The sequence below is a fragment of the Gopherus flavomarginatus genome, chromosome 15 (genome assembly GCF_025201925.1).
Source record: "Gopherus flavomarginatus isolate rGopFla2 chromosome 15, rGopFla2.mat.asm, whole genome shotgun sequence".
Lineage (NCBI taxonomy): Eukaryota > Metazoa > Chordata > Testudines > Testudinidae > Gopherus > Gopherus flavomarginatus.
In genome coordinates, this window is record NC_066631.1 from 7065406 (window position 1) to 7209584 (window position 144179).

Genomic DNA, 144179 nt, shown 5'->3' on the forward strand with positions numbered 1-144179 from the left:
CCCCACTGAGAACAATCTAGATCCATCCTCCTTGGAACCCCATTTAGGTAGTTGGAGGCTGCTATCAAATCCTCCCTCACTTTTCTCTTCTGCAGACTGAACAATCCCAGTTCCCTCAGCCTCTCCTCATAAGTCATGTGCCCCAGCCCCCTGACCATTTTTGCTGCCCTCCACTGGATGCTCTCCAATTTATCCATATCCCTTCCATAGTGGGGGGACCAAAACTGGATGCCATGCCCCAGATGTGGCCTCACCAGTGCCGAATAGAGGGGAATAATCACTTCCCTCTATCTGCTGACAATGCTCCCACTAATGCTCCCAATATGCTGTTAGTCTTCTTGGCAACAAGGGCACACTGCTGACTCAGATCCAGCTTCTTGTCCGCTGTAATCCCCAGGTCCTTTTCTGCAGAACTGCTGCTTAGCCAGTCGGTCCCCAGCCTGTAGCAGAGCATGGGATTCTTCCTTTCTAAGTGCAGGACTCTGCATGTGTCCTTGTTGAACCTCATCAGATTTCTTTTGGCCCAATCCTCTAATTTGTCTAGGTCACTCCAGACTCTATCTCTACCCTCCAGTGTATCTACCTCTCCCTCCAGCTTAGTATCATCTGCAAAACTACTGAAGGGGCAATTCATCCCATCATCCAGATCATTAATAAAGATGTTGAACAAAACCAGCCCCAGGACCGACCCTCTTGGACTCTATTGAAAAATCTCCACCTAGATTAATATCCACTAAGTCTTCACCACCTCTAGATTTCCTGCTGCGACCTCACTCCTGGGTGTGCATCTTTTAGACCGTCAGCTCTTTGGAGCTGGCACTGGGACTTGTTTTGTGAAGTGGGCAGTGCCACATGCACGGTCAATGCTAACCACACCACTATGCCCATCTCTAGTTTAAGCTTTTCATGCCAAGAGTAAACTACCTCCACACAAGTACGACTGATCCGCCAATCCCAAGGAGTTACCTCTGAGATGACATGGCTCTTTCTAAGATGACACAGTACCTCTGAGTAGAGACTTGGGACAGGATTTTCAAAAAGCACTTGCTCAGCGTTGGCCCAACTCGTACCACTGATTTCAATGGAAGCAAACCACCATTTAAAATTCCCCTTTTGAAACCTGAGCCACCAGCTGTAAGAGTCACCAACTCCTCCCCGGAGCATTCCCATCTAAGAGGGCAGGAAACCACACATCCTGCACTTGAGAAAGGGGCAATGGTGGGGCTACCACCTCCTGAACTGGAGTCTGCCCTACCTGGCCCAGGTTTGTCCCTGTTCAGGGCTGGGCCATGCCTGGCGTCCTGCAGCTGCTTCCCACTTGATGCTCAGAGCGGGATTTTCAAAAGCATCGTGCATCCGCCTAACGCTGCTTCCCAGTGATCTCAATGACAAAACGCTCATTGCCTTCAATGGGAGCAGAGGTAGGCCAATGCTTAGTGCATCCTTCTCTACAGATGGGAACGAATTAAGACTACATCCCAATCTCTGGGATCATTTTAGGCAGCCACACGATGTAACCTTCCAGGGAAACCTTAAGGCACCTTCCCAGGGAGCAAGCTGACACTGGGACCGGAGATAGTACTGGGCTCACATCCACTTCCTTGGGAAACCAGGCAAATCTGACCAATAGCAGAGAGGTTTTTTTTTTCAAAGCTATGCAGTGATAAAACATATATATAAATAAATTGAAAATTTGCAGCCAACACATATGATCTGTTGCATCCTCTGTTAGCCAGAGCAGTTTTGCCGTAACACAGCAATTCCTAGGGGGAAGGAGGTGACGTGAAAGACTTTTATCAGCGGTGTACATATGTAAACCACTACTCCTGGTTGAAAAGCAAAAGCCTCTTTTCCTTTGAAACCAGGGAAGGGAAGGGCCACTGCTGGCTGCGAGCGTGGACAGAAATGACAGGCACAGAGATGAACACTAATATTTTCACCTTCCTCGTGGGCTCGGATAAACACCCAGTTGTGGTTAATAGAAATAAAAAGAGATTCACCTGCTTTTAGTAACAGTCTTGAATTTTTTTTTAAATGTACACGGATGTTTTTTAAACGATTCAAGCAGTAGGAACAATCGGTTACAAAAGCGAATGACTGACGTTCCTTTGGGGGGTAGCGTTCTCTGTCTGAAGGGCCAGCTCCCCAGATTGCAATGCTGGTGGGGGTGCATCTTGCTGAGGTGAAGGAGTTAATGTTCTAGCCTGAAATCATTCTCTGGTTTAACAGGGCCTTCCACAGGCGCACACTCCCTGGCATGTGTTGCTCGCAGATGAAAAAGGCTCGCCTTCCATCTGGGGATTGAGGTTTAAAGAGCCTGGCTACCTTTTGGGTTTAAAGAGCCTGGCTACCAGATCTGTGTCTGAAGCAAGAATTGGTCCTCTGGTTTAAAGGTCTGGCATAGCAGGTTCAGATGGCAACAAATGTGCTTCATCTTCTCGGTTGCAGAATACAGAGGTGGATGGATGCCACTTGCTCTCTCTGTGTCCATCAGCAGATGACCTGAAGGAACAGAAAAAACAAAACAAAACAAAAAAACCATGTGGCATTGTTACCTTTCATCACTGTTTAGAAAGCAGGACAGAATGTCCTGCCACCAAAAACACACAATGTGCAAATAGCATGCAGCAGTGTGGAGGTGGGGGGAGTCTGAAATTGACCAGACCAATGCACCTGAAAGCAGCCTGCTCTTGTGCTGGGGGCAAAGAAACAGATCCCTAAGTGAAGTTCCCAAAGCCACAGCCCACTAAGTGAAATGCCCATTAAACATGAACACTGCTGCTCCCCAATTCTAGGGAAAAGTTTTAATCCACACAAGATAAAGGTAAGCAAAAGGGATGGAGGAGGAGAGAGAGACAGAGAATGAGAAAGAAGGAGGAGGGAGTGAAAGCGCACACGCGCGTACCCATCTGGGCAATGCATCACATTGAAATTGCCCCGCATTAAAAATTCACCAGCCAGTGAATTTTCAAGGGATTTGTAGTAATTAGATGACAAAATGCTGGCAAATCTCAGGCTTGCCGAAGATGTTACTCAGGGGTCAAAGACTCGACACTTTTGGCTGGGTAATTTGTAAGTGTCAATCACACTCAGCCATCAGAGAGAAAGGAAAGATCTAAGGGCTGAATTCTAACTAAGTCCAACGCTCTTGCCTTCAGCCACCCTGTCTGCTATCATCCCCCCTCACTCCCGCCTTTATCTAATGCAACCGCAGCCGCTGCCTCTCGCGAGGGACTCGAGACACAGCAGTTTAAACACAGATTTCTTTTTTTAAACTTCCTGGTTTGATTTTTAAAACCCGGATGCATAGAGTGACTGAAACCTGCGCGGTTATTTTCCACGTGGCTAGAAAGACGACTGCATGGCAGTAGAACGACACTCCCTGGGCTCCCCGAATCCCAGTGCCGTTTCACCTACTGGCGGAAGAATGCATAGCTCCACATCAAAGCTTTCTCTTGCTGACCCTCAATGAGCCCTCGGCCCCGTCTCAATGGCTGGCAAATCAGGATTTTCTCATTTAGTCCCTTGCTACGTTCTTAAAATCACTTTTAAAAAACAGCCTCTTATCCCACTCCTCGTTGTCCCCCTGGCTCCCAGGAGAAAAGAACAAACCAAAACAAAGCATTTGCAATTTAATTTGCCTCACATATTACAAAACCAAGGTCTACTCGGGCTGTCACAGAAAACCCAGGCCTCCATCCTGCGATGCACTCCACCTAGGAGTCCCCTTATGCTCATATGCAGCCCCACTACATCTGAAGGGGATGAGTCTGGATGCAGGGGGTTGGCTGCATTGAGCCCAAGAGGTCTCAGTGAGCAAACCCAGTAATAAGTCCTGGGTGCAGTAATCCAGGGAAAACTGCTGCATGAATGACACTGACCTGACTGAGCGAGCAGGAAAGAGAGGAGAGGATTTACTCCTTTTCTTTACTCACTACCCAGGATGCCCTCCGCTGACACACTCCCTTGCAGGAGGCTTAGACAGAGGTCAGAAGTTTGGGAGTGCAACAGACACGGCAGTGCAGTGGAGAGCAAGATGAGGCTTGTAATGCAGAGTCTTATGAAAAGGTCACCAGCTTTCAGTTATCCAGTTATAGACCCAAAGCCAGAGGACGGGTAAAGCACACATATGGGGGACGGGGTTTACTGGTCTCAGTCCGTGCCTCTGTTATAGACTTCCTGAGCCAAACTCCGCTCTCGCTCACACCTGGCTCAATCCAAAGTAATTCCACTTCAACCCACTTTGCAGTGGCTTCCATTTTAGGGTCTTGACTCAAACTTTGACTAACTGGTGCTCTATCCTGCAAGATGCAGTGAAGCACTTAAGCACGTGCTTATCCTCTCTGAAGTCGGCTTGGCTGGATCTAGGCCAGACCTCAGCACCTTGCAGCCTTTGAGCCACACAACATCCCTGAGAGAGAGAAGCTCCATTTTACAGATGTGGAAATGGAGACGCAGAAAGGTTTGAACATTTGGCTTGAATGTGGATGCCTGAAGTTAAGCACCTAAATCCTTATTTTGGCACCAAAATTAAGCGTGAGCTTAGTACATCACTGAAGCTTCCAGCCAAGGTCCCCCGTGGAGTCACATTCTAGTCTCATCTATTACTAGCATAACCCCAGAAGCTGCCACTCTCGCCTTGTGAATCATTCCAGGCTCACACACGTTTAAGAGCAGAATTTGACCCAAGAAGCCTGTAGCACAGTTGGGCATAGGACTCTTTAACTGAAACATCGTCCTCTCTTTCAGGGTACATTGGGATCAATGCATTTCAGATCGGGGCTCTGCTGTACCAAACTTCACTCAAGTTGATGGCAATCACTCAATACTTTCTTTGATGGAACAAACACCCTATAATTCATAGCTGCTTATTCACGCCACGTTCGAGATACAACAAAAAACGGATTGATTCACAAGAGCATGTGCAAGTTATTTTAGGACTCCAAAAATCACAGGGGCGTGTGTCTAGTTGCATTCACTTCACCCATGTTTTGTGTGTTTAAAGGATGTCATTGCCCACTCTCCAAACCCTGTGGTTCACTTCTGTTTCCAGACTGCCAGCAAGGAAGAAGGAAAAGTGAGAGGAGAGGTAAAGACTGAGGAGGTGAAGGTGTAGGACTGTCATGAAAACCCAATGGCAAGTGGCTAAATCTATCCCTTTCACAAGGCAGAGTCTGGGTGCTGTGGCAAAGAAGACATAATCTAGGGGAATTGGGCTTATACAGAAGGGACAATTTGGGCACCAAATCACCAAGAATTTTAGCATGGGTGTGGCTGACCCATCAGACAGATCCCAGGGCAGAGCAGTCCTGCGACAAAGAATTCCCCAAATACTTAAAAAAATCTAAATCTCAGAAAAACAGCCCTCTTCCTCGATCCCTCCTGTGGGCTAAATTTTGTAAGATTCTGCTTGTTACAGAAACACAAAACCAGAAGAAAATGACATTTGAAAAGAAGAGAGATACTTTTACGTAGCAATCTTGCCAAATCTCAGCATAGGGTGGCATGACCGTTATATCAGTGGTAACTCAGCCAAACAGCATTCTGTTGATCTCGGCCCATAGAAATGCCTTATGTAAATGACTAAGGGGACTGTGAACATTGCTCTAGGTTTTGCCTCAATTTAAAAAGTAATTTAACAGCTGTGAAATGTTGCCCAATAACAGAGCAGATGAGAGTTGGGGCTATTTTTGCTAGCCAATAGCAGGATTTTAGTTCTATTATAAACATTTAAATAGCATTAATTTTGTGTTAGGGCACCTAGGATGTCTTTTTGATTGTTATTTACCCTTAAAACTGTGCTTAACTTTAACTACATGCTAGAGTCACACTGACTTCAAAAAGATTTGAGTGTGTGCTTAAGAAAGTGCTGCACTGAACTGGGACCTTGACCTCTTTGAGAAATATTCATACAGGGAGACAATGGCAGCGTGACTTGCAGCCACGGAATAAGGGCTCAGGATGCATGTTTAGGTGTGACTAAGTAGGAGTGACCCTTCAGCCTCTTCCTGCAGTCCCAGGAACATACCGATTGCCCTGGGATCAGCCCTGTGCAGTCTCCTGCCTGACAGTGGCCAGGACCAGCTCCTTCAGAGCACAGACAACTGCAGAACATCCTGCCTATGGAGGAAGTTCTGCCCTAGTCCCTGCCAGTCAGAGGTTGTTGTATGTCCTGGAACAGGCTGATATCATAAAATCCATTGGTTTTTCAAGGACTCTGTTTAGTCATATTGTACATCATCCACTCTCCCCGTCTTACAACCCTCCTCAAACTCTTCACTTCCTGCACCCTTTGGTTCTTGCCATCTCGGCTTGACAAAAGATAATGCAGCAGTGCTTCAATCTCACATTGTGGTCCATCCAATCCAGGAGCCTGTCTCCAGCAGCAGCCAATGCAAAATGTATCAGAGAAATTTCCCGCCGCCGCCTATAAACACAGTCCCATGTGCCACAATGTACCAAGGGACAAAATTTCTTCCTAAACTCAGTCTGATGATGGTTTTGTAACCTGGGATGAGGATGAAAGCTCATCTAATTGCATCCCCGTGGAAAGCCATATGCTAGTCTTATTCACAGGGCTAACCTTTTATTAAAAATGTCACCAAGATGTTTGACTCAGCAGAATCCTGCCTCAGTGAGCTCCACAAGTTAAAAAGGGAACTAGTTTTATAGGCAGTTATTAGTTTTACATTTATTGCCATTGAATGCCCTCCTTGATTATAATATACGGGCAACAAACCAGCCTTTCTGGGCACAACTCCCTATTGTATGTATACGTCATTTCAGCTTCTCCTGCTCAGCTTTCCAGTCATGCATTTATGTTTATAAGCAGTGCTGTGGGCAATCATTGACACAGTACCCAGCCTTAGAGCATTATAGTGAATGGATGGAGACCTGCAGAACAACAGGAGGGTACTGAGAGGCAGCCATACGCTCTCGCATTCTGCTGCTGCACACCATCAGCTCAAGCTGCACTGCCATGGGTTGACGCGCTCACAGCCGCTCATGTGAATTACAGCCTCGTGCTCCCAACTCCTTTATTCGTTCTCTGGCTGGTGAAGGTAATGGCAAGAAGAAAAGAGAATTCACGGCTGAGGGGGACAGTGGAGGTCAAAGGTGCTGGAGTTCCAATATATCTTTATCTTCTGGTGTGATGTGGGGAAGAGAACGAGCCCTTTCCAACCTTTACTCCACAGTTAACAGTTCAGATAATTCTGGCCTAGCCTAGAAGGACTATACAGTGGGGTTTGAGGAGGGATGGAGGTTCCTAGATTACTGGATATCTTCTGTACCTACTCAGAGCTCCGCAGGCCCAACAGACCAGCATTTCTCTGGGTGCTAGACAACTCAAGGTGAATTGTAACAACTGTACCACACAGGGATAAGAGTCTGGTTGCCATTCCTTTCCTCTGGATCGACAGGTGTGTACATGGCCTCAACTCTAGCTGGAGAGCCAGCATCACTACCAAGGGCAACCTGGTACACAGTACAGGATGTGTCCGCTACTCCCTGAACTGATTGCTGAGGCACTCACCCCCAAAGTGGGGCTTTTTAAAGAGCCTAGCAGATTCTACTGGTCAGGCTAGAACACCTTCCTCCCTGCCCCCAAAACACATGCACCTTGAAATCAGCAAAACTATTACTTCATAGGTGTTAAGTTCAGAAGGGACTCGACCAGATAAGGCCGAATCATTTAAAGAGCTAGAGAACTCTCGTTCAGTTTGGTTTAGGGTATTCGTTCATTCCCAAGGAACAACACAGGCTGGCTCAAATATACTTGGAGAGAGCCACAGGACATTTCCCACCTCTCCCTGCCCCTCCAGCAAGGCTCCTAACCTCACCACAGAGAATGGCAGCTCCGTTCGAGATCTCACTCTAGAACGCAAAGGGTCATTACATGGAGCTACTGCACCTGCTCCAGCGCAGATGCTGAAGTCAAATATCGAAGGCACTTGCTGCCAGTGCCCTCAGGAGGGATGTTAAGATGTCTGCCTTCCACACTCGCCCCTTCCATTTCCATGCCTTGCTGACAGATTTTTATGCTATTTCGTCCGCGTACGGCACTGGTTTGCATATTTCACCAATTCAGGTCACATCGTGTACACGTATGCCTCAGCCAACATTTGTTGATATTCTCGCTACCTCTCTCCTAGTTCCAGTTTGGGGTGAAAGCCTTCCTTATTAGCCAATTTGGATACCCATTTACTGTGAATTACTGAGCCTGATTATTATTCATGAATGGATAAATCTGAAATCTCAGTCTCTGCCGTGCAATTTTTCTCCCTCTTGAATGCATATATTTAGGGAAAATAGGAGGCAGTCTCTCTCTCTCTCTCACACACACCACAGAAGGAAAATCTCGACAGTGGCTTTTCACAGCTCTAATTTACTTTTTAACCAGTGTACGTGGACCTGGCCCTATCAGCACTGATGTTCACTTAGATGGGACACAGTATGCAGGTGGACGCTAGCATTGTGTTACCTGCAGGCCCAGAGGGAGTGAGGTGAGGGATGCTTTAAACCGGAGCAGGAATGGAAACTGGAGGTTACGGGACAGACAGCCAACACCACCCAGGAGCTCAGAAAATTGGAGCATTTTGACTGCTGGGTGCAGAAGGCCTAAGAACACATTCCAGCCCAATGCACACAGCACCGGCTTATGACGCGGAGAGTGAAAGTCCGACGAGGCAGGAATAGTTACGGGCTGCCATGCAATCTTCTATAATTGATGCCATGTTCTCCAGCAGGGTAGGCAGAGGGTTTTTAAAATTTAAAGGGCATAAATAATGATGAAAGAACGTAATTACTAGCTAAGGAAAGAGTCCAAAACGCTACATTTGAAAAAAAAAAAAAACAAAAAACCCCAAAGAAATCACAGAGCACCTGCACAAACAGTAGGAACTTGTACTGTGGACTCCACAATAATAATCCCAGGCACTTACTGCATGCAGCCACTTCCAGCCGGAGAGATACAAGGTATTTTATAGATGGGGAAACTGAGACAACGAGGTTAAGCAACTTGACTACCGCCACATTTCCTAGCTGCCCCTGCAGTCAAAGGGAGTGAGGGAGGCAGTGTGGCGTAGTGGGCAGAGCATTGGACTAGACTCAGGAGACTTGTGCGCTATTCCTAGCTCTTCCACCAGCCTGCCGAGTGACCTCGGGCAAGTCACTTCACCTCCCCATGCCTGTTTCCTCATCTGTAAAAATGGAGATGAGAATCCAGACCTCGTCTGTAAGGTGCTTTGAGATGTACGGGTGAAGTAAGGCATTATTAATATTATTCTAAACTAGAGCTCGCTCATGGGTGGGGAATACCGCAGGCTCTTCCATAGCTGATCTTTGAGAGACTTTGGTAATTTCAGCTGAAATGGCAAGTTGCCTGCTTTAACCTGCAATTATTGTGCAGCTACAGGGAACCTGACCGGCTGGGGACCTGGGCTGCACCCCTACATCTGCACACACTGATTGGGGTATTTTCACACTTCAGCGGGAGGCATCCTCTTTGGAAAATCTGGCACGTGGTTTGCGATTGCTTTATAATCTAGCGGGACCCAAAATGGAAGAGTGTGTGCATGGGATGTGCGCGCCGCTCAGAGAAGTGCAAAAAGGGCTAAGTCACAGGGAGTGACATGGCCACCTTTTCCTTTGTGGGTTGTAGAGCCGAGCAGACAGGGTTACAGAGGAGACTGACCATTGGCACTGAAGCACAGGACTAAAGAGCTTACACACACCCTTGCAAGGATCCAGCAGCTGGCTGGAGCTTGGGCAGGGGAAGGCAGGGAGTATGTTGCAACAACGCGGCAAGATGCAAGTTCTTCCTTCATCCCCAGCAAAGGACTGGGAAACAACATTCACCGTGTCCACTGCACTGGTTTCTTCTTTCAATTCTGCCTAGAGACGTAGGTAGGGTCTTGTGACAGAATACACCCCTGCATTCACTGCCTACACAATACTGTAATCATCTTTGTACAAGATATTTCTTGTAAGGTTTCATTTGAAAACTCATAATTTGCTGCTCAATATTGTCCTGATCAAATGTGTGTGGCAACACTGTATGTGATGTTATAAGATTCCCCAGCATGATGCTAAGAGTGCATGTTCAAGATCCACATAGCACCAAACTGGTCTAAAAGGCCTGTCTGGAACAAAAGAGTGCATGTTTGCCTTAATTTGCAGGTAAGCAGTAAACAGAGTTATCAAGCAGGAAGGCAAAACAAAGGAGGATCAGACGGGGGGGAAAAACCAGCAGGGAACATCCTTCCACATTGACTCTGTCCCCCAGTTTCCAGATGGAAACTATAAAAAGAGGCAAACACCTCAAGCCATCTCTCTTTCTCTCCCTGCTCACCTCACTCTCTGCATCTAGGAAGACAAAAGGAAACCGCCTCTGAACTCTGGGGGAGGGGTCCTCATCTGAAAGTTTGGTCAGTAATCTGCTGGAGCATGAGGTGAGACAGTTTGCTTTGGAAATGAGATAGTTTTTTAAGTAGACACTAAAAAGCCTTTTATCTTTATTTTTCTTTTAACCATTTCTGACTTTTAAGCCTCATGACTTGTACTCACTTAAAATCTTTGTGTGTAGTTAATAAACTTCTTTTACTGTTTTATCTAATCCAGTGGGGTTAAGCATAAGTGTTTGGGGAACTCTCATTAAGATAATAAGCTGGTATATGATTACCTTAAAGGAATAACAGACTTAAAATATTTGCACTGTCCAGGAGAGAGCTGGGCAGTCCAGGACATACATTTCTGGGAGAAGATCTGGGACTAGGGGTGTGCTGGGGTCACCCTGCAGTATAACCAAGGCTGGTGAGAGGCAGAGTGTAACTGGCAGATACCGACACTCAGGGTGTGGCTTGTATGCTGGAAGGTTGTTTGCAGGCGGCCCAGGTGGCAGCTACTACAGCAAGGCATTGTAAGCCATCCAAGGTTGCAGGGCAGAGATGACACAGCCCTCCACCCATCTGGATTGTGCCCCAGTATGTCACAGGCCTTTATTCAGTTAGCTAAACAGGTGCTGGATTATCAGGTTCTCCCTTCTGTAAAGGTACAGCTGGAATAGAGAGTCCAGAGCAGCCAAAACCAACAGTGTATGCTCCGGCCAGGGCAAATGCAGTAGAGATAGGAAGAAATCATTGGACCTAGGTACCAGAGTGATGCAAGGACACACACACAAACACACGCAGAGATCATCAAGCTTTCCTGAGTAGGCAGCAATACAAGGTGTGATGGAGTCACTGCGCAATGCTCTGGAACTACTCCATACAAAGCCAGTCAGGACTCTGGGGGAGCCTTCTCTCTCTGAGCAGACTGTCGCCAGGGCAAGACGCTTACACAGCTTTGACCTTGCAGGGTCTGACCTCAGAGCATCGAGCATCCTCCTCCTCACAGGTGCTTCCTGCAGCGAGTCTGTCTGGGCAGAGCTCCTGGGGAAGCCAGAGGGCCCTGCACCTCAACTCCACAGTGATTCTCAGCCAGCCGGTAAAACAAAAGGCTTATTAGTCAACAGGAACACAGTGTAGAACAGAACTTGTTAGCATAGAAATCAATGACTTTCAGCCAAGTCCATTTTGGGGAGTCCTGTGCCGGACGCCCTGGAATTCCCCTCTTCCAGTCCCCCCAGGCAGACTGCCCAGCTTCCAGCCACCCGAGTTCCAACACACCCATTGCTCCTCCTCCTTGTCTTTGTCCTGCTTCTCACCTAGCTGCATCCCCCTCCTGGGTCTCTCAGGCTATGAAGGGCACCGGCCATTGCCTATGTGCAGACAGCTGGGCAGCCTCACCTGCCCTGAGGGCCTCAGCAAAAATCACACACCCAATTCCCACCACCAAAATATTGGTGCAGTACACAGGGAAACTGAGGTACACACAGGATTAGTATAGGACAGTAAGACTTGCATGCAACATAAGATGACTAAAAGCCCACTTCGTCACACCAGGGTACAGGGTGGGAAACAACAGCACAGCAGGCCTGGATGCTGGTTTAACATCTACATGTGGATTGCAGGTTTCCCTTCTGTCTGGGATATAGGATTGATCAGAGAAACCCCACAGACCCTGGCCAAGATTTTCCAAAAGTGATTTGTATGCCCAATTTAAGTTGCTTTTCAGGAAGTGCTGAGCACTTAAAATTCATAACCCTTTAAGATGTCCCCAAAATACGGGCACTCAGAATCACTGTTGAAAATCTCGGCTGATAGGTTTATTCCAGTCTGTATTAAGCCGGTATTATTGTTGTCCCATAGTAGGTACTGATGCCACCGAGGCCTTTGGCAATAAGCAGCTATGCTTTAAAGCTCAGTTACATTAAACCATATTACTTTATGTAACTCAGTAAAAAAGCTACATTCTAATAAAACCCTGTCCCTGTTCTCTCCACCCCCTCTGTGGTCTTTGGTCTCCAGTTCTCCTCTTCCCAACACACAACTGAGCTGGATTCTTAGCTAGTGGAACTCAGCCAAATTCAATGAATTTATGCCGATTTACAGCACCAGAGGATCTGACTGACAACACTTCATTTAAATATATATTTATTTGTTCTGTGATCCATGACGGGCTGCTAGGTACTACCATAAAACAAATCATAAATAATACTGATAATTCCCAGCCAAAATAACCACATTAAGATGGAGGTCATGTTGAGAATGCACATAAGGCTAAAAATCAGTATAGGGATATTTGGGGAATTAATGATAAGGGAAGTGAGAAGAGTTTGTATTATTCCATCATAAGGTTCATTTGAAAACAAAAATGGTCTTACGATGGGTGCTAAATTTCTTAAAGGACCCATTTACAATTTCATTTCAATTCAAACTTATTAATGGATATACTTGTACGTTGTCAGAAAATCCCTTTTGAGTAAGTGCTGTAATTTCAGAGGCAGGCTTCACGATGTTCTTCGTATATAACAAAGAAGTCGAATCCTTGCTCGAAGAGTAAAAAGTCAACTCAAATTGTACCATGGAGCTGTGATCAGCATCTCCATAATATTCTCTCTCACACACACACACACACACACACCACCGTGTAGCTGTAATCAGCGCCTCCATAACAATACACACATACATACACACACACGCACATATATTATATTGTACATACATGTAAAAGCTTCCCCCACCAACATTAAAGAGATTTGTTTGAAACTAAATTGTCTGAAAAATTGGCCAATGCCAACTGCTGAATAAGATAAGTATCATTAAGGGAAAAGAAAGTCTTCATTACTTTCAAAGAGGAAAAGCCTGTACACCAACGGCGAATAACATGTTTTAAAACATATCAAAGGGTTAAATTAATTTTCCTTAAAATTTAAATGCGAGAAGGCTCTTTTCCCCCCCTCCCTTGTGCCTTTGAACGTTTGACTGGCAACCATTTCATATTTCAATCTCGGCAGAACAAATTGAATTAGATGTTGAAACCAAACTCTGCTCTGTTCTCTAAAGCCTACATGCTCTGCTTGCGCTAATCCTTTTCGTTGCTGCTACAGAGCACAGAGACTCTCAGCAAGAAATCTGCCCTGCCATAAAAGACAATAAGAAAGGAAGGGGGCGGGGGAGGGAAACTCAACAAACCCACAACCCCGTCAAGCTTGCTTAAGTTGTCTTCCACGTGTGCTTTAAAAAGGCCGGAGTCAGAACCCCCATTCTGACCCCCACCAGTTGTCATCAGGGTAGAATAGATATCAACTACATCTTACCACTCCTCTACTCGCTCCCTAGCCATTTTATACAAACTTTTTCAAAAATCATTTAAAAGGAACCAGAATCTTGACTTATCTCTTACATGATTTCCACCCACTCCGACCCAGCCATCTAGTTTTCATTTCCAAATATGTAAATTCCACCTGCACAAGCCAACTGGAAACTTCCCCATCAAAAGATGCATCTCTACCCAGTCTGTCTTCTCAATTTCATGCCGTGAAATCATCATCATCTCGATGACCTCACAGCTATGGGAGATCAATAATAGGTCTTTCTGTTTGTTTTTCCCTCCCCTAAGGCATAGTAGATGAAGGTAATGCAGACTGAGCAAGAGACAAGAATGCCACAATGGTTATTAATCACTGATATCTCTGTAGCTCTTAGGAGTCTGGTCATGGTCCAGATCCCATTGTGTCAGGAGTTGTACAAACCCAGAGCAAGACGATGATCCCCCTGCCTCAAAGAGCTTCCAATCAGTCTTAACCTCTCACTTTTACTGACAAGTTGACACACCACTTTAACCTTCTGTGCCTCAGTTTACCAATCTGCAACATGCAGGCAATGTCCATCCTTCCTCTTAAGAGGGTTGGGAGAATCCATGTTTGCACAGTGCGAAGCCCTGCGTAAGGGCTGCAGTGACATTTAATGCACTAGTCTTTGTCCACTGCAGAGAGGAGCCTAAATCTCGGGCTTAGGTGTAAAGCAAAAGTGAGTTTGCCTATTACCAAGTGGACGTTTGGTCAAGTAACAAAACCACCAATGCAGTTAACAGATTCATCGATTCCAAGACCAGAAGGGACCACTGTGATCATCTCGTCTGACCTCCTGTGTCACGCCGGCCAGAGACCTGCCCCACGAGAATTCCCAGAGCAGAGCTTTCAGAAAAACATCCCATCCTGATTGTAAAAATTGTCAGTGGTGGAGAATCCACCACAACCCTGGGTAAAATGATTCCAGTGGTTAATGATCCTCACTGCTAAAAGTTGACCCCTTATGTCCAGTCTGAATTTGTCCAGCTTTCACTTCCAACCCCTGGATCACATTCGACCTTTGGCTCCTATTTGAAGAGCCCATTATTAAATACTGGTTCCCCATGTAGATACTTAACGGCCCAGTTCAGCGTGACTGGAACAGCAGGGAGCTGCAGACAACATGAAACGGATGATGGCAGAACCTTTGTTCCCGGTGCCTACAATGGACCGGAAGGGCAGAATGCTATGGATCCGGCCTGAGGTACATGGGGAGAGCTGTGTGTCTACTGCCAACAGACCCTACCCTGCCTGTGCAATTCCCGGCCCTAACCAAGGCTCACCGTCCCTTCCCCTCACGTGGCTCCCTTCCCACCCCCCCGTCTCTCCTCCGGCTCCCTGCTCAAGAGGAAGGTGTTAACAGCAGATGAATCTGGAGGCATTCTTATATTAGAGCCATTCCAAAAGGACAAATGGTCTCTCAAGGCCCTGTATTTATTCCAGATGCACGGCATGGAGCAGACAGTTATTGAACCCAGCTTGGATTATTCCTGTGGTCATGCAGCCACCTTTCCTTTTATTAGCAGAGCCCTGATGCTGCGCGTGCTTCCGTCACAAACGGGAGCCTGGGAAGGCAGACATAGTAGAAAGGTTATTGGTCAGCTGCAGGCCCAGATGTGTTTTGAGTCACTATTCAGGAGGCCACCGGTGTTGTGGGTTTAACAAAAGTCCAATAATAAGTAAGGTTACAAGCATCCCACTGCTAGGTGTATTGGTAAGAGTCTTGCAACAACAGACAGCTATCACAGAGAAAACCAGCCTCTCTCACACTAATACATGTCACACAAAAACAACAGATGCCACTGAGAGCTGGCAGACTAGCTGCACACACAAGGGGCTAGTTTTGAGGACACAGCTAAGACAGAAAGAGGGTAGGGAGGGGGACCCTTTCCTTAGAAATATTAAAACTAGACAGGGCAAAGCAACTGAAAACTAGGGAGCACCCCAGGATTGGCAGCGACACCTAGGTAACCTCAAGAGGTTTATGTGCAGGTGCCTTTCCTGACCTGTTCTACTCACACAGTCCACAGAGCAGGTAACATTTTCAAAAGCACGCAGATGACCTGGGAGCCTAATTTTCAACTTAAGTTACTGGAACTTTGGCCCCCAAGCCATATTGAAAATTGCACCCAGTCTTAGCTCACTCCTTCATTGGGTTTTGCTTTACCATCACTGAAAACAACTCAGGGTCATGGTTCTGCCTCTTGATTCTGGAAGTCATTCTGGGAATCAGGGGAATTGGTAGAGACACACTCTTGGTTCCACTACACGAGGAAGAAATTCGGAATGACTCAGGCCTCTTTCGGAGCCAAAGTTCGGACAATGTGTGTTGCTCTTGGTGGCTGACTCAGAGGTCTCCACTGTTGGAAGTCGCTTTTGTGATGGATCTGTGCAATGACCATACATGTTGGTCACTAACTGCCTGCTCACAGGTCTGATTTCTGGGAGGTGACGGGCCACTGGGTGTTACCCTGTTCTGATGGCACCCTTTGATGGCTTTGAGGCAGAGGGGTGAGGAGTGGGCACCCCCTTGCTTGTTTATCTAGCACATGGTCATCATGTTCTCTGCGAAGATCACCACGACTGAGTTTTTTGGAGAAGAGGCAGGAACAGCATACAGGCCATTCTGACGGCTGAGTTCTGGGATGTACACATGCAGCTCCCCGTTATTTGGGAACCAGGTGACTCGGATCTATAGGTAGTGGAAGTGCGCTCTCCATCCTGTCCCTGACACATCTGTGATGAAGGCCTTTGCTGGGGAGGGGACTGAGAAGGGGAACCCTTTTCAAGTGTTTGAGGGAGTCAGCCAGCAACTAGTGACACGATACAGTACTACCACCTTCTTATCTATCAGGGGTTTCACTGGAGAATAGACTGCCCTGAACCAGAGCTGGCAAGTGGCATCACGTATGTGTCAAGGTGGTTGCTGGACTCAGTTGCATCGATGGCCCCAGTGCTGGGTGACTGGCGTCAATGTCATCAGTGCGGACTTCGATGGGGTTTTCTTTCTGCATCCTTATATTAGAGCCATTCCAAAAGGACAAATGGTCTCTCAAGGCCCTGTATTTATTCCAGATGCACGGCATGGAGCAGACAGTTATTTAACCCAGCTTGGATTAAGACCTAGACCCCAGGATGCGGTATCTGCTCAGAGAAGAACTTGCTGAGGGTCACTCCATGGGTTCCTCAGAGGCAGATGTCTCCTCCGGGTTGAGGTGACATGCATCAACTGCTTGAGCAGGTAAAGTCTGAGCCATGTGTCCTTGGGCCCGAATCCTTGACAAGAATGATTTGCACAACAAGTACCTATCAAGGATAAGACCCTCCCGCAGACAGATAGGGCATTAGCTGTGCCCATCGACCAGAGGGATGAGTCCGTTGTAGGTCTGGTAGAGTACAAACCCTGAAGGCTTGGAGTCCACCATGGCAGTTAGAATGAAGCACCCTGCCCTGCTGTGCCCAGGTGGGTGTCTCCTGATTTTTTTCTCTCAGTTTTGGAACATCTTGTTTCAAAGAATTAACAATGGAGGAAAGCGATGAAAGACTCTTCACAAAACTAATGAGTTTGAAGCTCACAAAAGAGCAGCGGGTCAGACAGTCGCCAGGATCCGTGTCGCTGCCGAGGGCAGCTAGCTCTTCACGCCCTCCCACGGGAGCATGAGGTAGCATAGGGCACGTGTACGCCCCTGATGGACGCTGCTCCTCAAAAACATCTGATCGAGTGCCTGAGGGCCAGTGCCCCTACAGCGGGAGCCGCACTGACACATCATTAAGGAAGAAATGAAAGTCATTGCACTTAAATACACTCACAAATTTCTGATTGGTGCAACAATCTTAAACACTGCCTCATGCATGTCTGCACATGCAGAAGGTGAAAATGCAGCCACGTCTAGCCACCTGCCCTGAAGAGGAGTTTACGATATATCTACCCAATTAAAAAAAACATCCAAAAATAAATTTATTCCTAGAAACTCAGCAACCAAAAAACCAACTATATGAATAGAATATCAAGTTAAACCTGAAAATGTACAGAGGAAGGCTGGGATTCACACTAAGGGTGAAGCGTACCATCTGTATCTGTCCCCTACACCATAAGCAAACGCGTGTAAAAAAATCTGTAGCAGCCACTATCCTGCAGCCACGGTCCTGGCACGAGTGCCACTGGTTGCGGGCACTAGTGCTGGGTGTGCAGAATTTGCTGCGGCTGCGCAGGAATGAGGTGGAAGGGGAGCTATAACCTGCAGTCGCAGGCACAGAAGGGTGCAGCAGGCCTGGCTTATTTATTAGCCAGCAACGGTTTCCACAGAAGCTGTTCCATCCTCCCTAGAGCCTTCGGGACTGTGTCCCCTCCCAGCGCCCCACGCCAGGGAGCAATGCCAATTACCACTCAAGGCAGCATGAACAAGACACTCTAAGTAGCTTACCAGTCAAAGGAAGAAGGCAGTGCAACATCCTGAATCCTATTACATACCACTTTGGGGCTAGGTGGCTTTTGTTTTGTGTCACAGCATTTCATTTCCATCCTATTTTGCCAGCAAATTTAGCCCTGATGAGAAACATCAGCCTGACAAGGCCTCTCTGCACAGAGCCGGCATACCTGGGCATGATACCCACACACTGGCTCACCAAGAGACACAGACAGAGTGTTCAGCCCCCTGGGTCGGAGGAGCTCACTATGTCCCACTCCATCTCTGGCCACTCCGCTGAGACGGTGAGAGGTCCCGATTGGATTTCATGGCCATGGTGAGGCAGCTACCTGCCCCACTAGAAACGGGACTAAGATCTCAGTCTTGGTTCATACCTGCCAGCCAGTGGCGATGCCTTTGCTCGCTGCGAACCCGACTTTAGAGGGGACTGGCTGCATCCTGCGAGCCCTGAGCTAGCCAAACCCCTCCAGTATGACAGCCGTCTAGAGCAGTTTGTAGCAGGTGACTGCAGAACGTCACAGTGGTGTCTGAACAGCACAGCTGTCACCCAGTCCCGTGGTAGCATCTCAGTGATCTTGAGGCGCCTGGTCCCTGCAGATGGAGTGAGGTGGCGCAAGTCAGCAGTGGCGGCAGGAAAAGGAGATTGCCAAGCTACCCATTTTGTGGCAACAGCTGCTGGCTGGTCTCTAGGCAGGCTCTTTTGGCAGCCCATCTGTTTCCTCGAACGGAGCAGGGGCAGGTGAGGGAGAATCTGGTATTCTCCAGCTTCACTGCCTTTCCTCTCAAAGCTACGTGAAAGCACATAAAGCGAGCAGTCTGGCAACTGATTTCACCCCAAAGCCCAAACGTGGCACCAGAACTGGACCCGGTTCTGATCCACCACCCCAGTATCACGACAAAAAAACTGGTGAGGGGGTGACAGGTTGCACATGGGGGCATCGCAAATCGGTCAAGAACTGCTTTCAGCTAATGGAACAACCAGCCTTTGAGACAGTGCCATCTGGTAAGTGGGAGTCGAGACTGCAAGGGTCTTCTCTGAGCTCTGCAACTGACCTGCTGTGAGACCTCAGTCATGACACTTAATACCTGCTATGGGACTTAATATTTCTAAAGTGCTTTGGGAAGTTTCGATGAGAGGAGATAGATAACCAGGGAAGAGCAGGGACTGATTCTACACTGAAAGGAACCTGCCCTTTGCTTCTATAAGAGCCGCCAACTGTTGCAGCCAAAAGACCCACGCACTTGGAAAGGACCAGGCAAGTGATGGGCTGGGACCTCCGAGTCTCTGCTAAGCTGCTTATTTTACCCTTACCCTGCAACCTTCCCCATCCCCATTTGTCTTTTTGGACCAGCTGTTGCATCCAGTCCGACACGAAGACTGTAACTCTGAGGCAGGGTCTGCTTTCTTTGTACAGCACCAAGCGTAATGGGACCATGATCCTTGACTAGAGCGCCTAGGTGCTACCACAATAGAAATAATAAAACAACTGAATTTTGAGAGGACCTGCCCCTGCCCCTGCCCCGCATGGAACACGTACCCTCAGACTCTGAACAGCAGCCGATGAGTCAGCTAGTCGCCTGCATCGTTATCACCATCCTTCTCCAGCTGCTCCAGGATTTCGTCCAAAGCCACAGCACGCTTCTTCTTCTTTGGGGAATCTGTGCAGGCCCAGATGGCAGAGGAGAGAGTGAGGTGAGAGAAGACAGACACAATTAAAGGACATGCATCTGCAGCCAGCTTCTGAGGAGCATTCCCAACCCCTGGCCCGTGCTAAGCAGTGCACAGGCTGGCAACAACTGCGTTTGAATGCTTCAGAGCCCGGTACTGCCACATCTGGGATTAGAATGAGGGTGTTCCTGGCTCTCGGGTCTAAGCTCTGATCACATTTCTCCACCCCAGGCAAGCTGAAAGGGTCTCCTCTCCTTTAGAGGAGCAGAAGGCCGAGCGAGCCTGCACCCTGGTCTCTGCTCCATGGGGCCTGGGGCAGGAAGTGGGGAGGAAGAGGACGGGTTGTGGAAGCTTCCACACTCCTCTAACTCTTGTGGGTTTGTCTCTGTAGCAGTCGGGAGGGCAGGGCAGGAGAGGGCTCTGGGGAGTCTGTCTCCTTCCACTTGCTGCTCTGCAGGATGAGTGTGTGTTATGGGGGGGATGGGAGGGGACTGCAGATCATCCCCCTTTCTCCTCTCTGACAAGAGAGGACACTTGTGCCCTATAGGGGGCAGCCAGACGCCATGTGTGCATGCAGAGCCTATCAGTGGGGCTCATCACAGGAAGCAAAGGGGTGAAGAGCAGGATAGGGGACAGCACACCTGGTCTCAGCGAGACGAGAGCACATGGAGGGGGATACTGGCAGGGCGGAGGGGGCAAGGCAACCAGCAGTTTCCCCACCAGGATAATGTCCCCTGAACGGTGTGCAGAGGAGGGAAGCGGCTGCCCCGATCCCCCCCGCAGCCACCCCCGGGCTGCGTACACCATCGTTAGCGCTCTCTCCCCCACTCTAGCTCTCCTGAGCAGCTCGTCTTTAAAGCCCTCAACTATCATTTGCTTCTTTGTAATAATTGGGCTCTGGCAGTGCACAATGGCCTCTGGAAATTGAATTTGCAGGGAGGTAATGGGAGCCGTGGCAGTGGCGGCAGCCGGAAACAGAAGGGCAGGTGCCGCAAAGCACGAACTAAGTGCCTGTCACTCTCTTGGCTGATGTTAACGACGCTGGGGCTGTGCCATGCAGACGCAGCCTGACTTAGACCTGCTCCCCAATAAGGGGCGTTCCTTGGGGCCGGGTGTTCCCGAGGGTGGCGAGCGACAGCTACGACTCACTGCCTCCAAAGCTGGTGGGAGATTTAACTCCTTTCCTGCTGCGGCCTCTGCAAACCCCACATTGCTTTAAAGAAGTATGCAGTGGGATGCCTTGCAGTGCCCAATCCTTTGACGCACCCCGATCTACTGATTCCATTTATACAGGAACACGTCTCACGGGCATTTAAGCCCCCATGAGGCATTCAAGTCAGGACTGAGGGTCCCCCTGCTATTTGTCATGGAGGAGGGGGATGATCCACTCAGGACAGGGCTACATGCTACATTTGGGGTACGATCCCGTGTGTCCATGGGCCAGCAATGTCCACTGTGGATTGATCATGACCGTTACAGGAGAGTTAAGCTGTGCTGGTTAGTTAGGATTTGTCATGTAAATCACATGGAGCTTTTTCGTCTCCATGTTGGATCATGGCACCAGCATGTGGGGTGAGCCCTCTTGTGTACACCTTTAATGGTGGCTTTCTTTTGAGGGTGCAACGTTAGGGATAACCTGCCTGAGCGATATGCTTGCCAAGAGTGAACCCAGAGGAGAGTGAGCGTGGCCAGAGTGAATTCATTTCAAGTTCCAGGCGAGCGTCCGTGGAAAAATTATCACTCAGCTTAGTGACATCAGTCAAGGGAGACCTTTAGCCCTGCTTGCTGAGGAAAGACAGACAAGCTATCCCCTCCTCCCCATCCTCCTCCCATGAGGAAGCACACCTCCACTCAGAGAACAGCTGTTTAAATCCTGCTCTCAGACATCAAAAGCCTCTCTGGGTTTCTCAAACAAACAAACATACCGCAGGACTGCAGAAAGGTGTAAAATAAATAAATGGAACAAGCTGTGCATTTTCTTTTAGTATTACAGCTGCTGCCGAAGATAAACAACAAGGAAATGTCACAAAGCATCAATACAGAAGAAATTAACCTGACAAAAGCTCACACCTCCTCTTTCCCCCTTAAACAATTTTGCATTTCTGGAGTTCCCATCTAATGATTTTATTTTTCAATTAATTCCCTGACAGAATGCCAGAATTGGTCTCCCTCAACTTCTATACTTTAGGAATGCTGTGGGAGACAGGAGAAGGGGAGTAAAGATTGGCATAGGGGGCGGGGCGGGAATTCTCCTCCTATGGTTCCAGCTCAGCATCAGACCCCTGGAGACAGGAGGAAGGCTAGAATGATCTATTAAGAGAGCAACCCTCCCATTGTTAAAGTGAGAGACAAGGCTGCAGCTGTGTCTTGCTGAAACATGACAAGGAAATGTGTGAAACAAACATCTGAAAGTCTGGAACCTCACAGGCACCAGTAACCTTAACTCTGCCCTAGAATCCTTACCCGATCGCCATCTACTGCCCCCCTAATGCTACCCATCCCACAGTCATCTTTGACTCATCCCAGATCACCTTTCTACTAACTTTCAGGGACGTCAGAATTAGCCCAGTCTCCTACGTGGGTGTTTCCACAATCTCCCTTTCCTGCACACACAAAACCCTCCCACCCAAGTGTGGTGGTGGTTTCAACTTAGGCTAGCTGGGGCGGCAGGGTTTTCACTGGGGCTGTAACCCACCTATTTTTCAGTGAGGACACAGGCTAAGCCACTCAAGTGCTGAAAGTCTTCTAATGCCTTCCCTCAATTCATCCTGTGTGCCCAGGACAGAAAAGTTCTACAATTCACTGGGTGCAAAAAACCAAAACCGTACAGTGGCTCAGCTCACCAAAGTGCAAAGAACCCTGGGATGTGAACTCAGAAGTCCTAGTGACACACATGCAACACCGGTGAGGACACTGTAACTTGAGGTCACACTTAACTCTGTTATTGAGAAACAGGGGATAACGCGCTCTCCATGCATGTGCACCAAGTCCAACTGGTACTTTGCGCTACACGCTGCACAAAGTGGGAACAGATACGGTTACCCTCCGACCACCATAGATTCATAGATTCTAGGGTCAGAAGGGACCAATGTGATCATCTAGTCCAACCCCCTGCACAAAGCAGGCCACAGAACCCTATCCATCCACTTCTATAACAAACCCCTAACCTATACCTGAGTTACTGAAGTCTTCAAATTGTGGTTTGAAGACCTCAAGCTGCAGAGAATCCACCAGCAAGTGACCCATGCCCCACGCTGCAGGGGAAGGTGAAAAACCTCCAGGGCCTCTGCCAATCTGCCCTGGAGGAAAATTCCCTCCCGACCCCAAATATGGCGATCAGCTAAACTCTGACCATGTGGGCAAGACTCACCAGCCAGCACTCAGAAAAGAATTCTCTGCAGTAACTCAGATCCCATCCCATCCAACATCCCATCACCAAACACTGGGCATACTTATCTGGCGATAATCAAAGAAAAAATTGCCAAAATTAGGCTCTCCCATCATACCATCCCTTCCATAAACTTATCAAGCTTAATCTTAAAGCCAGATATGTCTTTTGCCCCCGCTACTCCCCTTGGAAGGCTGTTCCAGAACTTCACTCCTCTAATGGTTAGAAACCTTCATCTAATTTCAAGTCTAAACTTCCTAGTGTCCAGTTTATACTCATTCGTTCTTGTATCTACATTGGTACTAAGCTTAAATAATTCCTCTCCCTCCCTAATATTAATCCCTCTGATATATTTATAAAGAGCAAGCATATCCCCCCTCAGCCTTCTTTTGGCTAGACTAAACAAGCCAAGCTCTTTGAGTCTCCTTTCATATGACAGGTTTTCCATTCCTCGGATCATCCTAGTAGCCCGTCTCTCAACCTGTTCCAGTTTGAATTCATCCTTCTTAAACATGGGAGACCAGAACTGCACACAGTATTCCAGGTGGGGTCTCATCAGCGCCTTATATAATGGTACTAACACCTCCTTATCTTTGCTGGAAATACCTCGCCTGATGCATCCTAAAACCGCATTAGCTTTTTTCACGGCCATATCACATTGGCGGCTCGTAGTCATCCTGTGATCTACCAATACCCCAAGGTCCTTCTCCTCCTCTGTTGCTTCCAACTGATGCATCCCCAATCTGTATCTAAAGTTCTTATTATTAATCTCTAAGTGCATGACCTTGCACTTTTCACTATTAAATTTCATACTATTACTATTACTATTACCATCAGCAGCGTTAACTCGTATGTGATAGTCAGCACACAGGGCTGGGTTCAGATTTCAGGGGTGACTCAGGAGTAGCCTGGCTGATGGTAGTGGAGTTATACCAGTGTAAAGGAGATCAGAAGCAAGCTGCATATGTCTGGGGGAACCAAGAACTGGAGAGAGATGCCGTCAATCAGAAGGCTGCTGATGGAACCTTAACTATAAATATTAACTCCAATTTTCCAAAATTTAAAGAAGCCCTAATCATCCTTGTGTTGCTTTTTGATGCCTAAACGGGTTATACCTTCTATTATGGTTATATTCATAGTGGTAAAGGGTGAGCAACTGATAGGCAGCTGTTTTAAAGTGTCAAAAATTAAACATGTCATTAGGTTGCCTATGACCACGGCTCATCAGTTACACCTTCTACGGATACATTTACCTAACACTTACCACTCGTATCTGCAGATCATATTATCACTTATTGACCCTTTATAAGGTACTTGTTACAGACAAAAAATGAGTTACAAGAACGTTGAAAAGTCAAACGCTCAAAAAATAGGAACTGCAGGAATCAAGGTTCCGCAGGGTAACCCAAACATGGCCCCTTTGTGTGTATTATAACAGCGCAGGGAGCCTGAGGGGTCTCAACTTGCTCTCCTTCAAAAGATCAACACCACTGCTTATCCCTCGAAAATGACAGCCCAGATCTTGGGTTATCGCTTAGCTTGAATAGTTCCTCAGGAGCACAGGATGTTGACAAAGGTCACTGCATCAGGCAGTGTTCAAGTGTTTGCCTAGGCACTTCACATTCACCTCCGGGTCACTCCTCAGCCTGCAACGTGCAGTGAGCCTGGAAGCTTACCAAACCCGGGCCCCAATGCCCCACGCTGGAGAAGGCAGTTCCACCACTCGTGGCTCTTCGTGGTAATGCCACGCTAGGTGTTTGTCCGAGAGGTGCGTTTAGGGGGGCAGGGGAAAAAAGGAGGAGCACGGGCAGCAGCTCCACTGTAATGGTGGCGATATAAAAGAAGGAGACAGGTGGTACTCAGCCTTCCATTTGTCTGAGGAATTTACATGACCATCATCCTTACGGCATCTGAGCACCTCACAGTCTTCACACACACTCCTGTACAGTAGAACAGGGCTAATGTCCCCATTGTACAGAGAGGAAACTGAGGCACAGACACACTGTAAGCTGCTCAAGGGTACACAAGAAGTGTGTGGGGGAGCAGGGAATTGAATCTGGGTCTCCCAAGTCCCACTGGACCTTCCACCCTTCTACATTGTCACTCTAACCTGCTAAAGTGCCTATAAACAGCAGCTGAAACACCATGGGTCTCACTGGCAGGCCTGTGGGCTTTGTAAAATCTGTCCTTAAATACCCAAAGTTACCTCCAGTGCTTTGCATCCCTTCTGCTGCCTAGAAGGGAACTTGCATGGCTTCCAACAGTTTGAATTTTAATTCTGAATAATTAACATCACAGCTGAAAGCTGAAACTCATTGAAACGCCACTCTGCACAAACGCCCAGCATAGAAACAGTCCGATCCTTTGCTGTTTTGCAGACAGAACTGGGATTTGGCCAACGTCGCACAGGAAGCTGGTGGCAGAGTCAGGAAGAGAACCCAAGAGTCCTGACTCCCCTGTGGTAGCTACTACAGCTACAGCTCCCCAGAAATGAGTAAGTCCCAAGGTGTACGTAGCTGTAGCAGAGAGATTTCAGCAGCTGGGCATAGACAACTGAAGTGTCTTGAGAGGGGCTGCACAGAGCATTGTGAATTGGACTCTGTCTGGGAGAGAGCTTCTCCACCTCCTGGCAGGGGGACTGGCCAGCTAAGGGGATGAGTGATGGGAATGCAGAGCCTTCCACCTCTAGGTCACCAGCTGCAATCTAGTTCAGATCACTGTGAATGAACGTTACCACCGCCCGACGGTGATTCGGTGGCCTTTGAAAAATAAGTCAGTAGCCACAGTCCAAGCTCTAATAGGCAAGTGTGCTCACCATGTCCCTTGCAACTGGTAACAACAGGCAGCATCTGCAGATGTGCTCGGGAACAAGAGGGCCACAGGGAGTCAGCTGCCGTTAAACCATCGGCGAGCTCTACTGTACTGTGCAGGGTGGAGGCAAAGCACATTGATGGGTGGGGAGGTGGGTGTGGGCCGCTTTCCCATGCCATACTGCTCCATGGGTAGAGGAGTTCAATCTGCAGCGCTGCCAAGACAGCACCTTGGATCAGCATCAAATGAAAACAATGTAATAAAATACAAACTGCCAGCGAGGATCTGCCCACCCCTGCACACACTTGCCCTGATGCAATGTAGAAGAGATCTGGGTTCGAGTCTTGGCTCTGCCACAGACATCCTGAGTGACTCTGGGCGAGTTTCAACCTCTCTGCCTATTTAGAATGTGAGCTCTTTAGGGCAGGGGCTGCTTCTTCCTATGTGTCTGTACAGCACCCAGCACAATGAGGCCCTAATCTCAGTACGGGGGTCCAGCTGCATACGCTGGAGGCAGGCGCTAACTCCCCACATAAGCAGGCCCTTGCTCTCCAGACTAGGAACTCCCAGAGAGGACGCAGGCAGGCAGCTGCTGGGAACGCACATAACCATTTGCACACCTTCTAAAAAAGGGAGGCAAATTGGTTTGACTTTGGTGCATGCGCCGCCGTTCTGCTGCTCCAAGCTGGTTAAGGTTTGCCTGCTAACTATGCCATTCGCTTCCTTTAGACAATAGCAAAAGCCGACGGGGGTGGGGCTAACAGGGAATTACCATGGGATTATCACAGGGTAGGGTTGAGGCTGTCACACTAATCCGGCAGGGTTTTACTCTCTGGCTACGGCACATGTTTGCATTGGTTACAGATGCTCTGAAAAACAAAACGAAAACAGAGGCACAAAACAGAGGGGAAGGGAGATAGATACTGGTGAAATGAAAACAAACACAGGCTCTGAGGAGCTCTTCAAACACTATAAGAGGCGGGGTCTCTACAATGCACCCAGCAAAAGTGGCCACCGAAAAGCCTCTAAAAACCCTTCCAACGGACTCAAGGATGGCAACACCGGGTTTGATGGTTATAGGAAGTACTACTGGGCCAGATCCCTAGCTGGTGTAAATCGGTGCAGCTCCATTGATGCCGATTGTAAATAATGGGCCAGATCCTCAGTTAGCATCAATGGAGCTACGCTGATTTACACCATTTCGGGATCTGACCCATTATTTACATTAGCCCCACAGCTTTCTGCAGAGGATCTGGCAGGTCATGTCTGTTCACACCACAGCCTCCTGCAGAACGAGAGGAACTGGTTATAAAATGTCACTGCTTCACTGCCTAGTTTTCTCCTATGCCTCTTTAGCACTGAAACATGAAATAAATCTCCTGCCATGCCACTCTCCCCACCCCCCATGCTTTCCATTTGGATGTACCCATCACCCCTATACACACCCATGCTCATCTTTCCAATGAAAAGTCACTCTTTTTCCTGCTCCTAAGCTTAGCGCAAAATTCCCCCTCCCCGTCAGTTGAATTCTTTGATCGATGGGGAAGAGCAGGAAAAACGGCCCTGCACAGCTGGCCTTCCAAGTTACCCCTGGCAGGAGATTGCCGGCCCTGCTGGTGACGGCTGAGTGAAATGTTTGTGGAGCACAGAGAACACAAGTCAATAGTAATTTAGCTGGATTGGGAGCAAATACCTTCCCTGCACGGATTGCAGCTCCCGGGAGAGAGGGAGTGTGTGCAGGATATTACCGGCTCGCTCAGAAATAGTCCCAAAACACCACATGCCAGAGTGAGAGAGGCAGAGGGAGGCTTGCAGGCCGACACTGGCAGTACTGCAGTCTGGAATCATAAGGGCTACAGAAGGCAAGAGGGGGTTGCGTCTGGTCATAGATGTGTCCCCCTCTCTAGATGTGATCCTCCTCTGGGAACTGACTGGACAGACCAGACTTCATGAAAGCCTCCACAACCCCCATTTTCCAAAGGCCACGGGAGGACTGGAGTGGTGACAGCGAGGTGCACCCCAAAACAAGTCGTGCTCAACTCCCAGTTCAATCGTGCACTGGTTTGTGTTCAAAGCAGCTCTCAGGTGTAGAAGGAACTTCCCGAATGGAAAAATATTCTAGGAAAATTCTTCTCATCACCCAGCTCCTTCCCTGCAGGAATCCAGAGCCCTGCGTAAGTCCTCGGAGCAGGGTCCAATGAGCCTCGAGTGGCTGAATGCAGACCAGCTGCCATACAGGCTCACAGGAAATGCCATAAGAGATAACCCCAGTGGGCCATCCAGCCCAGCACGTGTCTGAGAGTGGCAGCACCAGATGCCTTAGAGGAAAATGGAAGAAACCCCATAAAAACCTACTCACAGGGGGAAGTTTCTTCCCGACATCCCCCAGTTACGGCATGTCTATACAGTGACTCTCAGGAGAGTTATCCACTTGAAAAAATCATTCGGATTTAATTAAGCCACATTAAACCCCTGTGTGGATGCATTTGTCAGAAGTCAAGTGGCTTTAATGCAGTCTAGTTTAATTCACTTCAGAAATGAATTAAGCGTTCACGCAGGGGTTTAATACGGTTTAACTAATCCATTTTAAACACATTTTTAGATCATTTGAATGAACTCTCCTCTCTCTCCGTAGACAAGCCCTTAGTGTTTGTTTTATAGACCTGCAACCTGACCCAAACTCAATGGGGACTCAAGTACAAATACCCCCTGGGCCATGGCTGGGTCAGCGCAACTCCGAGCCATGGGATCAGCACAGTGGCAGCCGCATGTCCCGCTCCTGCAGGCACTTCTGCATTGCGGCGCGAGCGTGCCAAGGAATTGCAGCATCTCTCACTGCATGGCACACATAGCACAGCAGGGGGCAGTGGATGGCAGGAGCAGGGCACACAGCCGCCGGCGCCAACCCCTGGGGCAGGAGGCATCAGTGTCACCGAATTGGGTTCTGGGGGAAGGGTTTGGACAGGTGAGCTTGGGTTTGGTTCCGGCTTAAAAATCAGACCCGAGCAGACCTTTAGCTTGTTTTATGCCCTTAAGCAGAAGAGTTTCTATCCTTTAAAATTGTTTTTTCTTCCCAATGTTCTTTTTGAACATAAAAGTATCTAATACTTTTCTGGAATCCTGCTAAGCTCCTGCCTCAATGCTATCTCATAGCACTGAGTTCCACAGACTAACAGCACGGCATATAAGAAAAAGGATTTAAAACTTTGGCTTGTGTATTAAGAGAAACCGTACACAACCCAAGAGCACCGAAAAGAGGCTATACTGATATATTATACGAGGGCAAACACAATCCTTGCATGCATGAGCAGGAGACTACCAATTAGGAGGAGGGAGGTGTTACTGTAGCTGTATATGGCCATAGTGAGACCATTCCGGAATACTGTGTCCAGTTCTGGTATCCACCTTTCAAAAAGGAAGTTGCAAAAAACACGGAAAGGTTTCAAAAAAAGCTACAAGACAATCTGAGGTCTGAAAAACAAGCGAGAGTCTGAAGACACTATTTATTTAGTTTGCTGAAGAGATGGCTGAGAGATGACTTGATGACAACTGCAAAAACCTACACAGAGAAGACATTTCTGATAGCTGATGGCTCTTTAGTCTGGCAAAAACCAAGTTCCAATGATTGGAGGATGAACTTAAACAAATGCAGATTAGAAATAAGGCACATACTTTTAACAGTGAGGGAAATTACCCACTGCACCAAATTCTCTAGCAATGGTGGATCCTCTTACCACTTGCCGTCTAGAAGTCAAAACTGGATATCTTTCTAAGAGATCTACAAAAGTCATAGGCTGGATGCAGGAATCAGTTGGTGAGATTCTCTGGCCTGTGCTATCTGGTAGGTCAGACTAGATGAGGATCATGATCCCTTCTGACCTTAAAATCTATTGGTCTAAACTTATTTTGATGTATAGAAATGCTAAAAAGGGCACTCATCCTATGGTCTAAGACAGCAGTTCTCAACCCTTTTGACACCAGGGACAGTCTTGCTGCCTTCCTAAACTGTGTCAGGGAGATAGCAGGTCTATGGACTGGTTGTTGAGAACCACCACTCTAAGAGAATCACTATGAAGAGGATGCAACTCAAACATTTAGTGAAAGTGAGGGCCGCAGCAGTCTTGGAGAGTGCACCAACATGTCATCCACTGCTAAAAAAATGGAGACATTGTTACAAACCCATCTCTCTCCTTGTTGGCACCTTGTCCTATACATGGACACATGAGGGATTAATGCTGGAAACACCTGTACAACCTTGTTGTGGCCACAAAGAAAAAGAAACTGAAAAAGGGCTTTTTTAATAATCCCCCCCAGTGTTTCAAAATACTTTTTAAGTTTTACTATCAATTAGCATGAAACATAGAACAACAGGATTACAAAAGGGGTATATTCTGAAACCTACGAGGAATATGGAATATCCATCACGTTTGTCCTGCCCAGACATTTGCCTTATTCTAGTATCTGCAGAAACTTCCATGACACATTAATTGTTTGCTCACATTTCTGTGCAAGTCTTATTAATAACCAGGAAGAGAGCCAGGTGTACCGTAGTCCTGGCATATGTTCTGCAATTCTGCCTTCATAGCACCACCAAGGCAGCGTGATACAGATGGGCACCACCTCATTATACCAGTCCTGAGCCTGACATGACCAGAGTCTACAGTCTTATTCAGTGAATACAAATCATTTGCATTTCTGAGGCACTTTTGATCCTAAAGGATCCCAAAGCGCTTTGTAAACTATACAGGCATCACTTCACTGCCCATGGAAAGGCAGCCCATCTGGTGTGGCAGGAGGCAGCTGCTGAACAATGCACAGTAACACTGCATAAGAGTTTAGGGCAGGAAGCAAAGAATGCTCCATCAGTTCAAGGAAGGGACTGATGTGCTGTCAGTATGCTGAGGACATCGAGCTCTGATTGTCCTTCTCAGCTGTGGACAGTAGAGCAGAAGTAGGGACTGGCATGAAAAGCAGTTCACTCCCGGCAATGCAGAAGTGGGAGCTACTGGTGGAAGGGAGCACTTGGAAGAACTGGTAACAATAGTGACCTCACCCTTAATGTAGGATGTCTGATCCCCATGTCTCAGGGTCTTGCTGGACTCCTCTCTGCTCCTGGGCACTCAGCGCTTGGGTGGGTAGAAATGCCTTTTCTGCCTACTTCTCTCTTTCCTCTCAGATGCTACCCTGGTCATGGTGGTACATGCCTTGGTGCCCCCAAGGCTAGGTTACTGCTGTAGGACTCTGAAAACCACCTGGAAACCATAGCCGATTAGGCAGATATGAAGGGGGGCTGCTAAGCAGTGCTCATGTTGGTCCACCAAGCGCTGCATGTGCTAGACCAGTGGTTTTCAAATTGCGGGTCACAACTCAGTAGTGGATCGTGGAATGCCAGGCACTGGGTTGTGGCGGCTCTGGTCAGCACCGCCTTCCGGGCCATTAAAAGTCCCGATGGTGGTGCTGCCCAGCTAAGGCAGGATAGTTCCTACCTGTTCTGACACCGCGCTGTGCCCTGGAAGCAGCCAGCAGCAGGTCCAGCTCCTAGGCAGGGGGGACCACGAGGCTCCATGTGCTACCCCTGCCCGAGAACCGGCTTCGCACTCCCATTGGCTGGTTCCTGGCCAATCAGAGCTGGAGGGGTGGTACCTTTGGGTGAGAGCTGTGCAGAGCTGCTTGTGTGCTTCCGCCTAGGAGCTGGATCTGCTGCTGCTCGCTTCTGGGGCACAGCGCAATCTGCGGTGCCAGGACAGGTAGGAAGCCTGCCTAAGCACCCCTGCTGTGCGGCTGACTGGGAGCTGCCCAAGAAAAGCGCGTGCCCCAATCCCCTGCCCTGAGCCCTCCCAAACCCGGAGCCCCTTCCAGCACTCCATACCCCTCATCCCCAGCCTAGAACCCTGACTTCCTCCTGCACCCCAACCCCCTGCCCCAGCCCAGAGCCCATACCCCAAACCCCTCATCCCTAGCTCCGCTGGGTCATGGGCATCAACAATTTTCTTCAACTGGGTTGCCAGAAATAAGTTTAAAAACCACTGTGCTAGACTGTCTGTCAGTTGAACTCTCGGTCCATTTCAAGAACACAGCCTCCATTCTTTAAATCCCCAAATGGGCTTGAGCCCGGCTCTCCTGAAGATCATCTCTCACCTGCACCCTGCCCATGCCCACCCTATACCACTGCGGCTGACAGAGCTCGCTTTCAAACTCAGAGCTAGGAAGCAGAATGCTACCTAGGAGAAGGCACCATGTGAGCTCTCTCCCGCTACCATCCTGCCAGCTTTCCCCTACCAGGTAAATGAGACGCAATCATGGCTGTGCACACTGGAGACCACATCTGGATTCCTCCTTGTCAGTGAGCAGCTTTGTTACAGGGACCTGTTCCTCTCTGTCGAGGCAGGTAATCAGTTCAGATCACGGTTCCTAGGTACTACGGGGAAGGGACCTCAGAAATGCATGCAATGGAATAACGTTGGGAAGACCACAATAACTGCCACAATAACTGCTACTGGAGACTGGCCAGGGCAACACAGCTGTCACCCCTCTTCTTGTGCCACGGGATCGCCAATGACCACACAAGGTCAGGACCTTGCTTTGACGTGTCACCCAAACATAAAACCACCACTACAACACCCCCAGTACCATTAGGCACTATGTCAGTGTTTATCCAGAGCACCAATTACTGTCTCACCAGCACCACATCCTGCAGCAACTTTGGCTCTTTGGCAGGGTCTCTCAATCCAAGCAACTACCAGCTCTGATCCCATTTCGCTTGTTAAGACAGGACAAGCTCACAGCCTGAGTGAGTCTCGGGAGAGGTGGTGGTGGGGTGCTGGCTTGGCTGCTGGCTGCTAGTGATGCAAGCCGTGTTTGAACCCAGTTCTTCAGGGAAGAGCATCAACCCACAGCACTGCTCTACCTGCTATTAACAAAAGAACAGGAAGGGGGGCATTTTTTTTGAAAAAAAAACCTGAGTGTGTAGCCAAACAAAGCCATTTCCCTCTTGCCTGAGAGACCAGCAAACAAAGATTTCTACATCAGATTCTTCTGGCACTATTATATGCGCTCTGCAGAATTCGCAGGCACTGCGGCCTGCAAAAGGACTGAAAGCTTCTCTCAGCCATGAGCCTGCTGTTTGAACTGCACTCTGGATGAATGAGACACAGCCAGCAGCTTACTTACTCTCTTCCGCTGTGCTTTCACGCTCACTTCTCTTCCTCTCCTGAGCTCCCTCCCATGCACATGTCCGCCAGAGCATTCCCCTCTTTGCCTGCTATGTGGGTTCGCTTTCGAAATCCAATTCGGGGGGGGGGGGAGGAGGAGGGACAGAAGATGCTGTACCCAGACAAGCAGAGCTACCAACCATCCCTACTGATGCTTTCTGCTCTCTAGTTAACTTGCCTCTAAGGCTGCTGATCTTTGAGGAGACTTATGCTCCTCTTTGAAACGTGCACTGCATTGCAAGGTGCGTGTTCTCCGTCTCTTGGGACACACGAGGGAAAGAAAACAAGACTATGATCTACACGGCCAAGGGCCCAACCTCTGTGGGTAAAAGCACGACTTAAGCTGCCCTCAAATTCAAAGTAAAGCAGCCAAACTGGGTTGCACATAAAAAACCTGGCTGTCCCACACATTATTTGGAAGAACCAGGGGTGCACTAAATGCAGGGGAGACCATGTGCTTCAGTGGAAATGTCTTGCTGGGAAGCAGAAAGAAAGGAGGAAAATGGAGCGTGCTCTCTGCAAAGGAGGCGGTGCGGGGCCTCAGCAGAGCGGAGCGGGTTCAGGTGGTGTTTGTATGTTCACAGTACGTGTGCCCCCAGCAGGAATGCTCATGGCTGGCAACAAATGAAAAACGTTCCGCTCCATGACTCGCTCTCACTCTGCTAATCTAAACCGTGGCCTTGCTCAATGGGTGCTTGTGGTCAGAACAGCCCCCTTATCGGCCGGCGCGGAGCAGGAAGCACGGCTGGAGAGATGAGCACGTGGGTGGTTATAACAATCCGTGCCACAGTAACAACTAGCTGAGTGGCGAGACGGGATAGAGGAGGTCAGGGGAATAGATGGTGAAGCGGTTTTGGATTACAATCTCATCGTATCTGGCTTCAATCACCAATGACAAGAGTTTGGGGCTCTCAGACACAGACATGTCGACTTTATATTACAACGATCACTAAGAGGACGGTATTAGAGTCCCAGCACTGGGCTAAATGGGGAGGGTCAGAGAGGTTTCAGAGCAGAACAGCAGTGCATTGGCACAAAGCTGGGTATCGCACAGCACAGACCCACAATGTGCCTGGCTCCACCAATGGAAAAAATGATCCTCTCCCCACCCCCAGCTAACGTGCTATACTGACCAAAACAACGGTGAAGGTGTATCAGAGAGGTTGCTGACGGAAGGGAGAGATCCAGTTGCAGTTCACCTATGCTTATTTCTAGCCCTTCCATTTTCTGCATCATTACAGCAATGGTCTATGTCTCCCACACGTTCCAACACCAAAGCCCCACAGAGCTGGTGGAACACATTGCCTATTCAGCTCCCAGTAACACTGTCAGGGTTCCCTTTCGGGGTGGCTCTGCAGGACCATATGCTGGAGTAGAAAATTCCAGGCCACTAGGAGATGAGCTAAGTCCCAGATACGGTCACACATCGGGCAACCACTGAACCCAGGGTGCAGAAGGTGCACTGCTATTAAATGCATATATTTCAGAAGCGCCTAAAAGGCCAAATTTGGATCTGGGCGTTGTACAAACACAAGAGGCTTATGATCCAAGTAAAGAAACAAAAGCAGCATCACCGGAGGGACTGAATCAGTTAACAGCTGAATGGACTTGCTCACTGTCCCACAGAGAGACTTGGTCACGAACATTCCTTTTAAGTAGATGCCCTTACAGTGGACTCCAGTTCAAGCCCTGAGTCCAGTCCAGTAGGTCCAGCCTCTTACATATCTTCCTGAAAACAGGGCTAAGCACAAAGTAACTGAATGACAACTAAAAGTAACAATTAGCCAGGGGCAGCTGCCAATGAGCATGGAGGGAAGGCAGGGGTGGAAGTCCACTGGATCTGTTTCTTATCTCCCAGCACTCGCACACCAAGAAGGATTCCAAGCCAGACACTGCTCTTATTTTCACTTCCAAACAGATGTGGTTTACTGAACTCTCTCTTGCTCCACAGCCAAGATCCTGGGGACATGGTGACTGTCTGGCTTCCAACTTCTATCCATAGCAGATAATACAAATGCTAGGACATTAGGATCTCCAGGATTCAGGGAAGACAAAAACAGAGAGAGAACAAGTGCACAGAAATCAGGGCACCTGTTGGAGGCCAGTGTGACCCGTTGGCAGAGCTGGCTAAGGGGCAGGTTGACACAGCAGGGGGAGCAGTCTGCATTTTTGTAAGATCTGCAGTCACCAAGGAAAGTCGAGATCAGTTTTTAAAATGACTCCCCGAGGTGGCACAGGGGCTCCGGAGACTGCGAAAACAGAGGGGGAGGCAATTCTAAATATAATAGGGACAAATCTTCTTGCAGCTCCCTTCTCCTCTAGGGTCACCACCTTACAACCCCAACTCCACGTGCCATGTCTGGAGCCACTTATGTGCACAATTCCTCCCTCATGGTGCACTGACACCCCCGGCAGGCATTTCCACACACCCGGTCTCCCTTGTGCTATCCAGGTCACACGAGTGGCTCAGCTATTATTTCACTTGCTTTCCTGCCTCTCACCAACAGCTGACTATCACCTTTCACATTCACCTCTTCACATCCAGCCACACCCATTTCACTGGAGACTGTCTTCCCAACCTGAATGTCTGTCAAGAACCACTGCCCATGCAGTCCCCTATTCCAGGGAGGGGGAGAAGTGAGCTTTGCGTCTCATCGCCATGTACGTAAACTGTTGCTTTCAGCGCTTTCCTGGAATGAATTGCTCATCTCAACCTTTTTTTCTGGAGGCAGCTGGCGTGTTTGTTGGGGCAGGCTGCGTTGCAAAGCTGAAAGAGGAGCATTGATCTCCACCATAGTCCTTGAACCCAGAGGAGAGCTTCTTACACAAATATTTGCCAACGCATTGGCACTTGTCAATGGGTGTCAATACAAGTCTGCAGCAGGGTTATCTATGGAAATGTCGGCTTCTGGAATCTGATCCAAATAAGTCTGTTCAACTCTTAACTTCTTATCTGTTCCAGTTTTACCTGGACTTCATCCTCCTCCTTCTGGAGGTCTGTATCTCTTGTAAATTAGCCATTCCAGGCACTGAACATGCTACCTTAACACACAGCATGTGAGGATGTGGCATTTCAGCGTGTCAAAGCACATAATATCATGCTCTAATGTAGAACTTTTCATCAGTAGATCACAAAGGTGATCAGTAGGACTAGCCCCATTTTACAGAGGGGGGAACTGAGGCTTGGCAGACCACTGGCTGGGCCAGGAACAGAACCCAGTGTCCCCTAAGTTCCAGTTCAATGCTCTATCCACTAGGCCATACTGTACAGTACCACTGCCTTATTACTCAGAGCCATGGGTATCACCTCACCTCCTATTTGGGATGCCTAAATATTTGGAACTACCCACAGCAATGTCAGACTAGCGAACCAATATGGACCGCAGAAAATCATTTCATGGATTGACTGCTCCAGCAAGTACATAAATGGTTAACATATAGATGCATACAGGCAGGCATGAGCAAAAGAATAGTCAGGATGTTCCCTGCTACCTTTCCTTGGCACAACCTGTATTACCAGGGCATGGCTTCCCTCCATTGCTCCTCGGTGCGCTTTACTCTCAAAGCACAGGAGACACCCTTGGTTTCCACATCCACCACGCAATACACCTTGCAGTTATGTTCCCAGGTTCCACCATCCATTTACCAACCCATGAGAACAGACAGCTCCTGGGAAAGAACTAGTCTGACCCATGCCAGATAGGGACACACTAGTCTCAGATGTGTTTACCATTTGTCTGGATGCAACTACATTACCGTGAAAATGCTCAGCTGTTTTCCGCCTCAGGGTCTCCACTGTTTCCTCCGTATCAGCCCACTCCAAGACCAGCCTCCTGCCGTACAAGTGCGTGCTGTGGCACAGAGCGTTGAAGGCTTTCTGAAGGTTTAAAGAGGGGTGGGGAAAAAGAAATTGCATGTAAGGAAACACACTTAATATCTGTACGAGTTAAGTAATAGACACTGCCCTCCCTTCACCTCAAAAAAAAAAAAAATCTACAGGGACTCCTGGAACCCCAAAGCATCCAATTGTGGGGGAAGCGAGGTTACATAAGAACGGCCATACTGGGTCAGACCAAAGGTCCATCTAGCCCAGTATCCTGTCTTCCGACAGTGGCCACTGCCACGTGCTTCAGAGGGAGTGAACAGAGCAGGTAATCATCAAGTGATCCATCCCCCAGTGCCCACTCCCACCTCATGATCCAGACAGGGTGCTGATGTTCCTAAACACCTTCATTATGGTGTCTTTCCCTTGAAATCCAGCTACTCAAGGGGTTCGGTTACACTGGAATAAAAGTCCTGTGGCACAGCCACAACTGGCCTGGGTCAGCTGACTCAGCTTCAATGGACTCGGGCTGCGGGGCTAAAAATTGCAGTGTGGACATTTGGGCTCAGGCTTGAGCCTGGCCTCTGGGACCCTCCTGCTTTGCGGGATCCCCGAGCTCAGGCTCCAGGACGAATGTGAACATCTAGACAGCAGTTTTACAGCCCTACAACCCGAGCCACAAGAGCCCGAGCCAGCTGACCGGGCCAGCCATGGGTGTTTAATTGCTGTGTAGATGTACCCTTGAGGACCGCTCTCTCTCCTGGGAAGAGCAGTCTTCTTCAGCATGGTCTCTTACGAATGCATTTGGTGGGGGCGGGGGGGAGAAGACATAAAACGGGGTGCGGCTGAGAAACATTGGCACAGGTTGGACGTGCCATTCCGCACTGCCTCCAGGCGTACGCTTAGCACAACACAACAGCAGTACAACCTGGAGTGGTCGTCTACTTAGAACAGGAGCAGTCATCTAAGCCTCTCAGGCCAGGAAAGGTCAGATTAGATGACCACAGTCGTCCCTTCTGGCCATGGAATCTATGACACCACCACAGACCATGTCACTCTCCTGGTATGTCGAAGTGAGAGTGTGAACCACAAGCATGATTCAAGAGCACAGCTTTATGATTAAGTAGGTCCACTGAGGCAATGCATTTTGAGAACTCCAGCTACTGCGGGTAAGAAGTCTTCCCTTCTATTAAATTCTAGTGATTGCATAAGTCACGGGAGCAAATCCGGATGCACCAGAACCCCAAAATGGAATTGCTTCCTATTTCATTGTTGTGATTTTGTTTCTCACACAATCAAAAGGTCTGAATGTTTTCCTATTGTTTGCTATTGCTAAAGAGCGTTAGGAGGGCCATAACCTCACATTGACATTGAAGGCACATGTGCCGGCAGTACCATTAACACAACAGACTTTCTGTATTCTCAGCTGATCAACGGGAATGCTCAGGAAACACTGGCTTGATCCTCGGAGCTGTGCTCGGGACATTGCAGGAGTGGGCCCCATTATGCAAACACGCAGAGCCAGCACTTCTATAGCACCATTCATTCCAAGGGACTGCAAAGTGCTTCAGAACAAGCCCAGACACTGTCAGGGCTAGACAGGAAGACTAAAATGTTCTCTTAAATGTGTCAGATGGAAGGACCCCCGCCTAGGGTGCCAAAAACCCTGGCGCCGCTCCTGGGAACACCTACAGTGACTTACATATATGTAGAGTGAAAAACAAATCAATTCACCAGGAAGTGAAATGCAGCCAAGTCTGGAGTGCAACACAAGAGCTGTTTAACAGCATACAGTAACACTACACAACTATTCAGGACAGGAGTTGAACAGCATATGCAATTAAAACAGGGACAATTTAGACAGACAGTCTTGTATGTAGTTACTCAGACTGGCACTGGGTCAGGATACCAGAATTAACCTAGTCTGACTCCTGTCTCCAACAGTGACCAGTCTTACATGCTTTAGAGAAAGTTGCAAGAAGGGCAAGGACAGGTTATGTCTATTTGAACCCAACTCCCCTTTCCATCCACTCACAAATCAACCTGACTCGGCTCAGTAAACACTCAGGAACCAGATCTTAAGACCCTGCTGAGAGACGGGTCACAGTCTGAGTCCCTCTAAGTTCTGTCATTTTGCAGTATGGATGCAGCTCAAGCTACTGACCCGAGGTGGCAGGTCTGCAAAGTGCAGTGTGGATGTGTGAGCATGGCTGAGAGACCTGGATCCAGCAATCATTAATCCAAGTTTATCATGCAGAATGGAAATACCGAGGCTTGGAAATACCGAGTCTGCAAGCCCAGGTCCCGCAGATGCGGGTTTACAATGCAGTGTAGACAAACCCTTAGGGACTAACCTGCCAAAGGGGGAGAGGGGCAGTATTATTTTTCTTACTGGCCCTACTCTGTTGATGGCTAGTTTATACTTTGAAGCAAGGCAACTTTATAACTTTATATATGTTTATCCAGACATAACCATGGATGTTCTTATCCATATAAATGTCTAATCCTATTGTGCGACTCCTACAAAGCTACTGAAGCAATGAATTCCACGAGTTCAGTATCTGTTGCATTAAAAAAATTGCTATTTCAATATATTGCCTGTTTCAGTGACTGTCTCCCCCATTTTAACATTAAAAAAAAAAAAAGTGTGAACAGGAGTTCCTGATTTGCCTGCCCTCTCCCATTCATTATTTTATTGACCTCTCATCTCTCTTTCTCCTCCTCCTCTCTAAACTATATGATCCTAAACTGGAAAAGGAAGGATGCATTAATTTTCAGCTGGGTGTACTTTCTCCTCCTAGTACTTTTGCAGCTACAGCTGTTTTTATTTGTCGCTGCTGTTGTTTTAAAGGCCTATTTTCACATGGAATGTTACCCAATTAGCAGAGCAATGTGTTGGCTTAAACAAATAGTCGAGGGGTAGGGGGAGCACTCGGGAGCAGGAAATTGTGATGGCTGTTTACATTAGCACAAAGAGCAATTCCACCCCCGGCAAACAACTGCAGCTCTAATCACTAGGTCTCATTTGTTAATTTATACTTTTTAATTTCTCACTTCCCACAACCTGAAGACAAGAAAGGCTGTATTGAGAACAGTCAGGAATGAGCATATATTGCCAGGGCAGCCACATTTTGCCTTACTGGTGGCTCCAGCTGGTCGCTTGCCTGGCAACTGGGCACTGCATCTATATCAAATGAACCTATTTGCAGCCACCTATATTGTTAATGGACGATGCTGCCCATAAAGACCACAGGTCCCAGCATGTTGGGATGTTCCATCCAGTCCGTCTGAACACATTAACCCAACACTGCATGTTGGGAACTGTAGTGTCTGTGGGACCACCTTCAAGATGACCTCCAAAAGAAGGTGCAGGGGAAGGGAAGATATGTTTGTGCCATTTTTAAATTTCTTTAGGAGATATGAAGAAGGTCTACTAGGATTTTTTTTCTTCTTTGTTTTTAATCCTCCCCGTTCCTTTTTTAAAAAACATTAGAAATTCAGGTCATGTCTATACAGGAAGAATCTATGGACAACCAGTGAACAAGATATTGCAAAGTCACCAGAGAAATCATAATTATATAGACGGAGAGTGATTTTTTTCTATTCAGACTGTTTACATCTCAAGAGCCGAGAAGGCTCCTCCCAAGCCCTCACCTCTGGAATTTCTCCAAAAGAACACAGGCAAGAGGAGACTTGATATTCCCAATATCATTAATATAAACCGAGAAAAAAAATCTGATGTTCTTTATACATCATAAAGGAAATGAGCAGAAACTCAACTCTCTCTCTCCTTTTCAGGTCACCTTCTGAGAGGAGGCTGGGTGAATTTGATCCTCAGGATCACAATTTATCCCCATCCAACCTACTGGCTGATAACCAGAGCTATGGCCAGCTGCTCATCCAAGACTGAAACTCATCGGAAGAGACTTCTAACCGTCCATTTACTAGTGTCTCTTTACAGCGATACACCTTTAAAAGCTCTTGGTGCCCTTGATTGTTGAAAAATGCAAATCAAAAAGGAACTCCACCACAACCTAGCAGCAGCAACCATGGGAGGCAAGTTTGTAGAAACTTTGGTGGTGCCCAGAACCCGCCCCCCCAACTCTGCCCCCTCAACCTCCGCCTCCACCTGCCTAAGGCTCTGGGTGGAGTTTCAGGGGGGAAGGTCTGGGGTGCAGGTCCTGGGCTGGGGATTAGGGTGCAGGAGGGGTGCAGGCTTTGAGAAGGATTTGGGTGCTGGGTGCAGGCTCTGGGCTGGGGCAGGGGATGAGTGTGCAGGAGGGGGGTGAGGACTGCAGGCTTTGGGATGGAGTTTGGGTGCAGGCTCTGGGCTGGTGGTGGGGGTGTAGGAAAGGGTGAGGGGTGCAGGCTCTGGGCTAGTGGTGGGGGTGTAGGAAGGGGGAGGTGGTGCACGCTGGGGCAGAGGATCAGGCTGCAGGGGAATGAGGGTTGGGGATGAGGATGAGGGGTTCGTGCTGCGGGGGGGCTCAGGGCTGGGGCAGAGGATTAGGGTGCAGGGGGATGAGGGCTCTGGCTGGGGCAGAGGATCAGGGTGCAGGGGGATGAGGGCTCTGGCTGGGGCAGAGGATCAGGGTGCAGGGGGATGAGGGCTCTGGCTGGGGCAGAGGATCAGGCTGCAGGGGGATGAGGGCTCTGGCTGGGGCAGAGGATCAGGGCGCGGGGGGATGAGGGCTCTGGCTGGGGCAGAGGATCAGGGCGCGGGGGGATGAGGGCTCTGGCTGGGGATGAGGATCAGGGTGCGGGGGGATGAGGGCTCTGGCTGGGGATGAGGATCAGGGTGCGGGAGAATGAGGGCTGTGGCTGGGGATGAGGATTAGGGTGCAGGGGGATGAGGGCTCTGGCTGGGGATGAGGATCAGGGTGCAGGGGGATGAGGGCTCTGGCTGGAGATGAGGATCAGGGTGCAGGGGGATGAGGGCTCTGGCTGGAGATGAGGATTTGGGTGCAGGGAGAGGAGGGCTCTGGCTGGGGATGAGGATTAGGGTGCAGGAGCATGAGGGCTCTGGCTGGGGATGAGGATGAGGGTGCAGGAGGATGAGGGCTCTGGCTGGGGATGAGGATTAGGGTGCAGGGGGATGAGGGCTCTGGCTGGGGATGAGGATCAGGGTGCAGGGGGATGAGGGCTCTGGCTGGGGATGAGGGCTCTGGCTGGAGATGAGGATCAGGGTGCAGAGGGATGAAGGCTCTGGCTGGGGATGAAGATTAGGGTGCGGGGGGATGAGGGCTCTGGCTAGGGCAGAGGATTAGGGTGCAGGAGGATGAGGGCTGTGGCTGGGGATGAGGATCAGGGTGCAGGGGGATGAGGGCTCTGGCTGGGCATGAGGATTACGGTGCGGGGGGATGAGGGCTCTGGCTGGGGCAGAGGATCAGGGTGCAGGGGGATGAGGGCTCTGGCTGGGGATGAGGATCAGGGTGCGGGGGGATGAGGGCTCTGGCTGGGGATGAGGATTCGGGTGCAGAGGGATGAGGGCTCTGGCTGGAGATAAGGATCAGGGTGCAGGGGGATGAGGGCTCTGGCTGTGGATGAGGATCAGGGTGCAAGGGGATGAGGGCTCTCGCTGGGGCAGAGGATTCGGGTGCAGGTGGATGAGGGCTCTGGCTGAGGATGAGGATTAGGGTGCAGAGGGATGAGGACTCTGGCTGGGGATGAGTATTAGGGTGCAGGGGGATGAGGGCTCTGGCTGGGGATGAGGATCAGGGTGCAGGGGGATGAGGGCTCTGGCTGGGGAAGATGATTCGGGTGCAGGGGGATGAGGGCTCTGACTGGGGATGAGGATTCAGGTGCAGGGGGATGAGGGCTCTGGCTGGGGATGAGGATCAGGGTGCAGGGGGATGAGGGCTCTTGTTGGAGATGAGGATCAGGGTGCAGAGGGATGAAGGCTCTGGCTGGGGATGAAGATTAGGGTGCGGGGGGATGACGGCTCTGGCTGGGGCAGAGGATTAGGGTGCAGGGGGATGAGGGCTCTGGCTGGGGATGAGGATCAGGGTGCGGGGGGATGAGGGCTCTGGCTGGGGATGAGGATCAGGGTGCAGGGGGATGAGGGCTCTGGCTGGGGATGAGGATTAGGGTGCGGGGGGATGAGGGCTCTGGCTGGGGATGAGGATCAGGGTGCAGAGGGATGAGGGCTCTGGCTGGGGATGAGGATCAGGGTGCAGGGGGATGAGGGCTCTGGCTGGGGCAGAGGATTCGGGTGCAGGTGGATGAGGGCTCTGGCTGAGGATGAGGATTAGGGTGGAGAGGGATGAGGGCTCTGTCTGAGGATGAGGATTAGGGTGCAGGGGGATGAGGCTCTGGCTGGGGATGAGGATCAGGGTGCAGAGGGATGAGGGCTCTGGCTGAGGATAAGGATCAGGGTGCAGGGGGTTGAGGATGAGGATCAGGGTGCAGGGGGACGAGTGCTCTGGCTGGGGATGAGGATCAGGGTGCAGGGGGATGAGGGCTCTGGCTGGGGATGAGGATCAGGGTGCAGGGGGATGAGGGCTCTGGCTGGGAATGAGGGGTTTGGGGTGTTGGAGAGGCTCAGGGCTAGGGCAGAAGAGCAGGGTAAGGGCAGCCTGCCTTGCCATTAGCAGACGGCAGGCGCTAGGACCCTGGGGCAGCAGACAGCAGTTCTGCCGGGAGCCGATCTCTGGCAGCATGAGCAGGCAAGGATGCGGCAGAGGGGGGCACGCAGGGGGAGGGGTGGCAGGCGGAGCCCGGGACCCGCTGCAGGCAGGGACGCGGTGGGGCGGTGTGGTGGGGGGAGACCCGCCAGGGCCGGGACCCAATCCAGGCAGGGCCGGGGGAGAGACCCAGCTCCAAATATTGCTGGAGCAGGGCCCCCAGCCCTGAATATTCCTGGAGCCCGGGCACCTCGAGCCCATATAACCTGCCGCCTATGGCAGCAACCTCTGCTAGTACAACCCGAGCCAGGTAAATGAAAATCCCAAGCGGCATCCTTCCCTCTCCAGTTCTCCACCGCCCTTACAATTCTCCCGATTTCAAAATGTCTCAGGGCTTGCATGAAAACTACAGGCCTAGTTTCCAAGGAAAAAAGGACATGCTCATGCTTAAAACCTTGCTTCTGAACCCATGTGGATCTGATTTTACATTGTTTGGTTTAGCTTAATGTAACAGCTCACTATGGCAGGAATTCTTTGCTAGCTAACTGCCACTTACAGAGTCCTAAAATAACAATATGGCTTTGGGAGAGTCAGCCAGCTGAGTTAGCGATGGCTGCTCCATGTGCTGTGAATAGACTAAATCAGCCTAATGCAGTTTTCATTTGCAAATTTAAGCAAACTGCACCCCAAAATGCTTTGCAAAGTTCAGTAATAAATTCAATGTTGCTTATTTGTAATCCACTTCCAGGGCGCTCATTAAAAGGCATCTAGAGCCCATGCAGATGTGAACCAACAGCATACAAAACATTTCCAAAAAAGCCTCAAGAAAACCAGCCAGCTAAATCCAGAACACAGCCAGGAAGCATCACACACATGTTCAAAATGTGCTTTCTGATGAGCCATTGAACTGTGGTGCTGCCGGGAGCACTGGTAGCCAGGTCCTGGGAAGGGCTAGAGAGGAGGCAGATGCTGGGTAAGCCAAAATGAACAGGGAAAGGTAGAAAGAGGAAGAGGTGGCCTAGAGGTGGAGTGGGACAAGTTGATGGAAGGTGTTTTGAAAGTCAGAAGGGCAATTCTGCGACGGATTCCAAAACCAAGGGGCAGCTAGTCAAGCTGTTTGAGGATTGGGCTGTGCAGATGGAAGAGACAATCTGCTTGTAATGGTGTCTGATGGCCTGGGGATTTGGAAAGTCATAGATCAAGAGACTGGACCGCTCAGTTAATCTCCCTTGAGTGCTATGGCTCACCATCTCTAAATGCTGTTTTAATTTTGGGGACACTGCTGCTTTTCCTCTTCATTCCCCATTGCCATATTAAACACTCAAGCATAAGAGCCTTAGGGCCAGCGTCATTAGAGGGACAAAGGGTTGATAACATTAGACTGCTGACAAATTTCTTTTCTGTCCTAAAAAGAAACAGTTCCAGTTGAGGACATTCCCTACCATGCCAGCTGAGCTCAAGTTTGTTTTAAAGGGTTGAATGTCTTTCCTGAATGGGCAATTTCTATTTGGAGACCAGATGTATTTTTATATCAGCAGGGGGGAAAGAAAGCACAAACTCTGCTTGCAGTATGAGTGGAAAAACAACCCAGTTCTCTGCAGTGAGTACTCTAGGAAACATACAAATAAGTTAGTGCTGCTTTAATCAGAATCAATGTGCTTAGCAACACTGATCTGTGCAAAACAAATTCCTCCATGCAGTCACAAAACCAGTTCCCTTTAAACTTGACATCCACCTTTCGTAAGAGATGTAAACCAAGGACCTGGCCTGCAGTTTTAAAATCCAAGGGTGCTTGTTTATAAGAGTTAGGATGTTAAAAACGGTTGCCCTGGCTACATTCCAATGCTGATCATTATATCATTCCTCACTTTCAGTTACTAGAGGTGATACCTTCAGTTCCTGTTCTAATGTGTCTAGAGCTGCTGTGTTCTGCAGTTGTGTCATACACCAGAGGTGGTTGCATTTCAGTAGTGAATTATTAATCTTACTACAGGAGCATCTTGAGGCAATCATGGCCCCACTGGACCAGCAGCCGTATTAACAAGAGTTGGCTATCACAGGCTACTCGTGGAATAATGTCCTACTCAACGTGAGCAAGGGGATCAGAATCTGGTTCTAAAAGACTCATTTGAAACACAATGGATTCTGAGAGACACTTAGGTGCCCAGTTCCTTTAGGCTGTTATGAAAATTCCAGTTCACTCACTCGGAGTCATTGTAATCGCCTTGCGAAACGGGTGGACAAGGCAGTTCACAGGAACTAAAAGTGTTTTTATCACACAACAAACATTTTACGTTTACAAAATGTTTCCATGTTACCCCTTACAATAGGTTCTTCTTTCACAATCCACAACAATTCAGCTCAGAGGTCTCTCAGCCTGCCTCTCCCCCTCTCGTTCACATAGCACTGAACCGGGAGCCAGTTATGCAAGTGTGTACAATAGTCAGAATCCTACCCATCAATATGTGGTTCATTCTTTTCTAGATGGCCAACAGAACGAACTTGGTGTGCACTTTATTAAGACAATTAAATCCCTCAAAGAAACAGAAAACAAAGCTACTTTCCTTAAAAGGCAGGAAAGCACAAAGCAATCTCTTGATGGGTGGCACACTTACCGTACGCTCGGATTCTTAGCAAGACCAGGCAGGACAATGTCCCAGCACAACAGAATCTGTGCCCTCAAGAGTTACTGCTACGTCAGTGTCCAGTGACAAACAAAGTCACACACAGGACTACAGATCTGAGGAATGATGCCCAGGTGAAACGTGTAACAGAAAACTCTGCTCCTTTAGGGGCAGGGGGTCTGGGGACAGCCAGCCCTGTTTTGAGGCAGGTCCTCTTTAAGAGCAAGTGTTTGGGCCTGGGAGAGGAAGCAGAGTGGTTCTGGTGGCAGGTCCTAGAAAAGAGGGACTTCCAGGTCTCTGGGGGAAGACTGGAGAAGAACTGCCAGGGGCAGGGAGCTGGATTTACATTGAACTGTTTTCATGTTGGGGCTTGCTAAAGATTGTCAGTGCAGCCAGTAAGTGGTGCCATGGAGAAAGGGCCTGAACAGACTCTGGGGGTACGCCTATACTACCCACCGGATTGGCAGGCAGCGATCGATCCAGTGGGGGTCGATTTATTGCGTCTTGACCCCCGGGGCGCTTTCCTGTACTCCACCGCCGCGAGAGGCGCAGGCAGAGTTGACGGGGGGAGCGGCAGCAGTCGACTTACCGCAGTGAAGACACCGCGGTGAGTAGATCTAAGTATGCCGACTTGCGTAATTTAGATCGATTCCCCCCCACCCCACCCACTGTAGACCAGGCCTGGGAGAAGGCATTTACTCTTTCCTGGGCCATGGAGACAAACTGACAGCCTAGGATGCCTCTCTGAAGCATCTGTCCCGCTTACAGGCATAGGTGGCGGGAAGGGGAGCAGCAGAGCATGAAAAACCAAAACCTTTATTTTGAGTCTTGCTGCTTTTCCCTGCCACAAGTCCTAACCTCTGCGCCTCAGGGTATGGGATGCAGCAACTCATTCGAGACAGAGACAAGTTATAAACACATACAACAGCCAGTAGAGGGTGCTGAGGTGGACGGGCTCTGTACATGTTATCTCCAGCCCCAATCAGGACCCCTTTGACTGGAGCGAGGCTCTCATCTGCCATACAGTTGGGATCCAGGAACTCCTTGGATTATTCTTATATGTGTAAGAATAGTATTTGCTGAGATCGGGGCTCCGCTGTGCTAGCCACTGTACACACACATAGTGGGAGACAATCCCTGCCCTAAAGAATTTAAATTAAACAGACAAGACAGACAAAGGGTGGGACTAGGGAAGCATCTTTATCCCCATTTTATGAATGGGAAATGGTGGCTCAAAGTTGGGAATAACTTGCCCAGTTAGAGTCAACCAGTGACAAAACCAAAACTGGAAAGAGGAATCTTTCTAACTTCCAAACCTGTGTCCATTCCACCTGTGATGCTATTCAAGCCACACAATACCATTTGGTGGGTTTTTACATGACAGCTTCTCTGGCCAGTCAGAAACGCTAGTCCTAGATTTATAGATTCCAAGCCCTAAAGGGACCATTGTGATCATCCAATCAGATTCCTCTGTATGTGAAGACCTTAGACGGAAACTCTATAGTTTAGGCCTCGCCTACATTGGGAAATAGCAAACAGCCCAACTATTGCAGGCCAAGCACTCAGGAAGATGCACCACTGCAAAATCCAAGTGCAGCCAAGGAAAGCCACAATAAAGTAAGCTACTGATTGCTGAAATCTGGGCTGAATCCTACCTTAGACAAGGCCACTGTTCTTTAAGTGAAAGGCCAGAAAACAGACAATATTTGAGGGCTGGAAGAGGGAGGGATAGGGAGAGAGACTATACTGCTGAGCTCACCTTGGCATCCTGTTTGGTGAGGAAATCCACAAATCCAAAGCCACGGTGAGATCCTGTCCCAGCCACTTTCTTTGGCAGGCGGACGGTCTTCAGCTCTCCAAAGGTGCTGTGAATAAGAGACAGGGAAACAATACTTTGATAAAAACCCACCTCATTTATGAGCCAAGGCAGTGTCATTACAGGCAGGGCCAGCTCCAGGTCTCCAGCTTATCAAGCAGGTGCTTCGGGCAGCAACTCGGGAGCAGGGCAGCACATTCAGGTATTCGGCGGCAATTCAGGGGAGGGTCTCTCACTCCTGCTCGGAGTGAAGGACCTCCTGCTGAATCGCCGCAGATCGCAAAGGTGATTGTGCCTTTTTTTTAAATTTTTTTGGGCTGCTTGGGGCGGCACAACCCCTGGAGCTGGCCCTGATTACAGGGATGTCTCCTTTCATGTACGCCTTGCAGGCATGACAGCTACAGAATGACCACTGCAGGCAAATGCTGTACCATTTCTTTAGGCCACATTTAGTGACGGATCTTGGCTACTAAGAGTCTTCCAACTGGACACTCCCGAACACAGCAGAAGACGTCTTTGCAGTATTTGGCATGTTTCTTCTCTGCTGGGAAGAAAGTAAGGATTTGCGCTGTACCACTGTACACAGTGCTGAACGCACAAGTACATCTCTTTGGTAACAGTTTAATATTAGGCAGCAGCACACGGCCTCAATCTATGGTGAAATCTCCATTCCTTTCAGGCGGTATTTAAAATCAGCCGCTGCACACAGGGCACTGATGTGAACCAGGAAAGGACAGGAGCCTATGGGGATAGAAGCCAAGCCAGGAAGGCCCACAGTGCTAGCATGGTCTTTCCGGGAACAGCTCCCCCATCTCCCACAGGTTCCACTCCTCACTCCCCGTGGACGCGAGTATCCTCTTAGCAGCATCCTAACTTGTAAAGCATTAAAGAATCAGGCAGCTGACTAGTTATTTCCCAATCCTGTCCGATGGGCTTCTCTTTTCAAGCTATTCTCTTACTTCAGAGCCCTTGATGGGCTGGGGCAGAGGGAAACGGAGCTTGTGAGAGCCAAAGGATGATTTTGAATACTTTACCTTCCCCACACCCCCCAGAGAGAAAGAGAGAGATGCTGCCATTTTAGAAATTCCACAAGAGGCCACTTTTCTCTGCAGCTGAGCTCCAGCTCCCTTTCTTTTCTTTTCTTTTCTTTTCTTAGATGTCCAGTTATCATACACACATGCACCAATTGCAGACAATAAATATTTAATGTGGACTGGGTTTGAATAGATATGTTATTTTATTTGAAAATCTACACACACACAAAGGAGTTGGAGATGCTACAATGCCAAAGAGCGACCGAGACTAAACACAGTAAAGGCCGTAAATGCTCTCGTGAAATAATATAAGCTAAATCCAGGAAGTTAACCCGCTGCACTGGCAGCATGACCAGGCATTCATCTATCCAATTTCCTCAGGCGGTGCGGTGTGTAAATGTAGCATTATGAATCCTCACAATGAATCTGCACGTCTGCTCCTCGTAGCTATTCCCGCCTCCCAACCCCCCCCCCCCCCTTTGAGATGGTGCTAAGGAAACAAACAAACAAAATAAAACAGAAGAGGCGCAACAGCCTTGGAGAGCAGGAGTGCTCAAGTCTAAACGCAGTGGAAACACGACATTGTTTTCGGTGGGGAACCAGTCTCCCACAAGGCGGCTAGGGGGAACTGAGACTGCAAGAACTCTATGTACTTCTCTATTATTATCTGTATTAGAGTGGTGCCTGGGTGAGCTAACCAAGACTGGGGCCCTGCTGGTCTATGCACACCTAGTAAGACATAGACCCTGCCCCAAAGAGATTACAGTCTGAAGGGGCAAGACAAAGAGCGGGAGGGGAAAAGAAGCAGACAGAGAGGAAGTGACGTGACTAAGCCACCCCAGCAGGTCAATGGTCAGATTAGAAAGGGTCTCCTGGCTCTCAGACCAGCGCTCAAACTACTAGACAACATCAGGTCATGCTTCCAACAGGGGAATGTTGCAGGGTGGATAAAAATCAATGATTTAAAAAAAAAATTAAAAGAATTGGATTTTTCTGATAAAATACTTTTTGAGGGAAAATCTTTTCTAAAGAGTTTTAATTAAGATATATTATAGCTCAAAGATATCTCATCATGGAATAGAGATCATAAATTCTAATTCTATAATATGAGACAACATATTCATGTAATGTTTAAGAAAAAGATTTGTAAATGAGTTCCAATAGTTCATAGATTAGGAACCCAATGTTATAAGGTTCCACAGGCTTCTGTATAGATTATTTAGGTTAATCTTTCTATCCACCCAATGGGACTCAGTGCTCAGTGTAGAAGATACCATCAGAGATGCTTAGTTTTGTAGTTTTCAAACTGTGGATTTGTCTCCCCAGAGGTAACATGCTTGTTAACAAACATGTTTTAAAATAAATAAATAATATATAGAGGTGAGAAATAACAGATCTCAACTCTATTGTCCCTTTGCAAATTTGTGTACACAGAGTCAATCCCTTACCTCTCTTGAAAAGTGAAAAGTTTCAAAAAGTTCAATGAATAGAAGATTGTTGGGGACTGAATAGATCTGGACAAGGAGAAGAAGTCTGAAGATTAATGTGAGAAGCGAGAGACATATGCTTTTTTGTTACAATATTATCTTTGTTGTTGAAAAAAAAACATCCAGAACACTTAATGTTGTTGTTTTAGTTAAATAAAACAATTTAAATGTGTGTCTGGTGATGTTCTCCTCCTAATACAGCCTGGCAAGAAAATCCTCCAAATATTAATAATTAATCTGTTGAATTGGAGATAGTTCACTTCCCAATTTACCTTTGGTAAATGAAATAGCCAAACAATCATTCATTTTCTGATACAGCTGGAAAACTCATCTGAAAAGTTTTCACAATAAATCAGTTTGAAAATGTATAGTGTGTACCTTCTAAAAATGAAACCTATATCTATCTCTGAGTTGTGAAGAATATGTATTTAGGTTATAACAACCAACAAGAATGCACTTTTATGTAGAAAACCAGCTTAAATCAAGTCTTCCTGACTAGTGATTTAAATCAAATCCACTCTGGAATGTTGCTTCTTTGGTGGCACTGCCTGGTGTGGAGAGCATGAAGAAGTGCCTTTGACATGGGACATGCACACAAAGGAATATGAATTATACTTTGACCTTATATGATATACCTCTCAATGGAAGAAATCTCTCACTGCCACGTACAACCCTGACGTGAAGTCCCACAACCCTAATGTGAGATAGGTGGGCATCACCCCCGTTATAACAAAGTGCAAACTGAGGCACGAAAGGCCAGATTTTTAAATGTATTTTGGTACACTGCCATTGATTTTCAATGAGAGAGACTTCTAAGTCAGGTGTTAGAACAATGAGAAGAACAACACTTACATACCTGTGAAAATCTGGGTCAAAAAGCTTGAGTGACTTGACCCAGGTTACACACACAGGCTGTGACAGAGATGGGAAAAGAACACTATTCTTCTGCCTCTCAATCCTGTGCCTTGCCCACAAGAAGCCCAGGAAAGAGGTCAGTGAGGGAAATATGCTGAACTCCACCTGTAGCTCTCCTGCTGTTATTATCACCACGTTATTATAATCACTCATACTGACCCCTGGGGATTGTTTGTTTGGAGAGATGACCTGAAAATCCACTGATGTTCAGACTCACCCGAAGTGCACAAAATCAGCTAAGAGCATGAGGTGGGCATACCCACAACCCGGGCGGCAGGCCAGATTTAACACACCTGGAGGGGCTCTGGGAAAGCAAGTGACACCATCAAGGGAGCTGAGCACGTTTGAGTCCCTTGGGCCTAGGGGACGGAGAGGACTGGAGGGCATAGACACCAGCTCCACCAGACTTGAGCTACTTGACAGTGGAATCCATGGAGCAGTTGACGAGGGGCTCAGAAGGGAACTCCACGCAAGCTTCTTCAGCGAGAGACCTGGCCTGAGTAGAAGATATGGTGACCAAATGTAGGGACAGTCCCGATATTTGGGGCTTTTTCTTATATAGACTCCTATTACCTCCTACCTCGTGTCCTGATTTTTCCCATATGCTATATGGTCACCCTAGTAGAAAGGGATACACTGGGACTCCCAATAGAAGCACAGATGACCCCGCTGGGGCTAGGGAGAAGAGCCACCCCACAGTGTTGATAATTAGAAACCATAACACAGCAATTACCATACGAGCAGCTGTGAATGAAGTGGAGAGACTGGGCCTTTAATGTTCCCCTTGCCACCTCGGTGGAGAAACTCACACCTCATGCATCCAATTATTCTTTCATCCAGCTATTGGGGGGGAGAAGGGGGAAGCAATTACTCTCTCCTGAATGGGATATCCCTTATCCAGGGAAGATAGTTTATGCTCTGAACAAAGGGAGGTGGTCTCACATTTCTAATTTGTTTGAAGGGGTGTGCTATGCATTCACACGTACAAAGAGGGAGGTGTGCTTTATGGCAGCTCAGATCAATGACATTCCCCCCTCCCTTCCCTATAACCAACTCTGATGTACACAAATCCCACTTGCCCACAGGTGTAAGTATGAAAATGCAGCTCTCTCTCTGCGGGATAGTTCCCTGATGAGTGTGTGGCAAACTGGACTCATCAACCAGAAGGTTGGCGAGGAACCTTGCTGCTGGAGCTAACACAAAGCGACGCACTGTGCGACCCACACCCTCTCTTCCTCTGTACAGATGAAGGAAAAAAACAGTGAGACTCAGAAATGGCAACTGACCCTTTCTTCATGGGACACCCGTGGGCAGGACCAGAGCTCTGACTCTCTGAAGTAACTAATGACTGAATTGAGATGTTGGGAAGGGAATTGGAATTCCCTCATTTGTACTGTGCTACATACCTGCCAACGGAGCAGAGTAAAAAAGAACAATTCAGTGAGAGCCAAAAGGATCCTCACACACAGAATACCAGCATTCCTTCCCTAGTGCATCAGTGCTAGGGTTCATACACAGCCTGAGAGCGTGACAGGACTCACACGGCCATCGGTGCATCACCGCTCACTCCGTAAAAGACGCAGTGGTGACTTTGCTTCATACCGAACAATATTCACACAAAGACAACAGCACGTTGGCCCTACCGGGGTGAATCATCTCTATGGATTCAGGAAGAGAGGGTCACATACGTCTCCCCGATTGCGCACAAGCCCCAATCTGCGCCTCTACAACCCACAAATTGCAGGAGGATTCATCGAGGCAAACCAAAAGTCACAGGTGGCAAATGAGCAAGATGAGCAGATTTCCTGTGCAAGACCCCAGCTAGTGGGACACATCAGTGCTCCCCCTGAAACACACACAGCAGCACAAGGTTTGCAGATTGTCTGCATGGCTATCCTGATGTCAATAATATTCCCACCACACCATCAAATCTTCCAGCAGTTGGGTGGATTTCCTCTTAACCAACTGGGTGAACAGAGAGAGAAGCAGACGGAAGCCGCTAGACTCCCCATCAGTTGGGACCAGGTGATTTGGAAGAAGGAGCCCATGGCCTGCTGACTGTGAGGATGGTATGTTACTATTAAATGGACTGAGATCCTTGGTTTAGTTTGGTGGATAACAAAAAAGCCTATTTGGCACCTCTCAGCACAGGAAGGCCCCAGATACTTGGTGTTAGCACTTGAGCTCCTTTAATGGTGAACATGAAGGAGAATACAAATAAATATGGCAGCACGTGCGCCTCCTCAACACACACATTTCCCTGTGGTGCCTGCTGCTGTTGCCAATAAGCACCATCCTCCCTGTCACTGAAGTCTGTAACCTAGGGACCATCACTGACCTCTCCCCCCTCTTTTGCCTTACACAACCCAGGCCATGTCTAAATCCTGCCTCCATTAACACCTCGAGGTCTATCACCATCTTGCCGTCCATGCCCCCAGAAGTCCTTTCCAGGCCCTCATCTCAATTACTGTACCCTCTTCCTCGTTGACACCCCTTGCACCTCCCTCTTCCCCCCACCAGCGTCCATACTCTTCACTCCGGCTCCATCACCCCATACCTGGATACCTCCACTGGTGTCCTCGCTCTCCAACCTGTTTAGTTCAAGCTTTTTGTCCTCATCATCAAACGCCTTTGTATTCCGCCTGCACTTATTGACCTGTTCTTTTCTATAATTGTGTTGCCCCTGTGACCTGCAGTCACTGCTGAACCAAATTCAGCCTCGATGACCTGTCTGTCCACATCTCCCACAACTATCTCTATGCTTTCTTCCACAGCAGCCCCTGCACACTGTCCCTAGGCCCCTCCTTTTCCTCTTTCCAATTCCCTTCAAGACCTACTTCTGCTGTGATGCCCACAAGAAAATCAGCCAGGCAATGCTGGCTCCGCAAGACATGTTCTAACCCTGACTGCTCTGCATCTTTGCTGTGTCCTTTCATCCCATTCTCCGTCTGAATAATATCTATTTCGATTGTAAGTTCTTCAGGGCAGGGAGCTTCTCTTCCTCTTTGTAAAGTGTCCAGCATGCCTCTGGCACTACATAAATAACAATGATTGTACTAGATGCTTCCATAATTTAGCCCATTCACATTATATATTTCTGAAACGGCGTCATTATTCTTAGACCCGAGACACTGAGTAAAGATCAATCAGAATTAGTGTGATAAGCTGTTAGTCACTAGCTAATCAAAGGAAACTCCGCTGAAAGACTCCAAAAAGGAAAGGGAGAGCATAATTTCACCACTGATCTATACAAATGGTCACACAAGAGACTATATACAGTGCATCCCAAGAACAAGATGGTTCATCTAACTGTTGCAAGGAATCACTCCTGAGACACGCCCCCCAAATATATAAGCTAGAAAGCCCATCTCCCATTTCAAGCAAATCCAGCACCAATTACATTGCGAAGTCTAGTCGAGAAAAGATTTAACAGTTTGCCAGTAACACAGGGCGTTCTGGGCAATGAATGCAAAGTTCCCAAGCAGACACAAGCGCAGTGTAGCTTCTCCCTTCACTGACCTGCAAAATGCTGTCTACAGCATCAGGCCTAAATTCTGCATCATCTGAGCAAAATTTAGTTTTTGCTTGGCAATGATTTTCTTTATTACTTTTTTTTTTTTTTAAATAAATCATCCCCAAATAGCAATTCGCCAACAAACTGTTCTGCCAGTCTCTGCTCCTACACCGATTTACTGATTACAGAGGAATAATGGCCTCTTTTCTTTTTCCTCCTCCTTTTGGAACGAAGGACCCTGCCAAATAGGTTTGCCCCTGGGCTGAGTCGTGGTCAGTTCCACCCCCTACATGAGAGAGTTAATGAAATACACAGCAGAATGTTCCTCCCCCTCAGGTCTTCAGCTGACTCCGGTACAGCTAATCCCATTACAAGAAAATAACGTGGATAATTCAAGCTAATGAAATCATTACAAGAATGTGGACAGCCAGAGGTGGACATTCAGAACCAATTTAACACTCTTTGGTGTCGTTATCCCCAGCATAGGAAAAATCTGAAAGGAGGAAGAAGAAAAAAGCCCTCCTCTCTTGTTAGCTTAAATCCTGTTAGAGAGTTCAGGAATTAATCTGCCACATATCTTCCCTATTACTATTATCATCATCATCAATAATGTCTCCTCAGTAACTTCAGAAAATTAATGAATGAATGCGCGGGAAGGAGGGCAGGAATGGAGTAAAGCCTTCTGACATGCTGAAACAAGTCTATCGCTCTTACTGCCAGCAGCCCTGACTGAGAAATAAGGCAGGAGAAGGTTGTTGGAGGTCCTTTCCAGCAGAACAGGCATTGGTTTGCAGAGCTAAAGCAATCTTAAGAAGGGGCTACTCCCACAATAACCTGCCAAGGGACGAATGTGAACACAAGGTTAATGCAGTAGCTTCTCACCGATTGACTTCGTCTGCACTAGGTAATCCTGTTGGACAGGACACTAAATACCGATCACCACCTTTCACTGCCCCTAAACCAGTGTTACAAGCAAGTGTCCTCTTAGCGTGGATGAGAAGAACCCAGACTAGTGTGCATCCCATGATTTATTAGATAGCACCTTTGTCTTCAAACTTGGTTGGCTCTTTGCTCACCCTACACTACAAGGCTTGTTTGGAGGCCTCTCAAACTAGTGCTGTGGAAAGGACTGTGGCAGGAGTCCAGAAACAGGGGGTACGCCTTGTGGAAGAAGGAAACGCTGGACACAAAGCAAACAGATCCCCCCTTTATACAGGAGCGTCTTTACTAAGGAAGGAAGAGGCAAGAGAAGTCTAGAACGACTGCACATGCCGTCTCAAACTGTGATCTCGCATGCTAAGCATGGCCGGTATGTGGATGAGAGATCTGCAAAGGAAGTCAGGAGTTCTGCAAGACATGGTGATGCTGATTTTGCATGGGGCACTCTTTCTTCCGAGTCAGCACTAAGCGAATGCCCTGCAACGGTGTTGGGAGGCACTATGTTCTGGAGGTTCCATATTATGGGTGTCATGGAAAATAGATGGCCTCGCCTACTTATGGTCATTTATAGCCCATGGCGCTTTTAACAGGAGTAGAATTGTTAGCCTTGGTGTCCAGGCCAAATTCCATCTTGCATAACAATTCTCTGCCTATTTAATCCCTTCCGTAGTTTCAAATGGAGATGGTACTTAACTTTTCTCCATTTCCAGACCTACACCGCTGGTTAGTGTTGGTGTGCCCTATTGGACAATTGCCATGTTCCACCCCAGAAGGAGCTGCACTTCAGCACTGTGTTAAATGATCCTGACTTATGCTGTATGTGCTTTGCAATCTCATTCAACGTATTTAGCTCATTTCCCTGAAGATTATATGATTAGATTCAGAATAACAGAAAAGTAGAATTAGAAAACACAAATATTTTAGCTCTCAAGGCAACACCAAGCTTTCCAGGTAGGCAGACTACTCTGTGAAATAATGGTAGCAGCTTGGAATGCTGTTTGGCTGGACCCTATTTAAACATCCCATGACAATCAAGAGTGGCTGTCCTTAAAAGCCAGAGCTAACCCTTATGGGTAGAGCTCAAGCAGATGCCAGTATTTAGAGCTCGGCTAACCCTTAATCAGCTGCTTGATCTGTTAAATAATCCAATAGTTATAACATGAGAATGGACTTGTGGGTTCTATTCTAGACTCAGCAGATCTGCTGTATGACCTTGGGAAAGTCACAACAGCACTGTTGTTGGAGTCTGCCACCTGCAAAATAGGGATAATATTTACCAACCTCATGGAGCGGTGTGAGGCTTAATTCCTTAATTAATTAGTGCTAGCAGAATGCATTGAGATTAAAAAAAAAAAGGTGCAATGCAAATGCAAACATTTTCAAGGGGTAAAGAAAAATAATGAAACACTCCAAATGGTTTGATGAGTTTTAAGACACAAGAGAGTGATTTTGGTTTGCAAACAAGGCAAACCGCCTCAAGCCCTGTGTGATTGACAGAGAGAAAGGCTTCAAAATCAGCTGGTCAATTGGGGTTTTGCAGCCAAAGGGCACCTAACAGTTATTCTGTGGCGCACACGTGGTCCAAACTAACACAGAAGCAAGTCAGCAGGAGGACTTTCCTTTCCACAGTAAAAGGAGAAGTGCCAGAGAGGGAGAGGGAGAGGGGGTGGGTGGCATGGCCCATGGGAAGTGCCCAGAATGAATGCCACGGTTAGATTTCTCAGGGCACTCTCTTGAGAACATGTCTAATTACATCCAGACGGCACTTTCGGCACACCTGCCGCAGCAACTGTTTATCTCGCCGACGAGTTAAAGAGCATCATTTGCAAAGTTCGCTAGGAAGGAAAGCCAATTATCATGTCGCCGGCTAGGCACAAAGCACGGTCTCGTTTTATCTCCCCGCTCGCTCTCCACAGCATGGCAGAGGAGCCTTTCATGCTAATTTCTGCTGACTCCCCGCCACCCCCTCCCCGCTGCAAACACTTTCTTACACATTGCCTCCCCCCCCCCACCGCTTCGCTCCTCCATTTGGAAAACGATTCTAAAGCCTTTCTGAGAACTGGCCCACCAGCGAACCTGTGATACAGCAGAAGAGGGAGCAGGGCAGTAGGTGGAAACAACCAAGTGTTGCTGCTAAAACCCAGACCTGCTCTCCCGTGGTCGCTCTTCCACCCCGGACCCACTCCCTTTTCATCGCAAAAATTTCCAAACATCCTCTGATCCAATGAGATGTCAAAAGGCAACTGGATTAGGCAGCCCCTGAAGGATATCTGTGCGATATCATAATTAGAGTGGTCATTAGCGACACACACAGCAGAAGGACTTGCAAATGAAGTGCGGCTTTTTCTCTCTCTTTTGAGCTTACTGTGACTATAGGGAGAGGTGGGGATTAGTCAATGGGACCTGCTTCAAGTGGTAAAAATAAAACAACATGTTGTGAACAGGTACAAAAAGGAAAAAAAAAAAAAGATGCTGGTGAAGTGAGCAGGATGCAGGGAGCGAAGCTCCTGGAGTGGGCGCTCTCTGCAGCTCTTCCAAAATCTCTCTTCAGCCACTGCATAGGAGTGGCACATTGCCAGTCACATCTATCCCAGCACATCCCCTCACTGCCGCTTTGCTGAGCTCAGACCAGCCAGCAACTGTTGCCTTATCATTCTCACTTCTCTCCTTTTAAGGTACTGTCCCAAACCTACCTTTCCCGCCTCCTCACTCCCCCAGCATGGCGCTCACACCTTTTCAGGCACTCTCCTTCTGTGATTCAGGATTCTAGCACCAGGGCTAAGAACCTTGGCTTCGCTCTTCTAGCACTAACTCTCTGCATGTCTAGCCCTCTTGTCTTCTGACTGTCACATCAAATCCCTTCTTTTCTTAATGCTCCTGCTAATGTCCTCCTCTCACTCAGGACCACCAGTTGACTTATTTGTTTCCATTGTTGACTGAAATTTTATTGCTGGGTCCTGCTACCCCTTCCCACACATTTGAGATTAAAGGCATCTGTATAGATCACGTGATGTCATGGCTGCGGGAAGAATGGAGCAAGCTCAGAGCTCAGCTTCAGGATCCAGGCAGAGCTAGGAAGCGTGGTATACAGCAGAAGAAATGCATAGTGCATCTACTATTAACAGAGGGGAAGTAGCTGCTTAGAGGATTAAGCATCAGTTTTTGTAGACCTGGACTCCCCCAAACCACAAGCAAAATCCCACCAGAATAATTTATATCCCAAGAGAAATAAGTCCAAGGTGGCTTTCAGTATTTGTTTAACACGTGCATTATCATTAAGGCCTTACTTGAATCGTAGGATTATTGTCAAATAATTGCAGCTGAGTTGCAGACAAGCCAGGGAAAATCGTGGAAAGTAATAACAGATCTGTTATTTGCAGTAATTTGGAAAAGCTGACAACAGCGGGAGCCCTGCCATGTGTGGGGCTGACAGTGGGAGCTCCTGCTGTCAGCCACCTGGGGCAGAGAGTGGGAGCCCAGGGCTGAGAGTGGGGTCTCCTGCTATCAGCTGTTTGGGGCTGACAGCAGGATCCTGGGGCTAAGAGTAGGAGCTCCGCCGTGTGCAGGGCTCAGAGTGGGTGCTCCCACAGTCGGCCGCCCAGGGTGGCAGAGGCTTCTCCTGTCACCCCCACACACAGCTGGGTTCCCGCTGTCAAAACTGCAATGGAAGTCTAATGTTGCAAGATCCGCAATATCGCAAATTAAGGGAGGCCTTAATCATCCTCCTAAAGGTCTCAACGCAGGAGAAACAAATACAATTCAAAATTGAAACATACAACCCTAGCACACTGTCCGTATCTCACCAGTTTTAGCCTCTCTGCCTCTAGCCAGCACCCTTCTCAGGGCCTTCTCACAGCTGTATGGAGAGGGGAGGATTGACACTAGGTACAGTGCTGCAGGTGAGGCAGCTACGGTGTTATCTGATTATAACTCACAAAGTGTTCCCTTTGCTTTTCAATAATACGTGACACATACGGGGTAGAAAGCTGTGTGTGGTTCTGCCTAATATACGACTCCACTGAAGTCAGTCTCGCCCATTTCCTAAGTCTCTCTCCCTTCACATGATCCTACAAGTTCAGAGCCCATCAGTATCTGAGAAAAGTTTTCGGGGAGGAAAACTGTAATATACATTTTCAGTATATTAATCCACATATTTCGCCTCTCATCCTCCTGCTCTGTTCTCCCAGAGAGATTTAAACCCATCTGGGCATGGGCTCCATTGTGGTTTTGCTCTGTGAATTAAACTTGGCATCTCTCCACCACCACCTCACAGTATAATCACCTTTCAAATCGTTAGCACAGAGAAACCCTACTGTCCGAATACCCACTGTGACAGACCCAGGCCAGAGGGGTACAGGATTCTGGTAGAGGGCAAATATACTGGTCACTGGATGAGCAGTTTTCTGTTCCCTGAGTGACCAGAGCAGGGGCTGCACTAGCATAATCAAGAACCTACTAGAACCAATTAAGGCAGACAGGCTGATTAGAACACCTGCAGCCAGTCAAGGCAGGCTAATCACGGCACCTGGGTTTAAAAAGCTCACTCCAGTCAGGTGAGGGGGAGCTAGAGGAGAGAAAGTGTGTGTGAGGAGCTGGGAGCAAAAGATGCAAGGAGCTGAGAGGGTGTGCTGCTGGAGGACTAAGGAGTACAAGCATTATCAGACACCAGGAGGAAGGTCCTGTGGTGAGGATAAAGAAGGTGTTTGGAGGAGGCCATGGGGAAGTAGCCCAGGGAGTTGTAGCTGTCATGCAGCTGTTACAGAAGGCACTATAGACAGCTGCAAGCCACGAGGCCCTGGGCTGAAACCTGGAGTAGAGAGTGGGCTTGGGTTCCCCCAAACCTCCCAACTCCTGTTCAGACACAGAAGAAGTTGACCCAGATTGTGGGGAAGATCACTGAGGTGAGCAAATCTGCCAATAAGCGGACCCACCAAGGTAGAGGAGGAACTTTGTCACACAACTTATCCATGTTAACTGAATTTTCTGTGGTGCTCAGGCACCACCAAATGTGCTTCTTTTGAGTACTTATCAATTTGCCCTCAACACTCATATGAAATAGGTAGCAATTACCCTCTTTTATAGAGGGGGAAACTGAGGCTGACATTTACCAAAGGCCACACAGGGAGTTTGAGGCAAAGCCAGAATCAGGACCCTGGTCTTCTTAGTACTAGTCCAGAACCCTCCCCACAAACCCATCCTTCCCCTCCCAAGAGCCCTCCAAGACACTATTCACTAGCACTGTTTCCCCTTGCTTAGACTGTTTTCAGAAATGGAACAACGTTTTGCCCCTTACTCAGTTTATTTTCCTTCATGGTTGCTTATAAGGGATCTTATCAAAAGCTTTCTGAAATTCCCAGTAAATTAGTAATTATGTAGGTTTTCAGAATTATAATTATGTTCTTCCATGCCCCCTGATGTATTATTTACCTGAGATGTACATAATTAGGGCTCTTCTTTATAACTGGTATTACGGGCACTAAATTCTACTCCAGTCTATCGTGTAATTACACAGTTAGGCTGCGTGCTAAACAGAATAAGCATAATTCCAAAAACTGGGCAAAAAAAATCCCCTTTCAGCAGCACAGTGAAGGGGTTTAAAATTTCAATATCCCTCCATTTAACTCATTTTTAAACAGGTGCTCGTATCAGGTTTGGCTTCTTAATTTTGTTGTATTTAATTCCACTTTGCAAGGTTTAATGTTGTGCAAGATACTAAATTCCGTAAAGAGATTTACTTTAAAGCTAGTGTTAAAAGGGCATTTCCTTTCCCAGGTCTGCACAGATTTGCACTGATTGTAGAAGCAGAATTGTATTGTCTTAAATTCTGTCTCTTTTCTCCTTCCCCGCACCCTCCTTCTACCTTCCAAATAATGATTATTTTTCGACAGCTTCTCAGCTGCAGCTAGAGAATGACAGACATAGACAGGTACAGTTGCCATGGTACAACTGTCACAGTACTTTAGTTCTACTGTGCTGGCTCCTGCAGAATAATTTAACTAGCCCTAGTGGCAGTAGGGGAGGTGGAGAATGCTGGGTGGCTGAGCCCAAATAATCTAACTTCGCCTGCAGTAGAACCTAGTTCAAGCCCCATCTCGGAAGATGCATGTTGGTGATCTCTGCTAGGTCCACAGAGATAGTGACTAAGAGATCCCCATTGGAATGTCTTTGGAATTAGAGAATTACAGAAATGCATTAAATTGGAAGAGCTGTAAAGTCTAGCTAGCTCCACTGCTTGATCTTCTGGGAATGCACTCTGCAAACATATCCAGTCTGTTAGCCCCAAAATGATTAAGTCCACAATAACCTCAAATTCTTTTATGCTTCCCTCCCTGCAGCATTTAACTGCTTGATCAGTGTTGATCAGTGACAGGTATCTGCTTAATGTCTACATTTATTCTTGTACTTTAAAACCCTAATCACAAATTACACAACTGAAGCAAGAAACAATCTTGCCCTGAAACTTTATATATGCCCACACACTGAGAGTTTTCCAAAGCCACTTAGGGGGCTTTGACACTGAATCTCCGTTCATTTTAATTTTAACGGGAACTGAGCATCCAACTCCATTAGGTGGCTTGAAAATCCCAATGTAATCTCCTTTAGATCAAGCAGTTACATCTCCCCTCTCAAAATGGGTGACCATGCTCATGAGCACAGGCCTTGGGAACTAAGAGTCTTTCTATCCCAGTACCACCTTTGAGTCTTCATAGCACACTTTTAAAAAAGACACTGGTATTTATACTAGGTGAATAATCCTCATTCCATTGATGACTAACAAAGCCCTTGGTTCGTGGAACTGTTAATACCAAGGCAGAATGGGTTACCCATCCTAACAAAGGCAGTGCAGTCACATATTGCTTTGTTGCAGCTTAGATAGTTATTTGGGGGAGGGCGTTGTATCAGAGCACATGTGGAAACTAACAGCTTGGTTTCACACTGAGTAGGAGGTGTGTGTGTGTGAGAGAAAAGGAATTGATCCACCACCAAATTTTTGCATGTGGTGATTGTTTACTTTCATGGCACCACTCATGAATGCTGTAGTTTATCCTATATGGGTCACTTTCTACTCTAGTTCATTGTAGATGTTCTCCCTTGGGCCAGATTCATTCAGGCCTCCACCTGGGTTTTGTGCAATAGAAATTAGTGTAGAATCTCTCTGAAAAGGCTTTTTGTAAACAGAGGAGGTTGCCCCTTGTGGGACTTGCAGCGTAGTTTGCACAGTTTTACAGCCTAGTATGTCAGTATCCCCACTTCTAAAAATTACACCACACAACAAACTCCAAAGGTGTCTCTACCTTGCAATTAAATACCTGCGGCTTCCCCATGTCAGCTGACTCAGGCAGTAACATTGCACTGTAGACACTTGGGCTGAAGGCCAAGCTCTGGGACCCTAGAAGGGAGGAGGGTCCCAAAGCCCGAGCATCTACACTGCAATGTTACAGCCCCGCAGCCTGGGTCAGCTGAGAACAGCCAGTCACAGGTGTTTAACTGCAGTGCAGACATACCCCTAGGTGCCAAGTTCTGCCCTCTGATACTCAGATGCAACTCCTACTGGGGGTCACTAGGTGGTACCTACATGTATCAACAGGAAGATCTATGATCTACTGCCCCCAAACCATGCAAGACACTGTGTGGCTGAAACCAAGTGAGAACTCCATCCAGGCAGAGCACCACATGAGCTAGGGCTCTAGACTGTAATTCTACTTGTGCAGATCACCTTGCAGGAGCAGGCCTGAGTTCAAAAGCACCAAGTCACCATTGTGGTGACACAAAAGCTGGAATTTCAAAATAGCCCACGGCTTGGCCAGGCCTGAGATCTAGGTGCCCAACTCCCTTAGAAAACCCTCCCCTTGAAAATCCCACTCTAAATGTTTAAATTACAGCTATGGTCAAAAATAATTTAAACTAAAAAAATAGTAATCCCCGGAGAGCCCACTACAACTCCATTCTCCCAGAGCCTCCTTCTGAATCAGTTTCAAAGCCAGATATTTAAATTCTCAGCTCCATGGAGGACTTAAGTAACTGAGGAAACATTCTATTGTGCCTTGCGTGTCATCAAGCAAAGCCCCAACTATTTAGCCAGTGTACTACATAGGAAAACAGAGTATCTGTTAGATACCAGGCTGAGATTATGGTGCTAGCAGCTGAAAGACATTAATTTCAGGTTCAGTTTTAGCAGACTACATCTGATCTTATGGAGAATAAATACAGAAGCACTAGATATTATTTTTAGGCAGACACCTATCTGAACATAGCTACAATTTAAGAGAATTTCTATTACTGTAAAGCTGCAAAAGAACTTCAAAAGTAATCAGATTTTAATCAGAACAGAGATGCACACGTAGATTAAAAAATGCAAATATATTAAAAACGAAGTTCACATTAAGTGCCTCTGTTCTCATTATCTGAGTACAACAACAATCATTAGATCTGATAGTGTGGCATGGACTCCAAAGAAGAGAAACTTCCCCACCCATCTCTCAAGTCTTCTTAAAATTGGGACTGGACATAGCATTAGTACATGGAGTTAACATACCCACTCAGAATCTGATGAAATGGGAAAAACAACAACTGTTTTTGGTATGTGAAGCTTAAATTTGGGTGTCCGTTTCTGTTCAACGACACAAAGCCTCGTGTCTGAGTATCTATTGGCTGTAGGTTGTCTCTCTTTATAAGCACCTTGTTAAGCATATAACTGCAGCATACAAGAAAATGTTATTTTTACAGTTTTTTTTTCCCAAGACACCTTTATTGTATTTCTGCAAACATCTGGCTACTTATCAACAGTTCTCAAAGGGTACGTCTGCACTACCCGCCAGATCAGCGGGTAGCGACTGATCTACCGGGGATCGATTTATCGTGTGTAGTGTAGACGCGATAAATCAATCCCCGATCACTCTCTCGTTGACTGCTGAACTCCAGCTCGGCGAGAGGCGGAAGCAAAGTCGACGGGGAAGCGGTGGCTGTTGATCCCGGGCTGTGAGGACGTGAAGTAAGTGATTCTAAGTTGATCTAAGATGCGTCGACTTCAGCTACGCTATTCTCGTAGCTGAAGTTGCATATCTTAGATTGATTTCTCCCCCCCCCCCTCCAGTGTAGACGAGGCCAGAAAGTGTTGGGTAAGCCTCCCAAAAGAGTTGCTCTTTTAGTTTACTTCCTTATTTGCGCATCAGCCCAAGGAATGATGATAGCAGAAGCGTGTACAGCCTTAGAAATAGCAGTACTACAGACAACAGAGCAGCTCAGCCTTCTTTTGTCAAATGGACACTGCAAATTTAGTAGTTTTCTTTTACTTTCCTGTAGATGTGCTTTGCAATCGATGTAGTGATTCTCAAACTTTCATACTGGTGACCTCTGAGTGCAACCCTCCACCCCCTTATAAATTAAAAACATTTAATATTTAAAATAATAAATGCTGGAGGTGAAGCGGGTTTGGGGTTGGAGGCTGACAGCTTACGACTCCCCATGTAACAACCTCGTGATGCCCTGAGGGGTCATGACCCCAGTTTGAGAACCCTCTGATCTATGGTATATACTCAATTTAAACATGCCATACCAACTTAAATCAGTTTTAAAGTAAAGTGAATACTTTTGTCCATATGTTCTATAACAAAACTTAGTTTTAAGAGAGTCTGTGTTTGCATTTGTAATGATCAGTTGATGTTGCATTAGTATGACAGAACTAGCTAATCCTTTTAAGTGGCCTCTCGTGTGTATTATGTACACATATGACATGACCATGGTACAGGCATATACAGACAAAAGCCATCAGGAAAAATTCTGCAGAAATCTTTATTACCAGGCAAGAAAACATGGATGGTCTTCTGGTTTTAGCACTAGACTGGGACTCTGAAGATGTTTCAGTTTCTAGCCTTGCCACTGACTTCCTGTGTGACCTTGGGCAAGCCACATGTGTACCTCAGTTTCCCATCTATAGACAGGGAAGAGTATTTGCTTTCTCCTCACTTTGTGCACTCTTCAGAGGGGGGACTGTGTCACTGTATGCATGTACAGTGGCAAGCACCATGGAATCCTGATTTTTAAGTGGAACAATACAGTAATACAAAGGAATAAACAATGCTTACTAGCATGAGTGGTCCTCATTTACACTACACTGCTGTGCGGGGGTAAAAGAGTTTTACATATAATTTATGCTAATATTAAGGGCCCTTTACATACCAGAGTAGTGTTAGTGGGCCTTTATATATAGGAGAATAAGACCCAGTTTGAAGGATAGTATCCTACATTTTAAACTAAGATCACTCTAATAAACTGTTACAAATTGACATTGCCATTTAATGTTTAGAGTAATCACATGATAAACATAGCTTAACTGCACCACTAAAATTGTGTTCTTTGCACTTTTGTGTTTACTAGGGTTCCTGCGTGCTTTGAATTTGGTGCACAGAAAGTCCATTCACTTTGTTTTTTCATACTGTCTGGAGGGGAAGAGGAAAAATGGTTTATTCCTCAATCAGGTATTAATTTAGTAAGATTCTACAGTATTTCAGTACAGATTTCAAGAATGTACAAATGGGATTTACTCAAGCAAAGCTGTACTTATCCACAGCTCTCTTAAATATGGTCCCATTTTATTGGCATGCAATATATTGTAAGCAGAGTGAGCCCGTGTAATAGCAGCTGTGAACCCTGGCTACGTAACCTCACTAATTTAATAAACAGACATTGACGAAACTAAGTGGCTGCTTAGATGGCTTTACTATCCTCTTCCATTTCTCCCCCTCCCAACTAAAAGCCTCTTAAATAAAACAAATTAAACCACACACACACACACACACACACACACACACACACACACACACACACACACACACACACACAGAGAAAACCCACCACACTGCCTGAGCATTTTACTGCTTCATTCTTCAGCGGGAGCCAGAAAAATGCAAATGAATCCAGAGACCACAGAACGGCTCACTGAAAACTCAGAACGTAGTATGGGAACGTGTGTGTTTTGCTTCCCCCTCTCCCCACCACCGCTAAAACATCTGTAATGCTATTCAGCACAATGCCATAGGTGTCTGCAACCAATCAGAGGCGATGGCAGACGCTTGCACCTTGCTGACAGATGCTGTCAAAATAGCCTTGCAGTCACGGGCTGGATGATAACATGAAAATGATATACAAACAAGGGGTGGGATCATTGTTCTACTCAGTCCACTGGCACTGCACACTCAGAGAGATGCAACACACTCAAGTCCTATAAGAAGTTAGGAAAGGAAATGATACCCCAAAATAACCTGCCATTACCAAATGTTTTAAAGAGACATGTCTATAAACAGAGAGTGGAATTCACCTTTTCTAAGCAGCAACCATTTCTATTAAACTTCACCTTCTGTTTATAAGCTGTATTTTCAGACCCAAAAGTACTAAAAGCTAGTATACGCGACAGAGATCTTTTCCCTTGCTGAAATGCAGCAACTTCTGGGGTGGGACAAAACAGCTGTTTTGTGCCAGGAATGCATTTATACTGTTTTGAGAGTCAGGAGGGAGAATAACTTCTCTCAAATGAAATTGCAGGGAAAATGTAGGGAAATGGGATGCAATTACTGTAAGCTATAATTGGACTAAGCCAACATGGGGCTCCATTCCTACAGCTGTGAAAGGGTGAAGATGTCTTCAGGCTTACATTTTCAAAATATAGGAACCTACACAGATGCTCACAAAATATGCATGCACCTAGGTAAGAATCTGCCTGTGCACCTGGTTGCCAAGGCTGCAGGCAAGAGTTACATTTTAAATATCACAAGCAGTCGTGGTCTGGGTTTTACATTTCACCTAAACACAGACCTTGACTAACGTGTCAGAAATAGGTTGACTCAGAGCAGAACAGATTCAAAGATTACAGGGCCAGAAGGGACCATTGTGATCATCTAGTCTGACCTCCTGTTACTCCTGGGAGAATTTGCATGCACAGAATTTTTTCTTGTCTGTAGGAAATACATTCTACTGGAGAGGTGCTGCAGTTACACCTTTCACCCAGCAGGGGCTGCTGTGGCATCAGAACAGAGGGCAGGTGGTCCAGGGCAGGAGCAGCCCCTGCTTCAGATAGGGAAGAGAAGAGGCTGCATTCTTCACAGTGCCCTGCCTGTAGGGCCAAGTCAGGAGGCATGGCACATGGCTTTGAGGGTGGGCGGGTGTCACAGGCTGGGGTCCAGAAGAGCTGGGGGGGCAAGGGGGAATGAGGCAGGGGCTGAATGGGAGTTGGGATGCAGACACAAATGGGAGTGGATGGCTGAGGGGGGGTGCAGGGCCACATGGGGCGTAGGGGTGGCTGAGTAGGGGGGTACAGAAAATATGTTTATATATTGTAGTTAAAATAATTACTCAAAGTTCTGTATTAATATGCCTAATAAGGAATCTATTTGTCAAAAAAACATTTCCCGAAACAATTTTGTTGTCTGTATTGTTACAGACATACTTGCTGACAGGTATTTTGAAATAAAATTACCAGAATAACTGAAACTGGTGTAATTATACTGTGCTATTTTGACAAATAAAACATGCATAAAAGTTTGCAGAATTTTAAAATATTGTGCACAGAATTTTTATTTTTTTGGCACATAATTCCCCCAGGAGTATCCCGTGCAACAGCCCCCAGCACTTCCCTAAACTAATTCCTCTTTGAACTGGAGCATCTCTTTCAGAATAGTCAAACTTGATTTTAAAATTGCCAGTGATGAAGAATCCATCACAAGATCAAGTTGTTCCAATGGATAATTACCCACCTCTGTTAAAAATCTGTATCTTACTTCCACTCTGAGTACATGAGGTTTCCCCACGAAGACTGGTTTTAGGTTTGAACCAGTGTGGTTGGCCCTTTGAAATAAATTCAGAATATTGCACTAACAATGAGATCCTTAAGCAAACACTCTTCTGAACTTCAGCTGGAGAAGACCTAGACCAGGGATGACTTCAGGAAGCAGTGTATCTTCTTGTTATTTCAGTTCTAAACCTATGTGCTGCATACGATAAACTGGATCACAACTAGGGGTTCCCACACAGCGTACAACACACTGTACACAGATGAAGAGCTTGCAATCTAAAGAAAGCAGGCAAGTCTTCTTGGAGCAGTCTAAGTCATATGAAAAGTGCTTGGAGGAGGGGACCCCCGATCCTAGATGCTTGGAGCAACAGGGTAGTAGTGTTTGTCACTTATGTAGGGCTTTTTTCATAGACCTCAAAGCATTTTACAGAAGTGCATATTCTCATGTCACAAATGAGGAAACTGAGGCACAGGGTTGTGATGTGACTTGTCCAGTAAAGTAGAAAGTCAGTGACAAAGCGAGGAACAGAACTTGGGTCTCCCAACACCCAGTTTGGCACGCTATCAACTGGACAATGCTACCTCCCTAATATACATATCATCTGCTCGCGATGTCTAGGGAAAGAAGGACTGAAGACAGTAACTTGCTATCTTTTAAGAGGAGGCTTTTTAGAGGAATGGCACATGCACGGAGGAGCAGCGAGGCAGAAAGGCTGAATCTTTTCAAGCAGAGTATCTTTAAGGTTGGACAGTTCCCTTAATCGTCATCTGGAAATAGTCCCACAGATTTGTTCACACAATAAGAGAAGTAAGACAACAAGAGCTGGCAGCCTCACACAGTTCAAATGTAACCCTGGCAAACCTGGCTGATGAGTTTTGATACGGTATTCCTGCAAATCGTCACTGCTCAAAGAATTAACAATAAGCACAGTGCACCAACAAAGGTCTCTTACTAGGGTATTCTTTGGAGCAACTGTACCTATACTGGGGGCCAACTTTCACTGTACCCGTGAAAATCCAGATTCAGAACCAGGGAGATCAACAAGAGATCAAAAAGGAATAGAAGCCAAAAAGCCGCTGGGTTCCATTTCCAAAGAAACTGAGCACTTGCAGCTACAGCTGGAGATCTGGGAGCTCAACACCTCTAAAAGAAATATCTGGTCTGGTGAGTCTACATGCAACTCCTCTAAGCTCTCAAAGCTGACCGTTTTACATCACATCTTTACTGCGTAGAACCTCAAACACAAGCTTTATAAAGGGTTTTTTTAAACACAGGATAAAAACAAAAGGGAGAAGAACGTTAAGCAGCATTGGCAAGAGAGGCAGGTTTGCAGGGGAGGCCAAGGGGATAGCGGAGTGGTCTAAGCTCCAGCTGAAGTCCATAGAGTCACAACCCAGAAACGGTTAAGCAGTCCTTTCTTCTTCTGACATAGGTAAACTGAAATTTCCCAGGAGAGGCTCTTTTCAGACGGTAAAAGGACAAGGCCATGATCTTTGCTTCGATGGACGTGAAGATCTCACACACTTGAGAATTTTGGACTCAATTTTTCATCTCCTTGACTGTTGTACAGCACGCTGCAAGATTGGCTGCTGCCCTCTGCCCCAGATGTGGCTCCACCCCCTCAGTGCTGTTAAATATACAGTTAGGATCCCAAAGCACTTTCCTTTCAAGATGAAAAAGGTATTACATAAAACACAAGACAGCATATTAGGAGAGAAGATGAAGACTCAAAGGCAGAGATCCAGCTCCAGATGACGGGAAGGTGAAGGCTCTTGCACCAACAGAGCTGGACTGGGTGAAGGGACAAAAAGGAGGTAAACAGGGGACAGGTCCGTGGAAGATTTCTATAACGGGAGAGTAATTTATGGACACCGCCTGACTGCACATCTGCCCCCTGCCATTTCAAGCATCCTCCCAGCCACAGATTGCAATTGCATGTAAAGAAGGTTTTTACCAAAGTCCAATGTGTAACAGCTTCCTCATTCCCTATAGGTAGTGCCATTTCCTCCCGCCCTACTCCTAGGCCGTCGGTTTGCAGAGTAAACCTGCCTGCTGCAGTAGAGCTCATTTCATGAGGCTTTTGTGCAAGCAGCGGGGTGGAAAATGATCATCAGGAGCCATCATGTGGAGACGTGCCCCTCCCATTTCCGAGATTCAGCCTCCCTCCTCCAGAACCCAGGCAGCCTGAACATGCTGGGCCGGTGCTGTAGCAGAGAGGCTACCAATGATCTTTCCAAATACCAGCCGTTCTGAAGTGAGAGTGCACTCTTTTCCCAGCCCACCGCAGCTCCCACCTTCCCAGATACTGATGAGCAAGACAGCACAGTCCTGCGTGACAGCGTGAAATTAATACAACTTTGGGGAAAGTTGGCAATGAATAATGAGCATCTGAAATACCTTGGTTCCACCCCTTGCTTCCACTATAACCCCTCTGATGCTAGCATGCCACTCCGGCTCAAACGCAGCAGTATGTATATGGGCTTTAGGTGCAAACAGCGGCAATTCTGCAGGAAAGCCGCTCTGAAGATGCAGTTGGCTCCATGTAAGCAATTGTATTGCAGAGTAAGTTTTTTCAAAGGCCAGAGAATGCTAGAAGCAGCTGGGCCTGGTATGGGGAGGTGCTCTGATTGCATCCTGGGCTTTGGAATACAAGAGTCCCTGAACTGACCTCTCCTTCCAGCCTAAGTGGTGGACCTCAGATGAAACACACAAAGGAATCCCCACATGAGGGAGCCATTTGCCCCTTCTTCCAACTCCCCACTCAAGTCAGAAAATGCAGCTGCTAGACTGTTCAGAATAAAGGGTTCGATCATTGCCTCATACCGTAAAGGATAGCAGAAAAGGCCTCAGAGCTGGAACACAGGGATGAAGCAATGGTGCAAAAGCCAAGAAGGGCCCCAGACCAGGCAGAGTGGAGAGGATATTCTGTGCCCAGATACCATTTGCTTGCAGACTAGTCTGTGGGAGCTCTCGTGATCAAGGCTACTAAACAGAAAAGGAGGCCACTGAAATCTGACAAGGTGAGTGGGATCAACTATGAGGAGGAAGAGCTTTTAATTCTAAAACACACCCCCTCTTATCTAGAGCTTTTCATCGATAGATCTCAAAGCACTTTACAAAAGAGGTCGGTATCTTTATTCCCATTTTACAGAGGGGGAAACTGAGGCAAAAAGAGGGGAAGGGACTTGCTCAAAGTCACCCAGCAGGCCAGCGGCATGGCCAGGAATAGGTCTCTCAAGACCTAGTGCAATCCTCTATCCACTAGACCACCCTGTCTCACTCTTTCCTCTAAACAGCAAATTTGTGCGGTTCCACCGGCAGGCACTGGCTGTTGCATACCCTTATCCACCCGCATTTATATTCCTTGCTTATAAATGGGAGCAGTTGGTGAATTGCCATCTGATGTCCAGAGAGCCAGCCCTAAGAGGCTACCACAGAACCAGCTTAACTTTTCCAGCCAAAGACAGAAATGGATGCTGCAGCTTCCTTTTGGTTCACAACTTCCAGTCGGGTCAGGTGACCCCTAATCTCAGCACTCTCAACAAGGTCTCTCCTAGTGCAAGAGTCAGGCTGGCTTCTAATTTCATCCATGCGATATAAGGATGGGTCTCAATTCCATCTGACTTGTCTTTTTCACTGTGAGGGCTTTGGGCAGGAGGTGGAGGAGCATTTCTGCTGCTGCCCAATTCCCTCTCATGCCAAATCAAACACTGAACATTCCAACTGCTCCTCCTGGTTTTTCGAGGGCTCCATTCCTCAAACCACTCTCGTAAGAGGCAAAAAATAAGTAAAAGCTATGCGTCTGTTCACCTGCAAGGCTGAGGTTCCTGGGAGGAAAGGACAACTTACAAGTTGTTTATAAAACCATACTGTCTCTTTTCACAAGCATGGAGAGGGAAGACTTGCTAAAAGATCTGAATTTTAAAATCCACTGGACTGAAAGAAACACCAACAACATCAGTCCAATGATGCAGCTTGTTAAAACAATGCAAAGTATGGATATTGCAAGTGTCAACATGAATGTAAAGCATTTGGGTGTCAAATAGAATGCGAAGTTGTTTAAGACATTCCCATGAAGGAAGGAAGACTGAAAAATAAAATACACTATGTACTACTGAAAAAAAGAGTGAAATTGACCTGTCTAGCTTCATGGTGAAAGTGCAAAAAATTTAAAGTGCTTTTCATTCTCAACATTTCAAGAAATCTAAAAATAGAAATGGATTTTTTTTTAATGCTTCTTTTCAATCCTGATTGTTCCTTGAATTACAAACTTAGGGCTGGTCTACACTAGGGGAGGGGATCGATCTAAGATACGCAACTTCAGCTACATGAATAACGTAGTTGAAGTTGAAGTATCTTAGATCGATTTACCTACTGTCCTCACGGCGTGGGATCGATGTTTGCGGCTCCCCCTGTCAACTCCGCTACTGCCGTTCGTGTTGGTCGAGTTCCGGAGTCGACAGGAGCGCGTTCGGGGATCGCTATATCGCATCTAGATGAGACGCGATATATCGATCCCCGAGAAATCGATTGCTACCCGCCGATACGGCAGGTAGTGAAGACGTAGCCTTAGAGACAATCAGCTTTAGATGTCAAGCAACTACAATTTCTATATAGCAGCATCTAAAAACCCTTATGGTCAACTTGAAAGCCATATTAATAGTCAAGCATGCACCTTAGAAACACGCATGCTTTGCCTCTGCCTGACGACAAAAATATTATTTTTAACAGGTCAGACAAAAGAACACCACCTTGTAATGTGAATAGCACTGAATGGGTATCCAACGGAGATGTTGGACTAGATTACTGAGGCTCAGCAAGTTGCTTCCTATGAAGAAGAAACTTAAAAAGCATCCATTCACACGCACACGAACCTTAGAGTCACCAATCAGAACAGATACGGTGCGGGGCTGGTGGTGGTGGTGGGGAGATTGCCAGAGGGTAACCTGTTTGAACATGGCATTTCAAACAAAAAAACCAGAAAAGCACTGATGAAAAAGAAGGAATGGGGTGTAGGAAACTAATTAAGCCCCGTCACTAGGTTCAGCTTAGTGCATCAGTGAGAGCCACATCAGCAAAAATCACGAGGGACCCTGGAAATTCTTAGTTTGCATTAGACCAGGGGTAGGCAACCTATGGCACGGGTGCCGAAGGCGGCACACGAGCTGATTTTCAGTGGCACTCAGACTGCCTGGGTCTGGCGACCAATCTTGGGGGGCTCTGCATTTTAATTTAATTTTAAATGAAGCGTCTTAAACATTTTAAAAGCCTTATTTACTTTACATACAACAGCAGTTTAATTATATATTACAGACTTACAGAAAGAGACCTTCTAAAAATGTTAACATGTATTACCGGCATGCAAAACCTTAAATTAGGGCTTGTCTACATCACAAAGTTGCAGCGCTGGTGAGGGGGTTACAGCGCTGCAACTTAGGAGGTGTACACATCTGCAGGGCATCACCAGCGCTGCAACTCCCTGTTTGCAGCGCTGGCCGTACTCCCGTTTTGTCTCGGGTGTAGAGGATCCAGCGCTGGTGATCCAGCGCTGGTAATCAAGTGTAGACACTTACCAGCGCTTTTCTTGACCTCCGTGGAATAAGCAGGTATCCCAGCATACCTGAGGAAGCCTCTCCTTCAAGCAGGTCTCTTTCCCTGCGGTTTGCAGGGGGGTCCAGGGAACGCGAGAGCAAACCGCGGGGAAGCTGGTCTCCTTCCCCGGTTTGCTCTCGCGTTCCCCGAACCCCCCGTGCAAGCAGGTCTCCTTCCTTGCGGTTTGCTCTCGCGTTCCCCGAACCCCCGTGCAAGCAGGTCTCCTTCCCTGCGGTTTGCGGGTGGGTTCGGGGAACGCGAGAGCAAACCGCGGGGAAGCTGGTCTCCTTTCCCGGTTTGCTCTCGCGTTCCCCGAACCCCCGTGCAAGCAGGTCTCCTTCCCTGCGGTTTGCAGGTGGGTTCGGGGAACGCGAGAGCAAACCGCGGGGAAGCTGGTCTCCTTCCCCGGTTTGCTCTCGCGTTCCCCGAACCCCCGTGCAAGCAGGTCTCCTTCCCTGCGGTTTGCAGGTGGGTTCGGGGAACGCAAGAGCAAACCGCGGGGAAGCTGGTCTCCTTCCCCGGTTTGCTCTCGCGTTCCCCGAACCCCCCTTGAAGCCGCCCAACAGCGCTGCAGTGTGGCCACATCTAACACCACTTGCAGCGCTGGTTGCTGTAAGTGTGGCCACTCTGCAGCGCTGGCCCTATACAGCTGTACTAATACAGCTGTAACAACCAGCGCTGCAAAATTGTAGATGTAGACATACCCTTAGAGTGAATAAATGAAGATTCGGCATACCACTTCTGAAAGGTTGCCAATCCCTGCATTAGACGATCTGCCGGAGTAAAAACAGGCAGTTGAAAATGGCTCAGCAGAGAGGTTTAGGGGAGCAATGAGGAGGCTCACGATCTGGATTGCTAGCAACACACTAAAACCAACTACTGTGATTGATAGTCAGCCTTCAGAAAGGGAAGATACACTGAAGTAACGCTGTCAAGACAGCGTTAAAAAAAATTCTTCTGTTAAGCACTTTTCAGTTTCAGTTTTTAAAAAAGAACATTGAAAACCCATTTAACCGATTCCTACATGGCTCATCTTGGACAGTGAAACTAGACTGGTCAGTTTCATTTGTGGGTTCTCATGCACTAGTCCAATACTGCTGATAGGGTTTCCAGCACTGCAAGAGCAGACCTCAAGAAGGAAGAAAATCTTCATTTAAAAAAAAAAAAAACAAAACACTTTTATAATGTGGTGACAGACACAGACGTGCACAATCCCTGCATTTGCATCTGAAAGTAGGTACTAGTATCTCTTGAATCTGCATCTGCAATTTGATTTCAATAAAAGCACTTTAATGGAAAGCACAATTTCCTATTGTCAGAGGTAACCTGGTGTTTTGAAGCTGGTGTGTGGAACTATTAGTAAATCCCCTGGGTTAGGCCTTGTTATAAGCATGCACTAGGGGTAGACTGTTAAGGCCCTGACAACAGCAACACAAACACCGCAAGTTACAAGACTGTTCTAGTATTCTTTATACTGCAACACCTCAACAGGCCTCAATCAGGGATGGACACCCTAATGTGCTAGGCGCTGTAAAAACATAAGATATTCCCTCCCCCACCAACTAGTGCAGATTCGGTGTCCCTGAAATGTGCAAAAGCCTTGGATATGCGCAAGGGCTGAGTGCTGTCTACACTACAGAATGGAACCAGACATGACCCCAACTGAAGCGTACACAGGCCCGAAGAACGGAGGCTAAAACCAGTGCTTAATCTTTAGTCATTTCCATCAGGGAGCAAAAAAACAGGGATAAAAGAAAAGATTTAAAAACAAAAGGGACAAAGATCACGCAGAAGTACAACAGGTGAAGGTCACTGCAGCCCAGCCCACACACTGTTAATGAATGCCTCTTCCCACCTGTTGGGAACGCTGCCATTCACTCTCCTAGCAGGAGGCTCACACCTACAGGAAGGAACAATTCCCAGAGATGCTCTGGAGGAGGGGGGAAGTGCAGCCGAGCAGAGAAACTTCATCCCTTTAGGATTGTGAGGCAATGTGGAAAGACACCTACAGTGCAGAGGTTCTCAGTCCAGAAGGGTGAGGGCAAGTAGCTGGGACAAAAGCACTGATGAAAAAGCATCAAGGAATTGCTTTTTTAAAAGCACTTCCTATAAGTGTTCCCCAGCCTGCCCCCCACAAACCCCACCTACTTAGGGATAGGATGCATGGAAGGGCTAGAAGTGCAATATTTCTAAGATAAAATTCCAGTTTAAATTCTACATTCCAATTCTTCAACCTGTGGAATTGCAGAGCACACAAGGGTTGGTCATAGTAGCAACACTTTGTTTGTTCAGACCTGAGGATCCCAAATGACAGATACAGGATCCTAAATAGGAAGCTAAAATCTAGAATTAAACACTAAAGGGTAAATCCTCAGTTGGCATAAAGTGTAACTACTCTGAGTTATGCCAGTTTAGGATCTGGCCCTAAATGGTACATCAAAGATTGTTTTAATTCACCTATAATAAATGTCCAGGTATAGGTGTGATGAAGTGGGACTGTTCATGTTTCCTCTGAATAGTGTAAAGGTGCCTCAGTTTCCCCTATGCATTTCTTAAGTCTCTTGTGGTGGAATAAGGGGGTGTAATTGTTGCAGAGCGAAGGGTCAGTGTAAATAAACGGCTGACACTCTGTCTCCTGGCAACTAATGGCCAAGGCCCTTCCTCCCTGCAAGGTGATAGCGAAAGGTGTTGGAGAACAAAGAAATTAGGTGTCCTCCTGGCCCAGGGAAAGGAATAAAGCAAAGGAGGAGGAGCTGGAGAGTGGAGTGAAGTGCAGACATGGGTGTCTGGCTCACTGTCCCCCAAAATGGACCCTGCTGAGGGGTCCTGTTCTCTGTACCTACAAGCTCTGTTTTAGACTGTATTCCTGTCATATAATAAACCTCTGTTTTACTGGCTGGCTAAGAGTCACGTCTGACTGCGAAGTGGGGGTGCAGAACCTGGTGGCTTCCCCAGGACCCAGCCTGAGCAGACTCGCTGTGGGAAGCACACGGAGGGGCAGAGGATGCTGAATGCTCCAAGGTCAGATCCAGGAAGGTGAAGCCGTGTGAGCTTCTTACCCTGAAGACAGTCTGCTCAGTGAAGAGACTTCACCAGAGTCATGACTGGCTTCAATGGGAGCAGTTCCAGAGCATCACTTGGGGACTCTGTGACAATAGGATCTGCACATTGTATTTAGCTGCCGCCTTTGAAACTGGGCCTCCAGAATAGAGGCTTTCCACTAGTGAATGTACAGACTGAGCAACAGAAACCCACACAAAAGATTACACACACATGAATTCATGTGTAGTGTAGACACACCATACGCATGCATCTCAGATGTATTTTAGTCTAGCTCTACTATCTACAGATAGACCCAATGAAATCAGCTCTGCAGTCAGTTAAGTAGACGATAGGATCCTCCCGCACCAAATCTTATCAATTCTTCCTCAGTATCTTTAAAATCCATCCTTACCTCTTCATACCTATTCCTAAAATCCATGTGTCCATGTCCTGGTCCTCACTTGCCTTGATTACTGCAATCTCCTCCCTTCTTTGCTTCTCACCTTGCTCCTGGTCCCCTCCATCTTACGAGCACTGCTGTTTGGCCTACATGACTCCATCTCAAATCCTCTCACTAGCTTTCTCTCCTCTTCCTGAGGAAGTTCAAGCACCTGATTCACCTTCATAATCCTGCACAACCCTACTGCTCATGTCCCTCTTGCACCAACCAACCCTTCCTCATCAATGACCCTTTTGTCTTCTGTGGCTGGCCCACTCTGGTCCTCATGCTTACAGACCCTGCTTTACAAAGAACCACTGTTTCCTTTCTTCTTCAACCACCTTCTAACCTACTGACAAAAATATGGGTAGGAAAGAGGATTTCAGCTCCACTTCAAAATTAGACATTTGCCTTGTTATCAGGCATATCATTTGGACTGCATTATCTATGTGCCTTCTCTAAGCAGGCACAGCACCTAGCTGCTCTCAGATAAACCAATGCCCACATTAATCATGCATCCTTCCCACTCTAGCAGAAGCAGGTCATTCCAGCTAGCTTCAGCACTGTGATCGTTACAGGAAATACACCAACGAGACTGAGATAGTAACATTATCCACCTCGTAAGAGGCCGACATTCAGATGAGCATTCAGTACATGGGTCTCTTTGGAAAATCCAAGAGGCAAATCTGTTGCATATTCAACCACCTAATTATTTCCTTCCTCAGTCTGAACATGCTCTAACAAAAAAGTAAGAGACAATTTTATAGCTTTCAGCACCAGGAGAAATAGCAGCGTCTTTACATTTTAATTTACTCCCTGGGCAGTCCAATGTTTCCCAAGAGACAAAGGGTACTTGTGTGTCTTCGTACATAAATATGATTATTCAAACAATTCTAGCCAAAGCTGATATTAAATATAGATCTAATAACAAATGGCAGTAGCATTTGGTCATTCGAGGATTACCAAGTTTTCCTGTGCTTTTTCTGCTCACGCATACTAATTTTTTTGCATTGGTACATTGCTAATCCTGACCTGCTGCACCAATGCAGTTTCACTGAAACCTAAACATCTCATGGTGACATGTCAAATTTAACAAAGTTTTTGATAGGGGAAATGTCTAAACAATTTGTTTAGACTTTCATTTCAACAAAGTAAAAGTGTTTCATTGTGACTACTTGATTCAGTTTGTTTCAAATTTATATTAAAATATTTTATGTATATATTGCATACAACGCTTACTATGTTAACATAATATAAAAGCTAAACAATATGAATCAAAACATTTTGACATTAAAGTATTTTGATAGTCCTAAACTGAAGTGTCCTGAAATTTTCATTTTATGGGAAATTTCAAAATTTCAGCTTTTCAATCAGACTCAGAATAAAGTATTTCAGAACTTCCCCACAGAATGGAAATTCCAGGTCCCAACCAGTGCTAATTATGGATCTTCGGTGTCACAGACACCAAGTCTTTGACAAAACAGACAAAGAGTCCTATGGCACCTTATAGACTAACAGACGTATTGGAGCATGAGCTTTCGTGGATGAATACAGTCTTTGACAACATTTATTAATATTTTACTGTCCTGAACAAATCTGAAAAAGCAGTCTGGTCCTTAGGTGAAATTGAGGGCCTGGTCTACATTAGAAAATTAAAGTCAGCTTAATTATATCACTAAGAGGTGTAAAAAATCCACACCCGAGTGGCCTAGTTAAACCAATCTATCTCCCCCTATAGACATTGCTAGGTCGACTGAAAGATTCTTTCATTGACCTAGCTACCATTTCTTGGGGAGGTGGATTAACTACCTCAACTGGAGAATCCCTCCCAGCGGCTAAGGTGGCGTCTACAATGAAGTACTACAGGGGCACTGCTACACCAGTGCAGCTGCACCACTACTGTTTTAAATGTAGACAAGCTGATTATCTGTGTTGTCGCCTTCCACTGATTTTGTATTTTAGTTCACTCAAACTTGACACATCCCACAATAATTTTAGTTGGCATAATATTACCATATGTAATTATCTGTTTTTGCTTCTGTTTTACAGGGATAATAAATATAACAAATAGAAAGCATTATATTAGCATTAATAGCAATCCTTTCTGGTAATGCACATATATGTCTGCCTAGTCTTTGTTTCCAGAGGTTGTGTGGAGGATTCTTCTATGGCACAACATTTTGAACTGTTGAAGAGTGAAAATAATTTGATCAGAAAGATTTGTACTGGGTATTAAGCTGCTATAAGGATTTAACAATACATTTGAAACTAAAAATATTTAAAATAACCATTTTTAAAATAACCACTTTTAAAATTGCAGCCACAGTACAATAATCAGTGTCAGGTGCTTAGCTATCTATGCATTTTTTGTATGTCATATAGCCAAGCATACAGGAGCTGAATGTACCAATTAATACCACCTAGCTCTTATATGGGTAAAACCTCACTGTCCATTAATCGATAATTTTCAATCTCCTGCCTTTGGTTAGTGAAAATTTCTATGGATTCAAGGGCAGGAAGATATCTTGGGGAAGGGAAAATTTTCACCAGTCATGTAGCCTCCCTTACTTGGAGAAAGGTGTGAACATGGAGTGTCTCTTGCACTAGGCTTCATTATATCTCAGTGTTCATTTATAATGGGAAATGAAGAGCTCATTCTGGTAACAACTCTTATTTTCATAGGTCATTCCAAGCTTTGAAGAAATGGAGAATGACGTAAGAATTACTTTAGAAAGACTCAGTTCAACAAAAATAATTAAAAAAATTGACCTATTTTATCAACTGAATCCTTCACCCATACTTTTTTTCTTCTAGAAGCACAGACCAATTTCCAAATCTTGCCCCTTGTAATATAGTTCTAGATTCATGACCATGTCTTCTACTTCGGTCAGAGGGAGCTTCTGTCCTGGCTAGTCTGGCTACATTGCTCCTCTAAAAGCACTATGCAGTGAGTTGTGGTTATTTAGGGGGGATGGGTTGGTTTTAAAAAAAATAAACAACAACAAAGCCTTTAAAAAATAATAAAATGGACAGACTGTTTATTTTTAGTACATTAAACCTGTCCAGCATCATATTCCAATCTTTAATCCCACTGCTTTCTCTAAAACAGAATGTTACTTTCACATAGCACTGTGATATGCTATATTTATTCCTAGGAACCATAACCATGTTCTGGTACTATTTTCAGCTGTGTCCCCCCACCCCAACCAATAGCTGTAACCTTATTTCTGTTAAGGGTGAGGTCCATACACATTTTGTAACCAGAAAGACTTACTAAATTTGCATGAATTAGACTCCTATAGGTAGAATATGTAGGTGATCAGATGTACAATAATGTAATCTTCATATAAAGCTATATAACTTCTTGTTTAGACTGGAAGTAAATCTTGAACTTCGGGATTTTCTCGATTTTTTTTTTTTTTTTTTAAACAGACCGAAGGCAAATAATGAGGCTAGTGGGCCGCCTGGTTTTCTTCCTCTGCTCATCTGGAAGCATGAGGCAGTGACAGATAGTTCTGATTTTAGAAAAGGGTTTATACATCTTGCCAAATTTACATGCAAGTTCCCCAAAACCATGTTTCCTCCAGAAAGAAGCCCGAGTAGACCCCATCACAAGCTTTTTCTGAATCTGATTTTATGACAGCTCTTATTCCCTTATTTGGTGGAGTGTGCACCATGTGAATTTATAATTCTACAAAGGCAGCCTACAGGGTTCACCCTTCAACACGTCTTATTTGATCTAGAGAAAATGTAAAGGACTTTTTTCCATTTAGTTGCTCCTATTTTAGGAGGGGAAAAATCTTTGTAACTTCATGTTCAGTGATGTGAGTCTGTACAATAATGCCTTCATTTTTTATGCTCTCTAAGTTAGGGTAGGAAGTGATATGGCTATGAAACAAAGCATTAAGATCAAGACTTCTGACGGGAAGTGGTGATTATGTGGGACCAGCACGACACGTTTTAAAGGAACCTAATTTTCAGAAATTGCTCAGGAGCTGCCCTCTGAAAAATAAGGGCTTTTCACAGGTCTCAAATTAGACACCCAAAATCATTAATCATTTTTGAAAATATCAGCTTAAGAGCTCTCGATATAGTATCAAAGAATTAAAAGGACAGCTATAAATTGATGAACTACATAACTAGCAGCCTCAGCAAAGAGAGCAGACAGACTGAAATACCCTCATTATTAGAGATAGTCCCTCCAGGCCAGGATTCAAGTATGGTGACAGATACAGTATGAGGAAAACTTATTCCAATGTTGTCCATGCTTAGAAAAAGGATTCAGACTCCAGGACTGCCAATCCAGGAGTGTTCACCAGCACCAAATGCACATGAAGAAAATGGAGTATTTTCACTTTCCAACATACTCCCTATGGATTGCAAGCTTATTCCCAAACCTCTGAAACCACAGACATGGCACCTTGAATCCCCTGCAAGCTACAGGTTTGGGAAAGCAATACTAATTTAACACCCATGCATGGATTTTCCGAAAGTGTTTTTCTTCATTCTCCCTCTTCCTATGAAAGTTTTGTTAAAGTGATCCAAAATCCATCACTACCGCGACCAGGGTGCAGGTCTTCAAGATTAGCTTGATTTGGCTAGAGGAGAGCAACAACACAGAAGTGCAGGAACAAGGCAGGCTTTTATACACATCTTAGGTTGCTAATATTGCATCCTAAACCATAATCCTCATTCCACAGAGAGGCTATGCACTGTGATGATGGATCTTTGAATCGAAAAAACACTAGAGGAGAAAGATGAACAGGGTAAGCTGCAACTCTGAACAATCCATGAACGGAAGACTCCAAAAGTCTGCACCGTTGAAACAAATCAATCATTGTCCATTTCAAACAGCTAGCACTGCTAACACCTATTCTTGGGTAGATTTAAAAGGGAGAGCTCACGTGACAAAGCTTGAAAGGTGAAGACATTTTTATAGAATAAAAAGAATTTTAACCTTCTGTGTTTCACATCCTGCCCAGACAATAATTCAGAAGTGGAATAAAGGAAGTGGGTTATAGGACGACATCACTTGGGTGGCTGGAAAGTGGCTTTTGAACATGTGAAACAATAGAGAAGAGGCTTGTCCCACAAAGCCTTTAACCTCCACAGGCAGAGCTACCATTGGCCTGCAGCGTCATTGTCTGTGAGCAACAACTGCAGCTCTTCTGGTCCTTTATTTCCTGGGAAGATAAAGAGTGCCCCCTGCTGCCTTGCTGAGGGAAATGCCTCTGGTTCCAAAGAATTGTTTTAAAACTAAAAAATTATTATTATTAAAAAGAAACCCATCAAAGGATCTAAATCTATGGCCAAGGCGTACAATTTTAAACAAAGCCCCAAAAGAATGCCTGGCATTTAATAATGTTCAATGTGTGCAAATTTTTAGTCCTTCTGAAAAATAAGCAGAGACATTATTAAATCAGCTCAGTTCTCTCAATGTCGCCTTTTGTTCTGAAGATAAATAATGTGTTCCTAAATATATTGTGTAACTAAGTGAAACTGACATTTTGGTGGAACACTGCTTCCTGATTAACAAGCATTGTTCTTAACACGCTTTTGATAATGGGCTATAGAAGCCTCATGTTCCTTAAAACAGACACTATCAAACTGCTCCCATACCCCAGTCTTCTCAACCATGCATGGTTTTTCAACACCCTTTTAATAATGTGAAACAAAACATCTCTCTGTACTGATCTTTTATCTTTTGGACAAGTACAGATTCCTTGTTCCCCTGAATATATTACAGAGCCGAAAGCCAACCTGGCTCTGTTTATTATTTGGTCTGGTGGCCAGTAAACTGCGGATATCAGCTGAGCACTGGCAATTTGACGCAGCAAGTTGGTTGATCTACAACTGGCAGGAAGAGTTAAGTTTGGGACTTGAAGGGTCTGGTATGATTAGAAATCCAGGTGCAATTTTCCTCCCCATCCTAGGTAGTTTGAATAGCATTAAGATCCAAATTTGGGTCCAGACCATTTCCACAGACTCTATCACTATACAGTCAAAGTACAAGCATACAAGATATAAGAGCCTTTAAACAGACAAAGACTTCTGGCCAGAAGAGCCCTCGCTATTCTAGATAGGTTCTTTTACTGAGCTCATCACCACAGCATCTGAGCAGCTTCCTGTCATAAACAATGTGACTAACATACTTCTAACACATGGTTACCTCAGCCTGGTTCCAATTAAATAGATACAACATCCCTAGCCCGCCCCCACCCCGTGCACAGAATTCTCCAACAAGCAGTGAAGACACAGGATCACACTTTCCTCCAACAGAGGCCTAAGTATTTTGTCTCTTATGCTGTGGCAACACTTCTACAACATTTCATGCTAATACAGTATTTAGAAACCCATGAATAAAATCTCCAGGGGCCTCTGGTTTTGCTCACCCTCAACATGTCATTGCAGGATTGTTCCCTACAGTGCTCTTCGGGGCACAATATTGGTTTTCTTTGAGTGGGTTAAGCAACTGGATTTCCGCCCAGGTCCCTTGGGGAATGAACGTACAATCTCACATGGTTCATTGTTAGGAAAGTTAAAACACATTCAGCCTAACCCCAATAGGCCTGAAGAAGTCCTCTCTATACCCTTTCCAAAACACTGACACGGTGAACTCACACCCTAAAAGACTTTGTTCCTATATAGCTATTTGCGTCAATATACCTCAAGATGGGTCAGCCTCATTATTCTCCGAGACACAGAGGGGAAGTGACCTGCCCATAGTCACCCTGAAGGTCAGGGCAGAGCTGAAAACAGAACCTAGGGGGTCAAACTGGATGATCTGATATTCCCTTGTGTCTGTAAACTCTATGACTCCCTCAGTTCACTCTAGTATCCGAGCAGCAGCACAATCAGACGAGGTTGGTTGGGGTAGGAAATGTACCTTATTCAATATTATGCAAAGCATCCCAGATTTGTGATGGTTTATGAATGCTTAAAAAGCCGACACCCAAATGAGTAACGTTGTGAACATGCATCTACAAGTATCACTTTAACAAATGCAAAGTCACAAATGCAAAGTCACCCCCCATTTTCCTTTGCAGCAGGTGGGACTCCTTGAAGTTTTAAAGCACTGGTAGCTAAGCATGGAGTGTCATCCCACGTAGTTTTCAATACGGAGGATTCTTGCAGAAATAAGTGTTCTCACAAAAATAATTCCTATTTGTTTCATCTATGCCGACCTTGGGGCAACCCTTACCCCGTACAAAGTACTTTACATGCACAAACCATTTTATGTGAGGTTAATTGTTGCTAGAAAACCAAGCTTTAGGAGCTCCTTAAAGGGTATGCACAAACCCTGGTGCCACGTGAATAGGACCAGTGAGGAATTTGGTTAGTTGTATGTAAAACAATCCTATCTGCTGTCTGGCTAATTTGTTGGTGCTCGTCACACCTCGCTTTCTTGGGAAAGCCACCGAACACATTCTGGACAAGGAGAGATTTGAAGTCAGATTCTCCATTATGTCTGAACACTTTGCACTGCTTAAGAGGTGCAAAGGAGCCAGATTCTGTCTGTTACCCACCAGCTGAGAACTGCCCCAGTCAAGAAGAGTTGGGGTAAGAACTCAGCTCCTGCACCAACTGTACCAACGCCGCACAGGGAACATGTCAGAAGAGATAGGGATGTATTGAGGCATCTCAGTGTGGATCCTTAGTGGGCACATGGTCCCTAGAGGACCAGACACTGCTGGTGTACATTAGTGTAGCCCCCGGTTGCTCTAATTCAGGCAGAGGCTGGTGCAGTTTGGCCCTCAGGATGAAGACATGATGACCCGCTCGCTGATGCACCTCCCCTTCCCTCCATACATGCTCCTGCTCCAAGTGGAGCTCAGACACAGGAGTAATCTGCTTATTTCATGTCATGTGTCCATATTTGCATTACATACAAGTCTCACTTACCCCGTAAGTTCCGTACTATTTATGAACAGACAGCAAAGTCATCTACCAAAAGCAGCCGCCAATGCCCCAGTGAGTAACTACCCACTGAGCAGATGAGCAGCAGCAGATTTCTTTACCTGAACAGCTCTCTGATTTCCCTCACGGTTGCCTGGAATGGGATATTTCGGACCAAAATCTTGGAGCTCTTTTGCTTCTTGAGCGTTTGTTTTTTGCGGTATTGTGTCACAGTGGGCCTGGTAAATCAATGGAGACATGATAAGTTTCACTGTAGAGCAACACAACACAGACCTCTCTCTTTCTGGTTCCTTCCAGCTTACGAATCTAGACATTCTGGAGTCCAGTTTCCTGATCGATATGCTCAATGGCTTCTTATTCGAATCAATGGACACTTCACAGACCAGGTGGGAGAACAGAACAGTCTGATTAGTTATACTTGGAATATATAAAAATCTGCCTCACTATTTTAAAAAGGTCGCAGTCTTCCTATGTGTTTGTGCATTATCTTGCAGACAGGACCTCAAATGCTGACGGGGCACTACTTTAAGACAAGTAAATAAAGCACTACCTAGGGATGACCATTCTGGAACAGACCAATCCTTCCGTTGGTTTGCTGACCTGCTCTGGTACAACAGGGAGAAGTTTGCAACACTGGCTAAATTAGTGTAAGTGAAGCACAGTTTGTGCCTTTAGTTTTACTTTTAACTGTTCTCTGAAAGGCTGTAAATAGCAGGAACAGATCATGCTACTGTGTAAAGCCATCAGGTTTGATTCCAAGACATGGATTCTGGCTGTCCAAGCCAGCAGAAGGTGGAAGCAATTCTTGGGCCTCAATGTACAGAGCGATGCATTACCCCACAGCAGCCGAAGAGCTGTACTGATGGGCCTTTAAGGGAAGTCCCATGCAGCTCCCTTTGGTCTAACAAAGATGACTTCAGCATGAGGGAAGAGGCACAGAACAATACCATCTACAGAGCAGATGAAGATGACAGTGGAAAGATGATTTTCTTAAAGGAGTTGGGAGAATAGCAAATTAACCCAAGGAGACCCTTGAGACAACTTTTCCAGTATAGGTCACCTTAGATCTAGCTTCTCTCACTTAAGCGATGAAATTATTTAGTGTCGCTTTACGTTCTTCTGATTCCCAGAAGCTCAGTGCTTCCTTTATTTTTTACTTAGTCTAATAAAAACAGATCGCCACCTCAAATTTCATTTATTCCTATCCACTTGTTGGCCAAAAATACCCCATATTACTAGGTATTATGCACACAGTATTAATATAATATACATCGGTGATGGGAAATTATCTTAACTGAATGTATTATGCTCTTCCCATAATTCTGTTCACCTACGTCACACATCCCACAACACTATGCAAAGCTGAAAATTAGCTTTGGCATTAGAAAATAGGAAACTTGTCAAAGCAAGGATGCAGGAATCCTTTGTACCAAGTACACTTCGGGAGTATTTTCATGGCTCATCAAAACTTGGAATGCTGCAATTCAACCCAAGATATGGGAAAATATAGGGAGGTACTAAGGACAAAGCTGGCATAAACCAGTGGGTTAAACTTAAACTTCAAGTGATGTGCAAAGCATTCTGGAACTTGTAAAAAGTCATACTATAAATACTACTTGTTGCAACGTGTATCTTTGAAGCACAACTTGTGCATAAGGTGAACGTGCTGTGAGATAAGGATTGCTTCCCAGAGGGAAGGTATGTAGGTTTCCTTTTTATATTGTTTTACTTTGCCTTTAGACAAGACATTTGGCTAAGATTAGTTATTTGGTCTCTAAAATTTTTAAGAACTAACAGCGAATGCAGTCAAAAACTGGCTACACCTTTGAGTTAATACACTGGACTAACACTATCACAACTACTATTTTAGAAGATCTGATCATCTGAAAGACCCCAGGAAAAACATTGTTCCATCATACCGGGTAAATGTGTATTTAAGACTGGCACTATTCACCACCTGAATTACAAAGGGCCACCAGCAACCACATTGTAAAAAGGAAGAGCCATTCTGGGCAATCTGTTGCTGCTTAAGTCTATTTGGTGCAGAGAAGTCAGACAGGAATCAGGCAGACTTACTTGATGGCCCTTTCGGAGATCTTCACGTCCAGCCGATGGCCATCTACTAAGCAACTCTAAAAAAACAAATTACAAAGTCTGCAAAAAGAAAGAGACCTTAAAAACGGAGGAGTTTTACATCTCAGTTCTCCTTCCCCCACCTCTCCTTCACCCAAAGCTCTTCTCTTTCTAACCGCAGCTAATACAGGTGAAGAGTACACAATACAGATGGGGAAGCTGTATGGTCTAGTGGCCAGGGCACTGGCATAGGAGTCAAGACACCTGAGTTAATCCCAACTGTGCCACTGATGTGATGTTGGGCAAGTGACTTCCCCTCCCTGTGCAACTATTTCCACTCCCAGCCTTTGTCTCTAGTTTGTGGGCCTTTTGGCGCAGGAACCGTCTAACTAGGGGTATGTTCAGCACTCAGCACAATGGGACTCTGACCTCAGTTACAGCCTGTAGGTAACTACTGAAAAACAAATATTTGAGGGGTTCTTAATGCCTCAGAAGCCACCCACTCCTCCCCTTTGCCTGTGTCACCCATGGTTACCTGGAGCTGTTTGAGGGCTTTCTGAGCATGCTCTGGTTTCTTGTACTCCACAAATCCAAAGCCCATAGGAAGTAAAGTGCCTGCCAGAAAGGGAAGGAAAAAGCCTCATAAACGATTTGGCGAAAATCATTCGGTAGTGGCCTGTACAATGGATAGGCCCTTGTGACTGGTTAATGACAGACAACGAAAAAGTGAATCAACACTGCTAGAAATAGGGTGAGCTGTGCTGGACTAAACCTGCCCCAAAGGAGAATTAAACAACAACCTGCCCCATGGGGAATTAAACAACTAAATGATATTGTGACATTTCAAGATACAGTCACCCTGGGGATGATGCAAAGGAAGTTGTACAACACCTGTGTATAGTAGAAATCCATTTCATATGTAACTTTTGTGAACGCAACTAAACAAAACACTAACCATCGGTCCTACAGACATGATAGCTATGCGCAGAAAAGGTCAGTGATCATACTGCTTACATACAAATGTGTTCATGCACAGGGTTTGCCTGCACTGCTGCAGTGGTAAACTTTTGGAATGAAGTTTTCACCATAATCCAGACACAGGCATTCTATGGGCATTCCTAACGCGCCTGATTCAGACAAAGTTACCCCCCCTAATAATTTATGCTTCCTTTTAGATGGATGTAAAATCTGGGTCTTGAGTTTGACTGTATTTTTCATTTGAAACCCACCTAACAGTTCACTCTGGCCATCAAGGAGGAAATATGTTGCACAAACCAATAAAATCAGTTATAAATGGACCCTTAAATTGATCTGCCATCTAGGTAGATCCCTCGGCAGAAAGGAAGGGCTTTTGGCTAGAGCCCTGGTCTAAGAGTCAGAAGAGAATTGGCTCTGCCACAAAAATAGCATGTATCCATAGGCAGCTCATTTAAACTGCGTGTGCTCTTTGACTACTTACGAAGTGGAGACAATATGTCCTTTGTCATATTTATAGGGGAAGCTCTTTGGGGTGAGAAGCTGTCTCTGCGTACATTCAGTGCCCAGCATACGGGGGCCTGAACTCTCGTCCTATATACGTGAATGGAAACTGCTTGTTAAATAATTCCAAACCTGGAGTTCAATTAATTTGGGAAAGGGAACCAACAATTTCATGCTCTCCATTCTCCTACTGGTTAATGTAAAAACAGTGTCAGCCCTTTAGGGTGGCCCTATTCCCACTTGCCAGGCACAGACTTCTCCCTTTATTTCCAAAGGCCTCAGCAGCTGACAGAATGACTATTCATCCCTTGCTGGTTATCCACATCATTGGGGATGTCAGCAGTACAGCAAGGGCACAGATACAGAAGCAGCTAACTAACCAGGAGCATAGGGCTCATACATATTAGGTCTTCTCCAAACCACTGTGCAAATGTCTTGGCAAGGGAGTGAAGGATTGAGATCTATTTACAAGACAGAGAACATTATGTGCTGTCTTTCACTTTATCACCTAGGTTGTGCCCTAAATTTCACTTGTCTCTCTGAGCACCATAGAAGAGATGCAAACTAGCATAGTCCCTATATGGTCACTTTTTATCAGTTCGAGGTTTCTACAGCCCTTTAATTATCTCCTTATTCAGCAAAAGTTTTCAACACTCAAGGTCATGCAACGCTTTTAGGAAACCGGCCCATAGGATCACAACTTCAGGGATCCATAAGCAAGACCCTGAGCAGCAAATACAATGGCAAGTTTCCAAACTTGGATGGTACTATGCTACAGAAGTCCTTCTTCAGTGACAGAAGTTGGTTGTCCTGGAAGGTAGAGTGAAACTAGACATGGTTCTGTTCTGAAACCAGATCATGTGTGTGAGCATTGGCCTGCTAAACCCAGGATTGTGAGCTCAATCCTTGAGGGGGCCACTTAAGGATCTGGGGCAAAAATCAGTACTTGGTCCTGCTAGTGAAGGCAGAGGGCTGGACTTGATGACCTTTCAAAGGTCCCTTCCAGCTCTAGGAAACAGGTATATCTCCAATTGTTGTTATTTATTATTTTATGAGCAAACATGAGGCTGGACAGGCAGATGTGCCTGTGAGGTTTCTTTTTAAAATTGACTGAACTCCTCACAAGCCCATGGCATGAAGTAGAGTTTATGACATTTTTACAGAGCCTTAAGCTGACCCACTACGAGTCCCACTTACTTACCTTTGGTGCACGACCTTCCCGGTTTAATCAGAACTTGATTTTTAGTGCTTACGTTTTCAGTCATTTCAACATATGCATTTCTGGGCACATGAAGATTTTTTAACATCAGCTATCCAACTGCCCAGAAAGACAAATGTGGAAGGCATCACCACGACCAACCCAAGCAGAAGGAAATGCACAGCGATTCATAGGAGTACCTGCTTTATCCATCTTCCTTGAGATCGTGCAGCTCTTCAAAGCTCCCACTTTGGAAAACGTCTGCAAAGAATTTTACACGGTCTTTAGTTCTCTTTGTAATTAAAGTGTAACCCTTTGACAACGTTCCCCTTTTGTAGCAACTGAAACAGACAAAGTCAACCCACAGAGAGCTGCGCACACTGAACAAGAAAAAGACACACGTCATGCATTCTATTGTGACAGCCTTTATTTAAAACACTCTCTCAGTAATTATCCAACACACTGCACTATGGCTACAGAAAGCTGCAGTGGTTTAGATCATTGCTACAGAATACCGAAGTACTTAAAAGAATGCTTCCACCCAGACACTGGCTCCTTCAAAGCTGTCTAACAATTGTCAATTCATTACAATATCCTTAGACTATTTCTCTTTCCAGGATCGCATGGGAGGTACCAAAATGTGCCTGTGGCAGCCTGGCTGTGTTATATGTAGGCTTGGAAGGATGCGATTTTTAGTGGCAAATGTCAAATGTGGATTTCACCATGTGTACACACACACAAAAAATAATTTCTATCAATGATAATCAAAATTGAAACAGGCAATGAAAAATGCTGCTTAAGAAGTACAGTTTAAGGACTTTTACTTTGTATATTTTGACGTGTGATGTTGACAGTATGTTTTCATGGTTAGAAAGCTTTAACTTTTTGAATCTCAACATCTACTGTAATTAAACAACTGTCTGACACTACCGCCGCCCCCCCCGGTCTAACTCCTATAATTTCCCACAACTGTGAAAGTTTAAAACAAAAAAATGCTAGCAATAACCATTGCTATTATCCATCAAAATTATAAAAAATAAAAACTGAATTCTGTCAAGCTTAATTATATGCTGTGCAGCCCTAATGCAAATAAATACAAGGTATGGTGAAGGGATTGGACCTAAGTAGGTACCGGTGAATCTACAGGAGTTTGTGGTTCCCTTAAACACATCAATTCTACAAATTCAAGGCCTTCAGGTTCATTATATACAGGAAGGAAACATAGGGCAGTAAAAAGGAGGATGGATAAGTTTCCTCCAATTTTGACTACTTGTATGGGAGATTATTGAAACATTTGGCGTTTCAACAGTGAGCGAGGCATGAAAGAGAAGGGAAATGGGGCACCTCTACTGGGACACAGGATGGGATAACATGCTGTAGTCTGGAGATGGATTGTTAGAGATATCTGAGCAATTAAGTTAGCCTTTGAAAAGTGCCTGGCCTGGGGTAAACTTTCCAGGTAGACAGTCTACTCGATTGCCCTCTAACATGACAATTGATGTGAATGAAAAAACCCAACTGAATGATTCTCTGGGCATTCAAAGTTAGTTACCACCTGCCCTAATCTGGGCAGGATAATATTTTCACAACCAAGCTGGAGAACAGCTCTAGCATGGTCTATAGCTACATCTACTGTCTCCAACCAGTAAAAGGGAGAGTTGCTTAGTGGCTGGGAAAGGAAACAGAAGGAACTTCAGGTTACTCTTCCTGGCTCTGCCACTGACTTACTGTATGTCCTTAGGAAAGCTACCTCACCTGTCTACTACTTTTTACTCCAGCAAAATGGCTATGAGACCTTCCTCATAAGGGCCAGAGGAGACTCAATGTTTGCAGAGGCTCGGATGGAAGCTTTGTACTGACAAATGCTTTATCAATAGCTTTAAAACACCAAACAGTAGAGCAGCTGAAGGACTTAGGTCCAGGCTGCACCACAAACTCACTGTTTGACCCTGACCAAGCCACTCAAACCAAGTTGCTCCATCTAAACAGAACATTGCTGGAGACATGCAACACCCAGTCCCACCACCTCTCTTTGTTCACCTCCTTCAGTGTATCTTCTGTGGTGGCAAAGTTGAGGTTTTTGATGAACAGTGTACATCCTGGAACACTCTCCTCCTCCTCCTCCTCATCTACTGCTGTATCTTCTGAGCCCTTTTTAGCTTCCTCAGTTTTATCACCAGCTGTAAAGCAAGCGAACAAACCATAAACACCATAAAATGTAACTAACTCCAGGCAGTTCAGGAGACTGAAGGGATGTATTATATTTTGACCCCACCGTCGGAGCCATCAACACCCAGACTACAATGACTCATCTCTCCAGCTGCATTTAGTAACAATTTTGTGGGTGAACTTGATGGTCTTGGACACGCAGCCACAGCATGGATAGCAAGTGTAAGCCATGTATTGTTCTTCTAACACCCTTGAATTCTGACCTACGCCATCCTACTTCCCAGGAGACCAGACACTATGGTCACAATCCTAGGTAGATATTTGCTCCAACTCTGGGCTCTTGCACAGCTCTACAAGTATCCCTCAACCATGGCCTGAAATACCCACTGTTAGTTTATTTTACATGATCTATAGACCTTACTCAGCTGAACTGAAATACAGATGGTAGCATTTGGGAATCAACACACAATTGTAAAGCTCTTCTGAAATACCACAATTAATGACAACTCTGCTGTAGCGTTCCCCGGCACTCACCATACTACAGAGTAGCACCTGGGAACCGCTGTCACTAACACAACTGCATCACCTCAGCTACAGTTCAGTCCACCACAGAGGAGCCTCCAACACAGAGAGACAACAGCATCCCCTCTGCACAACATCCTGGAATCAACAGGGTAGCAAATGCTGGGTCTCATTTTTTAATAGTTTATGGGCCAATCTTCAGTCACGTTCGCTGTGCCAACACATCCCCTTCGTGAAGAGCTTCTGCTCCATTCCATTTTGTTGAGGGCTGTAACCAGGTTTTAAAGAATGTGTACATGAAAGGGATCTTCACAGGTTTTCGTCTGTACTCGTTCGATTCGCTCACCACAGCGAGTGCCACAAAGACTCCCCCGGCCTTTTTCCATTTTCAAAAAACAAACCGAATGTATTAAACTTCTAATTAATCTTCAAGAGCTCTGGCATGAAATGGCCCTTTTATGCTTTAATGGAAATGGCAACAATGATAACGTTGTCCTTTTAACATCAGTGGAACATGCAGCTGTCCTATCTCTGCCTCAAAGAGAAAAGAAAAAGGAAAGGAAAGGGGAAAAGAACTTCACATTTTTCTGAGGAAGGCCCTTTCACACCCATTGTTCAACAACAGAGGAAGTTGGAGAGGCTGTCCAGAAAGGAGGTGGAGAGGAGTGAGAAAGGGAAAAGCAGGCTCAGGAGAGATGCACAATGCAGAGCGTGTGCTTAATATCAGAATCTAAACTGGAGATTTGCCTTGTGCCCCAAACTTCCCAGAAAATGATGTACATGCAGAGTGGGGAATTCCAACATCTCCATCTGCCACCTTCTCCCATCTCCATTCCAAATGCTGTTAGTGAACAACCCATGGTTGGCTTCCGGTATTATCAGCAACTCAAAACCACATGCTGTCCTCCTTCTGACTCAGCACCAAGGCAAGGTAGAAGAGCAACTGAAACACATCCACCCAGAGAGGAAGATATTGCCAACACAGCCAGACTCCTGGGCTCCCTTCTCTGCAGAAAAGCTGGGGTGCAAAACCAAAGGCAGCTCCAGAAACAGAGAGCCGTGAAGCAGTCATACAGCTATCACTATACCCCCAATCTCTCTAAATGCTCACCTAGCCCTCCACTACCATCATATCCGAGCACCAAATGTGGTGCTTCCCCTAAGTACTCAGCCTAATTCCTTATTCCTTGGCTTTAGTGCCTACTCTGGGCACCTCCAATGCTGACTGTAATTCCCCTCTCAACCCCAGCATGGCATGCACCAGCACTGGGCACCAACAGCTCTCTCCAAGCCTCACCGCATACGCACAAGTTGCCAAACCACATCACCTCAGTGATCAGCATAAGATGCTTCAGAGGAAGGTGCAAGATCCCTTGTAGCATTTGGGCCTCATCCAAAGCACACTGAAATTAACAGGGATCTTGACACTGACTGCAGGGGGCTTTGGGTCAGCCTTATCTCGCCCTACAATTCATGGGAGGTGGTTGGAGTTTTTATTGTCTCCAAGAGGAGCAGGATCTGATTCATTCCACTAGAAAGGTGCCGGAAGGCGTACGTGGTGCCACAGACATATGCCTAGCTTGGCCTTCCTACTGCATCTCCCCTTTGTACTGAGCCCTTCCAAAACTGCTGGTCATCTGCTAACCTGCTGAATAGGAATGTTCTGCTGAGAAAACAGGGCCATGAGCTGGGTTGGTTCCAGAGCGTACCCAGATCTCTGCTTTGGTTAAAGAACTGCTCAGAACCAGACAAGTCAGGGCAATAAATGATCAACTGTAAATTTCTTCTGCCCTGGAAAAAAAAAAAAAAGTCTTTTTTTTTTGGGCCAAGCACTTTCAACCTTAATTGCAAGAGAAACTTTTAGTAATTGCTGGAAATCAGCAAACTTGAGCAGAAAATTCATTGGTTTTGAAGACAAATGGGTTGGGAGAGAGGAAAGATTTAGGGGGTGGGGGAAAGGTGCCTCCATCTGCGGTTAGCACAACAGTCACACACAGCCACAAGGGGCTCTGCTGTAATCAGACTAAGGAATTCACTGCTGCCTTCCTCCCACACCTTCCCGCAGGCCTACGGTGCCAGAGGCTGACAGCGAAGACCATTATCAAACCGAAGCAGCTTTCCCGGAGCTCCTGGGCTTAAAGCCCTTTATCTGGAGGTGAGGGTCTCGGTTATGGGGAGATAAAGCAGCTGCCTCTATCTTTGTCCCTCCCCCAGGACCTGGAATGGGAAAAGCTTTTCATCAGCTCCCTCCACCTCCCTGATGGTCTTGAAAAGGCTTCCAGGGAAAAAATAAATACAAATAATAAACCCTCAGCTATCCAACCTCCTTCCATACTGGTTTTAAAAGTGTTTAAGGCCCTAAATATGCAAGAGCAATGCTAAAAGTCCCAGAGATGGGGAGGGGAAAAACATAAAAAAGGTCACGTCCTTACCATAAGAGCAGTGGGAATTCACTCACACAAGGCGTGCAGTGGGGCTTGAAATTAACACAGGCAAGCACACAAATGCACATGCTGCTCCACGACCTGCCAGTCAGGCGATCAGCTGGTCTGGTGCTACCTTCATTGTTCAATCAGAGCTGGGATTCTCAGGCCTGGCCCTTCAATTAGGCTCTTTAGACCCTTAGAGGAGGGCACCATGTAATGCATGCAGATAACAGGCATGTGCTCAGCTGTGTCGCTCCCCTCTCTGATGGGGAAATTCTGTCAGTAACTGGCTTCGTTATAAAGTTTGGGGGAGGGCTGGATCTGCTTTAATGTCATGCAGTCTATACCAGTGCTTCTCAAAGCCGGACCGCCGCTTGTTCAGGGAAAGCCCCTGGCGGGCCGGGCCGGTCTGTTTACCTGCCACGTCTGCAGGTTCGGCCGATCGCGGCTCCCACTGGCCATGGTTCGCAGCTCCAGGCCAGTGGGGGCAGCAGGAAGGGCAGCCAGCACATCCCTCGGCCCACGCTGCTTCCAGCAGCCCCCATTGGCCTGGAGCTGTGAACCGCAGCCAGTAGCAATTGGCTGAACCTGCGGACGCGGTAGGTAAACAAACCTGCCTGGCCCGCCAGGGGCTTTCCCTGAACAAGCAGCGGCCGACTTTGAGAAGAACTGCTCTATACTAAAACAACAAGGAGTCCGGTAGCACCTTAAAGACTAACAGGTTTATTTGGGCACAAGCTCTTGCGGGTAAAAAGCCCACTTCTTCAGACGGATACAGACTAAACGGCTACCTCCTGATACTTGTCTATACTAAAGCGCCCCATCACAGCTACTGTTGGTGTTACATCATCCTTCCTTCCAATCTCAGTACTGATAGGGCCCCTCATCACCATGGTATCTCATCATCCCGAAGTCACAGAGGGATTTTATCCTCAACAACTCTGCGGGGTAGGAAAGCATTGCCCCCAATTTACAGATGGGGAAACTGAGGCACTGGGTAGATTCAGGGGCTCATCCAGGGAGGCTGTGGCAGAGTCAGGAATTGAACTCAGCTCTCCCAAGCTGTAGTCAGATGCTGTAACAACGATCTAATCCTTCCCCCAAAACCATTCCTTTCATCCACCTCATCTGTCTTGCCTTTCAGACTAAGCTCTCTAGGGCAGGGCCTGTAATTGCTATATGTTCACACGGCACCTGACAATGGGGACCTGACCTGGATGAGACCCACAGGCACAGCTGCATGTTAAGTAAAAGCAGCAGATTGGCCTTGCTCGTCCTTTTGTTCTGGGACTGCTTCTCCTACTCTCTTTGTAGAGCTCAGTCTCCATTTACACCAACTGTGCACAAAGAGAGAACTCTCTAGTCAGAGTGGTGGCCTGTACAGAGTCCCTGTAAGCTATTGATGCTGCCTCTTGGAATAACTGAGACACAAGATGGGTGAGGCAATATCTTTTACTGGACCAACTTCTGTTGGTGAAGGAGATGAGCTTCTGAAGAGCTCTTCTTCAGGTTTGGACTATAATAATGTTCATCATAATACCATTTCTAATGCAGAAATACTACCCATCAGCTGTCACTTCAGTATCTAAGCGCCAGTGAAGCCACCTCTCAAGTCACCAGATTTGACAGTCTCAGGAATGCCTCAACTAATGGCAAGATCCTAGACAGTATGATCATCTCCACTGCAAGTGGAGTTAGTCCCATCCACCAAGACATTTAAAAATGGCCTACACTGACCACCAGAGACTGCTGTATCAGTCACAATCCTGAGCATCTCAAGGCACTGAACGTGCTCTATGTCCCCTCGATCACCTAACTCCAAGGTGTTGAAAGCGAGGAGTTCTCACTTCTGGGGCAATAGAGCTGCTCAAGATCAGAAGCTCCAGTAGAAGCCACCACAGATCCTAGCACAAAGCCAGAAACATTCACTAGTTTCAAAGTTCTCCCACTGGCTGGGCTTCATGGACACAAAGCTGAGACTGGCAATGAGACTAGCACAATTGCTACATTGTTCAGCCTTGGGCATGAGTGTCATCTTCTAGCAATGTGTGTGTTTCAGGAGCAGGAAAAAAGGTCCTCAGCCAGACACTTCCTGCCTTTTTTGGCCTGACTGTAATCTCATCTGCCTAGTTTTCCTGAAACTCCTCAAATCCACCCTCCTTCAACAAAGGAATCTGCATATTTTTGGAACTGACACCAGTACTGATACTAAAGCACACGAAGCATAAAAATTATTGCAACCAAGCAAGAGGCGCGTTTTCTGGGTCCACACTGCATTTGCATTAAGGGTGAATAAGGGGAAAGTCTAAGCAAGCAATTTCTTTTTGCATCTCTTCACTGGCTCCCTCTTCTCTATCCTATCAAATTTTTCATCCTCATCCTTCTCGATCTGGCAGCCATCTCTGATGCAGTCATCTGTGCTCTTCTTGAAGTCGTGTCCTCCCTTGGCTTTCGTGACTCTGTCCTCTCCTACCTCTCTAATCGCTCCATTAGCGTGTTCCTTGGGGGAATCCTCCTCTTCCACCCTTCAACTCCCCTTGGGGGTTCTTTAGGGCTGTCTTTGGTCCTCTCCTCCTCTCTCTTTGCACCTCATCTCTGGGTAATCTCACTGGCAAACACAAACTCAACACCTACCTCTCTGCTGACAACTCAGAGATACCTCTTCATTCCAGACCGGTCTCCTGTCCAGACTAAAAACTCAGCCTGCCATTGACGCTGCCTCATGAATCTCTAGACACCAGCTCAAACTAAATATGGCTAAGCCCAAGCTCCTAATCTTCCCCTGCAAGCCCTCCCCGCTACCTCCTTTCTCAATGACAGGATACCACCATCCAGACCTGCAACCTGAGCGTCATCTTTGACTCAGACCTCTCTCGAGGTCCTTGCATCCAGGCTGCATCTAAATCTTGCCTATTCTTTGGGCATAACTTCTCTACCATATGGCCCCTCTTATCCATGCACAAAGCTACAAAATTCTCATCACCCCGCAGCTCAATTCCTAGAGCATCCTTCTCTGGCCTTGACGAATCCCCGCTCGCTGTCATTCAGAGTGCAGCTTCAAAGGTCATTTCCCCAGCCCATCGCTTTGACTCTGTCAGCCCTCTCTGCAGCCTTCCACCGGCTCCCCCTTCTCTGTCGCATCAAAGACAAGCATCACTTTCAAGGTCCTTCATAGGGTCTCATTTGCTGCTGAGTTGGCGACACTCGGTCCATAAGGCCATCCTCCACTGCACACTTTTTAAATTTTCAAACTCCTCTGTGCTTTCTCCTGCACTATTCCATATGCTTGGGAGGTGCTGCTCATAAACATCAGCTCACCTACCTCATTACCCTTCTCCAGATCCCTCCTCTATCAGGATGCCTATGCAAAACATGGCAACAGTCAGGCTGTTGGTGTACATGGACCTCTAACTCTCATGCTGCCCAACACTGTCCCACTGTTCACTTGTACTCCCCAGCACGACAATACCCATCTGTTGCTTCTTACGTTGTACTTCGATTGTAAGCCACTTGTGTCAGGAACCGTATTTTTGTTGTGCACTTGTCCAGCACCTAGCACAATGTGGTCCTGGTCTGTAACGAGGGCCCCTGGGTGCTATGGTAACACAAATTAATAATGCTGTCCCTGCATTTCTGAGCCACAATCATTCTCCCGCACTGCTTAATAGCTTGGCTCTATTCACCCGTCTGACCTCACACCAACTGAACCCCACTAGTGCGCCAAATCTTAACCCCATTTCCAACACCAGCACTGGCTTCCAAAAACCCAAGGGAGAGAATGGCAGCAGCAAGCAAGTGCACTGCTGTATTGCTTAGATCTAGAGACGGCTGCTTTCCCACGTCAGCAGTTGAGAATGATGGGGGAAGAGAAGCTCTGCTCATCTCTACACACACAATCCTCAAAGCAACTTCAAGAGGGGACTTCAAGTAAGGCAGAGGTTCTCATCCACTGCTCCACAGGAAGAGCAGGATCACACACACTACAGTAAATACCTCCTCCCCCAAGTCAAAATTCTTACCAGTTCCCAGCCTGGCTTCTCCTTCCTCTCCTGGAATCTCAGGCTGTTTCTTCTCAGGGGGTGGACAGGAAAAGACACCCATGGGAGCCCACTCAAGATACAGAGGGACGTGCTGAAACTGTAAGGGTGACAGATACAAGGGATGTCTACAAGACAGGGAAGAAGTGACTTTGGGGATGGGGAGGCATAAATTCAAATCTCAGCTCTACCTTCTCAGGGGACATATTACAGGAGAAGGGAGCTGTTTGGTGGTTAAAGGCACAGCTGCGTGCTCTCCTCACAGGATGTGTTCTCACTAGGGGTTCAGCAGCCTTTTCTAGGGCTGAGTTTCAACAGTACCGAAGGCCCAGGAAACAGCGGAGATTTTTATAACTACACTTTACATTGCGCGTTGCTAACAGCGGTGACTTTTGCTAGCAACATGGGGGGATTTTATTCTCCTAAAAGTGCCCTGATCCTCTCCCCACTTCTAGAGATTGCTTTCTTCAGCCCCTCCACATTAAGCAACAACATGCACCCTTTTGAATTTGATTACTAACGATTACATCTGAGGCTTTAAGATACTGATCCATGATCTAATTATCCCTACCCAGCTTCTCAAAGTGCCAAAGCTGGGACAGAGAAGAGGGCGGATTTGCATTAGCCTGCCTAGCCTGGATCGCCTATCAAGCAATGCGAGTTCCACATTAGACGATGCACGTTGCTATTCCCAGGCTTACCTTGGAGTAGGCCAGCTTGGTGAAGGCTCGCTTGGCCTCCGTGGGCTCCAAGAATTCCACAATGGCTGTGATCCCGCCTTCCGGGAGCAGCACTCGCCCGAGGCTGCCATATGGGCCAAAGACCTCCTCCAGCTCCACCACTTTAGTGCCGGCAGGGAGGTTCTTCACTAGGATCACAGTTTTACTCCGTTCTGCAGCAGCCTGAAAGGGTGGGGAGGGGGAACACCACAGAGGAGGATTCTTATAAGGGGTCTGAGACTTTGGGGCCCCCCTGCTCCATTTCATATGCTTCCAGGATACAGTGCAAAGCCACAAAGAGCCGTGTAAAATGCCTTTCCTGACATCTGAAATGCAGGCCCAACAGACAAACTCCATTCACTCACGGGCCAGGCATCAGTTCCCAACGGTACAATACATTCAAACCCACTGCTGCTCTCCATTTGCAGCTCAGCTAGCTTCGTACCGCTGCGTGCATTCAAACAGCTGCCACATCCCACTCCAGGCTGGGCGCATTTCTGTGGTGGGTGAATCTAGTCCTGTACATTTAGGGTTCAGTCCTGCAAGGTGCTAAGCAATCTCAGCAACTGACTTCAATGAGAGTTGAGGGGATCACGATCAAAGACCCATCATTTGAGATACTGGGGTGGGGAGAAGATAATACATAACCCTAAACTGATTATTTAACACTTACACATGGATATTAAGGGCTGGAGAGGGAAGGATGAGAACTATTCATGAGCTGTGATCGTTCAGCTTGTCCTGCACCAGCCGTCAGCCAGGAAACCCTATCCTTGGAGCTGTGCTGCTGAGATCTGTGCACAGGGACGTTTAGCATGCAAAGATGCTGTGCTGGTTATTCTAGTCTAGCACCAATTTCAGACATGGCTGTTTTTACTCTACTCAAAACTGGACCAAAAAAAAAAATAAAAACAAACAATCGGTATCTGTGAAACAGAAAGCCAGAAAAAAATGGAGTAGGGATTTTGTAGTTTACATTTTTATACTCAAGCATCTCAGAATCTCTTTGAGATTATCCTGAGGCTTCTGATGGAGCTGCAAAATCATAGAATATCAGGGTTGGAAGGGACCTCAGGAGGTATCTAGTCCAATGCCCTGCTCAAAGCAGGACTGATCCCCAGACAGATTTTTGCCCCAGATCCCTGCCTCAACCCTGGGTTTAGCAGGCCAATGGTCAAACCACTGAGCTATCCCTACCCCACAAGACCTCCCGGAGGAGAACACAAGCAGACTGAAAAGCCCTGAAAGGAGATTTCTAGAGACAGGAGGCTGAAGGGAACCAGGTCAAATGTGTTCACCTTCCCTGGAAGTTGGAGAAGAAACATCCCAAATCCTAGTGCCACTGACTCCAAAGTTTAGGGTTTTCCTCAGCATCCAGCCATGGCACTGGAAGGACTAAGCACTAGGAAACAATGGGATGTCAGGCAGGGAAGGAGCCTCACGCTTCATGTGCGTTGTGCACTATGTGATCAAGAGAGCTGAAAGGCCAAAGTTCCCAATCCTCTTCGCACTCAGTTTGCCTACTAAGCCAGGAGCAGACTGCCAATGTACAGACCGTTCTCTCTGCTGTTCACCGTTCAAATTTTTAATAGACGAGTGACCCAGCCCTACACAGAGAGCACCCCCATGCCATTATCCTGCAACACTCTCTCCTGAGCGTCCAACCCCCTGAGAAGAAATAAGCCATCTGCTGCTGCAGCGAGCAGGGTCTCTGCTGAGCCGGAGCTACTGAAGTGCCTCACCTGACTGAAGGAATCCAGGCTGACTCCATTGTCGATCAGGAACTGGCGAACGTCCTGGACTAGCTGGGTTTCGCCCAGAGCTACCCTCACGGCCACGCTGCCTTTGCCTTCCTGCAAACGAGGGCAACAGTGGTTAAATCCACAGAGTGACAAAGTCGGGAGCATAAACTACGCTGGTAATAACAGGTCTAAACTACAGAGGTATCGAGCACTTGCAATACCCAGGCCACGCAGACTCTGACTTAACTAGAGGTGTGCATACAGACAGAGGATGAAATCTTGGCTCCTCTGACTTCAGTCAAGCCAGGATGTCACTCTGAGGTTAGCTGATGACTCGTAGGCCATAACTCAGCTTTTAGGTCCACATTCCGTGCTGTTACGCAGATGCAACTCCCATGCGAATTCCACTCCTTGTAACAAGGGCACGATTCAATCCTCAGCGAGTGAAAAGAATGGGGCTGAATGCAGCAGTTAAGAGTTATGTAGGGTGGTTTTAGGAGCACAGCTGTTTCAGCTGGTGTCTACTTGGCTACTTGTGTGTAGATATGAGCACACAACTGCAGTAACTCTGAAGGAAATCAGACACATGCAATACAGCCTGGATTTTATGCACACCGGTGTTACGAATGACCAGTTATAGGAACCATTTTTCCCCATGGGGCCAAAAAAAAAAAAAAAAAAAATTATCACACACCAGAAGTGATGTTAATGAAGAACAAGTCGACATCCCTGCACATTCTGATGCTGTCAATGCACTGAAAATTGCTTTGCACGGTACAAACTGAAACTTTGAGATCTTCCGTTTTATGAACTCCTCAACCCCCAATTAGTTCAAATAGGGATTCTACTATACTTGTGCACTTAAGTTGTTTGAATACCTGCCCTTTGATCTCTCATTAGGTCTCAGAGTTAACGTGTGAATATAGTGACCTGAGCAGGGCACACCTTGAAATGTGTGTCATGCTGCCTAAACCAACATTACATCCATCACATCCAACAGGCTCTCTTCCTCACACAAGAGCTAGGAGCTACTTGCGTATTAAATAAAAGCAGTCAGATTTTACAGAATGCAAGTCACGTGGTTTGGACAATGTGCATACAGGGACCAGACCCAGCCTAGCCACTGGGTGTTTGGTACCACTGCTCCATAGTAACAAGATGGAGACTTCACACGCATGTCACTTCTGATCTCAGTGGGCTATACTGCAGATCTTCCAAGGTGAAAGACTGGCACATGTGAATACTGCTCCAATTATGCAGGAAGAGCCAGGAAACATATTTGCTCCTTTTAAAGCCTGAGACACTCGCTTTAAGACTCGTTAACTCCTCCCCAATATGCCCTCATTTAGCCTAGAGATGAGGTTAGAAACCACATGCCACCTGCTTGAGAGAGGGGGCTCTTGCTTCCTGAACCGGAGTCTGATCCATCTGGCCCAAGCTTGGCTGTTAACCCTGTTCACCACTGGGACCTGCCTAGCACCCTGCTGCAACCTCCCACTTACCGCTCACAGTGGGATTTTCAAATGCACCAAGCATCCACCTAACTCGGCTTCCCATCCACCTCAATGATAAAACTCCCATTGAAGTCAATGGGAGCAGCATTAGGCCAATGCTGAGTGCTACTGAAACCCCCGCCCCAGAGAACAGGAAGGCATGTCGGGCATTGCTAAGTGAAAAGAGCTGCCTTGGATGAACCAGATGCCTGGACATACCTTGTATTCCATTTAGCACTCTGCAAGAGAACCCCCATTCAGAGGAACTCCCAGATCCCGCCCACATCTAGTTGTTAGTGCTGAGTTACGACAGCAGTACTTGGGTTCACACTATGACGGCTCTATGCAGCCAAAAGAGCTAAGAGTCTAGATAAAATCTGAGATGCAGCAAGAGCCACTCCATCAGGGTGGATAAAAATCAATGATTTAAAAAAAAATTGTATTTAAATCATTTTTTTTTTTTGATAAAATGCTTTGAGGGAAAAAACCTATCTAAAGATCATTTTAATTAAGATACAATATAGCTCAAAAGTATCTCACCATGGAATAGGGATTATAAATTCTATAGTATATATTCATGTAATGTTTAAGAAAAGTTTTATAAATGAATTCCAATAGTTCATGGATTAGGGACCCAAACTTACAGAGTTCCAGGGGCTTCTTTAGGTTAATCTTTCTATCTACCCAATGGGACTCAGTGCTCAGTCTAGAAGACACCATCAGACATGCTTAGTTTTGCCGTTCTCAAAATAAGGATTTCTGTCTCCAGAGATAACATGCTTGTTAAAAGCAAAAATGGTGGTGGTTGTTTTTTAAAAAAAATTATTGGTCTTTTTTTTAAATATTTCATTTAGCTATTTTAGTTAAAAACAATTTAAACAAAAACAAACCTGATTTAAAAAAACTTGAATGTTTAAATTCAAAAATTCATATGCTTGTTTTGTTAAAATATTATGTTTGTTGTTAAAAAAAATCCAGAATACATAACATTGTTGTTTTAGTGAAACAAAACAATTGAAATGTCTGTCTGGTGATGTTCTCCTAGTAATACAGCATGGCAAGAAAATCCTCCAAATATTAATGATTAACCTGTTGAATTGGAGATAGTTTTACCTCCCAGTGACTACATAAATATCTGCTTCAATTGCCTTTGGTAAATGAAATAACCAATCATTTATTTTCTGATATAGCTGTAAAACTGATCTGAAAAGTTTTCAAAATAATCACTTGAAAAATGTACGTGTACCTTCTAAAAATGAAACCCTACATCTATCTCTGAGTTGTGAAGACTATGTTCATTGTTATAACCTTAATACAAGAATGCACTTTTATGTAGAAATCCATGATTAAATCGAGTCTTCCTAACTACTGATTTAAATCGATTTAAATCAAATCCACCCTGCATTAGGATACATGTACTAAGGGGAACGTAGTTCGTGGTACCAAGAGGTGTGCTAAGACCCTTCAAAGAAAGACACCCAAAGCAGCAGCCTTTAAGCTGCAGGCCACATGCTTCCATCCACAGACTGAAACGCTGCTCCCCAGCTAGAATTCAACTCACATCATCAAGCACTTGGCTCTTGGTGGCATTGTACTTCTGTGCGATTGCATCTGCCACAGCATTCGTGCCCATGAACAGCGTGTTCCAGTTGTGAGAGCTAGAGGCAGAGGAAGAGGAAATAAAATAAGATGCCTAAATCGTAAGATCATTCACACCATGCAACCGACATCTGCCTCAGAGTGAGAGAGAAGATGCGAGGACACTAGAGTCAAGGAAGGGGCAACGTAACAAGTAATTTTTTGGCCCTGTTCCTAAATACACCCTCTAGAGAAGCCACACACATTTCAGTTCTGGTCCCAAAGAGGAATTCTGCAGTTAGTGCCATATTAAAAGAAAAGGCCCCTGCTGTGTGACCCTGCTCCCCTCTATACCTGGCACTGTTTGCTTTGTCCTTGGACTCTTTCTGCTTCTTGTAGGAAGAGGATCCTTCAGCATTTAGGTTCTCCTCTTCTTCCTTCTTTATGGTGGAGGGTAACACATGCAGCATCCTGCCCTATGAGACAGACAGTATAAGACCTAGTGCCTCTGAATTCACATTCACGAAAGCGTCTCGCTGCCTCAAGGTCAGCTGAACTACAGCCAGTGCAACACTCCCATGCAACGTCCTCCCACAATGGCCTTTCAACCTGACCTGGGAGGACCTCCCCTTCCTTCTCTGCCGCTCCAGGCTGGCATCAGTGCAATGCACCAGAGCAGCCCAACAGGGAGTTTGAAAGATCAATGAACTCCAAACTCTTTCCCTCTGGTAACAGCATATGATCTCTGCACGGCACCGAGTTAGCAGCAGCCTGGATTTTTCGGAACCCACTAGCCCACGCAAACTGGTGCTGCTACACTGCTGGCCTAGCCCTTCCCATCTTAACAGCACTCCATTCCCCAGTACGCTGAGCATCCCATTGAGCAGTGCACAGTGGAACCATCAGCATTTGACCTTCTGGCAATAATCCTGATGAACTAACATCCCCTCCCCAGCAACCTAACCATGCAGGCAAGTTAGTGTCACTGTACCTGAAACACCTGCCCGTCCACTTCTGCGAAGGCCTTCACTGCATGCTCTGGGATCATGTAGGTGATGAAGGCAAAGCCCTTGGGTTTCTTGGTCAGACTGTCTATGGGGAAATGGATCTCTGACAGGGGACCTGCAAAAGGCAAATCCTTTCCATGAGACATGCCCCCTTCTCAGGCACTGCAGAGCAGGGTTCTGAGCTGGTGTCCTCTGTAGGAGCCCAGCTGATGGAATGAAGCCATGAAAGTTGGATCAGCTTAGCACGTGCAAGGAGATATGTGTTCAGGGAATCTGGACCTGCTCAAGGGTAGACTGCATGGATACGGAAACCTTTATTTACCAAGTTGGTACAAGCCAGCAGGAATACCAACTTCCCCCACATCCTACTCCTGAGGGCATTCTGTGCCAAAAATTAAAAATTCTGCACACAGTGTTTTAAAATTCTGCAAATTTGTCAAAGAAATGGGGAGATTCCAGCATGGCACTGAGGAGCACAGGCCACTGGCTGCCCAGAGGTGGGAGATCACTGTACATCTCCTCCCCCACTCCCTCAGGTCACAGACTCAGCAATGAGGCCGCACCCAACTGATACAGTGCAAGGACTGGGCCTGCCCCAGAAACACCCCAGGGCCCTGCCCCTCCTTGCCAGGTGCACCAGGTGCGAGCAGGCAGGCTCAGCAAGGCAGGATTCAAGTGTGGAAGGGCTTAGTGTGGGGGGCATCCAGGTGTGGGATGAGAGGGTTCTGTGTGGGGCAATCTGGGTGTGGGGGGGGGATCAGGATGAACAGGGGCTTGTTGGAGCTTTTGGATGCCATGGTAATAGGACTCTGCAGGGGGGTCCAGGTGAAGGTGGTTGGGACTCAGCGGGGGGTGGGCACTCTGGGTGTAGGGGGGAGAGGGCTTGGCAGGGAGGTGGGGGGGGCTCAGTGGGGGGTCCAGATGCTAGGGGAGTGGGACTCAGTGGAGTGGGGATCCAGGTGCAACTGGTGGGGATGCGGCTGGCTCGTCGGGATGGTCGAAGTGCAGGGGGAGTGGAGATCATCACAAGGGTTCTGAGTACAGGGGAGTGAGGCTCAGCAGGTGGGTTTGGGTATGAGGGGGTCTGGATGCATGGGGGTTGGGCAGATGGGGGAGCAGCTCCCTGTACAGGGAACCCCGTCCCTGCAGCTGAGGAGCAATGCGTACAGGAAGCAGGGGGGTAAGAGAGTTTGCAAAGCTTCCTGCAACCAGGGGAGAAATCTAGGGGTGAGTCTGACCTGGCCCCAAATGCCAAGCAGGGAAAGAGGAAGTCTCGTCCTCCCCAGACCAGACCAGCCACTGAGCCAGGTGCAGGGTAGAAGCCACCAGCCAGATCTTCCCCAGTCCCACTTCCTGCCCCCCAGAGATTTACTTCTCTGCCAGCTGCCCTGGGCACCCAAAACACACTGCTGGGGAAAATCACATGACCACTCTTGTGGCTTACTTTTGCTTCCCCATTAGAAAGTCATTTTTCTGCAGGGAAGCAAAGAAATCTGCAGGGGACATAAATTCTGCACACACGCAGTGGTGCAGAATTCCCCCAGGAGTAACATCCCCACTAGCAATGTGCCTTGATTCCCCAGGCATCTAAACTGGGCCGCTTGATGCCCTGCATAGACTAGGCAACTTACAGACCAGCCAGATCGATCTGGGGCCAGAAGGGGAGGCAGTTCATCACCCAATCTTCTCTCTTCCAGTGGCACACTGAGGCTCCATAAATCCTACTCAACCCTGAGCTAGGAGGAGATGTCCTGGAGGTGGAAGGGAATTCAGCCTAGATGGCCTCCTCTATAACTGGCCTCCATACAGACATTGCCAACCAGGAGGCCAAACATGACAGAGAGTTTTGAAATGGGTTCCACTTGTAAAGATTTAGTTTTAAAATGGTGCCCATCCCTGTAGTATTTGGGCACCCGCAGGCTGAGCGAGTGCCACAGCCCACTCTTTCCCTGCATCCAAATGAGCACTGAGAGCCAGGCAAGATGATTAGCCCTCAGACTGCCAGGGGGAAGCAGGAAGCTGAGTGGAGCTCCATTACCTACCATATTTGGAAAATATTTGCTCCAAGTCCTCCTCGGTGCTGGTGTAAGGGAGATTCCTGACAAAGAGCCTTCCTGACTCCGAGAGGTCCTCCTCTTCCTCATCAGCCTTCTTCCTCCTTTGCCAGGGCTGGTCTTCGCTCTTCCGGGTGAGCTTCATCTTCAGCCCACTCTCCTCTCGGAACACCTCAATGTAGCGCCCACCTGCCGCACACAAGATAGAGGGGAACATTACATCTCGGGCACTTCCAAAGGCCTCCGCCGAACCTGAGCCCAGAAATTGAAAACATATGGTCACCTCTAACAGATACTGGGCCAAATGTACTGCCGATGTAAGCTGGCAAAACTCCATTGACCTCCTGTGGAATGTCCACCCCCTCCCAATGAATTCAGCCCACGCCATCTCTGTGAGAAGGATGTTAATGATGTTTTGGAGACAGCATGGTGCTCCTCAAAATGAGAGCAACACCACTGGCCAGACGCCTCACAGAGTCAGAGCAGCGCATTCCAGTTCTCATGACCCCTCTCCATTCCAGTCCTAAGCATCCACGCAAAAATGGTTTTGCAATACAGGACCGGCTTTCACTGAGGACTGGGATAAGAGCAGGATTTGAACACAGGGCTTCAGCACTAAGCCACTGTGCCATCCCAGCCAGGTTTAAATAATAGCTTTTAGGTTTAAGACACATGGAACGACCAAGACAGGTGCATAACAGAGCTTTGGCCTAACACCAGGAGCTACAAAAGTGCTTCATGTTAACAAGTCAGTTCTACTGTAGCTGCTTCTGTGGTACCCATCTCAGTGTCATTTAGCATGAGAAGACAGAATTCCTCGTTTCTTGCCCATTGCTTCTAATCACAGAGCACTGAAGTTTTTGAGATACCAGTGAAGGGACTTTGAGAGTGAGCTTGCAGCATTTGGCAAGGGAAAAACCCTCAAGACCCAGCCAATCCTTGACCTCTCTGCTCAGACTCCCAACTGAGAGAGCGAGCTTTGTGCTGAGGTTACTGGACTGAAATGCACTAACTTGGTTCACAGAGGCCAGCCAGTCAGTCAGCAGATGACGACAGCTTTCAGCCAATACCAACGTGGGCCAGAGTCCGACAGCTTATTTATGACACGCCCTGCTCTCCCAACCCCATACTACTTGGTTTGGTTGCGACAGTTTAGCATTTGGTTCTTTAATGAACCTGAGCAACAGACTCAGGGCTGTAGATCATGCTGCTCTCTGCTTTTGGCCTGCGAGCATGATCGACATTATTTCCTGCCAGAACAAAATCAAGAGATAAAGTGTCAAGTGGATTCTAGTCTAACAGCAAACAGGGCCTACAGCAGAGCATCACAACACCCACAGACCCATGAGAGTCCGTAACAAGGACCTACAAGCCGCCCTTACCCATGTATTCCTTGTTTTGTTTCAAGGCTTTCTGTACTTCTTCCTCACTGCTGAAATCAACAAAGACGTAACCTGGAAGGAAAATAGGTTAAACTGAGCACCACATGGGGTATGCGGATGTGCGTACGTACACACACACTGGCACTAACTAGCCAGTTAAGCACAACCTAATGATGCCAGCTTTTTCTATATTAGCTCTCCATAACACGTGTGTAGCTCCCATTACAAATTGAATCTGGCTGAAAACAACTATCAGATCTGAGACAGGAAGGGAGCTTTCATTAAAGAAAAATGATTGTTTAAGATGACTTTTGTTCTTGCTTGCGTGCACGTAAATGGTCTTAAACTGATTTGGCAGCATGTGTTTTTACATGCCTCGAATTAATGAGGGGATAGAAGATGCACCCCCCTAAGGTTATGAAAAGAAAACAATACACATTGGAAACACACTAGTAGCCCTGGACTCATTTTGTGTCCCTTCTGGTCCATGCACCATCAGCAATAATCATGACTCAACTCGGTTCCAGGTGTGGTTAAGAGCTGAACCTCAAGGTAAAGGACCTCTGACTGGAATTTGGTTAACAGTTCTACAGAAGATGCATGAACCAGAACAGAAGCCATCTCCCATTTGGCTCTGCAGAGCTTGGAGTTGTAGAAAGCAATAAATCCTACTGGTTAGCAAAGCAAACCAAAGTGGCTCATTGCACCCAAGGAACAGAGCTGTAGGACACCATTTTTATGGGTCACTCCTCATAACTCCATTCTAAGGTAAGGAGACTGGAGCAACTCAAAGGAACTTGATGTATGAGAAATGGGGCAATTCATAGCGATTTGGAACCACAGGTACAGGAGACAGCAAAGGAAAAACATCTCTGCTGTTTCCTGCACCCACAACGCACAACCCCCCGCAGCCAGTACCTGTCTTATTCCCATGTACGTTTCTTGCTATCCTGATCGCAACCGGCTTCAGGGGCAGGAGGAATTCTCTAACGTTTTGCTGCAAAGAGGAAAACAAGAACTTTAGCAAGTCAGGCAGATTTCGAGGGCCTACTTTTGTAAATGTTACAAATGCTGAGTAGACCCTACAAAAAGCTTTCACAAACAGAGTCAGGGACAGACTTAGAGTCCAAGGGACCCTCTACAGTCTGAACATACCAAGCCAGATTCCATTCTCATAACTAACCCATTAACTTGCAGATACCTAGAAGCCCCTGCATAATACGTGCTGGTTTAAGGTGCTGGCTGCTCAATGGTAGACCTTGGGAATCCAAGGACAATCGTTCTCTTCCCTGTTGCAAGCACGATTTAAGCCCTAAATGAGGGAGCAGCAAGGCCGCGATGGCAGAGAACATACCTCAGTGACATTGAAAGGGGCACCGCGCAGCTTCACGGTATACGGCGTGGTGGCTACATTGGGGTTGGCCTGATTCTTCAGCTGGACAGAAGAAAAAGTGAGACACAACATTTGAAAAGTTATCCTTGGCAAGAGGTTTGAGCTGGAACAGTTTCCAGACCAACAGACAACCGTGGCCAGCAGCACAGTGTAAAGATGGGAGAGTTGGAGGCCTGATGCCACGGAACTAGTCTTACCAGCAAGCAGGAGGCTGGGGAAAGGACTGAGTAACAGATGACTCACTCCCACCCTTCACATACAGAGTCAGGAGACTTGGATAGGGCGGAAACAGAGAGGGACAGCGCTTCAGCCCTTCCAAAAGCCGGAGGTGGGGTAGAGGGTTCAGTTAGGCACTGAGATACTATGGTGATGGGCACACATGGGATATGAAAGACAGACGAACACCCCTTCCACCCTTGGGACAGCAATCGGGGACTCCCAGAAGCTTGGAGAAGAAAGGGCTGGGATTCACATAAATGGGTTACCCCTGGATCTCCACCTCACCTTTTATATCCGCTTCTGATAAGTAGATGTGGCTAGTTGGCAGGCCAGTAGGTTTTTCAAGCCCTGCCTTAGAAAGCCTCAAGCTTTCAGCCCTCCAGTGGGTCTAACAGATCCCACATATACACAGCACCTGCCCTAGTTTGGCCTGCAAATCTGTTATTCCATGAAGTTCCTGCCTCATATTTAGGATCAAAGGCCTGAGCCTGCATGCAGAGAACTAGTTCCAGTTTCTGCCTGTTCCTTGCTCGGGTACTTAGAGAGACAGCCCCCAGAGTCAGGGAAAGTCACCGGTGCCACAGTGTTCATAAAACAGCCGGGATTCCACGTGGCCAATCATATGTGAGACATCTTAAAGGGTTCCAAATTTCAGAGCGCATCCTCTAAAACTCAGGCCTCTTCAAGGTCGGTCAAGTCGGGCACCCAAAATCTCTAGTCATTTTTCAAAGTTTTGGCTAGCATGTCTAGTCAATTACAGTGCAACCTGGGTGAGACGGTAACACACAGGATTAATCACTACCAAGGGCAGTAATCCTGACCATATGTCCTTTAGTAGTACAATGCCCTAACGAGGCAGACTAGGCAAGGGCAGCTGGTAAGATGGCTCCAACTACATCCCCAAAGATTTCAGAGCATCTGACCCAGCCTAAGGAGGTAACAGTAAGGGAATGTACCATTAAATTCCCTTCAACGGTCAAATCATTTAATCTGCTTTCATGTTTCTCCATGCGCTGCCCCACAACTTGACCACCAAGGGGACTGATTTTGAGACAGCACTATGGAAAACTGCCCCTTTGAAATAAAACGCTAAACGGGGAGATATAAAAAACAAAAACGTAGGTATTTATATGGCCCCCCCACCATTGTACTGTCAGAGCACCTCATAATACCCCTATGAGGTAGGTAAGTATTATCCCCATAGTACAGTGGAGGAACTGAGCCAGACACACTAAGTGACTCACCCAAGTTTGCACAGGAGGTCTGTGGCACAGAAGGGAACTGAACCCAAAACACAAACTGCCCATACACTGTGATATATCTGGGTTTGAGTAAAATCAGGTGCAGGCCCAAAACTTCGCGTCTGTGTCTGCTACATCTCGAATGGCTGCTACTACGGTGTTTGCCTTTATGAGATCGCTTAAATGAACGGAGACCTTGCTCACCTCTCCCTGTGATGTCCCTGTTCATTCCTGTGTTTCCTGGCAGCATCTTGTGCAGAGAAGGCACGTGAACCCATTTCTCCCAAGTCCCTAGTCACCTGGCCATCCTCCCTCTCTCACAAATGCATCTATTTAGAATAGATACAGTGATTATTCATTGCAAACCCAGAGTTACGAGAGGGACAGGAGGACACAGACCATTAGATTTGAAAATCTCTCCCCGTAGGAATGGAGATGAACCAAGCTGCCAAGTTCAACTCCAGAGTCAAGCTGCAGGGGAGCTGACACCTAGGGTTACAACTCAGGCTCATCTCTAATTCGGTTTTACCTCCAATTTTGCTCCTTTCTTCTTCTTCCTCTCCACCACTGTCCCCTGCCCTTTGATCTGTCCTGCCAGCTCTACCCTTTTTTCCCCCTGGGCACCGATAGTTTCCAAGCTGCTGGGCTCCTTCTCATCCTCGCTTCCCCCCTCATGCTGCTCACTGTCCAGCTGGTCCTCCTCAGATGAGGAAGATGAGGACTCTTTCACCACTTTAGATTTCAGGTAATCCATATCGGAGAGGTCTGTCCTGGCAGCTGCCTTTGATCTGGGGCTCTTCTTTACTGCCAGAGAGGAGAGAAATGGGCATTAAATATTGAGCATGCACACACACCCTTCTTCCCCAGTGGGGCAAACAGCCCATAGCCCCACAAGCCCTTTGCCCAGCTGGGCTACTGCAAGAACAGACGCCCTATATGCACAGGAGGCACCAGAGGATGGCTCAGGTTTTACATCCCAGTACCAATCCCCTTTCCTCTTCTCAGGTCAGATGATCAAATCCAGCCACAGCTGGTAAGGATGAGAAGCTGTTACTATCCAATGAGCTACTGGGTGATATTGATTAGATGGGCTGGCGATTCCCAGCAGGGGGGTCCCATCACAAAAATCACAGGTGCAACTGGCATTACACTCTCTCAGTGGACAGGCCAAGGTCTAAACAGGCCATGGATGTGAACACCTCCCTCCTACCACTGAGGTTTTCCATACAGCGGGGAGAATCCTGTTCTGCTAATGTTCATCCTACAGGGATCAACAGAAGACTTTGGCTTTCCAGGCTGTCGGCCTTTCCCTGGCACTAAAAACACTCTGCTATTTAAAAAGTTGGATCAGCAATACACAAGGACATGGAAACACACACTACTCTGGAGATCTACGCTCTGCATGTTAATGGGTTCTTCATTACTAGTTATCCATATCACAACAGCACCCAAGGCACTGAAGTGCTAGGCATTATACAGGCATAAGACACACGCACAATCCATGACCCAAAGAGCTCACAATTTAAACAGACAGCATGGACAAAGGGGAGGGGAAACTGAGGCATGTGAGAGAGTCACTTGGGCAGATGAAGCAGGGAGTCTGCAGTTCAGATTGTTCAGGCTCAGTGGAGGGGGAATGAGGGCCTCACCCTTTGTTACCCACACTGACAAAAAACGCTGAAACCATAATTACTACGCAGTTTGTGTCTCCTCTTTTGGGATATAGGGCTCGATCCTGTGAGGGGCTGAACTACTGCAATTCCCACCACCTCCAACGAGATCTGAAGGCACACAGCGTTTTCCAGGAGCTGCTTGGCACGTCTCAGGATCAGGCCCCATATCAGTACACCACTGAAGAGATGGATGAACAGAGCAGGAGAAATTTACTTTTGGTGCCTGTGATTTCTTGCTCCTCATGGGGCTTGCCCCTGCCCTCCTCCTCTTCGCTGAGCTCCTCTGACTCATCCGAGTCAAAGTTCAGATAATCATCTGCTGGCTTTGATTTCCCAGTCTTGGGCTCCTCTGCCAACGTGTCATTAGCCCAAGTGGCCACTTGAGTCCGTTTTTGATGAACCACCAAAAATTCTCTGAATGCCTCATCTCCTTCCAGCTGTTGGAAAAAAACAACAGACATGAGCAGTGAAGACAGACACTGGGGCAAGTGGCCAATCACTCTGTAATTCCTCGCAGCTATGATCTCAAGGGAAGGAGTCTGCTTTTCACCTGCCAGGGCTGATTTCCCTTCCATGAGATGCGGACAATTATGCTCCATACATGAATTTACATCCAGTGTTACAGGCTACGTCATAGTTAAACCACCTGTCTCACCTGAATTAACAGCTTTGGAAGCAGCACTCCTCCCTAATTATAATGCTACTAATTAAACACAAGTGCAGATAGTAACTCTGAGGCAACAAGTGAAATTTGTAATGGTCTAATAAGTATTTTGCATTTCTATAAAGCCCCTTTAACCTGAGGATGTCAAAGCACTTTAAGCATGCAACAGAGACAACTACAAAGTTCACTATTTTACAGATGAGGAAACAGACGCAGAAAGGTCAAGTGACTGGCTCAAGCTGGGAACAGAATCCAGAAGTCCTGGCTCCGAGAACAGGATCGATGCAGAGACTACTCACCAATTTCTACCCCATGCTTTCTACATCAAACCCTTCTCAAATGGCCAATTTTCACATGCTGCTTTTCTCAACTTACCTCTTTTAAGTTTCCTGTTGTATTTTTCTTCTTTTTATCCTGAAAGAAGCAAACACATACTTTTCAGCTAGACATGAACCACATTATACAGATCAGGAAAAAGGCAGAAAGCGCTCACTAAGATCACAAGTGAATGGTAAACCAGGAATAGGACAGGGGAGCCCCGAATTCCAGACCCCTGCTGCAGCCACCAGGGTGCACTTCCCCACACAAAGTCACTGATGTACATGTGGCATACCCGAGGAAAGTGAGTGTGACTTACTTTCTTTGTCTCTGTGGCAGCTGGACTTGTTTTGGGCTTATCGGTGGGTTTCTCTGGTGCAGAAGGCTTCCGGGAGTGTTTGCTCCAAGCTCTGGGTTTTGATGGGTCACCGAATGATTTACATAACTCTACCTGAAAAGAGCCACCAACAAGAAGCCCCGTTTTAACAAGTCCTACTTTTTATTATTTCAGTTGCATTTCAAGCAGAAAGGCTTAGACACTACCGTGCTAAGGGCCCATTCAGAACCATCTGTTTATGGCTCTTCAGTGGAGGGAAGTTTATAATTATATTAATCATTTTTGGACATATTCAAACAAGCTGTTCTGTTCTTCATTGTCATCCAGTGCATTGTCTCCACAGAACAAGAGAAAATGCAAATTTCTTAAATAACGTTAAGAAGCGTACATACAACTCCAGCCTGGAGATCTGAGACTTTACATGAGCTTAGCCTGGACCAGCACTGCTGGAGCAAAGAATAGAGCAGACTAACTCAATTGATTCAATTTGTATTGCACACCTGAGTCTGACGGCTCCCCGTACCATCAATCTGACCAAAATTAAGAAGATTTTCACCTGCCTTCCTCTGCTCGAAGATCAAATGCTGCAGACCATGCCCTACCACTGCAGTGGTTCCCCTTGGCAGAGGAACTGATATGGTCCCACTGAGTGCAGGGAAATAGGATGCTGGGGAAATGCCATGTTGATCACGTTGCAGTACCCACACGGCAGATCCTCCTGTCCCCAACCCCTGTATGGAGCCTGAGAACATATTCCAGCTACTGGGCCCAAGTAGCCAACAGTTGCTCTGCGGCTCGCAGGGACAGAGGAAGGGAAGGATTTTATCTCCCACATATTTGCCCAGCACATGGCCTGCTTATTCAGGCCGGACACTGGGCAAAGGACTCTTTCTTTAGTGTGTAGCTTCCAGAGTACTCCTAGCCCTTGCCGAGGAGGGGGGCGGGGGGGAGGGAAGCAAGAGACTAGGAATCAAACCTGGCTCCATGAACAGGAGCAGGGATAATTACTAACACAAGTCACTGGGATGCCTGAGAATCAGTCCATAAACAAGGCTCCACCACTGAAGTATAGCCAATTGTGTTTAGCAAAGCTCCTCTCCTTCTCTACATACACAAACACGATTAGTTCATCCTAAAGGGTAAAATAGTATCAAGTAGCAAACTTCTCCCAGAGAAAGAAGCAAACGTTTCACTTTAAGGCCAACTCACCGTGATTCTGGCCATGTCTATGAAACTTTTGTTGAAATGATTCATTGCCATTTTGGCTTCATCTTCAGACTTAAAGCCAATAAATCCAAACTTGCGGAACTTGCCATCCTTGGTGAATTTCAGGCTGCAATCAGTCAGCGTGCCAAAGGCTGCAAACAGCTTCCGGAAGCGATCTTCCTTCATCTGCAAAAAGAGGATAGGCATCAGGGAGGCAAATTATTTATAGCACATCAAACGGGTGGAAGGTGGTTTATAGACAAGCCTTTGCACTGAAAAGCTCACAGTTGAAGTACACTTTATGATGACTCAGAAATACAATGTTTAGGGCACCACTGCTGTAGCCCTCATCACCTTAATATTAAAGCACAGGTTATATTGATAATAATCAAATTCCCTCTCAGTTTGCATGCCAGTACTGTTGTCTCTATATCTGTCTGTCAGACACAAGATCTTCAAAGCAGGGGCTCTGCATTGGTGCCTTGTAAAGCACAAGTCTGTTACTGACCCAGAATAAACAGCAACCACCACATGACTTCCACAACTCAGCCTAAGAAGTAGGCTCCCCTTTGCCCAGGGTAAGGATCCTAGCATAATGGTCAGTGAGAGTGAGACCCTTCAGAGCAATCTCCAACCTGGGCCCCCTAGTCCTGCAACTTAGGGGCAGCCCCTAGCTCTTATCCCTCCAGCCCAAACAACTCACCTTAAAGCTGGCCTCAAACTCTCCTTGCCTTTCTCCAATATGAGATACCCCAACTCACCTCTCCCCCTCATCCCCACGGCTATAACCTACACACCGCAACACATGGGACACCCCCCCACACTGTATCCTACTCTCTTCCTCCTTGCCAACTGCAACCCCCAATTTACCTCTACTCCCCCACAGAACCCCAACCATCCCACCCCAAGTTGGACCCTTCCCCCGCTTCACCTCTCGTCCCCAGGGCTACATCCTACCGTCCTCTGCATGTGGGACCACCACCCAAGACTATGTCCACCCCTTCCCCACAATCCACCTCGGACTACAGCCATCCTTCCTCCTCCCCCAAACCCCCTTCCCAAACTTCTCTCTCCCTCCCAGAGGAGACTCCCCCCTCGGGGCGATGCCCGTCCCCCGCCTCCCTCCCAAGGGGGGACCCCGCGGCTGGCCCCTCCCAGGCGGATCACGCCCATTCACCGCCCCCGCCTCGGACTCACCCCGCTCGGCAGGTTCTTCACGATGAGACGCGACATGGCGGGGAGGGGCCCCGGGCCCGCCCGTTCCCCGCTCAGAGACGGAGCCCCGCGCGCTCAGAGCCGCTCACGCCTCCCGCTGGCCGCCGCCATCTTGCCCGCCGCGAGTCACGTGATCGCGCTAACGGCCGCACAGCACGCACGTGCGCGGAGGCCAAGGGATGGAGAAACGCTGCGGGAGGGGGAGGGTCGTTCGCCCCACTTCCGGTTAGCTAATACGCACGCGCGAATCTAGGAAGGGGGCCGCCTCCTCCTGTGGGTGCAGTGCGGAGGTGCGGTCAGCAGGGGGCGCTGGCAGCTCTGAGCTGCTTAGCGAGGCGGGAACGGACCCAGCGCTGCTCGGCTTGGAGAGTCCAGGCGTGCGGCGCTTGGGCCCCGCAAACCGGAGCAGCGGTGCAGGAAAACCCTGGCCGGGCTAGGGGGAGTGTGCAGGGCTGGGCTGGGGGGCACAGGCTGGGGGGGAGCGTGCAGGGCTGGGCTGGGGGGCACAGGCTGGGGGGGAGCGTGCAGGGCTGGGCTGGGGGGCACAGGCTGGGGGGGATCGTGCAGGGCTGGGCTGGGGGGCACAGGCTGGGCTGGGGGGCACAGGCTGGGGGGGAGCGTGCAGGGCGAGGCTGGGGGGCACAGGCTGGGCTGCGGGGAGCGTGCAGGGCTAGGGGCACAGGCTGGGGGGGAGCGTGCAGGGCGAGGCTGGGGGGCACAGGCTGGGCTGGGGGGGACATGCAGGGCTGGGGGCACAGGCTGGGCTGCGAAGAGCGTGCAGGGCTGGGGGCACAGGCTGGGCTGGGGGGAGCATGCAGGGACGGGCTGGGGGGCACAGGCTGGGCTGGGGGGAGCGTGCCGGGCTGGGGGCACAGGCTGGGCTGGGAGGGGACGTGCAGCCAGGGCTGGCAGAGCGGTGCGGATATCCAGGCAGGCACAGGAGGGAGCTTGCCTTGCACATAACAGCCTGCCACTCTCCTGTGCACTGAAATTCACTAAAAGTAACCCTCGCTGCCCTTTACTTTGTCTCTGTTAAGTTACTTCCCCAGAAACGTCCCTTGGCCTATCCTAGGATAGGCAACCTATGGCACGTGTGCCGAAGGCAGCACGTGAGCTGGTTTTCAATGGCACTCACACTGCCCAGGTCCTGGCCACTGGTCTGGGGGGCTCTGCAGTTTAATTTAAACATTTTAAAAACCTTATTTACTGTACATACAACAATAGTTTAGTTATATATTATTGACTTATAGAGAAAGACTTTCTAAAAAATGTTAAAATGTATGACTGGCACGCGAAACCTTAAATTAGAGTGAATAAATGAAGACTCAGCACAACACTTCTGAAAGGTTGCCGACCCTTGGTCTGTCCAGGCCCTGGTGCTGTGGACAGAGGCTGGGGCCGGTTGGCTGGAGTCAGCCCCTCACGCATGAGGGGTGTTTCCAGGGAAGGGGTGGGAAACACAGCAAAGTGTCTCCTCGTCCCAATAGGCCTTTCCATCCTCCTCCCACGGATTGCCTCCCTCTTTTTCTTCTCCCATCCTCCCTCCCTCATAAAGATGCAGAGGTAACTTCTCAACTGGTGTAAATTGGCATAGCTCCACTGACTGCCAAGCTACCTCCACCCAGTCTGACCCTGCACTGGCTGACTTGTGGATACTTTGCCTGGTTGGTGGTCCCCTTCCCCTGACTTCTGGATCCATCCTTGGGTTGGGAGCTCTCAGGCATGGCCCGCCTGTCCTTGAACGTCAGGAAGGCACTGAGCTCATTGTGGGCGCTCCCATAAACAGAACGTCTTTGGAACGAGGACGCTTGGTTTAGCTGCTGGGAGGGGGAGGCCCAGCCAACAGGCCTGGTTAATTCTGCCCAACCTAGACCCCTTCGTTCTCCAGCTTCTCACATCTCTTCCCTCATCCTGTTCACAGCCAGACGAGAGCCAGCAGTGGCCTCCCATTTCTGAGCTGGATGCTGCTGGCCATGGACTGGTACCAAATGAGAAGGCGGCTGTGAAGGGGAGAAATATCCTGTACCTTTGCTCTCAGCTTTCTTGACTCTGTGGCCTTATCACAGCTTCAGCCATGCTACTTGAAACAGTATATGTCCTTGGACAGCAGGCTCTCAGGAGACTATTAAGCAGAGTGTCCTTTATGCCCATGCACGGCTTGGGTTACATACGGCTAGGCTGAGCACCCATAATCCATTAGCACTCCCGGTAATCGCTCACAGCAGCACCCTAGCTTGTGAAAAGCAGGGGCCGGACATCCAGAGAGAATGAGCCTCTGGCGGCGAGAGGAGGCCGCAGAGGGATGGAGTGGAATCAGAGATGAGTGAGTCCAACTGTGGAGACCATCAGAGGAAGGAAGGTAGCGTTCTCGACTGCTGCAGGAGCGTTGTTCTGTCCTGCTACTTCCTGCTGTCCCCCCAACACACTCGCACTGTCTCATTTCAGCAGCCAGAGCATGGCCAGCAGGTCTGTCATTCTTCCTCTGCCCTCTCTCTTTTGCCCCATGGCAGCTAGAAGGGAGGGGTGAAGGCTCACTGGTTAGGGTGTTCAATTCCCTGCTCTGCCACAGATGTGGGGGGGCCTGTGGCAGCTTGGAGAGGGTGGGGGTGTGGGCCTGGGGGTTATTGGTTAATCATTCATGGGGGGCTGGAACAAGCCCTGCCTGGCAAGCAGAGTAAGGTATGAGCCCACCTTGTGGGGAGGGGTCTGGTTCTTTACAATCCATGGCCTACATGCAGGGACTGTGCTGCTAGGGATTGGGCTTGCATGGCTAGACGGACAGGGCGGCCGAGCTCCTTCCCTCCAAGAGGCCTGAGAACAGCTGCTGGCAGCTGGTAACGGCTGGGGTGGCAGAAGCACCCAGAGCTGCGGGTGGCTGGCTGCAGGGCAGAGAGTGGTGGGGCCGGAGGGAGGGGAACAGGAAGCCTTGCGTGAGGTCAGATGTAGCGTCTCTTTGGGAAGGGGGCCAGGAGGAAGAACCCAGCTGTCTTTTGAACACTGCAGTTCAAACTCCACCAGTGCACCTGATTCAGCAGGTCCTGCTGTGACTAGTCTGTATCCTCAGCTGCCCCGGCAGTGCGGGACACAAACGCTGCTGCCCTCCCATGTGTAACGCAGGGGCCCGTCGGCCTCTTTCCACAGCAGCCCCAGCTAAGGGCAGGAATAAATTCACAGCCATCGGTGCCTCCTCTGCAGGGTAAGAGGGAGAGGCTAGCACCAGGCACAGCAGATAGTGGACTCAGGACTGAAACATCTGCTTGGGGATCAGGAGATTGCCTGGAACAGGTGGCCACTGGGCTGTGAATGAGCCTGTAGCTCCAGGGGCAGAGAGGCGTGACTGCTGTGCATGTGGCCAGAGCCGTCCCCTGGGTACGGAGAATAGGGGTGACCGCCCCAGGCCCTGTGCTATGGGGGATCCCGTGCGTTCATAAAACCATGAGGAGACAGGCGGGCAGGTGAGAGGGGGGGCGAGGAGGAGCCCCCCCTACAAGAACCTCCCCCTCCCCACAGCGACTCCTGCCCACTGGTGGGCCCTGCCGATCAGCACCTCCCCTCCCTGTCAGCGCCTGCAGCGGAAAAGATGTTTTGCGGCGTCAGGAGGCACTGGAGGGAGGGGAGAGGAGCAAGGGCGCAGCACGCTCGGGGGAGAGGTCGGAACTGGGTGGGGAAAAGGGGGACAGGAAGAGGTGGGGTGGGAGTGAGAAGAAGCAGGGCAGAGGTGGAGCCTTGGGGGAAGGGGTGAAGTGGGAGCAGGGCCTGGGCGGACTGGGGGGGAACACCCCCCAGCAGATTGAAATTCGGCGCCTATGTTCCAGGCCCCACAGCCCGCTAGGGACGGCCCTGCATGTGCCCCCACAGTTTGAAAACCTCTGTGCTAAATGGAAGGCAGAAATTGGGAGTGGGGGCAAAGAGCCTGGGATCATCAATATTTTGAATTTCCTGGTGAGATAAAGTGTATGATGCAGACTTCCCATTGGAGCAGGTGAAAAGATAAAATAATAATACCTACCTCTTCGACAGCGCTTTGTGTCAGTAGACATCAAAGTGCTTTACTATGAAGGTCAGCATCATTATCCTCATTTTACAGCTGGGTAAACTGAGGCACAGAGGTGCAGTGACTTGCCCAAGGTCACCCAGCTGGCCAGTGGGAAAACCAGGAATTGAACACAAGCCTCTTGAGTCTCAGTCCAGTGCGCTATCCACTAGGCAACAGTGCTGCAAGAAAAAAAGTGAGCCTGAGAATGACTTGAGGTACTCATGCAAAGCCACACTGTGGCATCCTTGATGAGATTTAGAAAAATTCCCATCCCGAAGAGGGATGAAAAGCCAAAATCTTGAAAATTTTCACCAATCATAAAAAAAACAAAAAACCCCAGAGCATATCAATTAAAAATATGTTGTCAGTTTCAACTGGTTTTAAAAATACACCTATGTACTAAAAATTTACTTTAATTTCTAAACAAAAAGTTGATTTAAATCCAGACTTTTCTTTTTGAAAATGTCAAAACAAGAAGTTTTGACAATTTCTAAATTCCCCCCTCCAAATGGTTTTAAAGTGGAATTCAGCACTGACCTTTTCCCACAAATAATTTTGGTTCCAATGAACTGGCATTTAAAAAAAAAAAATTGTGGAAAGATTCCCAACCAGCATTCCTGCTCAGCATTGAGATATCCATTAAATCCATTAGCATTCTAAAACCACAAGTTAGAGGCCGCGATGCTGTTCTTCATGCAGTTAGAGCCAGGAGTTCCTCAAGTCTGAGCAGTGGCAGCCTACAATACAGAGAAAAAGAATTTGAAGGGCTTGCGTACACAAACAATTAGTTCACGGCAAGCTGGGATATGAATCTATACTGCACTAGCCTGCCACTGACCCACTGTCCATGTGGGTCCTGCTGCTGTTCATTAGCCGCTTGTTAAGTGCACTTAGATCTAGCCCTGTTTCAAAAGACTAGATGGACGCACATGAAGGACCTGTTTGGATAGTGATTTGGAAGGCCCAAAGAGTTAAAGGTGTTTATAAACTTTTTGACTTTCCAACAGTAGATAGCAATAGGGAGGTCTGCGTCTATTTTCAAACAGGGCTCTGGTTTTAGTTGGTTACTTGTTAAACAGCCGAAAGCATTTGTTCAAATTGAAAGGGTCGCGATTGAACACAAAGAGTAATACATTCAAAACAAGCATTTATATTGAAATTGTGCTGGACTGATTGTGCAAAACAAACTTAGTCGGACCTGATCAAAGTCTCTCTCCTTCTGTGGTCAAAATATTAGAGTTTATTTTTCGAGCAACCTTGATGGAAAGGAAAAGGTTAATTTTATTCTCACTTCCTTATCCAGTTCTTACCAGACAAACAAGGTGGAGGAGAGACAAGATAGAAAAGATGGGTGAAATATGGCTTTTGTTAAAGTTTCTGGAACACCGGACTGCTGGTTAGTTACAAGTGGATGCTTTGGCTGGCAAGTGGACCATGACACCCGATGCTTGGACCCTGGTTAGTTACGATCTGGTTGAAGCATTTCTCCTCACACAAGGCAGGTTTGGATGGATGCAATATAATTGACTTCATGATTTGATGAAAAGTCAAGAGAAAGAACTTCCACTATGTTACAACAGCCGTGAACCCCCAGCGCTAAGACACGCCTGCGACGCCTCGGCTAGATCACAGCACCTGGGAACCCCCAGGACTGAGACATCCCTACATCCCCTCGGCTAGATCACACCACCTGGAATTTTGCCAGACTCACCACAAACCAGTGTCCACTGTTTTTGGGCATCGACCTTAAGACACCTTGGTCTGATTTTCATAGAACCCTAGGGTTACAGGTAGGGTACCTATACGTCCCGTTTTGGCTGGGACAGTCCTTTTTTCAAGCCCTGTCCTGATCCTCCTGCCTTTTTTGGCAAAAGTGGGCGTTTGTCCCATTTACTCTTGCCCATTGGATTGGGAAGTTTTTTGCTGAGCACCGGGTTGACTTCAGCTGGAGTTGTGGGTGCTCAGCCGCTCTGAAAATCAGGACTTAAGGCCAGATTTTGAAATGTATTTAGACACTTTATGATGCAGTTAGGTGCCTAGCAGGAATCTCAAAAGCACCTGGGCCCTCGCTGCATCTTTAGGTACCTAAATACCTTTAAAAATCTGGCCCTTCTCAGATGGGGCACTCAGAACTGTGGGACACTTTTGAAAACATTGGTCTTAACCTCCTATGCCTCAGTTTTCTATCAGTAGCCTAGGACCCTGCAGGGAGGTTGGCCCATGAGTTCATTAATAACTATTCCTAAGATGCTATGAGATCTTTTTAAATGCAAGGCAAATGCAGCAGGTCTGAATGAAGGGCACTCAGTCTGGAGAGGTGAAGAGAGAGGAAGGCATCCTGCCCCTAGCACATCAGGGATAACTCATGTACCACATCCCCCAGGTGCCCTCCATAACGTTCCTAGCAGAACTTCATCCCCTAGATACAAAGCATGGCAGCGTGGGCCTGATTCTCCAGTGCCTTGCATCTTGTGCAATCATTTAAGCCAGTGGGCGCAAAACACCACCATATCAGAGCAGTGGCATTTTATATCCACCTTGCACTTGCCTTGCACAGCTGAAAGTGACTGCATGAGGTGCAGGACAGCGATGAATTAGGTCCTGTAGCTTTCAGTGCTGCAGCAGCTTCTGGGGCTATTACAGTAGAAACTGACATGATAGATGACCAGACCCCAATGCGTGATCTTCTAGCTCTTTGGCAAACTTGGCTTTTTTTGCTATAAATGATACATCTTTTCTTTGCCCTATTACATTACAAATACGCTGGAAATCTTTGCTTGTGCCAAGTTGTTACTGTGTAAGCCAGGGGTTCTCAAACTGGGGGTCAGGACCCCTCAGGGGTCGTGAGGTTATTACATGGAGGGTTGGGAGCGGTCAGCCTCCACCCCAAACCCCGCTTTGCCTCCAGCATTTATAATGGTGTTAAATATATAAAAAAGGTTTTAATTTAGGGGGGTCACACTCAGAGGCTTGCTGTGTGAAAGGGGTCACCAGTACAAAAGTTTGAGAACCACTGGTATAAGCAGTTTGAATGAGCTCTCCCCAGACATCTAGTGGTGAGCTGATGTCAGGGGAGGGCCCTGAAGACATCTTGGGCACAGCCAGCGGGACGGCTGGTGGAGAAGGCAGAGCAGAGCCCCGCAGAGAGGCACGGCAATGAGCTGATGGGGCAATGAGCGACTGCCAGAGCAGAGGAGTGTGTAAGGTGCCTCCTTACGTGCCCCCTTCCACCCAGCGTGGGAGGTGAACTCTGCGGATGAACCTCTGAACTGTGGGGCTGCACCAGCCAAGGACAGCAGCTATGAGTGGGGTGCAGAGAAGGTAGGGGGTGAGTGGGAACTGGAGAGGGAAGCAAGTTGGGGCTTGCAGGGCTGCTGTTGGCCTCTCCCCCAGCCCCGGAGCTCCCTGCTGCCAGCAGAGGGGAAAGAGAAGCCCCTTCCCCAGAGCTCCTGTGCTGCCTGCCGGCACGGGGGAGAGAGAGGCCCCTTCCCCGGAGCTAGCTGTTGCCAGCAGAGAGAGGGCTGGGGGGAGTCCTCTGGCCCCAGCCCCCAGACAGCCTTCCTACACCCCAAACTCATTCCTGGCCCCACCCCAAAGCCTGCACCCCCAGCCAGAGCCTTCACCCCCGCCACATCCCAATCCTCTGCCTCAGCCCCATCCTGCACCCTGAACCCCTCATCCCCAGCTCCATCCTAGAGCCTTCACCCCCCACACTCCACCCTCTGCCCTACCCTGGGCCACCTCCCACATGCCAAACCCCTCGGCCCCACCCCATGTGCCTCTCACATTGAAGGTTTTTTGCCAAGTGGCCCCCACTTCAAAAATAGCGAAGAGCACTGCCCTAGGTAGCGAACCCAGCCCTTGCTGCTGCTGCCTCCGCCTGGCGGAAGGGTTAGTTTACCATCTAGGTGTCCTGGAGATTTTACTTCCCCAGGATTGCTTCCGTCTACCTGTTTTTGTAGTGCCCATTACTGTAGTCACTACATACTTTCACTCCACTGAAGAAAACCAGTATCTACATCAATAAAGAATTGAAATACAAGCGGAGACCTCCAGCAGCGAAGCCACTCGTGACCCGGAGAGGGAGCTCTTTGCTTGTCTAATGCCCTAAGATTCCAGATACGATGCACAACAGGGAATCTTGAAATTCAGGAGTGACTGAGTCGGAGACAGGGAGGGCGCTGGGCGCGCACAGATGTGGTTTGCTCTGATGTTAGTCTGTTGGGTGTACATGGGCCTGGCTGTGTCGTGGGGTGTTTAGACCTGTGGTTGGTAGTTCTACACCCAAAGAATGATGCACAATTTGCCCTTACACACGCTGGGGACATTTACCAAGCTCTTCTGGCCAGTTCACTGGCTCTGTGCCCCCTGTGCCCTCCCCTGTACCAGGGAATCCCTGTGCAGCTGCTTAAGCTGCTTTGTGCTACTGGAGCTGCAACAGGGAAATCCCCAAACTAACAAAACAGCCAAGTGTCTCCTCCCCCAGCCCCATCCGGAAAAGACCCAGGGTCTGATTCTGATCTCAGGCCAGTTGAACTCCACTCCTGACTGCTAACCTTAGAGACCGATTGGGGTTGTGTTCTCAATCAGATAGGCATAGTGTCCGGGGGGGGGGGGAATAGAGTGGCAGGTGACCAGTTTTCTACTGGAAAGTCTTGTCAAAAAGGGGACCTGACAGTGTCCAGTAAGTTCTACTGATCGGACAGCCAACGTCCAGTTACTGAAGACAGAGGAGGTGGGGAGGCGCTGGGTCATGGCCTGCACGAGAGCCCCTACTCAGCAGGGCCACCTCCGGTCTGCATTGGGCAGCTGCACCTCCCAGCCCTGGCTTCACAGGCGAGTCCCTCCCGGCCCAGGCACAGAGCGGGTGAGAGGGGAAAAGCAGTGAGTGACCGGGGGAGAGGGGAAGAGAAGCGAATGGTGGAGCAGGGCTTTGGTGGAAGAGGCAGGGCAGGGCCTCGGAGAAAGGGGCAGGGGAAGTTCTGGCACTTTTGCTGGAGTGTCTGGTTTTTAAATATAAAGTTGGGAACTCTAGGCATAGTGGGGTGAAGCTGAGCAAAGGGGGAGTTGGACTAGCTCCAAAGGAAGGATGGCACAGTGGTTAGGGCCCCTAACCTGGCATATCTGGGTTCATTTCCCTGCTCCCCCACGACTTCCTTTGTGACCTGAGGCAAGTCACTTAGCCTGTGCCTCAGTTTCCCCATCTGTACACTGGGGAGAATAGCCCTGTTCTGTCCCACAAAGCATTCTGAGCACCTCACAACACATCATTTAACGGGGATCAGAGAAGTATAGACAGACTGGCATGCTGACGCGAGGTCTATGAGATGTTGGAACAATCTTCCTGGCTTCAGTTGCTTGGGCTGGAGAAAGTACTGAGAAATATACAGCAAGGACCAGTCCTGCCCAGGCTGGCTAGACCTTCTCCATAGCTGACAGCTCAGATGTTCCTGAGCTTACTAGCATACTACATGCATCCAGACCCTGTTCCTTTACAAGTGTTCCTTGGCAGAAATAATGTTTGTTTGCTACATGTGTCAGCAACCAGTGCCCCATCTCATTGCCTTCTGAGCCGGTGGGGGACGGGGTCCCATTTATGGGCGTAAGTGAGCGTATCTCCATTGACTCCCCCTTGAGGAGCTGGCCCCAGCTCCGGGTCAAAGACCAAATTTAGGGATTGGGGATGAGTCTCTCCATGTTTTAGGACCCAAATTGACACCTCAGAAGGTGCTGAACACCCACCCCCCGAGAATCAGACTCCAGGTGTTTCAAATGTGGTGCCCAACCCCCCTGAGTCACTGTCAGGGGTCAACAGGGTCTGCACAGCTTGCAGCAAGCAACGCCTGGCAAATCAGGGAAGCCCTCTATACCCAGAGGACATGTCGCATGGGCAGAGGCCGTGCCCACTTCCTCCCAGGGACAATCCAGCCTTCCTAGCACCCAGATAGTGCTGCCAAATGCTGAATCAGGTCATCTTCCCCTTTACCTAATTGGGGCCTGGTACAGATCCACCTCCTGCCACTCCCCATTTAACAGTGATTCCCCCCCTTCCTCAAAAAACAAACCTCCCTCTAGGGAGGCACTTCGCACTTCTGGCCCCATGACCTTCCCCACCTCTCCAGCCTAGAAGGCTGGGGCAGGCAGAAGGATGCACCTGGCATGATGCCCTGTCACTGGGTGACAGCTTTCCTAGGGGGCCTGAGATCTGTGAGAATGGGCCCCTGTATGGCTGCAGCTGCAGGCACAGGCAAGGGAAGACAGCAGTCCTGGATAAAGGGTGGGTGAGTCCCACCCTGGCCTTCCCCTGCATGCTTCCTTCCACTTCTTAGAGCCCCCTTGCTTGTCCTCTGGCTGGCAGCGTGGGCATCCGTGTCTTGGGGGGCTTGGCTATGAAGAAAGGACGATATCTGTGCTCCAATATTGTATTGGCAAACAGAGCCCAGCCTTCCCCACAGAGCAGTCTCTGGGCAGTGTCACGGGGCCAGCCACCCACTCTCTCTCCCCCCCCCCACCTCACCTCCTTTCCCTTCACAGGGCTGTCGTACCTGTCACTCGGCATGAGGGCTCACACTGATGCTGGCATGTCCTTGCCTCCTCTGTCCTCTCCAGGATGCCGTGGGTACCTGGAGGCCCAGAGCAGCCCCTGCCATCTCTGTATGGAGACCGCTCAGCCCAATAAGCAGATGGGCTCTCACAAACAGGGATGGATTCAGGAAGGCACCTCGATATTAGACAGTCATTCCATGGCCTTTAACCTGACTAAGTCCCCAGCTCCAAAGCTGGTGGAGTCTTGCTGTGGTGATGTCACAATGCCTGCAGTGGAGTTGTGCCAATTTACACTAGCAGACCAGGCTGTATTCCTACAGGGATGCAAATGACCAGCAATTTTTCTCCATTCGCAGCTCCCCAGAGGACATTCAGGGAGATGGAGTGTACTTAGCCAACCTGGAATTCAGCCCAGACACCTGGGCTGACCCCCTGATTCCCGTGAAAAGTTCCAGGGGATCTTTAACACCCGCAAGGGGGCCCCAGCCTTCATATTCTCTTTCTCATCCAAAAGCCCATGACAGCACCCAGCATTCCTAGCGCCAAGCCTTTAAAAATAATGGGTGGTCTCATATCATGAGATTGTTTTTTTAATTTGCTTGCTGGACCTTGAGGTTACACTTAGGTCATGTTTTCAAAGCTTTTCTCTAAAAATCATACAGGCTAGAAGCTGCATTCATTTTAAAAAGTTAGAGATCCCCACTGACTCCCCTGACTCTGGGAGCTGGGGCTTTAAGACAGACAACAAACATGAGCTAATTGTAGGGGGACCAGGCAGCAAATGTGAAAAATTGGGCTGGTGTGTGTGTGTGTGGGGAGGTGTAATAGGAGCCTATATAAGAAAAAACCCCAAAATCAAGACTTTTCCATATGAAATCAGGACATCTGGTCACCCTAGCTAATAGCCACTGTTGGACCTAGTCTAGTTTTTTTTGTTTTGTTTTTTTTTAAGCCCAGTTATACTTTTGGTCTTCACAACATCCCCAACAATGAGTTCCACAGGTTGACTGTGCATTGAGTGAAGAAGTATTTCCTTACGTTTGTTTTAAACCTGCTGCCTATTAATTTCATTGGGTGACTCCCAGTTCTTGTGTTATGTGAAGGGGTAAAAATAACATTTCCCTGTTCACATTGTCCACAGCGTTCATGATTTTATAGACCTCTATCATATCCCCTTCTGTTACCCCTTCCAAACTGAAGAGTCCCAGTCTTTTTAATCTCTCCTCCTATGGAAACTGTTCCATACCCCTCATCATTTTTGTAGCTCCTCCCTGTACCTTTTCCAATTATAAATATATATTTTTGAGATGAAGCGACCAGACCTGCACCCCATATTCAAGGTGTGGGTGTGCCATGGATTTCCAGAATGCCATGACGATATTCTTTGTCTTCTCCTTCCTACTAGTTCTTAACATTGTGCAATGTTTTGACTGCCTGTCAAGGTTTTTTCCCCCCCACTTTGAACTTTAGCATCCAAAAAGTGGGGACCTGCATGGACCCTTCTAAGCTTAATTCCTAGCTTAGATCTGATAATGCTGCCACCAGCCAAAATATAGTGTTTGGCACACTTTCTGTTCCCCAAAAGTCTTCCCTGGGAAACCCAAGACCCAAACCCCTTGGGTCTTAAAACCAGGAGAAATAAACCATCCCTGCTCCTTTCCCCCTCCCAGGGTTACCCTAAGAGGCTACACTGATCCAAACTCCTTGGATCTTAAAACAGAGAGGAATTAACCTTCCCTCCCCCTTGTCCCTCCACCAATCCCTGGTGAGTTCAGACCCAATCCCCTTGGGTCTTAAAACAAGGAAAAAATCAATCAGGTTCTTAAAAAAAGAGAGCTTTTAATTAAAGAAAGAAAAAGTAAAAAAAATTATCTCTGTAAAATCAGGACGGTAAAATGCTTACAGGGTATTCAGATTCATATAGACTAGAGGGACTTCCCCCCCCCCCCTTAGCCTGAGATTCAAAGTTACAGCAAACAAAGGTAAAAATCCTTCCAGCAAAATACACCTTTACAAGTTAAGAAAACAAACATAAGACTAATCTGCCTTTTCTAGCTAGTACTTGCTATTTTGAAACATGAGAGACTGATTCAGAAAGATTGGAGAAAACCTGAGTGCATGTCTGGTCCCTCTTAGCCCCAAAAGCGAACAACAAACAAAACAAACAGCACAAACAAAAACTTCCCTCCACCAAGATTTGAAAGTATCTTGTCCCCTGATTGGTCCTCTGGTCAGGTGTCAGCCAGGTTTACTGAGCTTCTTAACCCTTTACAGGTAAAAGAGACATTAACCCTTAACTATCTGTTTATGACATTGCCACTGCACATTGAGTGGATGTTTCTGGAGAACCCTCCACAATGACTCCAAGATCTCAATCTTGAGTGGTAACAGCTAATTTAGATCCCATCATTTTATACATGTAGAGGTAGGGTTATATTTTCCAACGGACATAACTTTGCATTTATCAACATTGAATTTCATCTGACTTTTTGTTGCCCAGTCTCCCAGTTTTGTGGGGTCTCTGAATAAGGAGGGTGTTAGCCACAACTCCCACCTACTATGGTGATGGGTTAAGCTGACACAAAGGGGATCTAGGGCAGTATGACAGGGTGCTCTACTCACTGCAGGTATGGGGCCTCCCCCTGGATGCTCTGGGGAGTAACTTGCCAGGTTGACACCTCTCCCCATGATTGTAAACTGTCCCTCCACCTCTGTCTGCAGCCCCTGTCTCATTCCAGAAGCTGCTGTGGCATCTTTGTGACTCATCCCCCCAGCCAGGTCACTCAGCATTCCCTCTTTGTGGGTCTAGTGCTTCAAAGTCCCAGTCACTCCCACAGCGACCCAGGCAGCCTTCTAGTTCACTGCCCCACCAGTGCCACTTCCCAGTTCTCACCTTCTACTCCAGGTTCCAGCTCAGGGACCCTCTCACCAGCAGCCAAAGTCTGTTCCCTTCTTGACCTTACTGCCTTTCCCTGAGCCCTAGCGTACCTTCCTGGCCTACCCTCTTTCTGGGTTGGCCATCTCCCTTCTCCCCAGGAGTGGCAGCAGATTACCTCCCTTCAACCCCCTTCCTGCTACAGAAGCCCCAGCTGTTCCTACACAGGTGAGCTTCCCCTAATTAGGGCTTTCCTCTGAGCCTGCCCTAACAGGTTAATTGGCCCATCTGGCCTCCATTAACCCCTTCAGGGTGAAAGTGGGGTGGACACCCCATCCCAGGCAGGCATAATCCCTTCGCCTCTGGGCAACCCCCCAGCACAGCACGGCAGAGAGCTGGCAAAGTCTCTGCAGGAGACCCCTCCCTTACAGCACATGGCACATTCCAGGGCAGGCCAGAGAGGGGAGGGGCATGTTGGGGTCAGGAGAAGGCAAACCTGGTGGGTTTTTCGCCCTGTTGCATCCCCAAAAGGACATGGTTTTGGCTGAAAAGGCTGAGGCAACCAAATCCACCAGGGGTGAAATCAGGGATGCTCCATTGAAGCCAATGGGCATTGAAATGGGGGGCTGATGAGGGGCAGCCTGCAGAGGGGACTGAACCAAGCCCCAGCTGCTCCTGAATTGGGAAGGCACAAGCTGCCTCTGCAGCCATGCAGGAATGGATCTGTCCTTCAGGGAGCAGGGCTTCACCTACCTGCCATGAGGCTGACTGTGAATTGGCCTTGCCTCCCCTGTCGGGCCAGTGAACGCCACCAGGGCAAGGCCTCAAAGTCACCCAGGGAGTTCACCTGTCAGCGGAAGGTTCTGTAATGCATCGGAAGCCAACAAAGAGCCGCTCCGTCCCAGCCCAGCGACAGGGGGGCACACGCTGATACCACACTCTGACAAGCTCTTTGCTTCTCAGAGTGCTTGGCAATGGCGGAGTGAGGATCACGATCCCCCTTTTACAGCTGAGGAAACTGAGGCACTGCAAGAGGCAGTGACTTGCTTGAGAGCCTACACTGGACCCGTGGCAGAGCTGGGATGAGAACTCACCTCTCTGAAGGATCACCCCACAAATGTCCTCAAGGGGCCAGATTTTCAAAAGGGCTCAGCTCTCTAAATAAATGAGCAGATTTTCAAGAGAAGCAAGGAGCTGAGCCCCTTTGAGAAATCAGGCTCCAGGCATAGATACCAAGCACGTGAAAGTCTGTGCCCTCTGTCACCTAGAAAGGTTGTTCTTTAACCCTTTCCTTGTTGCAGAACATGCTCAGGACTCCTGGAAGTGTGCCAGGTGCACCATGGGTAGGCCAGGCACCCACCAGCCCGCGAATGGAGGTGGAATGAACTCTGCTCTAGGGATCAAACCTAGCATCCAGGAAGGGGTTAAACAGACTGTTTTTTGAAGCAGGCATTTACTGTAGAGACGTGCGTCTTTCAGAAGGTCTGTTCCCTTACAGAACTTTAAATAGGCTCCACTGAGGACCCTTGGGATTCCCAGAAAGTGCACAAGCAGCTGCGTTTTTGCTCTCCCGCTTCCCTCCATGATCTCCGTGATGGTGGCCCTCAGATCAGCACAACCAGGGCCTCTAATGGACTGTGTAGCCACAGCTCTGGCTGTTACTCGCCTGCCTTCTTGATTCCCTGGATCTCTCTCTGTCACAGCCATCAAGAAGCAGGGGGTTGGGGAGGGGGGTGAATGGTGACACCGAATTGCGCTTCAAACAGGAGAGGGGAAAAGAGGGCTATTAACAAGATGATCCTTCTGTATGTTCAACTCGAACTGTCATAAAGCATTAGGCGGCCTGCTCATCGGAGGAGCTGGACAGGGAATGGCACAGCACAAAAGAGCAGGGGTCACCTTGCTGTTAAACAGTATTATGGGCTGCCTGAAGCCGAGCGGCTGAACTTTCAAAACCACCTTCGGAACGGGAGCCTGAGAGTCTTGGGGCCACTTTGCAGCAGGGGGATGGTGGGTCTGCGACTCTCCCCCGGGTGGTTAACACACCCGGCTGAAAAAGGACGTATGCTTTTTGATTTGGTCCTTGAAGTTTAGCCTGCAGGAATCAGGGCAAAAGAAAGGTTGATCCTTTAATAAGACAGGCAGATACTTCAGCTCCTATGTACAACTAGGTAGGGATATATAGGGAAGTTACGGTCTGATTCAAAGCCCATTGACATCCATTGACATCTGTGGAAAGACTCTTCTATGGGCTTTTTGACTCCCACAACCAGTAGACCATTTAACAAGGTGTTGGGAGCAGATCAAGAACAAGTCAATTTCCCTCCCCAAGTGACCGGAGCTGGTTTCTTCCAGACAGGATGAAGTTTTAATGAACTCACTTGCATTCGCACATGCATCATTGCCCTGTGTCAGGCCTGCTGGAGTGGACAGCACTTCCCCTTTGTGTATGAGTTAATGAAGCTCCTTCCTAGCTCATTGAGGAAAGAAAGCCCTGTATTTCTAGAGGCCAATGGCTGTGTGGGCTCTGTACCTGATGCCCTCTCACTGTGGTTAATTCATGTCCCCAGTGTTAGTGTCTGTTCACAGGCAAGAGCTGCTACAGTGGCAGTGACAATCTCCTCTCTACAAAGGAGAGGGGCTGAGTATATTCCAGAGTCCATGCCAGAGTGAGCCCGGGGATCTACATTCTAGTTCCTCCTCTGCCTTTCCCCAGCAGGTTGGCCTCGTCTGGGCCTCTGTTTTCTGGCAGCAAGCGACAGCCTTTGCTCACACAGATGCACCTGACAATCAGCTACTTTGGAAGGTGGTTCACTGATGCAGCATTGGTTAATACGCTAGGCACACAAATTTTGCATGCATGTGTGTGTGTAGGGGGGAGAGTTGCCCTCCCAGTGCCACATTATATCCCCTCCGACATGATGACATGCCAATGTAATTCCAGCACTTCAGAGAACACCCCCACTTTCTGCATCAGTGAAGCCATGCACAAAGTCTGCATGTTTAACAAACCCCGGCCACCTCCACACAAACACCATGGAAGGATCAAAGCTGGGGCATTCAGCACCAAAAGCACAGGTCCTTAACGCTGAAACTAAAGGAATAACTCCATCAGGTCTGACTAAGTGGCAGGCTGTTACAGTTACTAGCTGAACCACTGGAGGGAGACATGATCGCACACGCTAAGCATCTTACACACGCATCTATCCCCTTAATTTCCCCGCAACAGTTTTTGCAGTTGTGTTATACAGCCATGGTCAAAGCCAAGTGGTGGTGGCTGGTCTAAATTCTGCTGCTGTTGAACGTGCTTAAACTATTCATATTATTACAGTAATAACTAGACGCCAGACCCCTACTGCGCTAGGCACTGTGCACATTACATGAGGTTGTCCTTGCCTACAAAAACCTATAGTCAAGGCTGGTAGAAACTTTTTTGACAAAACTGTTTATTGGTGGAAAGTTGGATTTTGATAAAGTGAATTTTTTTGGCTAAAATTTCAATTTTTTCAGTGAAAAACTGAACACCTGAAAAACCAAAATATTTCAGTCTGGAAACGATGCCGTAGTGCCTCATGGTAATTGCAGCTTGGTGGCCTCATGTACCTGTTGCATCAATGTGCTGGTCTCTCTGACCAGACTACATATCCCAGTATGCACCATGACCTCCCATGATGCACTGCTTCCCTTCTCCAAGAGCTGGGACCATGGTTTCTAACCATTAGAGGACTGAAGTTCTGGAACAGCCTTCCAAGGGGAGTAGTGGGGACAAAAGACATATCTGGCTTTAAGATTAAGCTTGATAAGTTTAAGGAAGGGATGGTATGATGGGAGAGCCTAATTTTGGCAACTGATCTTTGATTATCGCCAGATAGGTATGCCCAGTGGTTGGTGATGGGATGTTGGATGGGGTGGGATCTGAGTTACTGCAGAGAATTCTTTTCTGAGTGCTGGCTGGTGAGTCTTGCCCACATGGTCAGGGTTTAGCTGATCGCCATATTTGGGGTTGGGAGGGAATTTTCCTCCAGGGCAGATTGGCAGAGGCCCTGGAGGTTTTTCGCTTTCCCCTGCAGCGTGGGGCATGGGTCACTTGCTGGTGGATTCTCTGCAGCCTGAGGTCTTCACACCACAATTTGAAGACTTCAATAACTCAGGCATAGGTTAGGGGTTTGTTATAGAAGTGGATGGGTAGGGTTCTGTGGCCTGCTTTGTGCAGGGGGTCGGACTAGATGATCACATTGGTCCCTTCTGACCCTAGAATCTATGAATCTATGAATCATGGGAGCTGGAGTATGTGACCAGTGAGCCTGACCTACAGTGGAGAATGTGAGCATGGGGAACCCAGAGTTCAGCCCCTGTGAGGCACCCCAGCAGCACTGCCAAATTTAAATCTTGGGGTTTGACTAAAGTTCTTGGATTTGAATTTTTCTCCCCAAAATTGAAATTTTGCATGGAAACCTCATCTCTCATTTTCCAAACAGCTCCACTTACAAAATAAGACTACAGACAGCACATAAAACAAGATGGAGGCACACAAGGAAGCGAGTGCTCTTATGGTAGCATGGCAGGGCTGCTGAGATGAAAGCCCAGCCAAATATCCCAGACATAGAACACCCACCTGACTCTCCTCATCTGGGCATGGTGGCAGCAGAAGGGTCTCTGCTGTGCTGTCATTTCCTCTCAAACAGTACTTCTAAACTGCTAGTTACAGTTCAAAAATCAAATACCGCTTGCTTTCAGGCCCTGCTCTCATTAGCAAGCCCATACTAGGAGGCTGTGTTGTCTAGTGGTTTGAGAACCAATTAGTTTTCATCTACACTATGCGCCAATGGTGGTGGCATGTAGTGTACATGTAGCTACGTGCTACAGTGGAAAATGAGCTGCATGCACACTGGGGGGCGTAACTATGCATGGCAGTGAAAGGCTCTGGTAGCAGGGAACAGTTCAGCCTTTCCCCACTGCCTTCCCCCACCAGAGCCTTTCCCCATGGCAGGCAAAGACTCTAACAGTGGGGATGCAGCCGATAGGGACGCACTGCTTGGGAGAGTAGGGTCATGTAGTAGACACCCACATCCTCCAGGCATGCCTTTATTCCCCTAAGCCGTGCCTCATGTCTACACTGCTATTTATATCCCTGCTGGGGGGCCACATGGGTACATGATCTCTATGCTGCTGAAAGATGTATGCCGTGTAGAGGTTCCCTTAGCGCAGATTTCTGAGGGCTCAGAACTCAGTCTTCCAAGCGCTGTTCAAAAACTGCCCCTTACTCTGGTGCCTAAATGGGACGTGAGCTCTTTCGAAAGCCTGACCCTTCGCAGCTCTGATTCGTTAGAGGTACAAAACATTCTTAGTGACTTCAGTGGGGGATGCTGGTGAAACTCAGACCCTTACCTTCTCCCTGGGCTTGTTTCCCTCTGTTAAATGAAGATAATGGGCTACATTCATCCTTGGTGTAACGCCATTGAAGTCAGGGATGGATTTGATCCAGTAATATTTACCCAGCTTTAGAAGGCGCTTTAAGATCCGCAGCTGGAAGACACTCTTGCCCTGTGAAGCGTTAGTAGTCAGTATTACTCTGTGGGAGAGAGTTGGTAAATGTTGCTGTTTACTTTCCTTTGGCATGTGCGGTGGCAGGCTGAATGCGAACTGGCTGCTGGTAGCAGAGAAGGCCAGGAAGCCTGCATTGTATGTAAGCAGCAACAGGAGTGAAGGGTTGGCAATGCTCCTCTGAGCTGGCTTCCTGAAGGGGCACCCGCAGCTGACACTGATCAATGTCATTCCCACCAGGTGGCTGCTGCAATTCATAAACAACCGGCGGTTACATTGGAGTGGGGAAAGAAAATTAAAGGCCCCGTTGAATGACAGGGGAGCCTTTGAAATGCAGTGATTTATAGGCGTGCCCTCTCCCTGCCCCTCCTGCAGAGGAGTCCTCCAGCACAAGGATCTGAACAGAGATGTAGAACCAGGAGTCTTCTTGAAGGGCCTCCATCACCTCTCTTGTTTCTTGAGCAGGGCTCCCTGATGAACATCCGTTCTTTGGTCCATGCACAGAAGCACCGAGAACAAAGGTGGACAAGAAGGGATCCCCTGTACTGCTTGGGCTGCTGGGACTCGGCCCAACCTCCTGTACTGCCTCTTGTCCCATTCTGATCAGGAAGCAGATAATACTTGTGCCAGCGATCAGCTGTTTTAACCAGCCCCACAGAATAACTCGGCTGTGCTGGCGGCTGTGAGATTGGAGTGCTGCAGGGTTACAGAGGGCAGGAATGGAAGAATGCGAGTTTCTTCCTGTTTGATACAAACACACTCCTCTCCGGAAGAGTATTCTGGGAAAGGGCAGCAAATAGAAATGCTTGTGTATCATCAGATCCCCCTCCCCTGCCCTGTGCTGGATTGTGTGCCTTCCAAATGTAAACCTTTTAGGGCCAAGATTCTCTTTCTGCCTGTTTGTAGAGTGTCTGGTATAATCGGGGTCCCCTTCCTAACTGGAGCCATGGGGTGCTATCATAATAATGTGATAAACCCATAATCAATAACAATAGCAAATAGGTGGGTTGGGATGTGGAGCCTCCCCCCACCCCACTCCCAACTAGGTCACGTATTTGAATTAGCCTGTGGAACTCATTGCCACAAGTTATGTCTGAGAACAAAAGCTTAAAGATATTCAGAAAGGGACTGGACAATTGATATGGATAATAAGAAAAATGCCAGAGTTAGTGTGGTACAGAGTAAAAAAATGAACGTTTTGGAAAGGACACAAACCCACCTGTGCCTCTGCATTACTACTAGTACTAATCATTATGATGGGCATAACCCACACTGTAACTAACGGGTTAAGAAGAAACTTTCCCTGGAGGCAGGTTAATCCATCACTGTCTGCTGGGGGTGTGGGAGGCTCTTGCGCCTTTCTCTGACGCAGCTCGCCTTGCCAGCGAGGTCTAGGTGCTCTGATCCACTCTAGCAATTTGGATGTTCCTAAGGATCCAGAAATCAGGGGTGGCTCCAGGCACCAGCACACCAAGCGCGTGCTTGGGGTGGCAAGCCGCGGGGGGCGACCTGCCGGTCGCCGTGAGGGTGGCAGTCAGGCTCCCTTCGGTGGCATGCCTGCGGAAGGGCCACTGGTCCCGCAGTTTCGGTGGCAATTCGGCAGTGGGTACGTTGAAGGCAAGGGACTGGCGGACCTCCCGCAGGCAGGCTGCCAATTCTGCATTACCAGTGGACCTTCCGCAGGCACATCGCCGAAAACTGCCTGGCTGCCGTGCTTGGGGCAGCAAAATACATAGATCCACCCCTGCCAGAAATCATTATTATCTGATGACTGTTCAGCAGCGTCTGGGAAATGAGTCTCCCTTCACCTGCTGGTGGCCAGGTCTACCTATCTAATGTCACCACCACAAGGGGCATTCACCAGGGACACCAGGAATGTGGAGACTAGCTGCTCAGACATCAGAGCAGGATGGTACAACATGAATACAACTAATCTCTCCCTCTAGGTGGTTCCTCCAAGGCAAAGGGGAGGTGCATTGGTGGATGTGGGAGGTTTGCCCAGCACCTGTCTATGGTACTTACATTCACAGGACCCAAGCACCTCACAATCTTCAACATACTGACACTCCAGACAGTGAGGCAGGGCTGGGAACCCCATTTTACAGATGGGTAAGTGAGGCAGAGAAAGGCTAATTGATTTGCCCAAGCTCCCACCTGCAGTCTGACAGCAGGGAATTGAACCTATGTCCCCTAAACTGCAGGCTAGCACACGAGCCCCTGGACCACCCTGCCGCCATTCCCTAGCCCTCAGTTCTTAAGGGTGCAAAGCCAGCCTCTTTCACTAGCGCTACGTTCACTGAAGATACTAGAACTGGCCACCCTTGTGGCTGTGGTTGGGACTCTCCATTTGTGTGTGTGTGAGGTGGGTCAGGAGAAGGGAAGCCACCCAACAATGCTCCCAAGTCCCTCTTCCCAACACACTTCTACCCTCAGCTTCCTTCTTGGGGTACTGTGTGTGTAAAGGGACTGGGGAGGGTCCACGCAGCAGCTGCCTTTGATCAGCCTAACATGTGGGAGACAGGAATGCCGCCTTATGATCAAAGGTGGGAACTTGGTGACAGCCAGAACTTGGCAAAACCTCATCCGTATTAATACACAAGGGTGGGATTACTAACCCACCCAAGCAGCCCAGTCTGTGGCCAATCAAGGCTCCGGGGGAGGAATCTCTGCCCACAAGGCGGGGGTGAAGGGGAGGGACAGGAGAGATGCCCCTGCACTGTTTCACAATCAGTGCACTTACAGATAGAAGAAATACACAAGCTGCCTAGTCCCTTCTTTCTGCCCAGCCAGGGCAGCTGTGCTCCTTGCACTGGGGTATTGGGGGCTTTAGTCATGTCTGTTCAGCAAGTGTCAAGCATTTGGCTTCTGCCTAAGCTACAGGACCCCATTACCCAGTCCAAGGCTCCTCACACACAGCTGTGCCGATGCCCCTCAGTCCTGCCCAGGTATTCCAGCCCTGGATTCTCCCCACCACAGCTCTGCCAGTGCTGTTGTGCAGCACCCCTTCTTATACCAGTCCATGGGCCCCCACTCCACCCTGCCTGTGCTGCCCCCGCAGCCTGTGATTGGTCCTCTGTCCCCAAACCTCCACAACCGGGGGGCTGTGCATCTGAGTCTTCCAAACCCGGGGGGGGAGGGTTAAGAAAGGCACCCATTTGTGTCCCATCAGGGATTTATTTCAAGGCACTGCTGTTAGAGTCAGAGGCCCGGCAGCCAATCAGGCGGAAGAACGAACATTGAGAGGAGGGCAAGGTGGCTGTTTGAAGACACTGACCCCTGTGTCCTTGGACGCCAGCCAGAGGGAAGCCAAGTCACCCAGAAAAGACGATGATAACATCGAACACTGGGAGTATGCCAAGCAGGGGGCACACAGGGCGTAAGACTATCTGCAGCATTTCATGCTTCCACAGACTGGCATCCATCTGATCACGTCCCGCTCCTTTTCCTTCTGCGTATCCACGGTGACGCACGTTCTTCTTTCCCTTTCAAGATTTCTAGAAAGAACAAAGCATCTGGGAGCTAAACAGCAAGCGGGTTAGCTGGGAAGACACGTTCTGGTGGCAAAGAGCATAGACAGCACATACAACGCCTTGGAAGGATTTGATTTTTAATGGTAAATGTCGATTTCACTGTGCATAAACAAATGGATGAAAAAGTTTTTCCATTGAGAAACATCCATATTTACCGCTAGGCAGAGTAAGAAAAATGCTGCTTGAAAACGTATTCGAGTTTGATTTAAGGATATTTACCTTGTGTGTTCTCCCATGGGATGCTGAGAATGTGTGTTTTAGCCGTTACGAAGCTTTAACACTTTGAACCTCAACATCAACTCTCATTAAATGATTGTTGGCTGATCCCCTATAACTTCCCATCAGAAAGAAAGTTTAAACTGATAAAAATAGGCGGATGGAGGCTTAAAACCATAATTTTGCACAACTGCAAAAATCTAACAGAGAAAAATTTAAAAATGCTTGAAAACAAACATTGATATTATCCATCTACATTATTTTTTTAAAAATCTATCATATATTACCATGCGTGCACATGCACCAAGTGCATCACTCCCAGGTTATCATTCCATATGTTCCTCCCTAGCCCCCCAACAAACAGCAGATCCTTTAGTTGTCTCCCCCGCAGGCAGGACATCGGAGAGAGACAGGGAGGTAGATGCTGACCCCCAAATCTCAGATCAGTTGAGACCCTCGGGCACATGCCATCCAGCCTACACAGGGCCCCGCTCCCAGCTACAGAACACACAGACTGCCGAGGGGCACTTGCCCTGGGAGATACGGACACCATTCAGGCCCATCCAACCCTAGGAACACATACTGCTGAAAACCGGAAACTGACACCCTCCTCCCACACTCACAAAGGGCAGCTGCCTGGGCTTGGGACACTGCTTTTAAGCTCGCAGAGACTTTCCGAGTCAGTCAAATTCCCAGCCTCCTGCTCTGGCTAGCCTCCCTCAGTTAATCCCTTCTTGATCATACTGCTCTCACCTGGTAAGAAGAGGGAAAGAAATAGGACCCAGATCCTAGGGGCAAAGGACCATTGCAACAGACAGCCTGTTACTCTGCGCCAGAGATGGCAGAGGGAGGGATGTCCTAACACTTTTATCACCCCCATAAAGATGAGGAGAGGGTTAAAAGGGCACTGGCTATAAAAACAACTCCGAGGAAAAGGGAAAGTGGCCAAGACCAGTTAAACTCCTCTTGAGAGACAGCTGGGTTCTAGAAAAGGGGAAATCTGGGTCCACTCTCTTCCCTCCATTATAGATTCAAGAGTCCCACTAGGTCATGTGGCTTAGGTACCTGTATAAGGGTGCAGGATTTGTGGGTTTGCCTTCAGCCCGTGAACCTCTCCGACGTCACCTTCTCTTTCTTTTCCCTCCAGCCCACTGTGCAGATAGATCTTTGCTGTTAATCTGGGAAACGCCTCTGGGGGAATTGGCTTGACTGAGCTGTAACAAGCTAAGGCCCATCTCAAAGGGGTTGGGACAGTTAAAGGCAGGATTCTCAGCCAGGGAACTCCCTGCTGATGGAGAGAAGAGCGAATTGCTGCATTGGCACAACATGGGCACACTGAAAACTCGTTGCTTTACCCACAGTGCAGCAGCACCAGAGTCTGGAGCAGAGGTGGGCAAACTATGGCCCAAGGGCCACATCTGAGAGGCTAGCCGCGGGCCTCTCTCCCACTATTCTCCCTCCCCCGCAGCCTCAGCTTGCCCCGCCAGCGGCGCAATGCTCTGGGTGGCGCAGCTACCTGACCCGGTGCTCTGCACTGCACAGTGGTGACAGCATTGCTGGCTCCAGCCGGGCGACGTGGCTTTAGCGCCGCCAGCCACTGGTGCTCCAGGAAGTGAGTTAAGGGAGCAGGGAGCAGGGGATTGGATAGAGGGAAGGGGAGTTTGGGGTGGTGGTCAGGGGCCACGGTGTGGATAGGGGTTGGGGCAGTCAGAGGATGGGGAACAGGGGGGTTGAATGGGGGCAGGGGTCCCGGGAGGGCTGTCAGGAATGAAAAGATGGGTTGGATGGGGCAGCAGGGAGCAGTCAGGGGCAGGGATCCCAGGGGGCCATCAGGGAACGGAGGGGTTGCATAGGGCAGGAGTCCCAGGGGGGCAGATGGGGGTGGGGGCCAGCCCATGAAACCCTCCCCTAACCTGTCCTCCATACAATTTCTGAAACCTGACGCGGCTCTCAGGCCAAAACGTTTGACTAGAGGGGGAGGACTTCACTGCAGCGTTAACACAGGAGATTAGCCCCGGGGTGGCCTAGAATGTGTGTGAGCAGCCCCAGTACAATACCCAACCCAGGTTGTGTCCTTACAGGTGCTCTGCTCCACTGTGCATGGCAGTTGGGCTCCTGAGGGCACATCTCAGGATTCGTTGTGCGGCAAGAAACTGAGCTGCTCTTTGATTCTTTCCCGGGGACTTGCGGGAGAACTGGTCTGTCTTTAATTGCACCTTACATTACAGAAGCAGAGTGGACCAGACCCTGGACTGGGATAGGGGGATGTAGGGATCTACAACACAACAATTTTGCCTTTAAGGCACAATTTAGGCCCTGCTAGAAACACATAATGACATATGAAGCACGAGAAGAAATGTGGAGCTATGTCAATATGACCACCTACTCTTAGACAACACTCCTCATAAGTCAAACCCAAAGGAAGTCAGTATCCTTATCTCCATTTTACAGAGGGGGAAACTGAGGCACAAAAAGGGACTTGCCCAAGGTCACTCAGCAGGTCAGTGGCAGAGCCAGGATTAGGAACTGGGTCTCCGAAGTCCCAGTTTGGTGACTTAGCCACTTAGTCACTCTGCCCCTTACACTGCGGTAATAGAATCACACCAACGGATCGAAGAGCAGAAGCCGGTTCCTTGAGTGAGAGAGACATGGTTTTATATTAGGTTCATCACCGAGTTCCAGCCCATGCTGACCTCTCCTGTCTGCACTCACTCTTAGCAAATTCAGCCACGCCCAGCCAGCAGCTATGGGAAGGAGAACGAACATGCTGCTACCATCATGGTGCCTACAACACCCAGGTGCAACACTTCTACCGAAGCTCCATCCAGCCCTGAGCTTTTCCATTTCCTTTCACATACATTTTATTTTGAGGGGGGGTCCCATTACTTATGTATTTATTTATTTTTGTTGAACAAGGCGCCACTGTCATTGTAAAAAAAGAACCATTTAAAGGCCTGATAAGCATTAATCATGGAGGGTCACTCTCTGCCCGGCAGGGTCAAAGATTACTTCCTCACACTTGGCTGCCTGATAATGAGTCAATCAGGGCTGGGGTTTTGAGACAGAATTTATCAGCAGGCTCTGGGAAAGTAAAGAGATGACGGTGGCTGCTAATCCCAAAGCCAGGTGATAATGGAGGGATCATGCCAGGGGGTAGTGCAGAGACTGAGTCTATGTGCCCTGAGCTTCTTGGCTTTAGAAAGTGTCATGGACCATGCACAGGCAACACAGTGTGCATGTGAGAGAGACTATGGGAGGTAAATAGCAACAGAAAATAGAATCCCAGGGAAAACTTGTCTTTCTACAAGGGTCTACTCAAGGATCGAGTCTGTCGTACAAACCTTATTTTAAAAAGCAACAGTATTTTGAACAGGAATGATCCCAAAACACAACAGCTTCCAGCTCTGCAGTTAGCAGCACCGGAGCCATCAAACTAGAGGACTGCTAGGAGTGAAAGACTGGAGTAGCCATTGCTGCAGACGGGGCACTGCTTCTC

General features: G+C 47.8%; 1 protein-coding gene across 4 annotated transcripts; it reads right to left on the bottom strand.

The window, feature by feature from the left end:
* Nucleotides 1–2004: 2004 nt before the first annotated feature.
* RBM19 (RNA binding motif protein 19) lies at nt 2005–118076 on the bottom strand. Of its 4 annotated transcripts, none has more exons than XM_050924431.1 (25): nt 117919–118076; nt 116725–116907; nt 115498–115629; nt 115236–115274; nt 114411–114633; nt 113053–113327; nt 111025–111105; nt 110589–110667; nt 109671–109742; nt 108277–108477; nt 106219–106349; nt 105582–105703; nt 105211–105307; nt 102157–102267; nt 100397–100597; nt 99678–99795; nt 92582–92721; nt 90742–90802; nt 88400–88479; nt 87868–87923; nt 85893–86009; nt 48068–48173; nt 36995–37115; nt 19698–19818; nt 2383–2481 (listed from the first exon to the last, which is right to left on the bottom strand). In XM_050924431.1, the coding sequence occupies exons 1-24, from the start codon at nt 117952–117954 to the stop codon at nt 19730–19732; spliced, it is 2871 nt and encodes a 956-aa protein (XP_050780388.1). In that variant the 5' UTR covers nt 117955–118076; the 3' UTR covers nt 2383–2481; nt 19698–19729. The 4 variants fall into 4 exon arrangements, with proteins under 4 accessions (XP_050780385.1, XP_050780388.1, XP_050780387.1 ...); XM_050924430.1 differs by having other exon boundaries at nt 2404–2502; XM_050924429.1 differs by lacking the exon at nt 2383–2481 and adding an exon at nt 18558–18750.
* Nucleotides 118077–144179: the final 26103 nt, after the last annotated feature.

What these genes read in the sequence shown, in the direction of transcription:
- RBM19 (XM_050924428.1), bottom strand. Translation starts at nt 117,954, where the DNA reads ATGTCGCGTCTCATCGTGAAGAACCTGCCGAGCGGG. An exon ending in GCAAATATTTTCCAAATATG is followed by an intron (nt 106,350 to 108,276) that starts GTAGGTAATGGA and finishes TGCCTTTTGCAG; the next exon opens with GTCCCCTGTCAGAGATCCAT. An exon ending in GACAAAGCAAACAGTGCCAG is followed by an intron (nt 105,308 to 105,581) that starts GTATAGAGGGGA and finishes CTCTGCCTCTAG; the next exon opens with CTCTCACAACTGGAACACGC.